A 144,179-nucleotide genomic window follows, 5' to 3' on the forward strand; every position below is an offset into this window, starting at 1 on the left:
CAAATTTAACTTCACCCGTATGTTTATTTTAGGTATGTTATTATATTTACGACGAAGAGTAAGTACATCAAGTAGTCAAATGTCTGATCACAAAAGTCCCCAAGAAATGTAGATCTATATGCTCTTAATGGGTGTACATTAATTTGGGCTTAACCGTTTCGATCTTAATCGCGCGATCGCGCTGGTTGGGATTCTTCGACAGTGTGTTTTTAATACCGTCTGGGTTTTCGCGACATAAAATTTGAGCAGCGCGATTGCGCTGTTTGGGACTCAAACGGTTAAAAACTAATTGATGTGAATTGTTAATAGGTATTAACCTACGCATATATTAAATTATTTTAGTATAAGACAAATTTGTTTAATACGTATTACGCTCAGAATGCTCGCATGTATTATACCTTTAGAAAAGTATTGCCGTAAAAATAACTTTTACCATATTTGGATCATACATGTCTATTTTTTAACCCTATCGCGTAAAAGCTGTTTCATGGAAGGTAAGCCTTTACACGGCAAAACAAAGTTTAATTTGTAGAACATTATGACGGAATTGGGTGCAGAATAAGAAGAACAAAGTCTTCACGTATATGTAAAGGCTTTGAAGAAAATATTATATTTACATGGAATCGCTTTTAGTATGTCATCAGGAAAATAGATGAAGAATTATATTCGGCAAGCTATATAGGGCATTTATTGGGCACTCTTGCTGAACTATCATGATTTTCTAATTTGAATTCAACCATGCAATGTAAGTAAACGTCAACGATGGGAGGACGTACTTACACAGATATATATGTAATTTATATTTATTTTACTAACAACTATTGTCACATGTGCAAGGTTTTTGTAGTTTTTGGGAAAAAATTAAATATTTATGCAGTGTTATGCTAATGATGAGATGGTTTGGAAAATTCGTTGAGCTTTACAAACATTAAGCAAATTAACGCTGCATATAACTGAAGTAAGTGATTTGTAATATCTGGGTTATAAACATATTTGAATTGATGCATGTATAAGTTCTTGGGAGAATTAACTAAAGAATAAATATCACATATAGCGTGTCAATGAGATTTTCTCACAAGCACAATGAAACGAAATTATGACCAAATGATAAGAGTCATCGTAATCCTATTCTTTAGTATGATAATTATTTTTGGCTTTTATGTCTGATAACACAGTTTCATTGGTTGTCGATTATTTATGATTTCATGACAATATTTATATAATACCAAGCCAAAAGACAACCACAGCGCACAAACATATACGCAGCTGCTATAAGAGAACTACTGTGCGGTTTTCGATTGGCATTTGACTTATTATTAACTTCTAAAAATTAGTTTTTGTTGATGCTTTTTTAGTTTTTCTTCTAGAATTCGTGCTTAGAAGAGGATTCAATATACAATATAATAGTAATACTAAAAATAGCGATACTTGTTTAAACTTTAGCCTTTTTTTGTTCATTGTGGTATTTATATATACACCAAGTACATATGTCTACGTAATATATTATAATACATATCATTAACTGTTTGTTAAGAGCAAAAAAATTGAAATTAAAAAACTTAAAACAAAAAAATTACGAGCACGTAACCTTCAAAATCGTGCCTAGGTGAGGCATCATCCTCACATTAATTTTATGCTTGTACTAAGTATTATATGAATACCAGTAATAGGCATGCAGATACTTTTGAAAAAACGTAGATATATATGTTACACACACACACACACACACACACATGTATATATATATATATAACATTGGTCACTAATTCCCGGAACTGACGCACAGAGTTCGTTTCTAAAAAAAAATATATATATGGTTTTTAGATAGATAGATGCAAGCCTCGAATAACGTCGTTGAAAAGTTAATTTAAATTTAAACTGAGCTGTTTACAAGCAGCAGTCGTTCTATTAGGCTAATTTTGTTATTTTTGAAATAGGTAACGTTGCTTTTGTTGTTCCTTTAGATGGAAAGGAATACTGCTCAAACTCAGCATTGGCTTGAAAACTGATGTAACAACTCTTCTCCAACAATTATCAGTGCTTTGTCGATTTTAAACGGGATCATACGGACACGGTTGATGTTGAACACAATGGCCATCCAAAAAAGATGATTGCACCAGCAAAGATCAAAATACCTTGATAATCGAAAAACATATTTGCAACAGGTAGCTATCATCCTAGATAGCAAGAAACAATCTGTTCGCTTCGCGTTTATCGACATTCAAAACAGGTAAACCGCGTCATGAGTCTATAGCTGCAATGGAAGAATTTCATAAATTCCTGAACCTACGTCCATATCCTCCAGACCTGACGCCCAGCGGCTATTACGTTTTTACAAATTTAAAACCTGCAAAAAAGCTTTGAATTAAAAGACGAGGTTATTATGGAAATTAAAATGCATTTTGACCGTTTTGGCAAATCGCAATTTGTAAAAGCATTCAAGTGTTTTTATCACTCTTAAAGAAGACTATATCAATGAGTAAAGTCGAACTTCGAAAACAAAATGGTTGTCTTACTTGGTCCTGGAAATTATTGATCGATATTTTACATGTATTTTGCTGTTTGTTGCTGTATATGATATGTGTTGACGTTGACTTGGGTATTTTCAGCAAGCTTACACTAGTGCTCTATCGGGTATTGAAATATTTTTGCGTGATCTTTTCACCACACTAAAGCGATAGGAACCGCAATACTAGCAATAACCGCACCAAAAAACTAAGGAGCTTAGGGATTTGCTATTGCTACCGGAAAAGAAAATGTAAAAAAAAACTGTGTGAGCACACCAGCAAACTAGCTAACTGCGCTCATCCCATATAAACTGAAAAGCATTTAAAGTTATTTTTTCTATTCTTTTTTTTGTGCTTGGAATATATTTTGAAAATATATTTAGTAACCCAGACAAAGTCGACAGAAATGTCAAACTTGGTTATATGAGTCTCAATGACTTTCCGCACTCATCTTTAAAAGTACATTAAATTTATTAAGAGTGAAACCACTGTAATAATCTAGAAATAGTATTTGTTCACAATTTTTTCAAGATAGAAGGAAACTTATAATCGAATAGTTACATTCGAGAAAATTGCGAGACATCTTTAATTTAACAGGCTCTGCGGCCCGGCGAAGCTTGGAACAAAGAAATAAGAAATCATTGAAGCTGCATGCCTATAGCTAATATAGTACGCAGGTGATTTTAAAAATATGGATTTTTGGATTGATTTTTTTATAATCAAAGGGATCATTTTTTGTTAACAAATAACGTTTATACTCACTTATCACAGATCCTGTAGATACTGTTTAGAACGCTAATTTAAGCATATGGCCAACATTATTCGCGTTAAGTCATACGTTGTATCGAAAAACTGTGTTTCGATGAATATTCGAAATATACGATAAGCATGTTCTTCATGTTATAGTAAGCTTTCCATTGATACTTACTATTAGTTTGTAATTCTTAAATTATAAAGCTGCATAAAAATCTGCCTAAACATTCTCCTTGGCTATTTTTTGCAAGAACGCTACGTCTTTTGCTGCATCTTTCAAAAACAAAACCGAACACTTTACATTTTACGTGCTTCGAAACGACAGACAAAGGAGCAATTTATCAGCATTTTCCCAGCAATTTTATATTTTTTTATAAGAATAAACTAAAGCACATCCCTCCGTTGGCATAAGACAGGCTCACCTTTTATTAATACATCGATTCATCTAAATTGAAAGGTTCCAATCAGGTAAATTTCAGGCACTTGGAAAGTTGAAAACAGTCAAATCAATCCGCTCGATAGTTGTAGTGCTAATGAATGGTATATAATAATAGTTATAGTGCTAATTTTACGTATTGGGTTACTACACGCTTTGAGCTTTCTACGGGAGATGGAAAGTTTTCATTACCTGATTTGTTTTCCTTCAAACGCGAGGTTAAAGCGTAGTGTCTTTTACTAGTTGGTTGCAAATTTCTCTAACACAGAATATTTTCGTATAAAAATTTACTGGTACAGAGTCGTAAAGACAGCTGCTATCTAGATATAAGCCCGATAGCGATTCGAGAGAGTGCGAGTGCGTCAGACACGACTATGAAAGCATTTTCAAAATTTTTTACTATAAATTTACAGTTATTCATGATATCAAAATAATAAATTTCGGTTTTGTAACGAATTTTGCTACGAGATGCCTCACAGATTCATAGCTAGAAAAAATTCCATATTTTGGGCAAAAAGTAACCAATCGATCTACAATTTTATTATTTCTTGTTAGCCATGAACTGAACGACAGTTTATGCTGTAGGACTGTTTTCGTAATGTCGGTGATAAACATTTCCCTGTTCGCAAAAATGAAACTATCACCTTCAAATCTGGCAAAAACGTTGGAAGTTCTTGTAACCAAGATGATGTTGTCAATGAGCTAAATCAGCCAAAGCAACTGCTTACTGTACAACACAAAGTGAGAGCTTCTCCGCTTTCTGAGTCTTTTGGTCGTTTCTTATATATATTATTATTCAAAAATGGAAATAATACAACCACACCCACCCAATAGTATAAAGTAGAAAAATTTAGTTTTTCCATTGTTTTCTTAGTCTTCTAAAGATAGCGATAGTGATTTCGATTACAACCAAATCTAAATCTCTTAGTGGGTTTAGATAGATTTTTACATATTAGTCGAAAAAAAAATATATATAGGTCACCGACGCATAATATGCAGATAAATAAATAAATAAAAAGTGTAAACAACTATCTGCCCAAGATACCGGACTCCTTACTGACTGCAAGCCTATAAGTTTTACTATGTTGAGGATTGAAAACTGAAACTATTACAATACATTAATTTAGATACAACATAGAGCTTAAGACTTTAGTATATGCATTATGCATAAAGAATTTTCCTTGCGTTCATTTAAAGTTCCGCTCACATATGAGCAATCAAGATTTTCGACCTTGCCGAATGCTTTTTTATACCCAAATCTAATAAAAGTAGTGAGTATCAAAAGGTTCGTTCCGAACCAAATATAATTTGCTTTTTGTTTAAAATTTAATCTTATTACATTACTTTTATGAATTGTTTTCAAATCCGTTTATAGCTATATATAGATTTTGTTATTTGTTTCTTAATAACAAGAAAAGTCTATTAAAGGCGCATCAATAATTCATTCGCTCCAACGATCTTTAAATGTTATAACTGAAAGCAGAATAAAAATTCAAATATTCACTTTGCAAAGTGCATACATAACTACTGACTTTATATACGGATTTATATACATAATACTTATTTGATTGTCGTCACTGTAATCAATACTAATAACAATAACAGAAAATAAAAAAACGTAAGTAAAATTATTCATAAGTGTTGCTGGCGTTGTTTTCTCTCCTTCTTTTTTATCTACATATCTACATATTTTATTTATTTGTCTCTTTGTTAGTCTATGGCTTGTCCGTCCTTAAGCTTTTGTCCGTCTGTTGATGTTCATCAAGTTGTTATGTGAAGATATTACTAAACTTTAACATTTTAAAGTTGAACATTTTATATGTCAACAAAACAAACATCTGGTGGCATTATAAGAATCTAATGTAACCTTCAGGAGTCAAAACCCATAAATATATTAATTCTCCGTTTGATTATGCATATAATTTTACCATAGCTTTGTAATATTTCTCTCTTTAAAAAAGGTCTTTTAATAGTAGAACACTTTTCAATATGCTTGCAAAGAAACCAGTAAGTGAAAATTATATTGTACCAGAAAATTATATTGAGTTCTGGCCGAATCTTTTGTGCCCAGTATCTTTATTTTAACGGAAAAAATTAATTTTGGATACTCTCGAATATAAGATGGGGGTGGTCGATTTTTTCATATATACACAGCCGACATTACAGCATTTTGCCAACAATTTTTACATCAATTTAGTATGTTGAAGGACGTTACTTCTACTTTAATTGATATAAAAGTTAAAAAATTGGTTTTTTGAGTTATTGTAAATTTAAAAAATATGCCAACCGTTTGAGACCTTCAAAATATTTATGAATGCCACTAACTTCACCGTCGTTTATAATACTTATACATAATATATTTATAAAATCGACTATGCTTCGATCATTTATGGCAACAACGCCAAATCTAATGCTGTCTAATATAACCTATAATAATAAATCTGTCCTAAAAGCGGTTTATCAGAAAATGGTCGGAGCCAGTACATATGTTTTGCGAACGACGTCCATTAACAACATCATTGCCGAGAAAGGTCTTCCACCGTTGCAACATAGTTAAAAGCCAAAAGCCATTCCGAAGCTGTTTAATTATAACAATTCAACTCAATAAACGGAAGATGTTAGAATAGCCGTTACTACCAAAAAGATCAAAAGACACTACATGTTGCAAAGGAAATAGCTATTCACTTAAACGTCTCCCGAAATTCTAGGTTTTGGGCACCACGGGCTTTAAGCATCACTTCTTATGAAATTCCACACTCAATATACAAAGAAGAATGAACGCCAAGGTGCCTATGGAACGGAAGGTTCCCCAGTATAGATCCAAGTTTATCATATTGCATCGGAGTTTACAACAGCATAATGGAAAAGTTCAAAAGCATATTGAAGAAACAAGCGAGAATGCTATAATCGAGCAAGTCTGGTCATTAGATACCATACATCACTTCGCCTAATACCGTCATTGATTCATTATATTTATGTAATTGCATAATTTTCATGAAAACCCTAATATTGGAGGATACCCAAAACGTTAACTAACGTGGTCCAAATTTACCAAACTTAACTTACTTGTGAGAAACTTTATCATTTTTCAGTTGCCTCCTTCATGACAGACCAAAAAATCTTTTCGCCCTAGGAGGGGTTACTTTTATGACAGCTCCTATAGAGACCTCAGTCATTCAAATTTCCCATAGTTAATTTACTAAGGACTAGTTTTCATCATAAAATATAAAAAATTATTTCTTTTTCGCATATAAAGTCTTATTTTTTTTTAGAATCTTTATATGGATTGGGATCTACAGTTGGTCCAAATTCGGTTATATTAATTTCTGTGTCAATCTATTATTATGAACGAATTTTCATCAAGAAATACTGAACCATTTTACTTTAAAAAAATTCAAATTCCGTAACAGCGGTGACATGGCAACATTAAACGAGCAACTGGACAAAAAGAAAATTGACGAAAAAATCAATGGCAGTACCATCCACGCTACTCCCATGTTAATTCTTATCTCACTCCATCGATATATATAATCGACGTCGAGACAATCAATATCAAAACATCCGCATGAATCCGAATTGGTCATACCATTACAACACACCAATAGGTGCTTGAGAAAGGTACTCCTCCAATATGTAATTGTGGACAAAAGCATACGACTAAGTCTTTGTGAATGCTGAAACCTTCCCAATATTCGAAGACTGGTGTTTTGAGCATCTAATCCTATATATATATCTAATCCTATATATATATATATATATATATATATATCTGATTCCTTTCCTAATAAATATAGAATATGTGTATATATATGTATGTATATATAGTATAGACATAGTCTATACAGAATATGTACATATATATAATATAATAATATAATATATATATATTCTATAATATGTATATATGTTATGTATATATTCTATTTAGTGTAATATATATAATATGGATATATTGTATTCTATGTTATATTCTATGTTTTATTCTATTTCTGTTTTATTCTATATACATGTATAATGAAAGTCTCTTGAGAACATAACATCATTAATACTTAACTTTATTACAGCGAGTCGACTGACCATCTAGCCTGCCTTCTAAAAAACGGAGTCGATCGTTTTAATTGCTAGTGCTCATCATACTTTCTTAGTCCTAGAATCTATTTCTTTGGTCTAAGTAAATAATAATAATAACAAATTTTACTTATATTTTCGTATTATTTTTTGTTTCTATATCTACATTTTATTTTCTATCTGCATTTTAAATGATGGAAAACCAACGCACTTTTCAACTCATCACACTTTTTCAAATTTTGATTTAACATGTTGCTCTCCGTCACTTCTTCCTTTGGTTTCCTGGTCGATTTCTGATGATCTACATAATAGTGATCACTTTCCAACCATAATCAATCTTAACCTTTCAATGTCCCCTGTTACTCCAGCAAAACAGGCCAAATTCCTCCTAGATAAAGCGGATAGGATTAATTACTCTAAACATTTCGCGTCATTTCTGAATTCAAAGCCGTTTAGCCGGACCTGCAACCATTATGATGCTATTATATGTAAGGCCATTTGCGCGGCTGCTCATCTCTCCATTCCTCAATCCAACGGCTTTTTAAACGAGCTAAGCCTCCTTGGTGAAACAACACGCTCTCGTTATTGAGGAAACACAAAATGGATTTATTGTACCGATTTAAAAGATGTCCTGATCATGATTATTTATTGTTATCTAAAAAGGCCAATGCTCTAAGAGCGCTCAGTTTTAAACTTTTTTCGAAAAGAATTCACAGAAACACATCAATGGAACAAAATCAATAGAGTCAATGGGACTTTAAATTTGAACGAAATTTCTGCCATCTGTGCTCCCAACAGAACTTTAACTGACGGAAATGAGATTTTTAATTATTTTGGAAAAGTGTGGTGCGAATACTCCTCTGACCGCAACTTCTCTAGTGCCTGCATCGAAGATAAAAGAACTCCAGTTTCTTTTTCGAATGCTATAGACAGATGTGCCATGTTTCTAAAAAATTGCATATCTACCTTAGAACTTGAAAGTTGTCTCTCGAAATCGAAGAGGAGGACACCTGGTGTAGATCGCATCTCATACCAAATGATCAGTGCTCTGTCTAATTCAAGTAAAAGGAAACTACTGGATTTATATCACACTGTATTTTTGACTGGTCACATTTCCTACATGTGGGAACTGGCGGCAGTTGCTCCAACTCCAAAGTCAAAAAATGTTTCCATCGCATCGGATTATCGTCCAATCTCTCTTTTATCTTGCCTCTCAAAAGTGTTGGAAAAGATTATGGCATCCAGATTATCTTGGTTTCTTGAGTCCAAGAACCTGATTACAAAGCAACAACCTGGTTTCAAGCGGAGTAGAGGGTGCGTCGACGCTCTTTACATCTACAATCAAAGCAATTTTCAAAAGGATTCATTTACCAATTCTTTCAATTGATATCGAAAAGGCATTTGACAGAGTTGGTCTTCATGTTATTTTAAGACTCTTGAAATCATGGAATGTTGGACCCAAATTCTTCAATTACATCAAACCATCCATGTCGCATCGGCGTTTTAAAGTTAGAATCAACAATCATCTCTCTTGTTTCTTTCCGCTAATGAATGGCATTCCGCAAGGGTCTCCTCCTTCTGTGTGTGCCGTATACCCAGAGTTGACCATTATCTCTACGCGGATGTTGTATACATTTTAACAAAATAAAAACTTAGCGCGAAGGCAACCATCATCCTCGAATCGATCGTACAAAAGACTTCCAAATAGGCAAACTCATCGGGCGCTAAAATTTCAATACAAAAATCAAAAAAATTCAAAATTTGTCGAAAGCAGATATGTAATGCAGCAAAAGCGACTAATTCATATTAATGACTTACTAGTAGAAAATGTGCAGACGCTCAATATTCTCGGGCTCACGTTTTGCACTAAATTTCGTTGGAAAAAACACTGTCTTCGGTTAAAAAATGCTAAAAATAGCTGCAGATCTAATATCAACACCTTAAACCGGTCTATCACTAAGCCTTTAGAGTAAGTTGCTATGCTTCTCGGACTACGCCCATCAACAATGTTATAATTGATAGCGGCCTCCCAACTTTACAAAATAGACGTTAAAAGTTAAAATCGTTCCCAAACTTCTTAACTAAAAAAGTCTGTTTTCGATGAAGATGTGGAAAACATTGTTATTGCCAAGAAAATTCGAAAGTGACCATCCGCAACTGATGATTGTTTGTGTGACGCAAAGGAACTGAACATTCCCTTAAAAATTTACCGCCATTTTCGTCTTAAATCTCCATGGGTTTTCAAACACTACTCTCTTTACATTTCGCTGTCTGCGTACAAGGAAGAAGACACTTCAAATTACATCTTCAGAAATCTACCCAGTACTGGAGAGTAACGGTTGGAATCTTTTATACACCGATGGCTTCAAATCCTTCATATTTCACGAAAGTACTTCAACTTTCACAACCGAAGCCAGAGCTATCCTTCACGCTGCGAACCTTACTCATAAAATCAAACTCAAAACCGCCTTTGTTACTGACAATTTGTCTGTATTATTCGGAATCCTTCGACTTCGAGATGGAACACCATCAACAAATTAAGGAATATAATTACTACACCCAACGGAAAAATTAAAATGTTATGGGTACCAAGTCACATCGGTTTATTGGGAAATGAGCAGGCTGATCGAGCGGCAAAGTATGCTGCTTCTGCTCCTCTAATTATGAATGATGGGTGGAAAAATTGGATATTGAAAGATGAGAAGAGTTGGAAGAAAATTTAAAGAGAAAATTGCAGAAGGAAATCTACAATACCATCATCAGCACTATTCTTTTATTAACCCTCAATTAACTCCACCTTTATATCCAACAAATGTTGAGAAAACCAAGATCCAAACATTTTCAAGAATTCGCCTTGGTCATACAACTGCAACTCACCGATGGATCTTGCAGAAGTCTTCCTCCCCTATCTGCAGTTGTGGACAAATTCTCACTATAAAGCACATTCTCTGTGACTGCCTGAACTTTACCTTGGTTAGAAGTATTGCATTTGGAACGATTAATTCTATTGACATTCTACAATCAGCTACAGAACAGAATATTAATACAATATATTATTTCATTAATACTACTACGCTCATTATCTAATGAACATTGATTTAAATTAGATCTGATAGCCTGTGTTGCTAGTGCTCAATGTCTTTTTTTGTTAGTCTAAGAATTTATTTCATTAGTCTAAAATTATAATAATAATAATAATTATATTTTTTTTATCAAAATATTTATACTTTGAATCTAATACTGTGATCAATTGATTTTGTACACCTAACTCTCTTTACATGAAGTTCGATTTAACCCGAGTTAAAAAGACAAAAATTATATTTTTATACGAATTGATTTCAATATTCACGATTTTCAATATTCTATGATTTTTTTTCGAATTTTTTTAATGAATTTTACTGATGATTTTTCTCTTTGATGTTTCTATGAATTTTTTTATTTTCACACTTCCATTGTGACTTCACGTTGTATTTTCACAATTCAGTTACATTTAGTTGGTTGTAGGTGTATATGAGTGGGATTCCCCTGAATTATGCATGGAGGAAACACATAATATATTTTTTACGCAATTTAGTTTGATTTTTCAAAGTATAGTATCTTTTTTATAATACATTTAAAGATATAAAATGTGTAAGCAAGAAATAAATTCTTAAGTAAATTCTAACAAAAACTTTTTAATATTATTTATTGTACTTTTCAGTTGCTTTCTTAGGTCTGGAATCAAGCTACTGTTTTTCCATTTAGCCAGTAACTTTTTTACACGAATATTTTGGGCACGTATCTATCGTGTAGGTGTACATTTCTTTCGTGAAAATATACTGTCTGGAGCGTTATAGAAGGAGGATATATATCTGCATTGATATTTGTAAACATAATAATTTCTTCCGCACCGCTATTGGTTTTATTACTAAGAAACTTCGTTACCTCTTCTTGATTTTCATTTCGTTTTTTGACAATTTATGGTTTTATTAAATTCACTTTCTTTAGGATGCATAATTTTGCTTTGATATTTTGCAATTTGTCATTTAATCGATTGATAATCAGACAACATTTCCAATTTATTATCATGTTATTCACGAAGTCTGTTACAGGGTAATTTCCTGATGATCGTTAAGTATGCTGCCGGCGTAACATATTGCGTGTTAATTTTGTTGCTTCAGCAGACTTTAAGCCAGCATTTGTCACTGATTGAAATTTAGATACTTCAGTGGGGTGATTTAGTTACTATATTCTTGAATTCTTCTACTAGGTCGTTATAACACTAATGTCGCTAACATTTAATGCAATATATTTTTTAAACATTTTACATGCGAATAAGTTACGTTAGTTACGCTTGCATAAATTTTCTATGATATCCGGTTATACCTAAGAATGATATAAGTTTTTCAAATATTTTTGGCAGTTGCAGTTTAAAAGTAGCGCCGATTATAGCAAGATTGAATTTACCTTCTTCGGATGTTAATGCATGCCCTAAATGTAAAGTTACTTTCGCAAAGAATTTTAGAGAAATTTACATTTATCTATATCTCGTTTTTATATTAGTATATTTTTGACAACTACAAAAACATATGAGCGCATCATGTAACTATTATATTTAATACAAACTTAATTTTTAGCCCAAAAGCCAACCTTATTATTTGTGGAGTCCATAAGGAGCCGAGAGTCGAGCCGAGTCAATCTATATTTTATCCTAACGCGAATTCGATCTATAGTAGTAAAATTTTGGTCATAATTATATATATACTTTAGCGTATATTTGTTGTCCCAAATTATTACATTTTTTAGACGTGAAAAGTGTATAAAACTTTACCCCTACCTTTGAGTATTTATTTACGTAAGTTTCGTCGGATTTCGTCGTTACTATTGTTTACTTGTAATTCATAAATTCCATCATAAAAATATGGAGAAGAGGTAAAAAAGCTTACAGTACTTTAATGTATTGTAATCGTTTCGTTGTTCATGTCAATGACAGGTTGTAAGTGCCTTTAAATATTTTGTCCCAAAATGGAGTCAAAGTGTTAATTTTCGCGACATGGTGGCGTATTCTTTAATAAATCTTCGAAAGTTAAACCTGTTACAGTGTTATGTATTAGGTTAGCTGTGTTGTTTAGAAATTGAATTCGTTGAAGTGAAGCTAGTTTGTCTTTATTGAATAAAACTTCCGTCTATAACTAAGTAACTAAGAATAGTAGTGTTTTATCGTTTTTATTCGTTAATTTTACAATTACTAATGTTGTTTTGGGATTATTGTATGAAAATGAACTCCCTTGTAATTATTATCATTTTGAGAACCGAAAAGTTGTTATTTTGTGTTACAATTTGGTTGATTAATATTGGTTGGTTATAGTTAGTAACCAAATATCCTGAACTATTAATATTTCTACTTACATTATTATATTATGTACAGTTTGATCGCATGCAAAAACGTCACCATTATTACATTATATTAGCAACGTTTGTGTGGCATTTTGTGTGGAATTCAGTTGAAGGTTTCAGCAACAACGATGTAGAATTTATGCGGAATTAACATTTCTAACTTAGCTTCACCTTCGTAAAACATACAAGCAAACACGTGTTTCTTTTGTACGATTGCCATGATTATTTTTATTCGTAAAGCAAAAACTTGGCATCATTTACACAGCTTTACAAAATTTGCAGCTATTCTATATAGAAAGAGTTCAATTCAATTCAACTATGTAAAAAGTTGCATTTGCATTAGCAATTTTATAAAACGGGCGACCAGACCAACATTACTATGTTGAGCGCAATTTTTAATATCGAAGTGGCTTTAATAGCCTTATTCTGCAGACTACCACTGTGAGACCACAAACTATATATTCTGTCAATAGCTGTTCTTTTATCGTTTTATGCATTTTTGGGATTCTGACATGATTTGTGATGTACTTTTCAGCAGGTCAAAGTGTGTTTCTATTATAATAACAGAATGTACTCCAACATTTTCAAAAATCTAAAGAAATGAAGGAAAAGCATATAAAAATGGGAGAAAAAATGATCGCAATCTTTTTACGCGATTTTGTGGAAAATAGCCAAAGGTAAGAATATAAAATAATATTTTTTGTTAAATTATTTATTGATCAATTTTATTAGATTGCAGCGTGAACGATTGTTGAAACATTTGAGGGATAAGAATGGCTCAGTCCTACATCGAGGTTCTCAAATCAAGGTTTAAATGCCTACTCAAGCCAAGACTTTTGCATCGTTTGCATAAACATGCAATGTATATTATTTATGAATGCTGAGTTTCGAACAATATTCTTAAAAAAAAGGAGAATTTTTGCTCAATTGGGCTCAGAATCAACTAGTTCTGTGGACGTGGTTACGACCAGCAAAAATTCAATCGAGATCCAAAGAGAAGGATTAAGAATTAGAACAAATTATATGAACATTTTGTAAACTATATAAAATAAATCATTTATTTAATGATAAAAAGGTTTCAAAAAATTGTTTAAAAAATTTAAAATATTTCAAAAACCTCATTTAAAAAAATATAAACAATCCAAAATGTTAATTTTAAAAAACTTAAAAATAAGTAAAAAAATTTCAGTGCGCTACAGCTCAACTGATTTTTAAAATGATTTAACCACCGAAAATAAAATTAACATTTTTTTTTTCAAGTAAACACTTTTCTATATACCCTATTATAAATTTTTCAAATAATAATTTAATTGCTCCTGGCTACATCTCTAGTAGTCGTTTTTACTATTTACGCGGACAATAATGTATGAATTGTTATATTAAGATTATTCCGATATCAGTGTTCCTTCCGTCCCGTACACCGGTTAAACAAAACAACCCGCAGGCACCTACACCGACACCGAAGGTGCAGTTAAAAAATATTCGGCCAACAACTGTTGTACCACCATAGGTAGTATTAATAGAAATACAACTTGTGTTCAGTACTTGTGCCATAAAATAATAAGGTATGAAAAAGAAGCAACATTTATAATTTATTTTCATTAAAATATGTTCTTCAAATTAAAGCAGTTGAGCAATTCTTTTGTTATATATAACTGCATCAATGAAATTCTTCGTGTAAACTTATTTTCTTCTTTCTTTACTTCAGTCATTAATAAAAAATTCAAATTTCAGTTACATTAATTTTTTGCATCGCTATTTTTCCTATGTTTGCTGTGTACTGTGTTTATGTTGATTCATGGTCCCGTATTGCGTTAGCTAAGTTTCATTTTCGAGTTTTTTTGCTATATGTATGTTCAAAACATGCTGAGGAATATACATCGTTACCGATTATTTAATAGCAACATTTAAGAAGACTGTAATTACCCTTTTTTTTGGTTTGTTTAGTAGAACGGATTAACTCTGTTATCGATAAGATATCCAGCAGAATGGCTGAGTAGACAATGCTCAACTAGCAGGTCAATAATCATGGGTTCAAATTTCAAGTCCGGCAGAGTTTCCAATAAAATCGACATCCTTAGTATGCTAGCGGTTTACGACTTTAATCTTTCAACTTATTTCTCTGACTATATTAGTACTAATAATAAAATATATAGATCGTACGGAATGCTTTCGTTGCTGATGTTATTATTGTTTATGTAGTATTCATTGCAAGGCAAGAAACATTGTTGAGGAACTACAACTCAAAAAAAAAAAAAAAAAAAAATGGAAAAATTCGCAAATGCGTGTGGTATAAAGTGCAATATGCAGAAATTCGGAATTTAACTTCTGCAGCTCTCGCATCTTGTTTTGATGACGGTGTCAATGTTTCGGTAAAGGTCCTCTAATTGACGCGAGTAAGTGAGCAAATAAGAACCGGCATGTCTTCTGCACTTTCAAATTGAATTGTATTAAAATAAAAAATATAAAAAAAAATTAAAAAGTTGGTTTTTATTTATATAATACAAAAATAAGTTTTGATTTGCAATTCATTTTAAATCATTATGCATTCTTTCTAAGTAAATTCATATGTTAATATATAAATACGTATACCTCAAGTTCCAAATAAAAATCAAAACTGAGCTAACTTAATCCGAAGCTTCACTTTCGAACTCACATAGACGAATTAAATCGTTCTGTTCTTTAGCGAGTTTTAACTTGCTGCCTGATTTGACTTAAGATAGTCTTTCATGTCTATTGACAATCGCACTACTCGCTGTTGATTTTGAAGTGCTTTTTTTTATATTATCGACCGGTTGCAACGTGCCGCCAAAGCAAATCCAAGACATCAGAGCCTAGAGTTTTTTCAGATCTTTTTGTCACTTCATACTAGGATGAATACTTCAAGAAGTTAAATTATTTGCTTTAGTAAGTTTATATAATTATTACTATCAAAAATGAAAATTAAGACATGCTCTGACTCTCTTTTTTTACTCGGAAAGTCATCTCCGTCCTCGCAGTCTATTAGATGACGATTTCTTATGCTTTATGACCAGTTACTCAGGGGAAGTCCCCTGCACAGGCACGGTGGTGATAGGGAAGAGTTATAGCCAGAGAAAGGGAGAAAGAGAACAATGTTTGTGAATGTTTGACTTGAAGTAGGGTAGGAAAGAGTAATGTTGGTAAGTTGTTCCAAAGGCGGCTAGTACGATTAACAAACGACGAGTCTGTAATGCAGTACACAGGTAACGTCAGGACGAGTGGATGAAAACGCTGAGAAAACTGTGCAGTCCTCGTAAAGGAATTAATTGGTGGACAAACCTCTTTTATCTCCCTAGAGCGTTTGTCTTGAATGTACCTGTACATTTTCCGGAATGTACCTGCACATTTTCCGGACAATTTCCTGGACTTTCGTCGCCCAAGAGTGTCTGAACAGTTTGCTACATACAGCCTCCAATCAAAATTTTACAGCTCGCCCACACATAGGAGTTATACTTTTATGCATCCGTATTCAATATCTAGCGCAACGACCTTACTTGTGCCAGTATGGCGAACATCTTGGTTCCAGTTTGCAGTATGGTAAATCGTTAGGTCATCAATGATCGTCGGATTCTAAATATCTCGTTTCATGGTAGTTCACCATGGTCTCCATGGTTTTGGCTACAGAGGAGCTGACTGCGATTGGCAGGTAGCTTGCAGTGTTAGTGGGGTCGCACTTCTTGGGTATGAGTTGGATATTGGTAAGCTAGCAGTAATTTGGAAAAATGCCAGGATGGTAGTACTTATTGAAAGGAGTGCCCAATCGCTTGGCAAGTGTGTCAGCGCACTTTCGTAGAACTATAATCGAATGCCATCCTGTCTCGAAATTTTACGAACATTGAGATTGGCAGGAACCTTTTTAAGAGCCTTCGTTTGAAAGAATGATGCAGGCATCGCACATTTCACTATTACAAATGGTGGTAGTTGTTGATTGCTATGGGTAACGAGTCTTCGGGGAATGCTCAGGGTTCTCTTCAACTTTCGTATTTTCGTTAACTCATATATAATTATTGTTTACGAGAAATTTAATTACTTAGAGGTTTACAATTAGATTATACCGTAAGCGATAAGCGATTTTTATAGAAGAGGGGAAAACATACGAGCGTGGCGATTCGCGACCCGGCGCTTGTTTGATATTATTTTCCGCGTTTTGTCCATACCGAGAAATTCTACAAAAAAAAAATACGCAGGAGGCGTTACAGCATCGAACCTTGGGCCAACAAGGCCACTCATCCGTTGCTACGAACACTCTATTTGTTTTTATTGTCCCTATCCCTTTCCATGCCGTTGTAGAGAGTGGTCCATCCGGTGTACGGGGTGAGGGCTAAGCTAAACCAGCCCGCCCTTATCAAAAGAGTTTAGTAGTCCTATCAGTTATTCAGGAATGACGACTCAGCTAAGCCTGCCATCCCCTACCCGCAAAGTCCAATAATCCTATCTGTTATTCAGGGATGATGATTAAGCTAAGCCTGCCATCCCCTACCCGCAAAGTCCAATAATCCTATCTGTTATTCAGAGATGACGACTAAGGTAAACCTGCCATCCCTTATCCGCAAGTCAAAATATAATATCCCTGGTAAAGTCGTACACAAATAAATATGCTGTCCCTGATTTCTTACCTCTTTGGCTGCTGTAACCGAAATGAAAGAATGAGCGTATTCCGAATGTTATAATAATGTTCTTACGTATATCTTATATTAACGCTACCTTATGTATGTGTTAGTATAGGTTTATCGCTTACAACTAAAACGTGTGGTCATACATGTATGGAAACTATTTCATAATGAATAACAGTTACTCCCTACATAGCAAGAACTATTCAGTGTGCTAGCCTTAGCAAGTAATACTTCAGAAATGAGAATAAGTAACAAAACATGTAGATCATTATGTATATGACTATACCAAAAAAAAAACTCAATGTTCAATCCTTAGCCTATTGCCAATAAACAATTAAACGATTAGGGATATGACTTTACGTGTGCCAACAATAAGTCTAAACCACAAGACCGTTAGGTACGTGCTTATGCATGATATGTACCACTTACAGTGAGATATATCAACATGCACATATATTGAAACTATGGGTCTGTAAATATTAATCCCTAATTAATTAGAAAGTTCAATAGACTAGCCGTAATTTATTGCTGAACAAGTGAGCGTGTTAAGTCTGTGATCTCACCTGCTAGGAGCAAACATAAACATAGAGCATGTAGCTCTTTATGTATATGCCTATGTATGAAATAATGAAATATGTTAAAATGCGTATCTACCATGTCCATGATCTCGTGTATGATACAATGGGTATAACATAGAAGGCAGTTAGATATATCCCTATGCGTGTAACGAAACCCACCATAAATTTAATGTGCAAGCCAATGCACGTTGTCTTAATTGTTAATATACAAGCATATGATTTCGCATATAAGACGCATGAGAATGCTAACAAATATAAATACAGAGAATGTAAGATCATTAGGTACGTGCCTGTACGTGTAATATATTGGAATTTATGTCAGTTAAACCGAAGCACATTTCACGTACCATCCCTAGCATACTGACAGAACTGTTAATAGACAAGTGAACTTTTTGGGTATATGAGTTTGCCTAAAACACCAATATGTGTAAACCACAAGACCGTTAGGTATGTGCCTTTACATAATATGTAAGCTACCTGCAGTTGAAATATATCATCAAATATTAGTTTGGGGAAAAAGAAATCCATTATTTTTATATGAACTTCAGGACTTTATTTAACATGCTTCGGATTGTCCGATTTGGGTCAAATATGCACCGTTTTGTTGTATGATTTGTTGCCATTTTAAAGGTAACCTCAAAATGCCTCTCTCATAGAAGTCCTGGTCTCTATTTGCAAAATCTCTAGTAGTCGATTTTCACAATCCCCTCTAGATTCCAATTTTTTATCATTAAAGAAATTTTGCAATGCAAGAAAAAGATGATAATCGCTTGGTGCCAAGTCCGGACTGTATGGCGGATGCATTAAAACTTCCCAACCAAAATCCTGAAGTTTCTGGCGAGTCACTGTAGATGTGTGGGCCTAGCGTTGTCCTGGTGGAACACGACACCTCTCCTGTTGGCCAATTCTGGCCGTTTCTGGTCAATCGCTATCTTCAAACGGTCCAGTTGTTGACAGTAGATATCAGAATTTAGCGTTTGGCCATATGGAAGCAACTCATAATAAATAATAACCTTCCAGTCTCACCAAATACATAGCAAAACCTTCCTGGCCGTTTGAGGTGCTTCACCGCTCTTTGACCATGATCGTTTTCGCACAGGGTTATCGTATGTGATCCATTTCTCATCTCCAGTCACTATCCGTTTAAGAAATGGGTCTATCTCATTCCGTTTGGCCAACGCTTCGCAGATGGAAATTCGATCCATCATGTTTTTTTCTGTTAATTGGTGTGGCACCCAAACATCGAGCTTCTTTTTGAATCCAGCTTTGTGTAAATGGTTTAAAACTGTTTTATGGTCGATTTTTAGCTCCTGGGCGATATTACGACTGCTAACATGCCGGTCAACTTCGATCATTTCTCCGATTTTATCGACATTTTCGACGACCGGCCTACCTGTGCGAGGTGCATCTTTAACATCAAAAATTCCTGAATGGAATCTACGAAACCAAAATTGCACATAATTGGCTGTTACAGTATCGGAACCATAAACACCATTCACAATTTTAGCCGCCTGGCTTGCATTTTCGCCTTTGTCAAAGAAAAACTGTAAAATGTACCGAATTTTCTCTTTGTTCACTTCCATTTTTAACACGCTGTAACTCACAACTGAATGCACCAAACAAAAAACAGCAAAAGAATTTTTTTTACTGCGAAATGTACAGTATGTAAATGTACAGTATCGGAAATTGTTTGATCGATACTTACGAGAAATCTATTAGTGCAGCCATCTACCGAAAAAATAATGGATTTCTTTTTCCCCAAACTAATATATGGGAATGAAATAAATTTGTGACCGTTAATCCTTAAATGATAAGAATCGTTCGATGAGATAGCTGTAACTTATTAAAAAAGTGAGCCTTGAGCTAAATGTTTGCACATATAGAACCAAAAAAAATATATCCACCTAATAGTAGCATGTTGCTCAAATCTGTGCAGCATGTTTATATAGAGAATTTTAACACGTTTCCCTAGGTAAAGATTGATAAGCATATACTTCCACAAGTGCAAATGTATTGCTATAAACCGACATATGTTTCAAGACATGAAAAATAATGAAAGTATGTTACACAGTTCTACTACCATAAGTTTTTCTTTTTCTCCCTAGATATTTCTTCTTTCTATTTTTTTTTTCTTTATACATAAACCTAGATCACCATAGATTTGAGCGGGAGAAAACGATATGATGGTGGTGTAGAGGAAAATACGCATATCATAGAAGCAAAACGCTTCCTTACAGTCGTAAGTTGGAATTTGAAGCAAACGTTTCTGTCAACAGATTAGCTTTATCAGCTTAATCAGCAGATTAGCTTTTTGTTGTTAATCAGAAGAACCGGAATCACTGCAGCAGATTGGTTTCCAATCTATTTTTCAAAAGACCAGAAGCTCTTGTTACTTTTTGAACCGACAGAACTTTGGTACGCAGCCGCTGCTAGCTTTTTCGTGGCGAAATACCTGGTTGCACTTACTTGTAGATTGTTTGCGTAGCAGATCAGTATGGTCGTTTGGGTCAAGCCGGTGAACTTTAAACGCTTCCTTTTCGGAGCTGGATGCTTGCTTGCAAGTCTGATTAAACCATTTGTTTTTTGGCTTATTCGAAGTACTTTTGCATAGAATGTACGTTCGCATTCTATGTTTGATAATGTTAGCATCATTTTTGTAGAAGCATTAACATTTTTATTTACATTTTACTTCCAATTAAAATGTCTGGAAATATTAGTGAACACTGCCCAATTTCGGTTATCGTATACGAAAATATCACATTTCGGAACCGACAAGGAAATATGACGAAGGTTTGCATACGATAAGTAGGCCGAAGTAGTACAGTGATTCAAGTTACCGAGAGGTGCAAGACTCTTATCTTTATACTTATGTGGATTGCTAAATAAAAAAAAGTGTAGTGTATTTGGTTGCAATACATCAACGTTTCAAATTTTCACTGTTTCATTTATAAGCTGCGTTAAGCAATTCTGAAGTGCCATAACCTTTACATGGCGTTGCTACGTAGTCATATGAGTTAAATGGCGCAGCCAGTTTTACTGTGGACATGCAATCGCCAGCAACTACGATTTCTTTCGATTCAGAATAACTTTGTAGAATATTGTGTTGAATAGGCTGTCAAAGGCATTAGAGGAAACTATATTTTTCGTGTTTGGGCTTTTATCAACAAACGCGAAATGCAACGTGTGGGTCCGGACAGTGAAATTCACCTATAGCGAGGTGAATTCGGGGTTGTGAGTGCCGTATTATTGTTGACACGGGAACACTACTTCGTTGCGGATATACATCACAAAGTCTCTGTGTGAGATGAAATATTGAAAAATTTGATATCCAGATAAGTGGAAATCTTGTGGATAACTGTGATCACTTGGCTGGGTCTCGTAGAGAGCTAATATATCGGGCCAAAAGTTGCGTGTATGTGCGTATAGCTAATATTTCTAGTCCAGTTTCGGCATACAGTACAGTGTTCGGTATAGTCGGAAGTGCGTGTCCAACCGCTAAGTGTTAAGCCTTTTTCGATTGAGCACTCACCCAACATATTTACGGTGCGAATGGGGGTCGATGGGATCAGCGAATTGCAATGGAGAATATTGTCATTGGGGTTTTGCGGAGAACATAAAACCCTTGAGTGGCTGCATATAAAATTGTTTAGATTTATGTTGTATTTTGATGCTTTTGATGCTTTAATGTTATTGCTGTACTGCTGTTACAACTGCAATTCTATTGTTGTTGGTATTACTGCTGCGATTCCATTATTGTTCTTTGTTGTTGTTGTCTTATCGTTATTGCTGTTGCTGCTTTTCTCGTTACTATTGGTCTATTGCTTTTATTTCAGAAGTATTGCCACTACGGTTGTTGTTGTTGATACGGACATTTACTGTTTTTCAATGATGTTATTGTGGATGCTGATTTGGGTAGATATTGCTGTTATAATGTTGTGTTATCTTTACTACACTTCTTGGTGTTTCTTCTTTTGTTTGTATGTGTTTTTTTATTACACTTCGTTTATTGATTTTTTATATACTTTTGTTACTACGTTCTGCGAATTGTTTTGCCTCTCTTTCGTGCGCAGGTTTTTGGAGCTGTTGCTTTCATGCGTTCTATCGCTCAGTTATCCAGCTAACAGTTTTTCTCTCACGGTAGAATTTCGCTACAGAGGGTTCGTTATTGGAGATTGCAGAGGTGTAATTACATACCTGAAAATCAGCTTATGTTTTCTTTTTTCGGTCGGTTTCGCATCGCGTAAATGATAGCATTTAGAATAAACGACAATCGGTTTTTTGAAATCACGTAAGCACCGCAGTTGTTAAACATACTTTCCCATACTTGTCAAATTACACGAAACCAAACGAGCTTACGTGTGGCATCAGTTTGATAGCTCTAAAATAGTATTGATTATTTAGAGTCGCATTTGTAAGAAAAAGTAGTTGTAAATTGAGAACAAAATAAATTCCAAACGAAATTACTTGGAGCTGTTGGAAACAGCTGACACAAAACCAAAAATTAAAAAAGTAAAAATTAAGAAACAAAAACAAACATCATTGGGCAAAAAAGTTAAGAACAACCAAAAAAGGAAAATATCCGTTCACGGAAGAAGTACTCGCGGAGATAATCAGCAGAAATTTATTGCCAGAAACGCAACTAGGATTGGTTAATATATATATAAACGGAATTAATCAAACTTTGAGTAATTTGTCGTAAACAGGAACTCATTTTTGTTGATATAAAAAAAAGGTAATGAGATGAAGGTTAACGAACTCCTCAAAAATTGCCGCAGTCGCGATAGAAGAAGTGACGTAGTTGCTGATGTAGATAAAAAAGAGAATATTCATAACGTATCAGAAGTAAACCTGATCTATTGTAATTATAAAGAAATTGGCCATCGGTATTAAGATTGTTTAGCGAAAAGGAAAACGTTTGTTATGGGTGCGGAATGCCTAATACTTATACGTCAAATTGTTCAAAACGTAACGACTCAAAAAATTTCGAAAGCACCGAAAGTTGCCCAACATCAACTGAAAGATAAGTACAAGAATAAAAACAAAAACGAATAATTGGTAAACCACCTTTTATACACCGTTCAAAAAATGGAACCTTTTGTCTGTAACCACAATACGTCAATTGATAAAAACTACTACATCACAGCTAAAAAGAAATGATGACGTTTGTTTTGTGGGCGACACAAACGGTAATGTAAGGAAAAGCGAGAATAATCGCAGTTCTTAAAAAAGATCCGCTAAACGAAGGAAGAAGTATTGGAATGATTGGAAGATGATCGATGCTTATTTTCAGTGCTATTGCGATATTGTATAATTTTCTGAACAATAGCACGACTAATTCTAATTGTTTTTGCTGTTTCTCCGTACGATTTGTTCTCACTTTATAATAACATTTCTAACCTCTGGAAAGATTTTTGGCGTTTCTTCATATTTTGTGACATTTTAAGGAAAGGAAATAAAGAAAGAAGGAAATAAAGAAATGTACGAAAACAAGTACAAAAACTAAGTACCGCTAATTAAAGATGTCTCATTTGGAATCTTCTAGTGATATGTTTTTCCTGTATGTAGATTTTTGTGTTCTTATGGGATTGAGGTATATTTATGGTTTTTAACTTCACCTTAAGTCAAAAAAGAATCTTGACTTGTTATTTAACATAAGTTTTGTTTTTTAAGAAATACATTTTTGATCCTTAACACATAAATGCAGTTCCTAATAAAGGAAACCTTAATTTTTCGTAACCTAAATTTTCTGTTTGTAGACAATTGAGATACTGCACTTGACGAAATTTAGTAAATCTTAACTTCTTCCCAAATTATTTTTTCGAATTTTATATTTCGTTTATTCATTTACTTCATTTTCTTCCTCTTTTTTGGCTGTATTTTGTTATACATACTCCGACGGCATCTAACAAGATACGAAAGCAATCGAGTACCATTGACCAAAAAAGCGATAGTACCGTTTTCAAGTTTGGTAACGTATGGTAGCTCAATACAAAGATACGTAACCCGACCACAGATCGCGAATATTACAATTTGTTCTTGTTTGCTTTGTTAATATACTCACATGCTGGATTTCTACTTCTATTTTCTACCAGGGAATTTTTGTTGAATCCTCTTAATTTTTTTTCTGTTTACATAGAAATTGCATGTAATTTTATTTAAAATTTATACAGATGTAATTTAGCTTTTTATTTAATGGTTTATTCAATCAGAATGACTGAGAATAGCGACAGCTATGGGAGGTTTCACATAATGCATATAAAAACGAATGTCAACTTTCTCTTTCGTTAAAGGCAAAAGTTTTTTAAAACGTACGTAATCACCCTCTAGATTTATTATTCACAGGTGCATTTTGTTTTGGTTTGATTTATAACTTCATTTTGCAGCATGTGGTTGAGACGCAGTGATAAGTAGTGCCTATAATTCTATACGCAAAACATAGGATAATTAATCGAGGCTGGATGAAACATAAGCAATAGGCTTGTATAATATACCTAAACAAAAACACATCGCTAAATAATTCACTTTGCCGGTCTGAATGCTAACAACAAAAAGTTTTCGATAATTGAAAATGCTTGAAACTTACAAATCAAAGTTTTTCGAAGTACTCCTTTTGTCAACCTGTGTGAAAATATTGTTAATACCCGCCTAGTAAGCTTAAAAAAATAAATGAATGAAAAATGATGGCCAATTCTTCGTTTTCTCTAATTAAGCCATTCGACAGATTTTGAGGTGCATCGCAACTGGTTGGCTATAGCTCATTCATTACCGCTAAATCGTTGGTACTACGATGACACAAATGAATGGACTTTGGACTATCCGCCGCTATTTGCCTACTTTGAATGGCTGTTGGCCAAAGTAGCACAGTTTGTCGATCCAGAAATGCTGCAGCTTCATAACAGTAATTATGTTTCTAAAAGAACTAAATATTTTCAACGCTTCTCTGTAATAATTATGGATGTTGTGTACGCATGCGGCGCCTGGCGCATGTTAAAAGCTTTCAGGACTTTGCACATACGTTACCAGCCAATAACTGCTGAAGCCTTATTATTGTTGAACGTTGGCCTGCTCTTCATAGATCATATTCACTTCCAATACAATGGGTTCCTGTTTGGTGTTCTTCTGTTAAGCATTAGCTGTTTACTGGAAGATCGGTTCTTATTGGGTTGCACAGTATTCGCAACATTACTCAATTTGAAACATATATACCTGTACATGGCTCCAGCATTTGGTGTTTATTTATTAAAATTTTACTGTTTGGATAGCAAACGTTCTACATTCACGAGTGTACTGAAACTTACAATTGCGGGCTTGGTACCCTTTGCTATATCATTTGGTCCATTCTGGCAACATTTACCACAAATATTAAGCCGTCTGTTCCCGTTTAGACGCGGCCTCACTCACTCCTATTGGGCTCCAAATTTCTGGGCTTTATACAATACCGCAGACAAAGTGGTAGCTAAGGCTTTAAATATGTCGATAGCGGAAAAATATACATCGGGTATAGTGCAAAATTATGAACATTCTGTCCTACCTTCAGTGAGACCGTTAGCAACTTTTATACTCACTATTGCGGCCATGCTTCCAATACTAATAAAACTGCTGTGTTATACAACAAAGAGGTGACTGTTAATGTTTTAATTGAAGGTTATGATCCATATTTTCTCTTTTTTTATAGTGAAAGCAAAATTACATTCTTGCGGTCGGTGGTGTTATGTTCATTGTCGTCGTTTTTATTTGGTTGGCATGTTCATGAGAAGGCTATACTTATGAGCCTAATACCATTTTGGTAAATAATGACTTCTTATAGTTTTCAGAACAATAATTTTGTTTAATTATATTTACAGTTTTTTGTTTTTCGTTCATGCTCAAGATGCCAAGTATGCGTTTCTTTTAAGTGCGGCTGGTTACTATAGTCTCTTTCCTTTACTGTTTGACTCCGATCTTATAGTAATACGTTATTCGTTATATCTGGCGTATATGACTTTCATGGATGCGCAAATGTTGAGGTTCTATAAAACCCCGCCAATAATGAATCTTTGGGAAGATCTTTACATTGACGGTTTTGTTTTGCTACCGTTATATGACCACGTAATTAGTCCTGTAATGAGTTTGAATGAAAAGTTACCCTTTCTATCTTTATTGTTGACATCAGTATACTGTAGCGTTGGTGTTTTATACGTTTTTGTGCGTTATTACTTGTACGCCTTAGATTTAAAGTTTGCATTTAAGCAGAAAGGAAAACGTGAATTGTCAAGGATGGAAACAAAGTCTAGGATGAAAGCTCAAGTGAAAAAAAAAGTTAAGAGCTTGAAGGAGAAGTTGCAATAAAAGCCGCCGTTATATTAGGATTACGCGATGCAAGTTTAACATTTTTTGCTAAACAACCTATCCAAACAATCGAAGCACGTCTAGGATAGCCACGTTCAGGACGTAAAAGCAAGTTGTTGTATAACCAATATAAGTTATCTTTAAAGAAATATGTTTTACCTATAAATTGAAGATATCATAAACCTAGCCAATTCAATTATAAGTAATTTTAGGAACTGTTTTCAATACCGTTCGGCAAAGTAGCAGCGGCATTTAAATTTTGCGGCAAACCGGGCCAACGTTTTAAGGTTTTCGGATAGCCCGCATCCAGCTGCTGCAAGTAGTCGTTATAACGCCAAAACATTGTCTCGCCAAATAAGTAAGTTAAGTTATTTTTGGCTAAATTATACAAAAAAGAAGGTCGAACATAATTTATTTTATTACTTTTTAATTTTGAACTTACGCCACAACATTGCTGCGTTAATACGAGAAATAATAAACGAATTGATACCTATTATGGCTGCTAAAGGTTTTGGACTATTCTCTATGAATTTTTCGTCTCGCCAAATCCACACGTGCTGGCCTAAAGATTAAAAAGAAGCTTAAAGCTAACGGGCTCAACTTAAGAGCAGAAGCCTTGTGTCTTTCTATACCAAAACTCAGGCATTCAGGTTCATTGTGCCATAATCCTTTCAACAATAGAATGTGATCTATTTTATGTCTTATTTATCTTGTTGTTTCATGATTATAGTGAAATGACTATATAGCTTTGGCAAGAATATTTTTTGACAGTCTTATAGATTTAAAAAATTTCATCCACAAGTAATAATGGGTGATGTAATCTTCACTTCTCTGGACTTATTTTATCCTCTTTATGCCAGTTTGAGTGTTTTGTGACATACTCACCCATAAACAGTACTATAGCCTTATCGTAACGTTCATAGCAAGCATCGACATGTGTGATGGTCTTTGGAAATTTGAAGAATAATTTTTCAATTGGAATTGGATAACCGGGCAATATTGTATAACTTGGTGTCAATCTCCAAGCAAAATGCTCTTTGAATACATGTACGGACTCATTAAAATAACAAACGGCATCAAAGTCACCCAGGCATATGTCCGGTATTTCGCCATTGTTACGTGCCTTCGCAGAAGAAGCACTAAAACTCGTTGTGCGATTGTGATGATTCTAGAGTTGATATAAAAAATTAATGTCCAAATTAAATCTGTATTGAATTTACCTTATCGTGCTCTTTATTTTCCATCTGATCCCAATTACTACTGATGTTGTCAATTTGTTCGGTAGTAGCAAAATCGCTTTGATTAACAGGTTCATTCAATTGATCTTCTTGCTCGTTTTTATCCTCTTCTTCAACGTCATCATCTAGTTTTCTACTCACTAAAATTAAAAATACAGCTTCAAATATACTTTTTCCTTCATATTGCAAATAAGAGTTCAAATTACAGTATGCATTGTACATAGCTAAAGTATCATCGTAATCCAGCACGTTGTAACCAGGCCCTTTGTAATAGGGGAACATTATTGAACTTTGAGAGGGTGAATGAGCCAAACCTAGACTATGACCAAGCTCGTGTAAAGCTACAGAATAGAAATCGACACCTATACTTAAATCCGTTGAGTTTTCTTGCCAGTTTTCATCTTCATCAAAATGAACATCGCCACCCCAAGACTCCATTTCATAAGGGTAGAAAGCATGGGCTAGTATATTGCCAGCACCATCAAATGGAAAGCTGCAAAAATTTGAAAAAAAATTGTGAAATATAAAGAGAAAATATTTAATTATACAGTGATACGTACTGATCGCCGTGATAGCGAGTTCCAAAACCGATTATGATATCGGCTGAAGTATCATTAATGTGTTCAAATTTTAAGCCGCTATACTGCGACCATGTAAATAAAGCGCGAGCAATATCACTTTCAACTTGAGCGGGAGGAACTTTCAACGACCAATTACCAATACTTGAATAATACAAAAAATATACAGCAGACAGCAAAATCTATTGTAAAGTTATATTCGCCCTAAGACGAAACTTTTATACGGTTGTTGGAAATGTGCACATTAAGTTTTAATTCAGTATCCCTTTTAGGTCGCAACTTCAAGTTTGTTACCTACTGCATTGAAGTTTTGAAACCTTCTGGTATATATCTGCTATAAAATGTGGACTGATATCTGACTGTGAACGACAGTTTATTATTTACTTTTGAAATTTGATCTTGAACTAAGAATAGAATGTCGCTAGGCGGAATAACAAGATTAGGTCGGCTTGCAGTAAAAGGCTAATTAAGAATAAACATATGCTTAATTGGATCTCTGAGTAAGAAACTCTTTGTTGGCACACTGAGAGTAAAGCTGTATTCAGATTGTGGTAATTCTGACTACTAAATGCATGAAATGAGCAATATTTGTACGAAAATTTGAACATATAAGTGAACGGATGGTGGCTGACTTCACCTTGAATGTTTACATATTTCAAATTCATTGCTATTGCTACATCTGATGAAGTTCACAAGTTATTTTTTCATATTTTGATTATTCAGGTGGGCTAAATTCCTTTATTCCATCACTGTTTACTATAAAGTTTAAAAAATATATATATGCATTCAATTCCAGCTTCTTATGGAAGTGCTTGTTTTGTTAGAGGAATGAAGTAAAATTAAAGGTATGATGATTAAAATGAAGTAAAATTAAAGAGAATCAAGAAACAGATTAAGTTTGTCTTGCACCAGATCTATTGGACTTGTCACATAACACGCGCGCACCTATTTTTTAGTTAAAATCATCTCAAATCCCTTTACTTATATTAAATAATAAAATATTTGTATAAAAATGTACATAAATATAATGTTTTTACATTCTACTTTATATTTATGTGCATATCCGCCTGAGCGGGCGAGTAGACAGGGAGTCTTCGACTAACAACTGAATGCGAATGGGTTCAGATCTCAAGTGCAGTACAGTTTTCCACAAAGCCGATGGGCTTAGATGCTAGTGTTTTAAGACTTAGGATTTATTCTCTGGCAAAATTAATAATAATATATTTATAATGTATATGTCGATTAAAATGTACGAACTATAAATAATTTTAATGGAAAAAGTTAAACTAAAAATGGAATGTAATAAATTTGAAACATTTTTAAAGCAAACAACTGGGTCGTATTTTATTCTGTTGTAATTTGATTAAAATCTTATTTAGATGGATGGATAAACAAGAGAAACTAAATTGTTTTCTAGTACGTTCATGTTTTGTCTATGTTATATTGCAAAGGTAATAAGAAAAGTGGACAAATTTTCAAATACATTGGAACCACCGACCATTTTCTTATGTCAATCATGGGCATAATTAGCTGATAAGCTTATGCTTTTGTACATAACTGATTATACTGATAGATATTGTTAAAGATTTTTGAAGGCTGTATAGTTTTTTATATACTAGAGACGAATTTTGAATTTTACATAAGAGTTTGTTACTAGAGTCGCCTTTTGCGGCTGATCTGAATGTGCAACGCAGACGATATGTGGGATATGTTTAATTTAACTTTTCCGTCTTAAAGTCATCTATTGGTGAAAGTATAATAAAGTTTAGTGTAAATTATTTATATTTACAAATAACGTATACGCCGTTTGGTCCAAGTTCCTGCTCCGAATACAAACCGCTTGTTCCTGATGACGGCATTACTTTGTCTTAAATGATACGATTGGCCTTCAATATCGCGAACACCACAACGCGGCTTCTTGAACAACTAAGTAATTAAAATAATGGATAACTTCAGTTGCAGCTTTATCGTAAAAATTACTTTTCATTTGTGAACACATGCAGATAGTCACATGTTCATTATTCATATCATTTCATAACCAAGTCAAATACTTACATCTAACGTCATTTGGTCTAATTTACCAGTTTGGTTTAATGCTCCAAATATTTGTACTTTTTTTATAGCTTCCACGATAGCTGTTTCATGGTATAAGGCTTCCGAATCGTTGGGATTTTGATCTAAGTAACCGAAACGTCTCATAAAACGTAGCTGAAACCAAATTGTGGTAGATTGTTAGCTTTATTACAATTTTGAATCAATGTCTTCTTACTTACCACTTCAGGTGGTGGTACGTCTGTGCCATGCCTTAAAGGCGCCGGGAAACAAGTTCCTAGGCAAAATAGTGTATATCCACAAATTGCAGTAAACATATTCCAAAAGCGTTGTAATGAGTGATTCACATCTGCACGATCTCATTTGCGAAATTCGACTGAAGAAAAATTGTTGCTCGTTCTTTTTAATGTTATGAAGAAATTCTTATCAGTTACTTAAACATAAACCCGAGTGTGTCTTACGCTAAGTCTGCCTTACAATTTTTGTTACGCAGGATGTAAGAAATGATAAGTCAGTTATTTACTATTTAAATTATCAGAAATTTGAAGAGCGATGAGGTTTTTAAGTGAAAAAACTCATGAAAATTTGCATCTGCGAGTTATGTATGGATTAGTGACAAGCGGATCATTATTGATGCCTGAATTTCCTTACAATTAAATTAAATGGGTTCCGAAAGCGAATGTTCATTAATTGACTTTGACAAACGATTATTATCAAGTACGACAATTTGAAAATATTACTTACTTTTACCTTAATTTATGAAAATTAAAAAAAAGAAATTGCTTTCAGGTCTAGAAGATTCAAATCGCCTTTTAACTTAAGAGCAAACAGTTGTTTGGAAAATCTACAGTCGCGTCGATCTAAATCAATTTGCGTAAGTTTTTTAATTCACCTTGTTCATATTACCTGGAAAATATAGAAAGTAGTATCTAACAGTTAATGAACTAACGCTTGTTTCGAACTTTCAATAGTTTTTACAAGTTGACGCAAATAAAAAACAAATGGAAAACAGCGGAAAGTTTCATATCAAAGACTGTGTTCATTTTGCTGACCGAAACATGGCCCCGATTTTACAATGTTAAGTAACGACTAAACGACTTTGCTTGTCAAGAGATGAGCAATCTGCTCTAGTATCTGTTAGATGGAGGCCGATCAGTAAATCGCTGTGCACAATAACTGCGTGTCGTTTTATGCTTCAGGCTTTGAAATTATTATTGGCATTTTTACTAAAATATAAAAAAAATGCTAATATATATACGAACTATTTATACTAAAGTATACTGATACTTATCTCTATACCGAAAAAACTTCTTTTTCGTGCGATTAACTGTAGGTTGCTTCAAAAAATCACTCTTCAAAGGAAGCTTTCACTTCGCTTGCCTCCGCAAGCAAGCTACGAGTTCAACTGATTTTGTTTATTGTATCGTGGATGAAGAAACAAAGAAAAAAATCATTAAATTTAGCGCTTAATTTAATGATAAATTGAATTTTTCGTGAATGCGTTCATAACAGTATTTGAGTTAATTAAGCAAATTGCTTAAATGCTGTTGAGAGAAGGGTGTGGACATAACAAATGAATTATTGTTTCGGACAGAGGAGTAGCTGCCGCGAAAAGTATCGTTTTTTCAGATCGTAGCAGACATTAATCGTATAGTTATCAGCAAGATGATGGGTCATACATTGTATGAATGAATGAACGAATGAGTAAATGTGTGAATGAATGAATGCATGAGTGAATGAATGTATGAATAAATGAATATATGAATGAATGAATAAATTAATGAATGAATGCATGAATGCATGGATGCATGAATAATTGCATGAACAAATGAACTAACATGGGAATTAATGAATGTTTACGAATCTTTGCAGTTTTTAATTCTTTATAAACTTGATTTTCTGTCCGATTTAATATAGGCGTTTTGAAATGTTCAGAGAACATTCCATTAATATTTCTGGTTACAATTTTTCACCGCTCAACGTTGTTTATCTTGCCCTATCACACAGTAGGTGGCTAGATAAGTAACGAGCATTTTAAATCACGAGCAGGATTAAATTAGTTGTCAGAAATGTAAATAAATATATTCAAATCGTTTCCGTTCCGGTTGGATACATACTGCAAGATAGACGTGTTCAATTTCAAGAGTTGTGGTAATAACTTTGTGACTCACTCCATATGTAGAAATACAATTAATAATAAGGAACAAAAGCCCAAAACGGGCTGGTGCAGAGAAAGTTTCAAACAAAAGTAACGCTACGTGGTAATAATATTTGGTACATTGTTTCTGGAACTGCAGAACGAATTGCGGCAGATAGAGAAAATTTGGAAAATGTGAAGAAGATGAATACTAAAAGAAGTAAAATCCATAGGAACAGAAGCAATGCTTCTATTTCGCTAACTCTAGAGGACGTGTACGAACAAAAATCACATAAGTCAATTCGCTTGTTGCAATAACAGTTTTTTCAATATGCTAAGGATCTACAGGATAATATTGCATGACATGTGTTGAAATTATAGCAAATGGGTAAACAATTAGCTCGAATGGGTGAATAAGCATATGACCATATGCTGCTTTTTAATGACTTTGTCAGATGAGTGTTTCTTTGCTTCCTGAGAAATAACAGGCAAAGGTGGAAGAAAAGTCCATAATTCACCATCAGGTAGGGATGAATGAAAACTGAGTATACTACTGCAAAACATCGAAGCCTTTTCAGCCAAACAACATAGACAGGAAGAGAGATGCCTAGGATTATTAATCTGTGGTGAACAAAACCAACGTACTGAAAAAGATACGCGAACGGTAATAGAAGCTAAGCAGCCTGTTATTCATAATAAAACTTGAAGTGTTCAATTTTGGCGCTATTAACACATATATGTTGACCATAACTGCTAAAAGTCTTACAAAAGAAAATAAGCTTTATGAACTGAGGTTTACCAGAAGATTTGATGTACCAATGCTTCGTGTATTTAGGTCAGAATGTTGTATTTATATATCTAATAAGAATAGATGGCAACTTGACACGAAGCATAGGAGGGTTATGTGGTGGATACGAAGAAGGAGGAGGTCGCCGTATTTTGGTATCTGAAAGAAGGGGATGGCGCTTTCAAAAATTGTGTTGACTGGAGAAGAACGTGAGTCTTAAATTGCTATAAATTAATGCTAATTGTGAGATAATGAGAATTCTTGAACAAAATTTTAAAGAAGATTTTTTCAGACGAGTTTGAAGAGAGTAACGCGAAAGAAAAGTCTATAGCATCAGTGCGTAAATATAGTGTTAGTTCCTGAAATAAAGAACTAAGCGCGATTTTGTATAGCGCTTTTTTTGCAGACAACAAAGGACCTAAAAACTATGAAAAACTTATTTCAAGTTTAATACACAGCAGAAGCAAACTGTGGATGAAGTCTATATCTGTTTTGTTAAAAATATGTAATGAAATATAAATGGATATAAAACTGCTACAACAGCCTAATGGGTTTCCAAGATTAACACCTTTTAGTGAAAACACAATGCTTGCGTTAGGCATAGCTCACGACCTATCAAAATAAAATTAATTTTATTGCGTCGACAACGGTGAAAATTGAAAATCATACATTGAATGCTTACTTATTTATTAATATACAAATTTGCTCCTTGACGACCCAATATGTATTTAAATGTAAATGAATGTACATATAGTTTGTGTTGCGGAGCGCCTGAACGCAAATTTTTGCAAACTTTTAAAATTCCTTTGTGCGTCGTTTTTTACGGTCGAAACAATGATGTGCTTATAAAAACAAGCACATCATGATTTCAAAGTAGTCAGTTACGTTTTAATTTAAGAACTACACTAAAGCGTATTGCTATGTATTTGTATATGGAAAAAATTTTTTTAAGCTTAATTAATTATGTGTTGTTTCAAAAACAACATTTTTCGAAGAAAGTTTTGCGTTATTAATTTTGCATTTCATTAACGTTTATGCATACGTTAGCCATTTGGTTTTAGAAACGCTAAAATGCTATGTGTTTAACTGATCTTGGCCAAGGGTTCTGCCAAACAGCAGTAAAACTATGCATAATCAGCTAGCTTCCTGAAAGCTGACATTAGTTCACAGCCAAGCAGATAATTAACGAACATTTGTGGTCGCAATCGCGTAAGACTTTCGTGTCAGTCTCGTTGCCATGTTTGATATGGAAATGAAAAAGCAGACAAAAAAAAAAAAAGTTTGTTTAATTGTGGCTGCTAAAATCCGAAAAATAACAGGCTGGTATTCACGTATATGGAAGTCAGTATATATTTTCCTTTATCGCTTGGTTTCGCAACGCGTATGCGATAGCAGTCAGCATTGATTGATGATTATCGCTTTTTTGGAATCATGTAGGCACAGCGGGTATTAAATACATTTTCCCATCTTTAGCATATTATTGTTAATTGAGAACAAAATGAATTGCAAAGGAAATTGTTTACTTGCAAACAGCTGAGTCAAAACAATAATTCAAAACACAATTTACAGCGAATCTGAGGTTGTTGATTTGCTGAAAAACGGAAGCAGAAAGACAAAACAATTTACTAGCGAAAAAACTTTGAGTAAGCCGCTAAGCGAAAATTACAAAATAAGGGATATTTTTTTTCATTTAAGATTTTAAAAGAATATTTTTGAGTGGGTAAATAAGCCGTATTCTTTATTGGTCTAATTAATTTTATCTCACCCAAAAAAAGCAAAAATCCGAAACAGTAGTAACACATTGTTAGGTGTTAATAAATTATCGTTTTTTGTTAATTAATATATAAGTTATAGGCAAAATGCTTCGACAAATTACTTTATACTATGCTATAGAAGAGGGTTGAACTTTGCGACAGAGGTATGTTATGAGACGTAACAATACCCTTATCCTTTCTAAAATGTGAAAGCTTTTACGATATATTTGTAATAAATATATGATTATTTATATTGTTGCCAACAGATATCTTCAAAAGTTTCGAGTTTCTAAAGCGAACTTCAAATTCGTGTTGCAAACAATTGGACCAAGCAATGTTTTATAGACGACATACATAACTTTTAGTCATGACTTTGGCACTGTTGAGTTCTGGAGGTTACCAATGGCTAATTGGTAATGACTACTCTGTAAACGTAGCGTACACTACGTTGTTGGTTATTGCACAGGAAATTGTAGAAGCAATAGAAACTAAAATTTTGGCTGACATAGACCAGTTGGAGTAATAAAGTCGACGTTCGTTACTTCTATCTCATTGCTTTCACTCCTCTTCACTTTTCCTATCTGTTTCACAGGCCTGCCGATCTCACACGTCTGCCAACTATTTTTCTTGTCATCATTTTTCGGGATTGAAACTATCAATCCGATATTCTACTGGGTTGCACTAGAAAAATAAATAGAACAAACAAAATCGAATAGTACAAAATGTAACCAGCCGTTGAGAAATTGTCACGATTGACTTAATATAATCAACACTTTTGACAAAGGTTTGGCCTTGTTACAGTTACAATTTATCGACTATCCTCGATAAATTCGAAGTGTGGAATGTCATTAATCTTTAACGGAGTTTTTGCAAGTTTTCGCAGCGCGGTTGTTAAGGGTATGTTATCAGATCGGACTTGTTCTATTGTCAGACTATTTACCATCATTGTTATCATTTCGTCCACCTGAAGAAAATTATAGTTATTCCCATAGTCCTGGTTATAAATTCCTAAGTAGAGTATTGGGGGGCAGAGGATTCCGTCGATATAGATATGATATCAGTCTGATATTGTTAATTTGAGTATTTGTAGAGAGAAAAGTCGCTTGCGTTCTTTTTCCACGAGCATTAACTGAAGGATGCAAGGCCAAATTTTGTAGGCAGATATTTTCTTGGATACATAAGTTGTAACGGGGTTTATATTTATAGCTGGGGTTTCGCTCAGGGCTGCCCAGCGGTCCGTTCCAAGAAATTTTGTTCGTTGAAATAACGGAACCTTCGTATTTTGGTGCTTGATGAAATATATATTTATGAAACCAAAGCAGCATACGAGATGGCGACGTAACGTTATTTGCGATGTATCTTCGTGGCGAAAGAAAAAAACCAACATGCCTTGAGTGGTCAGCCTTACTTTCTCTTTATTGAGGGAAATATAACTCGCGTGTGAAGTGTACGATCGTAGCTGATCTTTAATGCTTGCATAAATATGTTTAACCTTTTCTCTATACATATGCTTTATTAATCCTGTACGTGCATATATACTTCTTTGTTATATTCTGATGCTTAAAAATATATCTTAATAATACCTGTATATGCTCCTTTATAGCGTAAACTGAATTGTTAACGTACATACACTTGCTTCTGCCTCAATACTCTTATACCTACAAACTTAATTAAACATGCATTTGTTCCTGTTTACGCATTTAATTATTAACATGGGTATGCTTATTCATACCTACCAGCTTAGGAATACAAATATGCATTGAATGATTCTTATACTTGTACCTATACATGCGGTAATATTTATAATTTTTTTTATCAAGCACGTGTTATTTCTTACGCCTATAAATACACGATCGCATATAAAAAAATATGTCCACATTGTTAAGATCGGCTTTCAGTACACGTATATAAATTTAGTCTCTATGCTATTTCTAGAAACGTCCATAAATCGCGTGTTGTTTTTTATGCATATACATGAAGAAGTTCGGAATTTGTAATTCACCACTAACCGTCCCAAGTAGCCATCTAAAATTTAAATTTAGTTTCTTGTGTTTTTCCTGACGCAACACCGACAGTTGTCATCTTGTCTTCTTTAATTATTTTTTCTCAGTATCCTGAAACCAATTTGAAGTCTTTTTTCCTTCTTTTACTGCGTTTTACGTAAATTTTGTTCTTTGGTAAGTTATACTTCATTTTAGTTTTTATCCTGTTATGGTATTTTAATACGTGTCTCTGTTTTTCTTGCTGTTGCTCAACATCCTGTAGTCTCAGTTCTTCTAATTCTTTAGAATCGATGTTGTGCGTACATTTGTGTAGGAGTTCTTTGGTTTTTTCTATATAAAAGAATGAGTAATGAAATTATACTTGTTTACTGCTCATTTCTGCTCAAAGGTTCTTTCTTGTCCATATTTAGAAGTACAAGAGAAAGGGAATTCGCAAAACAAGAGAAATGGAATGAAATCGTGCAACTTGCCCATTTATCTTGCGACTAGATGGCGGTATGCGGTCGACTTCGATCTTAAGATCACCTTCAAGCATAGACATAATTAAATCAGACGGGAATGCCGTTTCGTTATCGTTTATTATTACTATGGACATGTGAAAGTGAAGTGAGATTTCTTGTAAAGGTTTCGTAAGGTTTTCAAGGCCGCATGAGATTATTGATTTCTTAATCGCGAATTGGGTGAATTTATCTATGGCATTCAAAATCAAATGTCGTTCTGCTCCTGTCCGACCTCTTTTATGATTAACTGATTGCGCAACACGTTTTCAGGAGTTTATACTGATGGGATTGGATTCTCGTTCTGAGATTTCTCCACTTAGAACCGTATCGGTTAAAAAATTGTTTTCCTCATTTGATGGTAGTCTGGATGGACAATTAGCTATTATGCTTTCAATATCGGGTTTGTATTCCCATTGATAGTTGTATTCTTTGAGAACTGCTTTCCATCTTTTTAATTAAATGCTTATGGCATATGTGGCGGACGGTGGTCCGTGTAGATGTTTATTTTTCTTGATCTCTGTAAGCATAGTTACGCAATGCTTTTAGTGACCATATTATACATGGCATTTCTTTCCGGTTTGTAGTATGAGATTCTTGTGTTTTTTGCAGAGTGCAAGATAAAAAGGTTATTGGTCTTCTATCTTGAGGTAAAACTGCTCTGCAAGCGGAATTGGAGGCGACTTCATTCGAATTCAAAATATATTTCTTTTTCTCATCTCTCTCTCTTTTTTCTTTCTTTAATCTTATCAATTTGTCTTTAGTGGCTTGTTTGGACATGCGTCCATTTTCCTCCTCTCGAAATGCTTGGCAGGGTCTTGGCAATCTTAGCTAAGTTCTTGATGGGCTTTCGATAGCATCTTGCTATTTCGTGAGTCCTTCTGAGCTTTTGGTGTGGTAAACCATTTGGAATTCTCCAAATAAGATTTTTGGTGTGTAATGGGTTGCCCTAGGTCTTTGGGATTAACATAATGTTTGTTCGATTCTGTGTTTACTAAAAATATTAGCTTATCTTCATCGCCGTGGAGACCTGCATTAGCTTAAAAAATGCATATCATCAAGATGTTTTATTTGGTCTTACTCGGGATTTCCCTCAATCCCATATACTCTTTCATTATGTTTTTCCATTTTCTTCTTTTCAAACGTTATGTTGAAAGATTCCTGTTGTTTGGGAAGTATTCTTTCAAATTGTGCACGGTTTTGTGCATATGTTTGCTATTCATTCGGATGGTTTGCATAATTAACTTGTTTCATCTGGATACTCGTGTCTATCTCTTTTGGTTCGCTGCGCTGCTGGAGTTTTGGCGCCATAAATGGCTGATATTGAAATTGCCGATATTGAGGGTTTCGTTGAAATGTTGGTTCGTATTATGGTTTATTCCTTGCTGAAATTGTCTTTCAAATGCTGGAGGTGTTGCCTGGTATCGTAATGCTAGCGTACTGCTAAGAGTTATTAAGATTTTGAAGTTTTAGGCAAAGATGTAATGCTAGTGACAAATGCGTTGGTTACTTCATACTGAGAGAACGAAATAATGGAGTTCTTATAAAAGTGTACCATGCTTTTCCCCGATATGATTAAGAAATTTTGGAATACGTATTGGTAGAACTCCTGAAGGTTTTTGTTCTTTTGGATAAGCGTTGTCATCTGGTACTCCAGTGTTCCTAGATTCCTTTCGTCAGCATAGTACACCGTTGGACATTTTGATATCTTATTCTAATTTAATGGTGTATTGCTGGAGAGTTATGCCCGTTTATCTTGCAATTTTGCTTCTGCTTACCGTCAATATGCCATAATATTTTGGGCTATCTTTCAGATGATCATAAATTTCTAATATCCTATTGAAGCTTTTTTCCCACGAGTTAAATTCTTCTGGCTTGCCTGAAAATTCTCTGAGACTCTTGACTACGAGGGGGATTGGGATTGAGTTTAATTCATTTACATTGGTATCTCTTGAAATGTCGATTGTTTTATCAGTATTGTCGTCAAAGCCTGGATTAATTATTTCGTGAACTACTTATATGTTTCCATTCCTTATGATCTCCAATGCCGATTCTGCTATTTGTTCTCAGACGTGGGTCAAATTGAAAACGATTTGCACTAAGAATGTGTGGGCTGATTAAATTTTCAGGATGCGTCTTGTAAAACCTCAATGTAAATTTATAATTATATGGTCAACGCTGTAAAATGACCAAAACGAGTACGCATTGATATGGAATGTAATAAGCTTGTAGCTTGAATCAATGTACATTTCTTGGAATGTTTTCGTATTGTAAAAGCATTTAACATTTATTGATGAATCGTAAGCGAAGTAAGATGTAACGTTTTAGAGATCTACCCTTCGCACAGATGTAATTATATTCTAATTAATACCATGAAACTAACGCATGTTTTCCGGCCCGGCTTGTCGGATGGGTTGGGTAAAAATGAAATGTAAGTTGACTCATAATAAATTTTAGTTTCGCTACAAATATTTCATTATTTTAAAAATAACATGCTTACTATTAATTTTAAAATTTGTTCCGGATAAATACAACTCTAAGCCCTATGCATACCACTCCTCCCTCGCCCCACAGTCATCACCAGGAAGTCTTACCAGTATTTTTATATTTTTAATAATAATACATTTTTATTTTTCAAAGAAAGAAATAGAAAGAATTATAACAAACAGAATTTATAGATAGATATAATTAATCTAATTTATAATTTAAGATACTCATTTCAAGGTCAGCTATGTTGTTTCTTTTTTTTTATAGGATATCAGAAATTATTTATATTTAACAATGGATAACAGAATTATTTAAAATAAAAGAAAAAGTTTAGTTTATTTTAATTTAACAATTTATAAGAAATCTACCAAATCTAACAACTACGTCGATGCGCATCGCCGCAGGTAAAAGAATATTTAACAAAATATAAATTTTAAATTGTTTGATTATTATTAAGAAAAAAATAACACAAAAAATGTCAATTATTGATTCGACGTCTCAGGGACGTTCAGGGACGCCACGCGCAAACCCAAGTTAAGTAAAACGGTGTGAAGAGGAATGTTCTTTTACACGAATTATTGATTTTTTCGTGTTTTTCACTTTCTTTCACGTTAGCTTGCTAATTTTTTGGCTATGAGTTTTCGTCTCTTGTGTCACTTTTCTCAATAATGTACGAAGAATTTGTTTGTCGTTTTTTTTTTTTTAAATTAGAACACTTCTTATTGTTTCCTTTCTTAACATTATTCGCTGACTTTTCTTTATCTTCAATGTATTCGCTAATTTTTTTATATTTAAATGTCTCCCGTACAACATCCGCAGCCGACCAACGATTTAGCTTAATCAATTTACACCTTTTTGAAGTTTTTTATTCATTTCCTTTTCTTTTGCAGAAAAAGGTTTCTGTCATTTTTCCTATTTTTTCCTACTTTTGAAACATGTATTTGCGATAATTATCCGCACAGGCTTCTTTCACTTTTTATGGTCGCAACCTAGTGATCGTTGACTCCTGCACTCTGTAGTGTACGTTCTTACATTCCACAGTTTCCATTATTTTCTTCGTTGAAATCTTGTTCAAAGGGATTTCCAAATTTTTCACCAAAAAAATCTCAAATTCCGATCCCAAAAATAAACTGTTTTTTTCGTTCTTTCTCAAAAGAAAAAAAAAAAACAATTCTTCCCATTTTTCCTTGACAAAACAAAACCCTCTTTCCTCTTTTTTTTTTTTTATTTTTCTATTTATTTATTTATTTATTTTTTTTATACACTACAGTGTCTATTACAAAGAGAGTGAATGAACAAAGTGAAAGCTTCTGAAATGTAAAACTATTCTCTGAACATTCAAAGAAAACGTAAAATTCTGGTGAGTCAGAGCCTGGTGCCGCTGAGCATAGTCCAGCACCGGGAAACGGGCAAAAGCCCACAAAAATTTCTATTCTCCTCTTTTTTTCTTTAACTTATCTCTAATTTCATTCTTATTTTGCTTCTTCCTTCAGCTTTACTTTTTTATTCCTCTTTTCTTTTAATTAAATTTTTCTTCTCCGTTTTTTTTATTCTTTCCTTTTGGAATAATGGATTAAACGCTTAAGTATAAGGTCTAGCGGAAAGCTCTCTCCGTTTTTGAAATAAAATGAAGTACAAGTCATCAATCCTATGTTCCGAATATGGCCCGAAATAGTCTGCTGACCTAAATTAAGCTTTTCTGCGATCTCCGATGCTTTCAGAAAGAGATATTGCTTAAGGCCCAGTATGTGGCCTATCAGAAATATCAAAATCACCTGTTTCAAATGTTCCAGACCATCTACTGCATGTCCTATTAGAAACTGTACCACACAAACATTTTCCATAAATTTCTACATGCTTCCTCAGCATTTCTTCGTTGTTGAAGTTCATATAAAATACAGTAGTGTAAATGAACTTTATCAGTAGACATAGGTACACTATCGCTTCACACTTAAGACTAACGTGAATCAACTTTGTTTTAGTGAATTTCTTACATCAGTGTGTATACAATAAGCGATGAAACTAGAGAGCCAAATACACATGTGCTTACGTGTCGAAAATTGTTTTCATAGAAACAGGACGGGACTTTCCGGTAGACTTTATTATCATTTTAATTAACTTTATTGTTTTTGGCGTAAAATAATATCTAATTTTTTTAAATGACATTACACATCTTCTTTCTTGTACGGCATAAAAACACCATGATATTCCGTAAACATACGTAAAAGCAATCCCACGCCTTCCATTTTCACACAGTATATAATTTCATTCAATAATGATTGCGACGTTTATTGGAAGGACAATATTCGGCATACTCTTCCCAAGTACAACCCACTTTAGTGCAGCATTCATTCGTAATTGAAGGAATATTCGAACGACGTGTCCTTAAGAAAACATTAACCTCTCGAGGATCAAGCCAAATGCGATGAAAAGTAGGATCTATACGCGGGAAAAGATACGTTTAATAGTGTATTTTGAAATATATTGATAACTTTAGGTGCTTGCATGTATTTTGATCAGCGACATCTATTGGTAAAAATAATAAACTAATTCAAAGTATCAATGTTCAGAATAGTTAAAGTCGATGATCTTGATGTTTTTCTACATAAAATAATAGTTTTACATTTAGTATTATTGAGTTATTCAGTTATTCAGACACCAATCGTGGAACGCTCAAAATTGCATTTCCGACATTTATTACATTTGTTTTTTGATTTCGAAAAATCTGCTGCCGAACCGCATCAAATACATTTAGAAGCCTTTGAAAATGCTCCTTTATCACGTCCCAATTGTTTGTTTTGTTTCAACGGTTTAAATGTAGTGATTTTGATGTCAATGGCGAAGAACAATTTGGGAGGAAATGAACTGCAAGACTTATTGGACGAAAATCCAACTCAAACTGTCAAGAAAGTTTCGTACAGTTTAGCAATTGATGAATCAATTGTTTCTAGACGTTTATATGCGATAGGAAAGATCCAAAAGGAGGAAAAATGGCTACCAAACGAATTGATTGAAAATGACATTTTGGCCAGTTCTTGCAATTATTGCCAAGGATACACTGATGCAACTCGAATGGGCACTTCTGCCACATCCAGTGTGCTCACCAAACATGGCTCCCCCTGATTACCATTTGTTTAGAACGACGCAGCATGGCTTGGCAAACACGGGGCTTCGAAATGGTGAAGAAGTGTGAAAATGTATCGATGACTGGATCGCTGCCAAACTAATATGCTTCTTCGACACAGTATCGCCATGTTGCCATAAAGATGGACAAAAGTTGTAGAAAATAATTCGAAATATTTTGATTAATATATATTGTACCGATTTTCCTCAATGAATTCCTTTTTTAAGTGAAAAAAATGATCAAAATACATGAAAGCAGTTAATAAAAAACAAAACACCTTTACATTTATTGCGTTTTTGTACAGATTCATCTGTGCGTTTGTGGTTGCGGCGGGTTAGACGGTAAATATCCTTTTCACAAGCCCAATATAATTGTCGCACCAACTTGTCGCGACACCGCGAATGGGTTTCATGATGCCAAACATTTTCCCAATCTGGCTGAGAGCTAAATTTTTTTTTTTTTTTGGATGTTCTAAATTATTATTGAGTTACTAAATATAATAGCTTTTGTTATTTAATACCGTTGCTTAAATAAGAGCTCCAAACCTTCTTCGGTGTGTATAGACTTTACTAGAGCTTTTGTTGTGATAAGACCCAGAATCATAAATAGAAATGCACAAAAGTATTGTTTATAGAAAATGCACATTTCGAGTGTAAGTAGAGTTCAAGAAACCCCTAGATTTGTACTATTTTGTCCGGAGTTAAGAAGTTCCGAACTTCTCAAAGGATAAATGGAAACTGGTGCAAGCATAGTCACAACAGAGCGTTTTCGATGTTCAACGATTGAAGCTGAAAACCCATAAATTCCTTGATAGGTGTTGACATTGTGTCAATATGATGAAATAAAATTTTCTAAATTACGACTTGCTTTGCTGAATCTACACACGTTATACTTACATGATCTAATGAAGGCATTTTTATACTAATTTAATACTACAATGCCAGCGGTATGCTAACTTGGTTGTTTCATATGAAACACACTGAAATATGCACCTGCCTGTAATTTCTTGGTTGACGTCCAATTTTTTGTTATATTAGCTTTGTCCCTCTGTCCATTCATATATATTTCGAATTCGATTTGAGAACAAATACTTGGTTATACACTAGATCGTAACCGAAAATTAGCCGGAAACCACACTTGAAAATGAATGCAATGATGGAAGATTTTATTGTATTCTAATCATAAATTTTTAATTTGTAGAAAATATTCATCTCAGATTTATATCGAGGTAAAATTGACTTACAATCAATAAAAATGAATTCGCTCCATTCGACTCGCAATGAGAAGCAAAAAAAAATATATATATATACCAATCTTTTTGGTTTTTGCATCTTCATCTCCATTTTCATCTTCATTTCAAGCGAATATGGACAAATTTCATATTGTCTATTGTAGTAAACTTTTAGATCCTGCTTTGCATTTAAGGTAGCCAGTTCCTTGTATATTTTTAGCAAAGGGCGATCATTTTCAAATTTAATATCTTACCATTAACTAGAAACACATCTGTTAAATTTTCGTGTTTGAACTCAAATGTTGGGACCGTGACAATCTCAAAAATAAAATAGATCAGGAGACGGACGTGGCTAAATCGACTCTTACTCTAATCATGCATATGAGTACGCAATGGAGTCTATAATGACACATTTCAGAGTGTTGCCGCTAGGCAGAAGAAACTCTTTATTAAGCGAGGGGTGTCTAAGATTCGCTTCTTATATTGGATCATAAATCTCTTATTTGTTATGGGATAGAAACATGTTAGTGTCGCAACTTATAACCACCGCGTTAAAAAGCTATACTTCTCATTATTGCTGTCATGGTGGCAAAATGATGACGCCCATGCTGGACAAATTGCAAATCTACGTAAACAGAGAACATTTATATAATGCTTCACTTGGCGAAGGAGCTGACTACTGATTGCTGTCGAATCTCCTATTGATACTTTTCATTTTTGTAAATCAATAACCCATACATAAAAGTAGGCAAACAAATAGAATAAGCAGTCATTTCAATTCCTCCAATTTTAATATATAAAAATCAAACTATAAATACTTTTCCCTGTACATAAGTATAAATCGACGTTCGAGTAGTGTAACAGTAAGGAAAGAAAAATTGACGTGACTGCGGAAAAGCTTTTAATAAGAATTTGTATGTTATTTGTATGTAATATATTTAACAAGTAAGCATGTGTATATTCATTTGAAAACTATATGTTTAATATTTTATGTTTCCAGCGCGCGGAATTTTCATAATTTTCCTGAGGTGAAATATACAATATCGGATACGGGTTTTTACATCCACAACGCAAGGTATCTATAAAGTGCATGAAATGTAGAATAGTATAAATTTGAAAGCATCCATGAATTGTTCTGACGATCCACATTTGAAAAACTTGCTTGTTAAAACATTTGCTAAGGTTGCAGTGATGGTGTTTGTGGTTGAGATTATGAACTTCATGTACAGAGCGTGTTTAATGTAGAGTAGATAAGTGAATGCTTTGAGTAATTGCTGTGTGGTGCATACTTCGTTTTTTAGTAAAAATAAAAAGAAAAGAATTTAATATTTTTAATCTTAAAGAACAACAAGTAACAAAGTTGTATTCGGCAGAAACCAAATTCCGCATAACTACCATACAGTAATTAATTTAGACTTAACGCACTTAGCTTGCCGCATGCTAGTTCACAAGTCTTTTTATTTGGTACCCATACCGATAGTATTGTTAAAAAAAAATTTGTTTCACTAGGTCGTGGTGTCCGCCATAATTTAGAATTAATGCATTTTTGGGCAGGTAATATATCTTCATTTGAGGAATGTACAAAGTAATTTTACATGTTCTGCTTGTTTATCTTATGATTAATGAGCATGAAAACTCAAAAACGTGAAAAAGAGAGAAAATGCATTCATCTGTAACTTGTTTCGTAACGTAAATGTAGAAAATTTCAATCTTCTTTCTATCTTTCATACTTTGTGAGTACTGAGCAAAAACTTACCAATTTTTATTTAGAAAAACGGTCACGCCCTCAGAAAACTTTGGCCCATTTTCAATACCAACCTGAGTGCAAAAATTTCCAATGTTTCTACCCAACTTGAAGTCGATATCTTCAGTTTTGCGACCAGATGAGTGTCAATAATATACACCGACCAAGGGACATATCTGGAGTGGTGGATTTGACGATGAAATGGTTCAACTGATAGAGTGGGAAAAGCATATATGATAACAAGAAATTACAACCATCCCCGTCTACGGTGAATACTTTAAATCTCAGAAGCAAATTCTGAAAACCCCTAAGCAAATTTGTGAAAAGAAACCAGAAATTGTAATATAAACCTATTAAAGACTATGCTACCCCACTGATAGTAAACAAACTATGATTTCAGTGTTTTGCTACTAATCATTAAAAAACAAGTTACATAGTTTATATATGACTATTGTGGCTACCATGTCACAATGCCGGCTCTTAATTCTCTCAATGGACACAGAACAATTCGCTTCATAAATAATAAATTTTGTCTACTGTGATTATATTCATAAGCATATCTTTCGGCTAAAAATTGTGTACAAACCTTGTACTTTTATTAATAAGTTGTCGTTTGGTTCATGAATTCTTCAAGGCTTATTCGCCGCTTTATTTAAGTAATCGTCATTAAAATTAGGACTTGATGCTTTAACGTCCTCTCTTCTGATTCTTAGATTTTATTTTTTTGAGTCCTATTTTACCTTATTTAGGTATTTCGCTATGCAACAACTGTTCTAGGTTTCACTTTAGTTGGACTTGTCGCTAACTTATTTGCTGGTACACAAACTCAGATAATATATTTATAAGCTGACAAAATCTCATGCTTGGTATATATAGTTAAAGGGCAGAGACCATTTTCCAAAGTTATCAAGGATCTATCTATTACATTTCAAGGAGAGAACGTCTAAAAATAATTTACTGTTTTAACACTAATTAGCTTAAGACCAAATTTACATGTAAGAAAAATTGTATATAAGACGAAATTATTTCCAATAATATTATTATTCTCAAAACTAACCTTGAGATAGTCATTCCATACGATTAAAACCGCATTCAGTTTGTTAGAAGATCTACCTCTGCTAACAAATCACAATAGTCCTGGCGTTCGGAAGCCGAGCATGTCAGCAAAAATAAGGATCGTCTATTTTAAATCTTTAGGTTAGTGCAACGCGATCTTGCTGCCGTATCTTCCACCATTATATTCATATATATGTATATACATATATTACAATAGTAATACTCCCGCAGGCAGCGGTAAACAGATGCAAGGTTCTACGTAGCTTTGTTGTTTTAGCGAACGATCTACTAAGTGAAATTTAGACTTCAAGCATCCAATGGCAGTGTTTTGTATAGCTGACTGCTTGGTGTCCGTTCGTTGACGTTAAACTATTTGTTAGTTTAGCAGCATTACCTCTACAACTAACTCTTGTATTGACTTTTTTTATGATTGATCGTATTTTGGACATCTTAAATTTTAATACGGATCGGGGGGTGTTGTGGATATACCTTAAAACTGATGACCTTCTAATTCTTTCAAGAGGGTTTAGAGATTCACGTTCTAGATTACTTCGCGTTAAGTCTTGACTGAATAGCTAAATGCATGTAATCGTAGAAAAGCAAAAATAATTTACAAAGCAAGCAACAAAGTAAGGTAAAATATGACATTTTGGAGAGAAATGTTTCTGGCAGTTGCCCAATCACGCAACGTAAGCATTAAAGCTACTATCCATAACAATAATAAAATGTTAAAGAATTCATTAAGAATTTTCAAATAAAATCAACATTTCAACATAACTTAGAACAGCGGGCTTAATAAGAACACTTTTAGGAGAGTCACATATATCAGTGGACTGTGCAAAACTGTTCAGTCATCTGCTTGGAAAAATGACAATGTTGGAACAATATTGTTACGAAAATGTTACAGTTCATGATTTGAGTTTTCATGAAAATTAATCAATTTTCCAAAAAAAAAAAAAGAATTCTAAAGAAAGGGAAAAGCAAGTACACATTGGGGCGAAAAGATTAACAACAAGTGGTATGCAAATCGCAACTTGCTCGTAAAAGGGTATATAAGCAGAATATTTGCTCATGGCAAAGTCAGTCAAATATTAAGTCAAGAAGTGAAAATAATTTTCGAATAGATTTCATAAGTATTGCACATAAAACTCAGACTATCCCAAAAGTCACAATTCAGTGGTACGAACTAGATTATAAGTAAATTCACAAAAAACGGTTTGCGTTACAATATCATATTAGACGGAGAGAAAATTACCTAACTAATATCTTTCAACCAATTCGATCGACACATCAAGTTGTCAAAGCGTTGTTTAATGCATTTTGACCAGAAGTCTTCTTATAGCCGATGATTCCATTATTGAAAACGTTGATGTGCCTTTCCTACTAGTCACAAAAATTGACTTTCACGCGGTTCTAAAATGAACGTATAATGAAAAATGGCATGGTAAAGATAGAATTTGTAATTGTCTTCTCAACATAATGAGGAACAGCACCCGTCAAATTCTGAGCTGAGTCTTTAATTATTTTTATAACATTAGAAACTCTTTTAGAGTATGGGGAACGCAACCATAAATCAGGTTTATGATCCAGTATGTGCAGTAAAAGCTATAGGCTAAATTGTACCGTGCTAACCTGGGCAAAATTTTCGAGGGTTGCTTTTTGAAAAAAGCAAAAGACTGCCTACGAGGTACAGCTCTCAAGGCAAGCTATCGCTTCATGATCTTCAAAAAATTATATAGCCAAAGAACTTCAAAATATATTTGCCACTGTAATGCTCCTTTGGGATTTTGGGAAAATTTTCGATACAAGATCATTTAAAAGGCTGGCTAGAGCGGGTGACTTCTTTTCAATAATGAGACAAATCGAACATTCGGATGAAGTTTTACTAATAATAACGGATGATATCGTAATACTTTCATCGAAGACTGAAGTAAAATTAGCAAATAAAATTTTGCATGACTCTTTTATAAGACTGTGTCGGAGTTTTGAAAAAATTGGAAACGCGATAAATGCTAACAAATGAATCTCTCAACTGTTTAGTAGCGAGAGGAAACGATTTTCATATGTATTTAAATTTTAATTGCTTTGCTAAAAGTTTTTTCAATTAACTTTTCATTACGATTTCATATCAAGTTTCAATTGGCTTCTGAAACAAACAATTTGTTACTCAATGCAAAAAAAATATATATTCATTTTGAGTATATGCAGTTAGTGCTTTAACATTAAAATTTAAAAACAAAATTCAGAAAGTAGGGTTTATGGGTTCGGGAAGTAAAGTATTCAAATGACAGAGAAGCATTTTTATAAACGAAGAGGAGTGAGTATCTTTAAAAGTGTCCAAGCTTCATCTCGAAAGATTAAGATTAATGGAAAGAGCGACCGGTCAATGCATTACGGGTCTATGAATACAACAAATGCCAAAACAAAATGATATTAACAACTTCTATAGAAAATTACTGCATGAACAAGCGGTGCCGACAGAATTAAGATTTATGCGATTAGGATAATCGAGCTCCAAAAATTGGGAAAAAGCACTTGTAAAATTTCTCCATAAATGACGATTAAAGAAATATCCTACACCCCTACCCATGTATCTACTCCATCCAGGTATACCAATGCAATTATTTATAAACGGCGAACCTCTGCTTTAACGCAAATTAATAATAAGTAATAGTATTTAAGTAGATCTATATGATCAGTCCATTAATATTTAAGTATAAGGAACAATTTGCCTACCAAAAAAGGACAAATGTAAATTATTGCAATTTTTGGAAACTGTCATCCTTATTCCTAGTTTTAAGACTGATAAGGATTTTTAAATTTTTAACTGCGGGTTACGATGATGATATACGTTAGGACCTTTAACAAGTTAGAACAAAAACTGACAACTAACACATCAACAATCAAGAATTCGAACAATCATCTCCCAAAGAAGAATGTACAAAAATTTTTTGTCTGTCCGCTTGTAAGCACTGCTATGCAGCTGTACATTTTGGAGATCGCATTTTTTTTGTTCTTTTCTTTTTGGATAACGTAATAGAGCATTACAATATAAAAATATGGACTTCTGGCCGATACATGCGTGAAAAATATGTATTTTCAATTTTAAACGGCTAGCGATGTGGCAATGATTGCAAAACCCAAAAAAATTTCAATACTAGATGTACATTATTTGTGCAACAAATGCGAGAGATAGTTGACGAAAGGCCTTCGATATTTTCGTTCCGTCGTTAGGTGCCTAACCCACAACTGTAAGTCTCTTATTGATTGTAAGCAGAAAAAAACTATTCAACAGCGTTCAAGTTGTTAACATGCTCTGCTTTTCCTTCGGTGGCGTCAAGGTCAAAAAATGCATCGAAGAACTAAGAGATAATATCGCTCACCTCCTATAAGAGTTCTTCTCCGTACCGTACCGAACCGTAGTGGTTGTGGGAACTTATATACTTACTTATTTTATAAGAGTCCCCAACAGTTGCTATCAGCCGAGGATAAATTAATCCACCACTTAAAATACAAGTTTTATGCTATAAGTACTTTAAACTCAATTAAAATAGAGAAAAGGAAAAACGTTAAATTTTACATAAACAAATGAATAAAAGTGGATGAAAAGAAAGGATACTATGAAACAGAAAGAGCTTGTATTTGCTTGACAACCACAAATGTCTGCTGTACGGGCTAAGGCTGGAAGCATATTAATAGATCAATAGAACAAGTTTGACTATCAGATTCAACTTTTTCGTACAAAGGAATGTCAGCGCAATATTCAATGGCCGAAAAGTTTTACATTCATGGTCACACACACCTTCATGCCCCCTCATCGGGTATTTACGTACTATTCGTAACGAACTTCGATTTCGGATCTTTACATTTGAAGACGTCGGATAAATGTTGCTCGTTCTCAACCCAATTGACCGAATTCATGTAATTAATCACATAAATGCTGTGAAGTCTTTGGGCTTATTGCGCAGTCCATCTATTTTAGATTAATACGAGAGTTCTTCATTGGCAAATTGACAATTGATGCTTCGAATAACAAAACAGATAAATAAAATAAAAACTTAATTAAATTGTCTTTACTCTTTTTGTTTTAAGTTTTAATGATTCTTTGACATAAAATTTTACACATATTCGGAGAGTTAGTTAACATTGATACAAATTCGCACAAAAATTAGATAATGGCTATAATACCACTTAAGAGTACATGTGTTATTAGACTAAGTAATAATGGACATAACTTACACAAATATAAAAGTGTTTTTAATTAGGCCCTATATAATGATTTTGGTTTAGCTGAATTAAAACTAATGAGCCCTGTGTACATATATATCAGTTAGTTTGAAATAACAATGATTTTATATCCACTAACAAAGAAGAACCAACTAAATTATTTTGTACATGCATTTAGGAAATTAGAAAACCTAAATGATTGAAATTTTCGCTCGATTCGTCGCCCTCTTTGCTCATATAGCTGTCCATTAAAAGGGAAACCCTTGCAGTATATGGCATATAATATATAGTCTCAGGTGATTGGAAATCAACCCTGCTTAGAAATCAACGTTGTAAACGTGAGCTAAATTCAGCCATAAGAACAGAACAAAAGAGAAAATATTAGAAAAAATACTCATATAACTAACATACATAAATCTTCATACCTGATATCTTTATCTATAAATAAATTTACGCATTTTACGCATATTAATCCGAGTTAAATAAAAAATATTATATCTCAGCCGATTCGCTTAAATGCGTGTATAGTATAAACGAAAATTAAGCAAGTTCCTATTGTATAATCTGGGTAGGTATCTAAAAGCCACCCTAAAGTATTCTTGCCCCTTTTTTTACACTCACATAAACTGATTTTGAATTACGATGCTTTTAGAAGATAACTTTATGTTTTTCTCTTTATGTAGGACAATTTAACCTAATAACAATCGAGATACTCGGATGTACAAAAAACTTAGTCGCTAAATTTGTTACAAATGTAAAATTACTTGTAGTTTGCCTGGTCGTACATACAGAGAAAACCATGGTTGTTGGGTCTTTTTTGTTTGTTTTGTTTTTGTTTTTTTTTGTTGGTATTACATACACATAGTTCGCAAAAGTGTAACTTTTTGTGATAAGTATAGAGGTGCAACTGAGTGGGCATTAAGTTTCCAAATGTTGGTCAAATACTTCATACTATCGAACAGCTCTACAATGATAGTTGTTTTTTGTTGTTGTTGTTGTTGTTGTTGTTGTTCCCATCTGTTGAAAAATATCTATATATAATATATATCAAAATTGCTGCGATCTCCATTCCATCATTGCTATGACCGTTCATAAGGAGGCGAATGGGTTTCTAATCAGGGTATTTTCGACACGTTTCTTAGCATCGGTGCCATTTTAAAGCATATCAATATTCGAGGTATCATTTCCGGTTGCTGTACGTGTGGTTTTAGTAACTTGTTGATTGATAATAACGGGCGGTGGACTACCACACCAAACCACCTATAAATAGACAAAAAATAAAGGAAAAAGTAATTATCGAATTAATCAAACATAACTTAACAACTTAAAAAAAAAAAAAAAAAAAGGAAAAAGACTTAAATACTTACTTTGCGAAAGGCCTTACGGAAATTATCAGACAAGAAAGCGTATAAAATTGGATTGATACAGGAATTTGTATAGGCCAGGACATGTGCAAATATTTGCATAATTATAGTTACATGTGTGTTCACGTATAGATTCAACGCCTTCAGCACCAATATAATCTAATTGTTATGATAAAGAACAGGAAATTTATGATAGGGAGGCAACAACAGAAAGAGAAATAAATGGAAAACAAGAAGAGAAGGAAATCTGATTACAAATGATTACATTAGAACGCATTCAGAGTGTCATGGCATATAACAAGTCGTTTCATTTTTGCTATCATGCTAACACATCACATGCACACAGAGTGTTCTTTTCTCTTGAAAAAGCAAGGCCTTAAATCTATAAAGCTAAAAAAAAAAAGATGAAAGAAATTATATTTGATTTAAGTCGAACTTTTGCATATTTATCGCTTGTAACGTCTTGTCATTTTTTAATAAATATGTGACACATCGGTCAATGAATTCTGGGACTGACACATGCACGTCTCGGTTGCAAAAAAAAAAAAAAATAAATGTTTATTGTTTATAGAAAAATGCACGAACTAGAGTGGGTTCAGTGATCCTTCATTTGTTATATTAAACCTTATTTTTTGACGAGAACAAAATCTTTTAAACTAGCATTCGCTTCACCGACAGCAACAATTTTTCGTTAGTTTGCTGATTGCCGGAGCCCGGCGCACACCCAAAATCGACGATCGGCAGGTCAAGTTGCAGGAGATAATTGGTGTTGGTGAATAAACTCGAATTTTGCAAAAAAAAAAAAAAAAAAAAAAGAATTGGGAATGCTCTTTTCCTTAGTAAACCCCGGAAATAATTAATTGTTGCATTAGATATTTAAAAATTTCGGATACTAAATATACTAGAAACCTTGAAACCAATATAAAATGAAAAGGTTTTTAAAACCTTCAATATCACATATCCGTTTTGACCAAATACAACATTCCCTGTACTCAAATATTACGTGCAGCTCTTTCCCTTAAACTCTAACCAATAACAATGTGATGGATGGGGAAAGTTTTGGAGAGCATGTCTAAACGGACACCATTGGACTGAACGCCGACTTGTATTATCAAGAAGATTTTTAATTGTTGCAAAATAAAATGAACAATACGATGCGAAAAAATCCCATTTTACAAGATTTAAGGCCACATTTTCGGGCAACAGCTGGAGATCTTAACACGATTTTAACGGACTAACAAATGAAATGTCTAGGCATTGCTTAAAATGATTGCTATTCGGTGCATGATGTTAATGTGAGTTATGATGACAATATGTGAGTTCCACGAGGTCGACGAAGCCATAACTTATCCAAAAAGTGCAAAAGTGTATTATATTATTCTTGGATATATAGAAACGATTATTAGATATTACAAGTAATATTTACATAAAAGAAGATTTTTTAAATTTCGAAATTTTCTTTTGATTTTGATTGACATTGTAAACTAAATTTATAAGGCGGATGGCAATGAATGTGTAAGATTTATAGCGAAAGCCAGCTGGAGCTGCCTTTGCACGTTTTTATGTCTTGTAATCATTTATAATAAACTCTAATAAACTTTTCACGCTGAAAGTTAGCTCGATTCGTTCTCGCTCAAATCTGTTTCTTATGTACAGCAGTCATTTGCATCAGTGGTATTATTTATGATACAGAAGTTTAAGACCGACTTAAGAAATATTTCTTATGTCTAATATAAAATCGGCATTTAATGAAACTTTTCAGTTAATAACAATTTTTTGGAATCTGAAGATTGTGTTGATCTATAAACTTGAGGTGAGAATATTCATGTTTCGTTTGTATTGTTTATTATTATTAGAATTAAAGATATTAGACTAGCGTTTAATGCAAAGTAATTTGAATTCACGCTTAATTCATTATAAAAAAATAATGAAGGTAAGCAAAAGGGTTTGACAACTGTGCGAGTTTAGAGTTTTACTCGCCGACTTCCGCTCTTCCGCTTAGCGATTGACTTGTTTCTCTCCATTTCTTTGCAACGTCACTTCCGGTCATCCTATTCTTCGTTTACTCTTTGCAGATTAGCTCACTACTACTTACTGCTTTTCTAGGTATGTACACTTTACATTCACATATTTGCAGCTTATGAATGTCATTTCATTTTTTAATTACATATGCTCAAGCCTTAATGTCAACGCAAAAACCGATTACGTTGAATTTGTCAATGCAAATTGCTTCCTCTCATCTTTGCCACCGCCTGCAAATTTGGGAATACATACAACCAATTTTAAATCTGTCCTGCAAAAACAGGGTGGCAATCTAGTGGAGGACTGAGTGTTACTTTTTTTTCGGTTGAAAATCGAAATAACACAATAACACCTACTTGGTACGTTTTTCAATATTCATAAGCATGTCGATAAATTGCAATCACTTTTTTTTTGTTTTGCACTTTACAGGAATTCCGCTAAATTTTTATTGTAACGTTTAATGTACATGATACATAACAAATATATGTAGGTGAGTTGAAATGTTAAGTTTTTAATTTTTCAGCGGAAATTGGTTTCATTTCAAATGTACTTTGTGAAGTTGCGGGTCACGTTTACGCTTACTAACTCAATTTTTACAATCGTAAAATCGTAGTGTAGGCGTAAATCAATTTAGGAATATATAATGCGCTCTATGATATCTATTTTTGGATGTTGCATCCACACTTCGCGCCGTTATAAACTCTATTCCTCTCTATGGTTTTGCTGTTTTCGTAAGTGAAAATGTCCCTGAATACACGAAAATGCGTGCATTTTGTAACTCCAATTGGGTAAATACACAACATCGTTAATAGTGCATATGCAGGTAGACAAACTTTTCATATGAATAATAGAATACATATCACAATCATTGCATATATCCTCAATCTTCTGCTATTAAATATTATTACGGGCTAGAGAATCAAATTAATTAGTATTCAATCGTTGGCACATAATTTCAAATTAATTTATTCATAATTAATTCATAATGTTCATCCGTCTGTGTGTCTATGCGGTGTATTAGTATTAGTGACACTGTCGCAATGGTCGCAAAAATGAAAATATCGACTTCAAGTTGAGTAGAAACATTGGAAATTTTTGCACGCAAGTTGGTATTGAAAATGGGCCAAATTGAAATGAGGACGTGCCCGCAGGAAAGCGTAATCCCAGTTTTCAAAACAAAAATTGGTAGGTTTTTGTTCAGTATTCGAAAATTATGAAAGATAGAAGGCTGAAATTTTTTTTAAGAAAAGCTCTACCATTTATTTGCAAAAATGGAAAAAATCGACCATATCCATACAAAGTTACAAATGATTAAATAAATTATTTTTCTTTTTTCACTTTTTTGAGTTTTCATGTTTGCTAATCATAACAGTGTGCAAAATTATTTTATATATTCCCCAAATAAAGATACATTATCTGCCTAAAAACGAAATGACTTCTAAGTTAATTATGGTGGACACCACGACCTAGTGAATTAATTTTTTTTCATAATACCATCGATATGGTTACCAAATAAAATGACTTGAAGCGAAGCATTCGACTAGATATGTGTGTCAGTTTCAAATCATATATCGCGGAATTCACAACGTGTTGGATTGATTTTTTCAGTTTAATACCGTCAATATAGCTGTCAATTAAAAGGACCTGGGGTGGAGAAGCCGACAAGCCAAGTCTGTTACTTTTAAATTAATTGGTGGATTAGTTTTTCTTAACAGATAAATTTTTTTCCGTTCAATCCATTTTTTATAACAATAAATAAGAGCATAGGGCGTCAAAGATTGTAATAGCGGTGGGTATACGAGATTCGGCCCAAGCCGAATATAACTTTGTTAATACTTTTTAACTTAAGCCTAAAAAAACAATATAAACAGGGGTAAGTCGACGTTTCTTGTTGATAGTACTCGATAATGTATGAATGTTGTGCTCAAACGAAAAATAGCCACCAAGATGCATGTTCAAAAGAAAAATGGAGTAAAAGATCATTATAAAAGCACATATTTTATAATATAAAAAGAGTTTGGTTTTAAGATCAAAAACATCAAAGTGTTCGCCGAAATTTTATTTTTATTGCATTTATGGTGGCTGCCACAATATATGAAAAAGGGCATATGAGTATGGGATAAATGGAAACAATGTCTGCAAACAACATAAAGTGGATGTATAGGAGTACCGTAGATCACTTAACAAGTATGACGGCATTCACTACTTTTTCCTCGTGAAATTTGAATATTTTTTTTATATTGAAAATCAACCTTTAATTACATATTTACTGGCTTCAGTTTATATTTTATTTATCAAGCGTTTTTTGATATTTTTGTTCAAAAGATTTTCGGTTTTTCAACAATTTTTCGTTCGAATTTTATTTGCTTTGTCTTTCTCTTCTTTCCATTACCAATTTTGTTATATGTAGAGCAATGGTATAACATTCCGATCCGAATATTCCGATGTAAAATCAACGAGAAGCCTAACTCGATATGAAATTAATCAAATACCATTAAACCCTAAAAGCTCGATAATGAGAGCGGTAAACTGATCCGAGACTTTCGTAAATCGACTTAACGTCTGGCGAAGATCAATAGTCACATTATTATTTTGTTTCAGTTCTTCTTGCATTGCAAAGTGGCGAAGATTCAAAATTTAACCGTGGAATAGTAAATACATTAAGAAAGTTTGCCAATGATGTTGTGTTCGGATGCAATCGCATAACGTGCCATAAAGCAGATGAAGAAATTGTGTTATCAAAAACGAAATTCCTGAAGAATGCAATATGCCCTTTATGCTATACATGTTTTGGTACTCTTCTGAGCTCTATATGTATATATATTATTTCCATATCAATCAACTTTGTAACAACAATACAACGTTTATGATGATTTGTTTCCTATTATAGAATTATAAAAGTCAGTCTCGTTAAAGTATTTAACAAACCTCTTTACCTTGTGTACAAAGGCCTGCATATATTGTTGTGAAAATTACATATTTGACGAAAAAAAAGATAAATTCTACCATACCTTGTATATTGTATCTTTAAATCTTTTTTATTAGACAGTTAATCACATGTTCGCTCCCTGAATATATGCTTTACATTTTAATAGCATTTTTTCTGCAAATATATGGCTGCAATACGCAATCCATGCGAATGGAAATGGGTTTATTAAATGACTATCATCTACTAATGCTATCACTGAATTAATACAAAATATGACTATTGTAACCAGGCATTGAACGTTTTTGTTGAAAATAAAGACTGAAATTGCTTCACTTATGGTAATCGCTGCTTCTTCATTCAACATCGCATCAAACCCACCATTAAATAACGCTGCCAAACCCGTCCCTTGTAGGCGATTTTCAAATACAAAGTTGCCCCTCTTCTAAATCAAGCTCAACGAATTTGCTTAGGTAACTACCAATATTTTGAAGCATCGATTAAATTAGTTAAGCTTAGCTTGTCTTAATATTTTGCTTACCCCATTCCCGACATTATTTTGTTTAGGATTCAAATTTTATTAAATTTTAAAGTTTATTAGGACTTGTGATATACCGTCTTCCCGTAAACGAATCGTCCGCAGATGCCAATGTCCTACACAATCTACAACCCATAAAGGCTATCGGATTTCTTCGGATACTTTGGGAAACTTTGTTTGAAAACAACATTGGTTATGCCGTATCTGCGGGAAGCATCACTTAGTAAACTTATTGTGTTATACGAAGTAGTTATAAATGTCGGGGGAAAGAAAACTGTAAAATGTTATTCAAGTTCAATACCCTAAACGCTTTGAGAGAAACAAAGAAGAACTAAACATTTCAGAAATTTAAACTTAAAAATTGTAATGAGGTCGATTAAAAATGTTCGCTAAGAACATCATTCTACCGGTACCATATACCAATTTAATACACTTTCAGTGAAAAAATTTATACAATAATTTAGATTTACTCGCATCACAAGAGCGAAGCTATATTCAGTATCGTTTCAGAAGTTTTGCAAGCCGAGCAGAAAACTCAGTTTACAGTGTGACTATCAATTAAGTAATGATAATAATTATATTTTTTGTAAAAACAAAACAAAAAAGATGGGTCTTCCTTTTCTATTGTGCTGGTACGGTTTACAGAGATACGCATGCAGTACTCAAGTTTTCTTTAAGATTTCGTTCATGTCAGTTAATTTTTTTTTTCAAAAGCAAATCATTTACCGTGATAAGCTTCTACGAGTGTATGTTTGTAAGATTAAAATGCAATGTATGTTGGAATTGCGAAATTTTTACATACTTACATGGATTGGCAGCCAACAGATGGCAAAAGCTAGCACAACTACAACCACCATACGTGTCACTCGGCGTTTTCCTTTTCTAATTATTTGACAAAAAAAGAAAGAAAGAGAAAACAAAAGGGAGGAAGAAAGAAAAAGATCTTAAGAAATTTATTAAATAAACTTTTTGAAATATTGATATTATATAGAGCGATCGTTGCTGGCAAAGAGAAACCAAGTTTACTTTTAGGATCGATAAGAACAATATTATGGACGCATACAATTTTTCATGAATATTCAGTGAGTCAACAATAGACCATTCGCCGCGTTATTAAAGAAAGGCGCAAGATCATTTTTTTTTATTATTATATCCTATATCACCTGTGGTACAAGGATATATTAAGTCTACGCGGGTGCATGCACCACTTAAGATAACTTGAGTTCGACTTATCTTGTATTACATCGATGGATTGAGAGTGACTTTGTGATTCAGCTTGTCTGTTCCTCGGTATATCTTGTTTTTTCCTATTCAACGTATGGATCGCAATTTTCAAAGTATTTTGATGAGGCGAACGCTGTTGAAAATGTTTCGTATTGGACCATTTTTTCAAAAATTTCCGGTATAACATTTTATTTCAAAACGTCGTCATATATATATGAACAACTGTTTTAAGTGAATTGACGTAGAGTACTTAAGGGTGAGCTTTGTCCCACTGTACTGTTGTTACTTTTTGCATTACTGCAAATGCTTGCGACATATTTTTACATCAAAGTAGTATATATAATATGTCTATGTGCAATCTTTGTAGCATAAAAATGACATAAAATTATCTTAATTAAATTGTAACACGGTTACTATAGGGTACAAATAAACAAAGTACAGGAATTTAAGGATACTTTACAATCATTATATACTGTAATAAAATAATTGTTAATTAAATTATGTTACTAAATAATAGATTGACGGGAAAGTTCCATCGTACTTTACTACTTCTAGGCATTTTTACCTGCATTTGAAGACAAACCGGCGAATGCGTGATATGAGATTTTATCGTTAAGCGTATCTCCCGTGGTATGTAGGAGGATTACTTTTAATACTCTTCATTAGTTAGTTGCGAAAAACAAAGTGATTCGTTGCGGAGATTACACTCTTAAAGAAGTACCTCGATCTAAGCGATAATGACATTTTGTGGATCACGTTAAAAACTAACCCACATCTAACCATTTTCCCATTAAAAGTGAGTTCGGCACTCACTATCTCTATTTCTATTTCTATTTGGGAACAGGTTCAAATTTAAATATTTTATTTAAAATACGACAGAACTTTTCCGTTAACCTATTTGTTAACTTATTTGTTAATTAAGTGATTTCTTTTAAATAAATATTTATATTATATTACATAAAAATAATTATTACTAGCATTTTATTATCAGTTAGTATGAAAGAATAATATTTATGTACCAGCGTCATTACATTTTTCATTTTAAGCTTATATAATCACTAAATGCTTTCAAATGAAAAAAAACTCAAAACGGACTGCTCACCATAATGTCACTCTGTACCTAATGAAACATATGCAGCAGCGCTGTATGAAAATATATTGTTGAACAATAACAGAAAATGTAACGACTCGACGTTGTAAAGGCCTTAAAATAGTTATTTATAAATTATTTGTAAGTATTGTTAAATGAACAAATTTTTCTTTTAGACTTCCTTTCAAAGTGCGCCCCTTTCAAAGTACACATTTCGCAAATTTCAAAATAAAGTTATCATTATCAGTTTCACTATGCGTGAATAGTTATATGCGTATGATTGAGGGAGCGCATCTTAATTCTTTGATAGAGATAATTGCTTATGATCAAACTGGCAGCTGAACTCTAGACTGGACTGTGCTCTGGTTGCTCTTCGAGCGGGATTTTATTTTGACACCAACATTCTGGACAGGACTCTTTTCTTCGCGTTCGGTTTTCGCGAATAATATTCTAATACATTCATTCCTTAAGACTTTTAATATACTTATACCTAACCCGTATAACTTCCTAATTAGATGAGAAGTATATTAGATGGAATTTGTGTTAAGGTTTGTAAACATTTGAAAATCAAGATTCACTGAAGATGCTGAATTGTTGGACAGGCTGCGCACTGAGATCTTTGATGTGGCTATTGTAGGAAGACTAAACTAGGTTTATATTTTGTTATTGTATCCATTTTTTGCTTTACCAATTTGAAAGTAAAAATGGTGATAAATTCCAAAAACGCCTGCTACAACGTTTTTTGACAAATCTCAGAAAAGTTCAGCTGCTTTAGAGTAGTATGCTTTCCGTTTTATTATTCCACTTAGAGATCAGTCAGTTTTACTTTATTGGACACGATACAAGTAGCTTGGGAAATTTTCATTTGAGTTGCGCTAAGTATCTAAAATTCACAGTTCCATCTTCCGTCTTATTGTTAAGATTGTAAAATCCTTAAATTTCAGCGAAATCGATAATTTTTAAAAAAAGTAAACTTATTATTGATTGTAAACAATTAATTAAAACTAACATCAAAGGGTTGTTCGTTTTTAAAGCGCTTAAAGAGGAGAGAGAAAAGAAAGTTTATTTCCAAACTGAACCAACCCTTAAACATATTGTATATAAAATATGTGGATGTACAATATAGAATGCAATATAAAACTTTGATTTCTCTCGCTAAAGTCAACGTTATCCCATTGGCGCGTACGTTACATATTATAGTTTCTTGGAACTTTCATCTGCCGAGTTCTAAGCCAAAAAGCACCGTTTGCGCGAAGCATTATTTTTCTCTTTAACTAGAAAGAACATACTGCTAAATGAACAGTACAAATAACGAAAAATGGACGCGATACATTACACGGTAGATTGCGAGATGCATCCATACTTGAACGGATCAAGGAAAGATCAACCTATAAAATTTAGCCAAACATTAAAGAAATAACGGCTATGTTACAAAACTTGTCCATGACAAACACGGCAATCTTTAAAATAAGTAGCATTTTACTGCCAGCAGACGCGGCCACGTTAAAAAAAAAATTCGTATATTACGTTATCTAAGAGGTATTAAAATGAAAAAAAAAGCTGGTAAGAAAATAATCGTTCGGTCGCGACCGAATCTTCTTTACCCATCATCTAAAAGGAACAAAAAAAGTAAAAGATAAATTTCAACGTTCCATAATAGGCAGTGGGCGCGGCTGATTTTCTGTATTTTCGAAATTAAAAGTTTTTTTACATAAACGTGAAAGCGTTGTAGGCTCGTCCTTGGGAAAGTTTAAGTTACCTCCAAACTGTTTTGCAAACTTGAAGGCGATAACATCATTTTCACTAACGGGGGAATGTTTACCACAAATACTAGCCAGCTGCACAGACGGACAGATGGACAAATAAACGAACGGGCTTGCTTAGTTGAATTTCGAATTTGAAATCTGCCAAGAATATATATACTTTCGAAGCTTGTTTCTGCCCCTTAGGAAGATATTGAACGCAAATTCAACTTTGATACACTATAATACTGGATATGCAAGGTAAATTTTTTCCATTTTTGTACACGAATGCTACAGCATCGCCCATAGATTCAAATTTTTGTACATTTATCTTCTATAGTTTATGAGCAATGAACAAAAAGCCACATTTTTTATTCCTTTTGAAAAATAGGAGCATTGCAGGCGTGTACTTCGGCCGATTTGGTCCATTTTCAATACCGACCTGCGCACAAGAAATTCCAATGTTTCTGCCAAATTTGAAGTCGGTAGCTACATTTTACAACAGATTTGAATAAACGGACAGACCTACACGCAGACGGACATGCTTAAATCGATTTAGAATTTGTTGATGATCAAGAATATATACATTTTATGAAGCATCTGATGCTTTCTTCTAGCCGTTAAAAACATTTCGACATAATGAATACACTCTTTATCCTTCGGTGATATGTATAAAAACAAAAAGAACTGGGACCACCTAAAAGATCAGTGTAGGAAGATTTAATTGATCGTCCACCGTTAACATAATGGAACACAATTTTCATGTATTGATTTGAATGGAAAATAGTGAACTTACGAGCTAAGTTTCAGTATTATGTTCCTATTTTGGCGACATCTGTAAATCGATTCAGAATTTAACTGGCTAAGAATACGTAAACTTTACGAAGCCTTTTATGAAAATTTTTACATCCTACTAACGAGCGGATCTTTTGGCTGACGATTTAAAAGTGAATATTTAATGCCAAACTCTGTGAGAAAACTGTTTCATAAAAAATTATTGCATTTTCGTAGATCGAAAAAGAACGAAATTGCGGTAATAAAAAAATTACAAATTTAAATACCAGGTTTGGTATCATGTACCTCTCACTTGCTGTTTCTAGACACTATGTATAATAATAATAATAACAAATTGGCGCCTGATATCGACAGCAATTAGAACAGAGTGCAACATTCATTGTATTGCATAATAAATCCGTTGGTTTTATGCTAAAGTAGAATTTGACTTCCAAATTATGAAAAACATGTATTTTGTATGTTGGGACGCAAATTTGCGCGTATGTATTTCATTGGCTCGTCCCAAGCAGGTTACTTGATTCATTGCAGGTAACACTGTAAATAAGCTCAAGTTCAAAGAATAGTTTGAAAATTTTCGAGATGATCTGGTATGGTCAATAGTCGCTAAATGGGGTCAAAAATAACTATTAATTTTTTTATAACTTTCAAGTGTTTATAGCTTTTAAATGTAGGAAAGTCAAAAGGTTGAAATCAAGCCACCAAGACAAGTGGAATTGAAGTGAACGTGACTTCACAAATATAAAAACACCATTCGTTTGGCTGGTTGGTTGTTTCCATGGTCTCCATATATATGTGCGGATATTGTTAAATTTCGTCATTGGATACCAATCAATTTTGCAACATCACTCACAAATTTGATATTGTTAGTAACTCTTAATATGCTGACACATCATGCGTTATGTCAATGAGTTATCAAATATCAGCGTGTATACGCATGCAATGACGTCCTATTATCTTACACATTTTAACACTTTAAAGGCTCAATATTTTTTATACTTCTTAAAATCCTAAAATATGCAAGCATCTACGCTTATGCTTTAATGATGTGATAATTAAGTGATAAGAGCCGGAAACTGTTTCCTAATTGTCTGTCTTCACGCTTAACACTCCAGTGTCACAGAAGATCGCGTATGGTTTTTTCTCCATAGCTGCAATTGCATGTCTAATGTTGACGTAAGCTTACCGCGACTCAGCCGAAGGTTTGCAACCAGGTGCGCTTTTCCATAACCGCGCCAACATGCCAATGTATAGAAAACAAATTAATGTCAATGGTGCCACATACGATGATAGGAAAAAGGAGAGCTGTAAAAATAAAACCGATAACGGTGTTAGTCGTCTCCATTAAATATGGCCAATAAAATATGCTTTTTTAAATTTAATATATGAATATTTTAACAACGACCTCAACTTACCAAATATTTCAAACATGTAAGAACAAGTTGAACTTTCACGGTAACAACAATGACATTAATATTAGGAATAAAGCGTTTAGATGTGGTTGCGCAGTTGGTGCAGAGTTCTGCATGTTACGCATATTAATATAACTTTGTATCTGAATTACTTGCTTTTGCCAACAATCCTATTGCATATAATGCATTTTCATAACGTAAGTCAGAATGCTGCGCCATAATTTCTTCCATTTAAATCTTTAGAGCAGCAGCATTTCACAAAAACAAAACTAGTAACAACATTGTAGCTGAGCAAGGTCGACACTTAAATACCGTACACCAATTTATCTATCATAGTTGTGCCCTCGTCTTGTTAATAACACATCAAAAATTACACATTAACTTCATGCAAAGGCATTCTTTTCATGGAAGCCCGAATATCGTATGAAGCGATCCAAATTTATCTAACTTAATTTACTTCCAAAAAGCTTCATTATTTTTCAGTTTCCCTCGTAAAATAACTAGAAGTTCTCCTCATGTAAGGACGTGCTTTTCATAATAACCGGTATATATTTTGGGTCTCAAAAATAGATCTAGATGATTAAAATTTCTTACCGTTCATGTTTTTGCTACATTGCTACTATAGATAAATTTTCATCATAAAACATTAACACTTAGTTGATTTTGGCATAAAAAAGTTTAGATTTCCTGAGAATCCTAATATGCGATGGTATCCAAAAAACAGACCTATGCGGTCCAAATTCGGCGATTGCTTTCTTTGTCAGTTTATTATTATAAAATAATTTTCGTAGGAGCGGTTATATGAGAAGGGGTTCAAAGAGTTACCCCAGCCGAACGAAATCTTTCACATCAATTTTGAAATACCATTACTTAGCGACTTTCGCCGAGAAAAATATGAATATTACAATTTTTTTGCATATAACGGCGTTATAGTTGAAAGGTCCGATCCAAACCACTTCAATCCAAGAAAAAAAGTTTAATTAAATATAATAGGCGTACAAATAAATTTTTTTCACTAAATTGGTTGACGCATAAAAAGCATCTGACGCGGAAATTTAAATTTAGATAACTTAGAAATTGATGTCTGAACGATGTAAAAGTCTCAATTAATTACAAGCTGTCGTTCAGTGTATATCAAAGTTTAAAGAGATGGATATCATTGACGGCATTGCCTTTTTCTGTGTTTAATCTGGAAAAGATGTAGCTAAAAAGCTACAAAAATGGTTAACTTCGAATTAAAATGCAGTTGCAAAGTGCTTTGCGAGATTTCGGTCCACAAATTTTAGTGGCGAAAACGATGAAATTCGCGTACGCCCGTCTATTTCCTGCAAAACAACTAAGGAAATATGTAACGTTTAAATAAAATACATATATCTTAGTTGTCCTGTCATTGTCCTAAAGTTTAAAGCTGTTGTCTATGGAAAGTTTAGGGCAACCACGCGGTGCCACTTGAAGAGGAATGGGGAGGTCTACGGGGTAAATGTACGTGCCATGTGCGAGGGGTTTTAGACCTTGCTCACGGACATCCTTAGGATGGCTACCCCAAAGAATTTGCACGTACGTGCCCCTTACCGAATATTAGACGGACGAAACTCTAACTAATCGATCGGAGAATTGCCCCTGTATCTATTCTTCAGCCATATTCCATCATTTTTGTTTTCTTTTCTTTCTTACAATAATATTTATTTAAATAGTATTTTTGACATTCATCGTTAACGTATATTAACTGTTTGTCTTGTTTTTAATGTGACGACAAAATAATATTAATTGATTGAAAAAATTAAACTAGTATTAAAAATACTAATACAGCTATTAGTATTTTACAAATCAGTGATCTTTAAAATTATTAATTATATAAATTTTTTTTTACATAGATGTGGCCACAACTTACATGTTGATATTATACTTATTTAGATTTAACTTAGACATCAAAACCCTCAACCCATGATCCACGTAATAGAAAGGACACATCCAAATCAATAAGCACATATTGAGCAGCACAATTCATTACGCATAAACCTTCTTCGATTTTATGGTGTTGTTTCCAGTAAAGAGTTTTTTAAATAAATACCAAAGGATGCAAAATGAACGGGGAAATGACTCCACCGGAAATGTTCGCGATTAAATGTTCATTTATTCGACGTTGTTTTTGTGCAGTTGCATTCAATGTATGCGCTGCATAGAATGAAGCAACGAGATCATATTAATGATATCTCCTCAATTAGGCTGCTCTTCACGCAAAGGCTTTTGCACAGGGAAAAATAGAAAAAAGACCGACTTTTGAATGCATATTGCAAAAACGTTTAATGAGTTTAAAAATTGTCTTCTGAATTTAAAAGCATTTAATGAATTGAGAATAGTTAATAAATTCAAAAAATATTTGTATTTTGCAATTGAGATTTTGCACCAAAATGTATATAAGAAAATTTTCGGCAACTTGTCACCACTTTTTGGTTGCTTTTTAAAATTTTCTTCTAAAGATCTATTTCTCTATATACCTTTGAGTATATAAGAGATGTGGCTGAGTAATAAAATAAAATAATGTGTGGAATTGTAAGTTGAAGAGAAAAGACAGGCGTTTCTACTTCGATCTTAATACGCAACATACTGAATGTAGATTGAAGATCCTTGCGGATCTTGCTAGGTAAAATATGGCACACTCAAATCTCTCTATACGCCGTAAGATTTGTTTATTACACCAATTTCGTTGGTGCCTAACTTTATGTCATTGAATTCGCAGGTTATTCATTCTTTCAGTTAAGTCTTTTACGTTCATCTCTTTTTATTATCCCTTATTGTATAATGACAATGAGTAATTCCATATGCTCAGGTCTGCAACACAATTGTTTATTTAGATGTATGATAGTTTTCAGAAGATTTCAAGTTTATTTTTCGGCACTAAGTCGATCTACTGCCTATGAAGTCCCTCTTTCATCTCCACTTACAAAACTCCTTTAAGTAATATAAGTAAAATTAAGTAAATTTAAATTGAAGTAAAATTAAAAAAATGACAGGATCAAGCGGCGAACACAAGTTATGTTCTTTTTTTTCGTTTTACAACCTTCCTTTGAAGCACAAACCCAACTAATGATTGTTAAACTGGTAGAACTACGACCAACGTCAGCAAAACTTGCAGTTAGCATTTAAAAACTAAAATCTGTAATGCTTAAGCAAATAGATAAAATAAAAACAAGAAATATATATATACAGGTTACTTCGCGTTCCTGCTTTGTTTCATATTACAATTACACACATTATTTCAAGCACCCTACACGAAAGTTTAGTTTCCTCGTTTTTTTTTTTTGTGTACTTTTATTTCTTTTATTGAAGAAGTTTCGCTGTTATTATTATTATAATTATTACAATTAATTTAGCCGGACAAATAAATTCGAAGAGTACAGTCTTGAAGCACTAGCATCCAAGGCTGTTGGCTTTATCGAAAAGTCTATCACACTTTAGGTTTGGACCTGCGCCCATTAAATTGCTAATCTAGATATTTTTTCTACTAGGCCGCACGGGCGAATAAGATTATGGTTATATTTCAACATATTACTAGGCCTTTTTTTTGTCCAACTCTACGTTGATAAGCCTCTGTCGTATAGCCGAAGGGAAATTGTTATTAAAAAAATCGCTTTGCATATTTTGCGTTAATACTCAAAGTTTTCCGTTTAACCGACAATACATAATTTCACCCATGGAATCTTTCAGTGCTCAAACAATTGGTTCGCTTATTCAATTTCAATGTGTTGTCTGTCATTAATTACTTAATATGCCCCCGTTGCGATTTGTATTATCCTAATTTTTCTGCTAAGGTTCGGTTATATCGGCCTTTTAAACGAAGTGCCGCTTCGAGTGTGGAAATCTGATCTGTGCAAGGCAAAAGGTGAATAGCATGCGTATCAATTCTTTATAATTTTAGCGGTTTCGGCTTCATTGCACTTAACAAAATGGCCTCTTTTACAACACAGAAAATTAATTGTCTTGCACCGTGTGGTAATAGATCTTATACATAAAGCTTGTAAGAGATAAAGAAACGATAAATAATTTTTAGGATCAGACAAATCTTTTCATAAAAAGAACTTCTCCTAAAGGTCTTAAAAAAATGTTGGGCTAACTTTATCACTCTTCTATTACAACTATTGTGTGTATCAAGTTGAGCCTTTTCGAATTTAGATCTTCGAAAAGATGGTTCACACACCACGTGTAAAGGTTTTCTTTGGGAATTTCTATTTTCATTAAAAGATGTTTAAATACTTATTATTAATTTTTTTAACTCTTCTAGTTTTCGAAATACTTTCGACATATATCTATTTCTATCAAAATAAAGCAATTTGACTTATAATTTTGTTTAATCGCCATAGTCGCAAAAATTAGAGTAGGAATTTCCAAAAAACATCGAAATCTTTTGCATATCTGCCTTTAAAAGTATTTATATATAGTTCTTGAATTCACGCTGCAAAAGAAAGTATTAACGAGGTCCCCATTGTTTTTACAAATGTTAGAATATAAATCTCTTGTTATTAGCGAAATAGTCGCTTTTGGAGTTTCGCTGGCAATTAAACCCATAAAATCGTTGATAAATTTCTCACCTGGCAAGAGTCCTTTGGCAACAAGTTTGACTATATTTGCAATTGAAGCTTAATATTAAATTCAGTCTGATAACCAATTACTTATCCAGTAAGAAATATAAACTTAATCTAGTAAATATAACAGTTAAGTTACCAACTTTTCTATTATTGTAGGTATTTAAGATATGATGACCAAACTTATTAAGAAAGCTATTCCAAGGATCAACATTTTACGTTCGATACTAGGTAAATTGATCAGAAGTAACCAATGCCCATACGGAGATATTGTCACATTATAGTACCCCATCTTAATTCGCTCAAGGCAAACAGGAGAGATTGTGTTTATATTGCTTCAATCTTATCGACATAATAATGATAATTAGGAGACCAAATAATCGATGAATATTCACTTAGGTGCTTTATCAACAAAGTGCAAATATCTTTTGTTAAATAAGAGTCGTTGAAGTTTTTTGACAACCTTTTAATAAAACCAAGTGAATATCTAGCCTTACTCATAATTGATTTTGCGGGTAGATTAACAGTTACTTTGCTGTTAAAAATTGCGTTCAGATCCTATCTTATCCATAGTAAAATTTAAATAAGATATTTTTGATTTGAAAAATCAGTATTTGTTGGTATTTAATGTTGGACCGGTATACGTGATGCAATTTTTCTAAAATTAAGCTTAATATTTTCACATGTTTTTCAAATGTTTTTCCCGTAGTCGCAATTTCATAATGAAAAACAACAACGTTCCAAATATTATGCAAACGTGTTTATATAGTCTTGCTCTGCCCTTGCAACTAGTGGTAAGGGTCTTAATTTAAAGAATTAGGGCGAGTTGAATTTTTGACTATTTGTCTGGCACTTATTAGACTATGTCTCATGTTTATGAGTTTAGCGAGAATTTGTTAAGTCTTGTCGTTTCTAGTAACGGTAAGTACGGGTGCAGTGATTGCTGCGCTTTTTGTAGTTATTGTATTCATCAATATATACATCAATGCAATGCATCGGATTATCAGTTTGGTACACCCCACACCAGTTTTATCGTAGAGTGCATTAGGTTTATACGGACAGTTGTGACGCCAAAAATGACTTGAGGTAGGCCCACTTTTTATTATAGCGATCCACTCAGAATCACTATTTAAATCGATCTATGTATATTTCTCCGTCTGTCCGTCTGACGTCTGTACATGCATTCTGTGTCTAACTTACAGATCGCAAATTTCGAGATATCTTAATGAGATTTTGCACAATGACGTGTTATGGCGCAAGAATGAACGCTTTTGAAAATGATTCCGACCGCACCACTTCCCGATCAGTCTTCATACACCTTTTTTTTATTAAGTTGTTACAAAAAACAAGATTTTTTCAGTAATAGTATTTCGGCATCCTAAATTGGCGCCAAAATTTTAAGCAGGATGGGGTAATTGTTTCAACCTGTTGCCATAGAGCTTTTCCAACAAAAGGTGAATCTTTATATGGTAAAAATACCTAACTTTCAATAAGTGGTAGTAAAAATTCGTTCCTAATAATAATTTGACATGAAAAATACCGAAATTAGACTACGTAAGTCTTTTTTTTGGATCCGAACTCATATAAAGGTTCTAATGGTAAATAATGCCTAATGAGCTAAAAATTACTAATTTTTAATATTTTATGATAAAAATTTGTTCTTAGGAAATCAACTATAGGGGTTTTGAAGCACATAGATCTATTTTTTAGACCGCACCATATATAGAGTCTCTCTCAAGAGCAAATCCTTCTATGGCGACAAAGTCTAATTTGTAGTTTGTTATAACGGAAGCAACTGCAAATTAGTAAAATTTTGATAAGTAAATTAATGTTTGCTAAATTTACACAATGTGGACTTTTAAATATCCTGGAATATAAGGGCTTTCGTGAAAATTATGCATTTATCTAAAAGTGATGTATAACTGTTGGCGCATCATCTGATAGTCAACGCTTATCGATGACAGTTAAGAATCTCTGTTTAGTAATCATGAAGCATTATAGGAACGGATGAATAACACGAAATATAAAATCCAAACTTCTGATCTGAGGTCCACCTTACACTTATTTTTTATTTTTGTTTTTGAATTTTGTTATTAAATTTTTATATCTACTAACTACCTATTTACTTCCATGTCGGCATGCTAGCGCAGCTGAAACTAAAGAAAAGAAACAGAAATCTACTAGTTCTCCGTTACACATTAGTTGGATAATTGATTTTGCTACTCGATTATTCTCTTATTCGAAACTAGTAATCGACTATTTGGAATAGATTCATCCCTATTTTTGTCAAAAGACCGCCAAGATAGTTGAGTTAAACGGAGCTAAGCTATTTAGGAACCAAACCCTATGATATCTTACTTAAGAAGTATTGATTAACCTATAAGACGCAGCATTTGATTTTAGTTTCGTAACACTTGTTACAACCCTGTAGCGGGATTGTTAAATTCAACAACGACGTTTAGACGACGAGAAAAGAACGAATGAGAATTGAAGATCTGAATGTAAGAGCGTTCGTTCGGGTATGTGGAGTGATGCTAGAGAGCTTGATATTGAAATAAGTTGAAAGTTTGTGTGCTTTTATTTGCCGGCTGTACAAAGAAGCTATAAAAAAAAAAGTTAAAGCAATTATATCATTTTTAACTCGATTTGGTTAACTCGATTGCAAATTAGGCTATACTTTTTGGCGGAACACGCATATCGAATTTTTCTTTTGTTTGTGCGAAGAAAGTTGGAAAATAAGATAAGAAAATGAGTTCGACTTTTCGGAATGATAAACGAAGTTGTAAATCTGGAAAAAATTTAATAAAGCGACATTTTTAATGTGCGAAAGATTTAAAAAGGAACAAAATTTAGGAGAATGAAATAATTCAAAAACATATAAAAAATTTGTAAAATACGAAATTTATTAAATAAAAAAATATATATAGAAATAAAAGCACAATTGATAATGAACACTAAGTACTGTGGACAAAGAGGAAAAATTCTGTGTTTTTATAAAATAAAGAAGCAATAATAAGTGGATTAGCTATACCAATCCTTTCAATGACAATTCAATGATATGTCGTCATCGAGTGTATAATATGGCGTGTTGTTAAAAACAGTCGTAAAATATGAGTCTCCGCGTCTAAAGCAGAAAAATAAATAGTTAAAATTTTTATTGAGTCTGGATTTTTTTATTTTGTCAAATAAATTCATGTTTGGAAGTAAATTCTTTAGAAAATAAAGATTAATACATGTGCGTGCTGTACCTGCATAAAACTCACGAAAGTTGAGCATAGAAACGTCACACATGACTAAAGCGTTAGTTGTTGGATTTCTGTACAAAAAAAAAAGTCTCTTTTCAAAATGAGGCGGTACGACCTATTGAAACCTAATCAGAATTAATTAAAAAGTAATCGAGGGTAAAATAAGACTGTAATTGAAAGTAAGACATATGAAATGTATGTGCGGTACAAATGGATTAAAATTGCGAACGATCTAAATTAAAAATAATGGTTTTTGAAGCTTTTATAACGCCACTGTGTTTACTAACAGGATATGGTTTAACTATTTAATTGCTAAAAAAAAAGAATTTTTTTATTGTGTGTGTTTGTGAGCTGCCTTGCCCAGTCTTTAAAATGAACGGCAATTACACGTGATCATATTCTTTCCGGCAATCATACTGCCAAACATTTCGTCGCTTACTTAATGTACAAAACACTGGTGTGCGTGTAATAACTATTAGAATTAAATATACGTCATAGCATTTCGTAATAGTATGATCCGTATAAAGTAGGAAGATAAACTATAGAATCTTTAATATTTAAACCATTTTCAACAATAACTAAAGCAGCACTATCATCGTCATCATCTTTTTCATCCTCACTCTAGGTTTGTTCTTTAAATTAAAAATGATATAACCATAAGGAGACTCTCATTTTTGTTTAAAAGAATGTATATATAATACGTATACCATTTATGATTTATACGTCCTTAATGTGTCCGTAATGTGTGCTTTTTTATTATCCAACAAACTTTTACAAATGCTTATGTTAACATAAACTTGTGTCAGAGTTTTTCTGTTTTTTTTTTTTTTTTTTTAAGGAAAATATGCTGCAGGGGTCTGAAGGTCCAACGTCAGTGCCACCCATATATATCCAATCACCGATGGAGACCGTAGGTATGGTAGGGTGTAAAATGGGCCTGGGATTAAGATAAGCCCACGCGGCAAGTAAGTTTCGTTTGTCCGTTTGTCCGCATAAGGGTCATAACACGAGTTTCTCTTTAGTGTAATCGCCTGCGGAGTGACAGTGGGATAAAAATTTAAACTATGCAATTGCTTCCGAATCATTTCCTTATCAATGATACGTATGTCCGTCCGTTTACAGCCCGAAAATTTGTCGATATATTTCGACATATTTCGACATATTCGATATACTTTTTATTATACAACACGAGGCAAAAGGTACAACGTCATATCGTAGATTTGAAAAGTTGTAAAGACGGAAATATGACTTAACTATGTGTGGGACTAAAATGAGGAACCGCTTTCGTTCTTACCTACTGGCAGCAAAGTGCTGCTGTCGAATAAAAATATGACGAGTTATGAAAATAAAATCGGAAACAATACAGTATGCGGCTTACGGTATGTTACGACTTATGAAATATGTTTCGAGTGAAGCATATGGCGTACGTAGTTATATATCGTACAACTAGATATTGGCATAAGTATATTCGACGTATGCAGAATACATCTTGTTAAATCTAAAATAAGTCGAATTGCAGATGAATCCTCCTTGTATTCTTATTTTGGATAAGTCGGATATAGCCGGTATTATTTATTCGGGGTGTATGAATTTTTTAGGCACTTGTATGAATAGGAGGAAGCTATTGCTTTCAAGAACCGGAAGCGAGACGTACTGTTTAGATATAGCAATGGTTTTAGGATCATTTTTCAAGTCGATTTTAGTATGCGTTTCCACTTGTCGACATGATGTCTGCCCATTCCGTCTGTGTTCAACATAAAATTCACAATTTTGGAAACATTTTCATGAAATTCGAGACAGGAGTACATATTAGCCCATTTCTTATTAGAGATGGATTAGATAAGACCACTTTCATGACCAGACTTCACTACGCAGACTTCTTTAATTTAAGTTAAGTAGAACTATCGCGGAACAGATAAATCAAAGTTGGCAAAAGGAGTAAAGTCTCCTTGCTTTACGAGATATTTAAAAAAAATTTCTCCCTAATAATTATTATAGTTAACGAAACGAACTTTGGAGTAAAGGCTCATTATTATAAAACTTATTGTTATGAAACCAAACCAATTTGTAAAATTTGTAAAATTGGTTTGGGTTTGATTACTTATTGTGTTGCAGTGAATTCAGCTGGAGCAACGCAGTCAGTCTAAGTATTTGGATTTTATTCAGTTTGCCTGTTGTGGCTGGCAGAAGTACAACTTATGTAATAAAAAATGCTTTCAATTTTTATAAATATATATGTCACTATATATGTCTCTTGAAAATCCAAAACTGAGAAGTCATATACGTTTTAAGGCGAAAGCGCCATTTAAACGTGGGTGTGTCATTTGGTCGAAGTGGGTAATTTTTAGATAGGCCGTTCAGCTGATTTTAAGAAGTACTTACAGACAGTTTTAAATAGATGTCTTCTACGGACTATAAATTATGATCTTTAATGATGACTGCCTGTCCATCCATTTTCAATTTTGGTACGCGAACATCCACTGAGAGTGCATGTACCAACATTCATTCTTCGAAACTAATTTCTGCGAATGTGAATACTTCTTCAATAGACGACAGCTTGTCAAGCGTACAGACGGCATGCGTACAGACGGAAAGCGTATTAAGACGTTAAGCCAGCATCAAGGGTATATACACTTAATATGCCCATTCTATCTGTGTTTGGGGGTTATAAATGGAAGGATAGTTGTAGAATATCTTTGTCGTAATGATTATAAAAACTGAAGTGAAAATGCTGTGAATAGATTTGCTGTCAAAAGCCGCTATCATGTTATTGTCGTTATAAACAATGGCATTTCAATGCATATTGTTTACCGAATTAAGTATTATTTGCAATGGAAATAAAATTTTTATTTATTCATCGGTAAGTCTAACAATTGTAATTGTTGCGCAAACCAATACAAGTATTCAAGCAAATATTGTCAGGCCAATAGGGAAATACGATAAATGCGAATAAAAATGGAGGGAAAAACTAAACTGCTATGAAATGAAAATATATATATTTTGTGAAAAGAAAAGATGAAAAAAGGAACCAAACACTTAGCAACATATTGAAAGGCTTAATGTGAACCACAAAACAGTTTTTGACGATAAGACAAACGAATTAACATAAAGGAAAGTCATTCTTATTTAACTGTACATAAAAGCTTGAGGTGTTTGATATTTTAGTACGTGAGAAGTTCGATTTCTTCTAAACGCCTCAAACTAAGGTGGCGCCCGCCATTTTGAATATACAGAAAATTTAACTGAATAACATTGCATTTTCATTGGAGCGAAAGCTCTGTGCTAAATTACATCGCGGAATTGCCATATATTTTGTTTGCGAGGTTCCGTACTCTCAGGGCAGCAAATGAAATGAAAACCTATAATATTCGAGATCCCCGAATAGAAATAAACTGTACTCCTAGCGGAAGTATTGAACTGAGTGTGGATCGTAACAGTAGGAACAAATATCCATAAATAAGTATGCGAATAATAGAATTCAGGCTAAATTCAACTTGAAAAAACAGCGAACTAAATGAAGCCAACGAAATTACAAGCCAATGTACGAAGTTTATAATTGGGAGATCTGTTTAAATCCTGTACTTATGATATTATTTTTTTATATTCATTGTCTGAATTGCATTAGATTTGCAACATACAAATTTCTACTATGGAGATGCTTTAAGATGCATACACACAATGTGTAATGTAAGTGAACGTTAATAGTGGATTTCGATCTAGTTAAGTCTCTCTGTTAGTTTCTTCCTTTATTGAAATAAAGAGATGATGACTTCAAAGAAGCATTGAAATGAGATCAAGGGTTCATATCTGATTATGAAAAAATCATAAATATATTATAGAAGGCGGAATATCCAAATATATGAATTTTACTTGCTTACTAAGAGAGGATGACCAACAAAGTCTAACCAGATCCTAGGAAATGTTTTTTTTTATTTTTTATATATATGCGATATATGGACACATTAGTATGGTACAAATGATTTATGAATACTGATAGAATTTCAGTAGTTGTTCTGTGTTGTGAAAATTCTGGCTCAACTGTATAAAATTTTTATGTTGCTTTTAGTTGAATAGATTTTTGACAAATTTTTCGTCATTGTTCAAAAAAGCTTGTATTGCCAAAGACATATTTTAGCTATTGAAAACCGCATTTTTCGGGTTCTTGCTATGAAGTTTTAATAAGTTTGCTTTGCTTTTATAGCAATATCTCATTTCCTATAAACGCTGCATAAACACAACCCAAAAAACCGAAAGAACTGAAAGGGATTTTAATGCATATCGTATGCATTAGTTAGCTGTAGCAAAGACATCCAAAATTTGTAATGAATTGTCCACTGAGAGCGAAAAGCTTTTCTTTTTCATCTTCTAATAATAAACTTTTGATTTTAAATTAAACTTATTAGTATAAGATAAAGTAGTACACCACAAATACGCAAATTACAAAAAATTTGGTGAGTATTCGTAAATAAAGTATACTTATTTCCCAACTTGTTAAAATTTACGCTTACCTTTCAAAAAAATATTTATTTATTACTTATTACTTACTGTAGGTGACACTGTATGTAACAGGTTGTTATTATCTCTAGTACTCGTTCCAGAGATACAGGTGCATCTTGCTAAATTCACCCGGGATCATTAAATCAAAAATTGGTTAAAAGCTTATATATCAAATATATTTAGAAAACGAATTAGGACGCCAAGTCGGGCTGCTATCTGCTGAAAACTGGGATCATTGCAATATATTAAAATTGTTCCTTCATTTGTTTCAATGTTGCAACGGGTGTTTAGAGCAAATCACAAATTTTTTGAAAATATACTATAATGTTTGGAAAATGTTCCACAATCTAAAATGTACCACTTAAATGGATATTGTTCCCAATTGTCTCCATTCCAGTTGCTCTTAACTTTACAATTAATTTGATAAAATAATTTAAATAAAAAAAATTGATAATAAAATAATATTGGCAACAATATGCGTTCAACGATTACATAACAAAAAAAAAACGCTATTGCTACATAAAGAGATATGAAGCTTTAGACATACCATGTTTCTATTGCCAATACATCGCCACGCATTTTTAAAGATTAACGACAAATTTTTTATGACGAAAGAACAATAGATGAGTTATGAATAGGTAATGAAGCTTGAGAGTCCTAAAGGTAATGTATTGCAACAAAAATGTTTTAACGAAGCCAAAGGATACGTACGGGATGAAATTAAACAACAGCATGGAAGAATTGCTGAAGTTTCTATTGTAATAAAGTAATTAAATTAAGAGGAAATTGGACTTTTTTCTGTTTATAATTATATATATATATATATATATATATATATAGTATCTATATATATTATTATCATTATTATTTTAATTTTAGACTAATGAAATGAATTCTTAGACTAAAAAATATCTATATTATATATTACTTTTCAATCTATAAAGCAAAATAGGCACTTGATAAGTTTTATTATTAATAGCAAAGAACTTTAAAGCAAAACCTAGTGGTTATTGTTACATACTGGCAGGCGGGAGACTGACTTAGAACCAAGGCCATTAAAAGAAAATAGACTAAACTAGAAGCCATTACCAACGAGGCGTGTGAAAGCTGAAAGTGATATTAATGAAAGAAATCATTTTATTTTAAGAACCGATAGTCTTAGATTCTAGTGCTCTAGGACTTTCGCCTTGGTATTTATTCTCTGGATAAATTAATAATAATAACACTTGAAGATGCATTAAGGACTTATTGAGTTTTGACAATTTAATAAATGGTATCATTGACTCACCAGTTTTATTATATAATATAAACTTCAAGGTGCATATGTGTCCACAGAGGAATTTTATTCTTATGAAGCTTGGTCAATGCAATGAAAATTCAATTATGAACTATCTAACCTACTGAGAGTCTTTAATAAAAATCTAAATGATCTTGTTGTCCTAACTTCTTTATCGGATTACCCATGTGCCAATAAACCCTTTTCAATGCCAAGCTACCATTGACCAATATATTAAAAAACATTGCTATAGTCAATTGCTAATATTGGAGTGTCTCCGTCGGGCCAATCGTACATGCTCACACACTTCTTTTTGCTTTTTTCGCATTTATTTTTAAACATATTTTTGTTTGTTAAGATTTTTTTATTTTAATTTTTAATTTGTGTCATAGTCGTAGTTTTACTTTAAGCTTTTAATCTTAAGCATTATTTAATACATCCGAATATATCGTAGTTGAGTGCTGTAAGCACCCAGGTCAATAAGAAACGTTTTAAAGAGTTTAAAGATAAGGGGACGAAACGGAAAAAAACTTGAATTCCAGCGGGCTGCCGAAAAATACAACAAAAGTGTATGAAAAAATACTGAAAGATATAAAACCGCCTCAATACCCTCGAACAAGAATATAAAATTGCTAGACAATGTTACGGACTAAATGCCTCCATTATGTCCAAATTGGTTTTGTTATTTAACGAAAGGCTCCAGAAGCTTTTTGAACAATAATAAAAAATTTCAAATTGAGGGAAGTCATTTAAAAGAAAAACATGAGAAGAACTTGCAAGAACTAAATTTCTGGTAAAATGTATAAGAGAAGTCAATTGTATTATTCGTAACGAATCCGATGCGGAAGTGAAAAAACATCAAGCTGATATTAAAACGGGCGTAGATGAAGCTGGAACATATATGAACTTTCTCTACATATGCGGACAACTACAATTGCACTTCGACTTCATGAAAAAAGACGACACGCTATTCGGGACGAATTTAATATGAATAGGAATATTGCAAGCATGCACTCATCGCACCCATCATCGAAGGAAGAGGATAAGTTCATTTTGGAAAAACGTTTGCAACACCGTGAAGGGAGTTTCAGAGAGCCATCGAATAAAGTATAAAGTATATAAAGTGTTCTTGATCAGCATCAAATTGTGAATTGATTTAAGCATGTCCACCTCTCCGTCTGTGTAATATCTATCGTAACTTGTCTCCTGGCCGCAATAATAAAGATATCGGTTTCAAATATGTTGGTATTGAAAATGGGTCAAGTCATAAATATCATCGGAGGCGAAATTATAAAAATTTGCGTATATATGGACAATCTTACATATTTTTTTACAATAACATACATATTTTGCTTTGTTTTTGTTTAATTACAATTTATAAATTCCCTACATTTTATTTATGTTTAATTATTCGTTAATTAATGTATATTAATTAACGTCGTGAACGTGTGAAAAATATAACTAACGAACTAACCTCCAAAAGGCAACTGGGGAGAATAACAGTGCACTAAAGACTATGCGAGCATTAAAAGTTATCCTTTACGTATTTAACGTCATGTTTCGTAAAGGATCTTTTTCTAAAAAATTAAACATTACAATTTTTTATAATGGTAACGAAGAAAAGTGAAAAGATTGCACTCTAAAAAGTAGTTATCGTCCTACAAGCTTGTTGCCAACAATATGCAACGTTTGTGACAATGTTATTAAAATACCTTACCATATACCTAGAACCAAATTAAATCATCATAACGTAACCAATTTGGGTTTAGGCAATTCCATAGCACAACTAAGAAGTTTCATTTACCAAAATTTTAGGTATCTAAACTCACAAAATCGCTTTACTCTCATTCAATTAAATTTCCCACTCCTCCCGACGTATACGTAACTTGCTCCTACATTCCCCCAAATTCGAATATCTCCATTTATAAAAAACATGCTGCACTCATTTGTGATGTGGCCAAAAAGTCTAAACCTACCGATAGAGTCATAACGTCTTCAATTTGCGACAAGTCGCTTGATGTTATAATGATAATTCTGGCTGTTTGCCTCCGACTTCAATATCTGATAGAGATATTGTGTTTCTCAATGAATTATTTGATCGTAATTGACTTCAGTACAACCGTACTCGTAATTGCAATGACAGAACGATTGGTCTTTGCTTTGCCAATTTTCCGGAGATGGTTGTAAGTCGCTGTCTATCGTTTAGTTTACCTGAGAATCCGTATTATCCGTCAATTTGTATTTCCGTCCATTACATGAGGGTCCGTTGAACTATTCCCCCGCGCCAAATCCAACTTCCTCCAATAAATATTATGATTTTAACAAAACTAATATTTTACTGTTTAAATCTTTTCTTTCACACATTACGCTTTATGTTTCTGCTGGAAATATTCAAACCTTACCGTCTTCGTTCTACAAATGTACTAAACCTAGCTATTTCTGCATCAATCAAGGCATTTAAATGTCACAAAAATTAGATAAACAAACTTCTCAAAAAATGTATGAAAAGGAAAAGCTCTCCTTGGAATCGCAAACGTATCAGCTTCAAATTGACATAAACAATTTGGTTAAATGGTGGCCGTTAAATTTTATGAAATTAAATCTAAAAAAATGCAAGAAGCTTTCTTTCTTAAGAAGGAAGTAATTCAATATCGACTCATTTGAATTCATTTAATTCGGATTCACAGAAGTTGGAAAACGTAGAGCTGACCAAATATTACATTTTAATTTGCATATTGAGATGTGTTTAAGTAAAGCTAACCCGGCTGTAGCCTTTTTAAGAGGTGAACCAAAGAGCTTAAGGATCAATACTTGAGTACGCCGCTCTTATATGGTCTCATTTCTGTAGGTGTTATGTAGACTCAGTTGAATCTGTTCAAAAGCAATTCTTGCTGTTTACCCTTAGGGATTTGGGTTTAGTAGTTGAAGTTTGACAAGGAAGCATATTATCGTCCCTTATATATTTATGGTATAGCCATAAGCTAGTTCTGGGAAGACAGTTGGCAGCTAGTTCTGGGAAGACAGTTGACTCTTCCAAATACAAGGCTGAAAATGACAAATATTCGATGAACTTTTGGCATCACCGACCAGGAAAGTGGACCCCTCAACGGCAGCAGGATTTGAAAATGAAACTAGCAAACTATGCAAACTGGACAAAAATATGTAATATAAGATGCCATTTAATATAGAACTGGACTAATATAGAAATGGACTAGAAACATATATTGAACTAGGGATGTACAGTGAATTTTTAAACTTTTTCATTATGACTGCATATCATTTATAGTTATTTGCATAACAAAGAATATTTTTTGTGTTTGCATAGGTACCTTTTCTGCGTTTTTTGATTATAAATGAAATTTTTGTTCACTTTTTTCACTTTTAATTTTTTACTTAAATAAACTCGCATGGATTCAAAATTTAAGTTAAATGTGTATTATTAAATTCGATTTTGGTCAAATAATTCCACGGAGATGAAAGGCGTTATTTCCTGGGAATCTTCTTGCTTTGCGACGATAATGCACCCACATTATTCCCATTATCATGACCGAAATAATGAAATCGCCGCTATCCATCTGCCTTTTGCCACTTAAATGTTTCCTTGTAAACCAATTAAAGACTGATAATTAATTTTAAATATTATTAAGCGTGAACTTATCAGGACTAATTAAAATTGTCTCCTGCTTCCAAAAAATTACTTTTTTCTCCTTTTTTTCTGTTGCGTCTTATCGTATAGTGGTAAGGTGCAGAACTTACGCTTCAAAAATCAAGAAAATACATAGAATGCAATCCACAATGCTAATAGAAACGGCGTGGTAGACCACAGACAAAACAAAGATCTGCAGATTTCATATTGATTCCATAATTATTTTAAAGCGATCAATACTCAATTACGTATGTAACGTGCTGATAATTCAGTTAGTTTCAATAATAATAGCTGACTACCAATCGAGCCCTTATACAATAAATTTCCCTGTGAGAAAACACAAGAAATACCGACGAGTTCCAGCTTTAGTAAACCCTCCTTATAATACATGTACGTATTTAACTATGTAGTTTTACTTTCTAAAGATTTTTAAAGTTGCGTGTCGGTCAGAGAGGATAAGGTTGTAAAATTGTTTAAAAAAATTTTGCCGATTGCCGATTTAAAAAATTCAAAAGGTGAAGTTGAAAAAATATGAATAATATAATATAAGGTTTGCCTTTTGTTTGTTGCACAAAAAAACTGCCTCCTAGTCTTCATAAAGTACATAAATTTTTAATCATGTCTTTCTTGCTGTTGGGTCATGATCAGTTATTATAACTTACAAGGTCGCAAAAATTGAGTGAAAAATAATAACCTTGGAAAGCTCGGTGAGCGCCACAATAATAGTCTAACATCTGTTCCTTATCACCTGAAGAAGAAATCGATTTAAGTTTGTAAATAATTTAGAACAATGTTCACGTATATGAAACCATCGAAAACGGTGAGACTGGTTGACTTTATATCTTATCGACAATTTATTATCTTTGGTACTTTGCATATTTCTTGCAACGATTTACCAACTTGCGATTGCGTAGTTTTTTTTTTATCAATTGCTTGGCTTCGCTGAGGAGAAATTAGTTTTCATGTAAGATAGGAAACTTCATCATGAACGACGTGAAATTATTCTAAAGAAATCAGGTTTTCTTTGCGTTCATCACTGCCAGCTACTGTTTAATAATGCCAAATTTTTATGTTTGTTTTAAAAATGTGCAGGCTTAAGCTTTGTCTATGTGAACTATTTTTCACCGCAAAATTTTATTAAACGAGCAAACGCTCTATTAACCGCTATTATGAACCGGCTAAAATATATGTGAACTAAAATCGTTTAAGAGTTTTTCTTTTAGTTTCCATGAAATTTTAGTAAAAATCTCGGCGTACTTCAGAGTAATAGTGTTCAACTGCGAAAAGTTCATAATAGACTATCTAACGAATTACAAATATGGCACATATTCAACATCAATGCTTCTAAGAACACAAAAAAGATTTTGTGTAAAGTTTTTGCCACTACACATGGTTTTTCGCTAATATACTGATTATAATGAGGCTATTATCCTACGGATATTTAAGCAAAGTATATTTCCTACTTGTAGGAGATCGACAAAATAATATGAACACCGGACATATCAACAATATTTATTAATGAGATGTTGTACCAGAACGGCTGCAATTCTTCGCGGAATAGATATGTAGTGGGTTTGAATAATTCCTAACGCAATGTTGTTCCATTTTGGTACCACAACAATCGCCAATTGTTTCAACGGTGGCGAAGATGGAAATCTTCTCCTTACTTTCCGCTTTACAACCTCCTACAGGGGCTTCACCATGTTCATGTTCGTTTGTCATATATTTGCAAACCGACAATTACTGGTCTTCTATATTATCTTTTTCTATCAATAGGAGTGGATGTCCACTCATTACGATTACAGTCTGGCCTCCCGTCGTGTGCTTAATTATCTTTTTCCCCAGCCATTTTAACTTGTTCTACTGTAACGAAAATATTAAAACAACATTGTAACTTAGGTTAGCTGGAGATACCGTGTGTTTTAGAGCGGGCATCATATATGTAATTATGAATGGATAAATGGCGTTATTATCATAACTACAATTAATGCCAATAATTTCCTGCGAGCTTTGCCAGATAGCTTAAGTGCAGCAGGTTTGTGTCCCATATTTATCGAAGTCTGACTTAATCGCTAACCGTATCGGTACTTTGTAGGTTAGTAAATTTGCCGGTTGTATAATAATCACGAGAATATTATCTTATTTTTATATCATATAACCGCATTTATTTAAGGTCTCTATCATTAAATTAAATATGTGTATTTGTAAATGTTTGACTTGTATGATATTTGGACTTTCTGTTATTATTTTTGCCAACTGCGCTATGGTTCTCTTAAGAATGAGAGTTGTATTTATTTATTGTTAAGTAAGATAACGGCATCTGAATTGTAGCAACTGCCCAGGCAAGAAGTTATAATTCTTATCTAAATCTCTTATGATTCTTATCTAAAAGGATTGGGCCAAAGAGGATGTGACTCGAGGAATGAACAGAAACTTATTTCGAGATGACCTACTAAAAGAAAACAGATTGGAAAGCTCGTTCTGCTCCTTCCGTAAGATAATGTTATAGAGATTAAGGAGAAGTCGAACTTTAATAAAATTAACGAAAGAACAACCTAGAAAACGTAGAACATAGCCTGAGATATTGTCTTACTACCTCAAGGACAATGTATAGCTAGTTATATACGATTATATAATAATCTTAATTTCGTCAGGTTTAAAGTATTCGTGGAACTATAAACTTCTAGGGCGTATAGACATTCAAGAAATAACGCTTTCTAAACAAGAAATTGATCCGAGAGCACAGAGAATTTAGGGATGCACAAAAGCATTATTTATTATCGACAATCACCGCTATATCTTTCAAGCTATTTGCAAATTCAACATTAGCACCATCTATTCTTAAAGTAAGATTCAGATGTACATGTGAGGGTCGACACATTATCGCAAATCTTTTAGCCCAATTCTCCTCAAGTTCATTCACAGTCCCCCAAGGGGAAATGCAATCCAACTGGTAGTCAACGGTACCTTCATATCCTTCAAAATCGTCAGCAAATGCGTGGGCTTTGCGCGATGCTACGCTAAACATATTAAAGTAATCATTCATATACACAGCGAAGAGCAAAAGGCCAACGATCGAAGTTTATATATTAGAAACTCGTTCAAGGCATACATGTAAAATTGGTGCTCACAGCTGGTCACTGTCTCTTTCATATGTCGGCTCTTCAACGCATCTTAGAAGCTTTTATTGAATTTCCTTTCATCTCCAAATGGCAATTCATGTATTTCCGTGTATGCGACCACGCTGAATGTGTAATTCTAATGACAATATGATGTGGTACAACCAAGTTTTCTGCATACAATGATATGGTGCCCGCAAAGAAGGAGCCGATCACTTTTTTCTTAAAGATCCCATCAAATATCAAATTAAGAGCTAGGAGTGTGGAATACAAGTTGTAGTAGATTAAAGACAAAAAAAAAAAAAAAAAAAAAATTTATATATATATATATATATATATATATAAAATAAGTTTCTATTAAAATGCACTAAAAGGTGAAAAGTAGATCTTGTCTCAGTCGCTTTTGTGTGCTTATACAGAAAAGCTTGAGGCATATAGGAAAAAAATTTAATTTTTTTACACAATAAAGTCAACCACTCTGTCTTCATTTCAAAACAAATAGACTTTCATATAATCCTTCTCTACATTCCCTCCATTGTCCTTGTTATCGATATTGTTTCAACAACAAGTTTTATATATATAGTTTTTGCATTGCTGTATATTCGGATGCATGCATATATATGTGTATTTTTATATATGTATAGACGAATGTTCTCATTTTCAATAAGATTATGTGCTATCGCTCATTTATATATTTATATATTTTTTCTCTTTATACATGTATGTATAAGTTTTCTTTCTAGTTCCTAACGAATTGAATAGTTTCCATGGTTTATGTAACTTTGACCTAAGTTCTTTAAATTTTGTACATATTTACTAGCATGAGTTCTTGTGGTGTAAGAATTTCTGATTGTATAATCCTTATATTAGTTGCTATGTACTTTGTAACTAATAGCTGAATAATAATGTGAATAACGCCGTTGACGATAGACATAACGACATAAACAGGCAAACTGATCTCCAATAAATTAGATACGCGGATGTCACAAAGAATATATTTTTCCTTGCTCATCTACCATCTTAATGCGCACCTTCGCAAAAGAAATGGGCTATCACATACTAAAAAATCAAATATGTTCTGTCTTATGTACATCGAATACCCAAATTGTCAAAGAAATTCCAATATCCAAATTGATCTCAAAACGTTACGTGTTATGTGGATGGATTTGCACCAAAAATGCCAACTCTCGTTTCATTTCTCTTAAACTACAATCGAGGTCAGCTATTTAAACGCAACACCCCAATTTTTCGTAAATATACCAACATATGATGGAATCTATCTATTAAATCCAGAACAAGCCAAAAGCGTCACGTATTAAAAACCTACATTTTCAACATAAAGTGACCAAACTTGTTTAAATGGTTGAAAAATGAACGAAAATTGCTAACTTTAAAAACGTAACATTAGAGGCCAAAAAATATTCAGGTTTGGTTTGTTTGCATTCACTATTTGACACCAACATCTCTTCCTTTTCATGAAAATATGATAGTGTATTCATCAATTTGATGTGTATGGTATGCACGCATATCTGTTTATTTAAATTTCATTTTTATGCACAGTAAATAAAATATCAAAAAATATCTTTAACGAATAATGTTTGCTGTACTTGTTGGGATTGCCGTCATTTGCACAAGCACCTAGGGCCAGAATTAATCGTGAACCTTGGCACGCGTTTGTCTAATGTGACTTTAAGCGTTAGCTAAAGTAATTGGCCTCATAGACTTCGGCTAACGGAAAAGAGTTCGCATGGTTAAGTCTCCTATGCCATAGTAATTATGAGTTAAGTAAGCGCGGCTGCTGATTGTTTTGTGACACTCTTTTGTCCATGTACACTGAATAATAAAACATCTTTGTGGCAATTTGAATGTATTATGTAAGATTTCTGGCGCTTTTTCCAAACATTGAATTTTATTTGTTTCGTTTGTTTCTTTTTCTAAAATATTTAGCCTGGGGTTTTGCATAGAGTTTAACGAATACTTTGCTTACCTGAAATCCCAGATGACTCCACATTTGATTGTCGCTTGAAAACACACATGCTGTATAATGACGGCCCCGATAATGATAGTAACGTACCGAGTGCGCTAAGGCCACCGGTATCGCCGTTGTCACTATTAGTACCCAGGCCATTATTATTGCCCTGTCAGAATGAGGGATAGTAACAAACAAAAAAATACCTTTAAATGAAATATCTAATCACCTCTTTTTATTAATAGCAACCGTTATTTGCGTAACAAACACTTAGTAACTTACATTGAGGCGTTGCGTTCGGTACGTAATGACATACTTGTCACGGGATGTACAACTGCCAGAAAGCGATCAAAGGACATCAATACCAATGTATAGACACTACAATGACAGGTTACAACAATCATATACTGTACATATTTACACCACGGATCGCCGAATGGCCATTCAGGCAGCATATAATCGGTAGCTGTGAACGGTACGCAAAATATAACAAATAATATATCTGAAACCGCTAAGTTGATAATTAACAGATTAGTAGTGGACCGCATTTGTTGATTAACCATCACCACTGAAATGAAAAAAAACAACAACTATAAACTAATGATGTCACTGAAAAACTTGATCGCATAACAGTAAAGCTAAACCAACTTATATATATATATATAATAGATAATTTAAATGCTTTTTCTACTAAACCCATTGAAACGAAATGAATAGTAGTCGCACTGGGCAAAGTCCAGTCCCTTTACCTCATTTGCTCGCTTTAATTGCATAAGTGAGGGCAACTCGTTATGCACGGTTCTCTTCCAATCCTACCAAACAAAAAATATTACCTTACGTATCGTCAATACGGATATGACTTTGTGCGACTCCATTTATCTCGGCTTATGATCTTTTTCGTGTATTATTGTCGTATATGGTCTACTTTTCATCGCTTTTTATATATCGTCTACTATTAGTCTCTTCAAAAAGGGCTCGACTTTATTTTCTTTCAGTAGCAACTAGCAGATGGAAATCGGTCGAATGAATTTTTCACTGTTAATTTAATTAGTTAATAACATCAATTCAAATACCGAGGTTCGTTTTGTATGCAACCTTACGCAAAATCTTTGAAACGGTTTTGTGGTCAATGTGTAGATCTGTGGCGATGCCATCAATTTCTTCAAGACTTTCATCGAGTTGTCCAGAGCACGATGCGTCTTTAATATCGAAATTGCCATAGCAGAAACGAGCAAATGGTTCGCGCGCTACTGATTTGAATAAAGCACCACGAATTTTTTCATGATCCGACAAACGATTATTGCCTCGCTCAAAGTGATATTGTAAAATATAACGAACTTTTTGAACATTCTGGTTCACTCTCAACACGCAATTCCGACTTCCGTTTAAATTGGACCTTCTACGCTTTTACAGGCGCTATAATAAGAACTGATAAGAGTAGTTTTACCAAAGTAACGCCACTCTACATTCACTTAAGGGATAAACGCCGCAATCTTTCTATTGACACAATATGTTTAATCTTAAGTACATTCACCATTAAGTTTAATTTGCTTGTTTTAGCTGCTTGTTTTAGTTTTTCAAATCATTTTTTTCAGGTCTCTCTCTGTGGCTGGAAGTACGTCTTCGTATATTAAAAGAGTTTGAAAGTGAAAAATATCTTTAAAATATGAGTAAAGGTGAACGTAAGAAGACACTAATCTGGTGAATATCATGGAGAGCAATAACTACGTTAAAGGAATCAATTCATCACCTTCACGTAGTAGGAAGTTTCGGGTTGGATACAAAATCTGCTTTTCTGTTTTGAGTAATACTTCCTAATTATTTGGATTAAAGTTCAGATCGCTACCCAAGACGCACCATCAATAATCCTTGTTTTTAAACTTAATCTGTGGATTTACACTGTCTATTAATGTCTACTAATATTTTCCATCACGAAAGTTCTAAGAGTCATCTAACGGTCAAATAGACAGTCAGAGTGTTTAACGAGTTTTTCAGAGTATTATCATTGAAAATTTATGATAAAAAATCAATAATTTGTAAATGGGATCCAACGGTCGATATTGTAATAGTTAATTCCCGGCTGTAAAATAAAACTAACATAACGTAATATAATGTAGAAATTTAAATTTTCCTTTTATCATCACCACTGCATTAACCGAACAAATTCTCATTGCCTGTTTGGCAGCTCATCTACAAGCAGACGAAAGCAATTTTGAAGCATATGAATAAAAAACAAAACAACAATAAGAATAAATAGTCCTAAAATTATTTACTTTGGACAATGAAATTCATTCATGAGCAAATGAACACGAATGCAAAATAACAGGGAAGACGAGAGGCATTACAATGTGATTGGACAGACTTAGCAACTGAAATTGTTTGTCTAATTCCAAGGAAAATGCGCTTTTACGTATAGAGCGCCGGTGCCAAAGAGGAAATAGCATAGTGTACACAATGAGAAGCAAAAGAAAAAATTAGCATTTCATCTTTCCGAACAATAGCATTTTCGAAAATAAAGTGAAACAATGCATTCAAATGCATTCCTTTAGCGTTGGATTTCAAATTAAACATCCGTAAAAGGCAATCATAACCTTAGGCAATTTAGATGAAGCCTTCAGTTAAAAACTATTACAAAGCTTCAAGTCATTTATCATATGTATAGGCATGTATGTGAGATCGGTCTGACAGGAATGTGAATTCAAGGTTATTCTTTAACATTTATTTCCTAAAAATTTCACAGAGTATTTTGACAAGTTCAGCGTTTATACTTGGAGAATGGGATTTGTGATCCGGTTTTGCCAGAAAAATTAGACGAAATTGGATACCGTTCATTGCTATAACGGAACTCTGCAGTGTATGACTACGCTAAGTTATCCGCTTATAAAATTCAAGTATTTAATGAAGAAAAATTATCTGTTCTAATGAGTTAGTAGAGTTAAAGACTGCATGGGGTTCGACAGATAAAATTAGTTTCCGAAAGCCTAACAACGCAATATGTACGGAAAGTTCTCAGAGCTAAAAAACGCATCTTTCGTTTACTGTCCCCAAACTCAAATTTTTGTAATTTTTATTTCGATTTTTCTATTGCTCCCTACGGCTTTTCTAAAGCATTTCTAACTATGTAGAAAGGAGAATAAAACCATCTTACAAGTTAAGTTTGTTTCTTTTATTTTTTCATATTTCTGATTTTTTGTTTTGACAGAGGAAGTAGACGCAGTTGTAGAGAGGTACGCTAAGGTTATATAGTGGGCTCCCCAATTTTGCGCAGCGTCATGAGTTCTTGATTAGAAATATATTTTTTCAGTGCATTAAAATCAACTTCAACTGTAAAACTTGTACTACGTACTTCGGTAAACAGTCATATAAATGTCGTGAAATCCTGAAGACCATCTTTTCAGCTTTGAAAATTGTAGCTTCTTCTTGTTTGAGAACAAACAGAAATCTTTCAATGCCAAAGGAGATCTTTGCGATGAAGGTTTAGTGAATTCGATGCTTTCAACGCTTAAAAGAGTTGTTGTTTATTGAGAAATGGGAACGCTCAAATTGTTGTGGTGTTGAATTTTCCGACGTTGAGTTTATTTCTCTGCAGAGTTCCAAAAAGGCGTTTTTTTAGCAATGAGAAGGCATCTTTTTAACGATCCTTAAGGTACACAGGACGCAAAGACAAAATTTCCACAAGGAACACAAATTTTACTCATGCTCAAAAATATTTACATCTATTCAATGACTATTTAGATAAAAACCATGAACGCCTGCTGCATGTTCAATCAGGAATTAGGCGGTAAAGTGTGGTTTCGGACAGAGATCGATCTACGTAACATCGTCTTGGCATAGTTGTTGACTTAATCTTTGATTAAGAGATCACAACAACAAAAGTACTCTCAAATCCGCTTTGTAGGCTATACAAAATTTCCAGCTTAAAAGAACTCCACCGATTGCTCGTAAGGAAAAGGGTTCTGACAACGTACATGAAAAATGTCTTCACGAAAAACAATTAATTTTTGTGAACTCCTTGTTAAGGTAGAATTGCCAAATTAGAAAATTTTCTGGTCACTTGAATTGAAGCCGTTTACGTTTTACGCAACGGGAACGTTTTTATAACCATCACCGAGGTATGAGAGCTACGTTTATTTTGTTAAAACCTTTGCAAATTTCAGAAGGAAGCATCAAAGACACCACAAAGTATATATATTCTTAATCAGCATCGAATTCTGAGTCGATTTAAACATATCCGTCTGTCCGCCTGTGCAATGTGTTTTATAAGCATTCTCCTGGTCGCAAGAGTGAGGTTATCCAATTTAAATTTGGCAAAACCATTGGAAGTTCTTGTACGTAGGTTGCTATTGACGACGAGCTAAATCAATCGAATGTTGAAAACAGTGATTTAAATATCTATATAAGACCGTTTCTTTAACTTTATACTAAGTTAAGGAAAGATTTGTTCTTTAGTTCTGTAATAATTCGTATAAAAGCTATTGATAATTTACTTAACTTTAAATAAATATACTCAATCAAAATATTTGAAATTTTCTCTAGCAGTTAAATGAGTTATGGCTTTTCCATTAATATTTAAACCGAAGTTCAAATGCAATAAATGCTATCTATGGACGATATATTTAATCGAGATAATTTAATGTAAAATGTAACAAAAGCAAACAAATATGTGGAGATAGTTACGCATCACTACCAGTCTGTAGCATTGTTGTTTTGTTCGATATTATTTTATTTTATTTTATTTATTGCTGTTTAATTTAACTTATGCAAGCTCTGCATAATATTATACAAAATTTTACTCTAATTCTAATAACTTAATTTAGCACAACTGTGACTTTAAGCAATAACCTACATTACACATTAACCTCGTTTTACCAAATACACTAGCGCAAGCACAAATAAGTTACGATATAAATTTACCTATAAGCAATAGTAAAGAGATTAATAGTCGGTAAGAAATGATCAGTAAAACAAAACGCAACTAAATAAATATCGTGTTTATCGTGTTTCACTACAGGCCACCTCTACAACAAATTTTTCATTATCATCACAATCAGCATACTTAATAGTTTCACTATACAAGCAGTGTTCCGGTGGCATCTTCACATCGTTCGTTTTTTTCTTCTTCTTTTATATACCGTATTTTTAAAAATGCTGCAATTTTTAAGCAGTAAAAAAATTAAGCAAAATTAATTATGTGATCGTAAGTGAATAAATGTGTGGGATACTAAACACTTGTTCGTACAATATTAATTAATTTTTTTATTAATCGTCCTTCCTAAATTGGTTTTGGGTATTGTGATTCGATATAATTGGCAGCTCTTTCCAATTTTGGTTTTGTGCCTCTTATTTCATAAACTGTCTCATGTCAAGCATTCTATTATGTAAATAAAACGTAATTCTTCTTTTGTAAACTTTTAAATTGCGGAACTATCTCGCACTTTTTTGCTTGTTTCTATTTCCTTTGAAAGCTGTTAGGACAGTACAAATGAAGGTGGGGTGGGCTGCAGGGTAGTAGAACTAAACTAACAATCTTTTATTTAACTAGATCTCCTTTGGGAGGTGTACCTTGAAAGCCATTCCGTTGAGAGTTATATATCGCTTTCGTCATTCGAAGATTATTTCGGAAATAAAGGGAAAACAAGGAGAATTTGCCGTTTCTTTTTTTATAATGATACAAGGAATAACAAAATAAATGATGTGAAATGTTAAGCACTTTTAACGAAAAAAAAGATTGCCATTAATCGCATTGCTTTCCGAACCAAATACTTGAGCATATTTGGTAGCATGAAAATTCCTGAAATTCCAATGGGTTGTGCGTAATAACGTGTATGCAATTTTCATTATAAGTAGATTATGCTTTCGAGTTTTTATCACTTGGTGCCGGTAGAAATATTACAAAGCAAAAAGAAAATTTGGTGTCAACAAATCGTCCCTACAAGTAACCGGAGGAGTGCCAAGCGAGCAAGTGACACTGACTGTGGACGAAGAGAGATTTGTCGAGATGAGAAACTTATCGGTGGCGATAGCCAATCAAAAATTGCAAATGCAAACGAAGCGTTTCCGTCCACAAGTCGGACGCAGACGTAAGTACAATTGCAATGAAAAATTGTTAGTTTAGTTTGTAATTATTTTTTATATATGTATAGAAGCTTTCACTTGATGGATTGTGAGGCCGAGAATGAGATTCCAAATAAGAGAAAAAAGTAGTTGCGCGTCTGATTAGAGCACAAAAAATTTGGGAAAGACTCTCAGTCCCGACATATTGGATTTGCTGAGGCAGCACGTTCAGAGTAGTTAATGACACATCGAAATAAAATTGTAAAGCCAAGAGCGAATAGTGCAATCATTAACAAAAATTAAAAGTGACTTTAAGTCGTTCCATGGTTGCAAGTTACAGCTAAACAAGGAAAAGAACGATTTATTCGTTTTTTATTTTCACTTATTATCTCCATTGTGAACGTTGAATTTTGTCCTTTCATTTTCATTTCATATGTTTATAGATGAACGTGTGGTTGTACTTATGAGGAATGCACAGTGTTTTAAAATGAATTATAAATCAATCCCAGTTTTATATCATACTAGTAAAAGGCAACTTTTTAATTTTCACAAAATATCTTAAAGCGGATTTATCTTTTATACCATTTATTTCAATACAAATCGACATGAAATTGCAGAAGCTATGCCGATTCCTATATCCTCATTTATTGCCAGGCCTAGCGAAATGTGGATATCGTTATCAGCTTCTGCTTGCCTTTTCGGCTTATGAAACCTTGTTCATTTTGTGCGTGGTCACGAAAATGTGGGTTCCGTCTTTGCATCCAATCACTTCAATAAATGTTAGCAATATTTCAGTCATCGTTTGTTGTACAAAAATTCGTCCCAAGAGCAGAAAAAGCACTACAAGCAGTTACTCGCACCAATTTTTCATGAAATCTATTCAAAAGCCCCTATTTGACGCGCGAAACTTTTGCAAAAATCTACATGTAACAATATGTTTATAATGTTGAAAAATATATAAAATCACTTAGTTAAACATTTTCAGGTAACGTAAGAGGATTTGAAGCTTCTCACAGAGCACTTCTACTTTTCACAAGATTTCCTTTCCATTAATCTCAAAGTTGCTCTACTGTAAAATAATATAATATGAGCAAAGGAACTCAGGAACCACTTAATGTATATATATATTCCTCAGCGTTACTTGATTATTCAATAACAACAATTGGTCACAAGCTTCGGCGAGTTAAGACTGTTAATTAGATAATTGGAGTAAAAAGCAATGATATTAATACAAAATGCAATGTTCAATTCCACAATTAAAAGTTTTCCTAAGAAATGAAAATATGAAATTATTTCACTTTGTTTTATTTCGTGAAAAATTTACATCATTTTACGTTTGTATAATTTTGTTATTAATTGTATACATTGTAAATAAACAAGCGTCAAATTTGACCGTTGATTTCGAATGACGAAAGCCATACATAACTCCCAAGAAAATGGTTCTCACGGTCCGTCTTTCAAACGAAGCTTAGTTAACTAAAAGATACATAATTAGTAGCCAGTTCTAAAAAATCAAAACTAACCCAACACTTGCAAAAAAGCGTGAACTCTTTTGCTTATGCTTAATTTGAAAGAAAGGGCGTTTCTTGCATCTTTTGTGCATATATAACAAAAAAGTTCGAAGATGAAATCTTATTAACGGTTTACATACTTAGTGCAAGTATTAAAAGAGGCAGGTATTAAAAGGAAAGGTAAGTTTGTCATTTGTAATTTATAAACCTTCCATACCAAAAATTGCTGATTAATTTAGGTTCCATGCCCAGATATTCTTCTACGTGATCTGCTCTTTATTATTATTAGCTTTTTTGGAAAATATTATTTGATGAAAGGTGTTTCTCTAAAGTGTTTATTTAAAAATTCTGAAATTTCATTGAGTACATCAAGTTTCAAAAAAGTGTACTATATAGGAAGGGAAAAAAGAAGAGTTTCAAATTCCGGAAATGGTTGTTCTAAGATGTTTTCATTTCTTTTCTGTTTTTTTTATTCCATTCTCAACTTTTTTTGTCGGAAGTATTGATATCAGTGCAGGATTTAAATTCCGAGTAAATTTCGCTCGTTTTTCGCATTCTTTACCGTTGAATCGTAACAGAATATGGAGATGGCAATGGGCATAGTGAGATTACACAGAAAACGTGAAACTGAAAGTAGCAACGTAATGAAGGGACAGTCATTTATGGTAAAAAGTGTTATAAAATGAAATAACAAACAAATCTATTTAAACAAATGAAAAAAAAAAAACCAACATTAGAAGTCCGTATTTTAGATTTGAAATCACTGATTATTTTGAAATATGTATTGAAGTCATAAGAAGTTCTAAATGCAATTCATTTATTTGTACAGTGTGATGTTTACATTTTTTAGGCTTAAATAAAAACGTGGTTACGTATGTTCTATATTCAATCAATTTGTGAATTCCTTAAAATTCTACTATGTTTAAAGAATTATAATGGGGCAAAGGGTTCTGCACCTTACTTGCAGCCATAGTCATGAGTCGTGCCAGATACCCACTACCCATCAAAATAAGATGAAATTGTATAGAACGACGAAACTTCGACTTAATTATTTTACCCTTTGTTTATCAGTTAGATTTCTGCGCATATGTGTGCATGCTAGAGTTTATTTTGGTTTCCGTAATGCGGTATAATAAAAACCGTCATCTCTACCTGCCTTGATATATTCATACATAAATTAATTTGACATGCGTTAAAAGTCAATGTTGAAATGAGTTATGGCAGATGTGTGCTGTGTAGTATACAGCCAAGAAAAAGGAAAAATCTTACAACATATTACGAGCTTTGATAATCGTGCACGACGACATTGTGACGACATTGCTGTATGATGCATGTCAGGCGGCAGACTTATTGTAAAGTGAAGAGTCCAAAGAACGGTAGTGTTAGTTAGTTATATTGCTAGTGGTAGCGATCTTGACGATAATAGCAATAATAAATGGAGAACGAGAAGGCAAATAAAGTGGTACGGCACAATTTGAAACAAAAGAATTTGTTTTTAACATGAAATGCTCACCATTGTATGCACTTTTAGTTGCCATTGTATTGGCTTAACTTTTGATGGTTTCAGTTGAATAGCATCTACAGTTTTAACGGATACACTTACACGTTTTATACAAAATAATACGACCACGCTTTTATTTACATACATCTAGGTAGTCTAAAAAGTTTTGAATCTAATAACATATATAGCGTTGGTAAACCCAAAACATCCTGATCGACGTTGGCACGAGTTATATTATAAGAAAGGAGTATATAAACTTAATACTATACAGCAAGAATTGACGGCGTGCCATGCATATATACCCTTTTTGTTATCGTATTTGGTATTGTGTATTGCTTCGTTTTTTTTTTTTTTTTTTTTGTATTAGGATATGTGTAGTACGTCTCATTGCCGACTCATCTACAATCAACCATTTTAACCCACGCATATTGAGGCAAGGGTACACTACCTTGTTTCACAAATCTCTTTTAAGTAACCTTGATTTATTTTTTCCTTCACATAAGCTAGGCAGTAGAGCATGTTAGAGAAAAATAATAAAAAAAGAAAATATAAGTAAATAGAAACAGAAATGAAAGCGCACATGCAGGTGTTATCCCATCAGTATCATACGTGTGTGAAAAATAAATACAAAGCAATGTCATAGTTGTGTACAAATTTATGTGCAACGTTTCTAATTGTCGCCTGAATTTTGTCACATATTTACAAGGAATAGCCAACAACTAAATCCATTTTTAGTCTTGGGATATTTTATAGATACGATTTACGCTTGAATTCACTGTGACACAACATCCACTTGCGTGTCTAGGGGAATTGTTTTCAAAGCCCAAAGCCAACGTTATAGTCAATTTTTACCTGTAATGGCTACTATTTAATATTGCGTTTGTTATACGCACTATAAGAAATGTAATAGAGTTGTTGAATGCTTGTAACGCATAGAAATGTGCATCGGAGATTATATAAAGTGAATTCAAGCATATCCTATGTATCAAGATTAAGGCACATGCCACTCTCAAATTAGCTCTTGAAGTCGAAAGATATTTTATTAAAAGAAGCTTTACATTTAAACCATTGTAGCATGAACTTTACTAGTTTTACCCGCGTTTAACATTTTCAATAAAATATAATAAAAGGAAAAGCCTTAGTGTTTGATTTGAGCCTGTTCATCTATGGGCCCTTTATTGGTAGACCGGTAACGATCACAAAAGTTGACACAAAAACGTAACACGCTGCTCAATGAGTTACAGGGCTGGCACATAAATGTCCATTTTAATAAGAATCGGTTACTATTTGTAGAAAATGTCAACCCTAGGACGGCATCTATGAACATTTAATTCAATTTCGACTATTTCGTTACGAGTTACAACGATTTCCGTGAAACTGTCTTTGTTATTTCCATACTCATAAAAAAATGTAACGAATTTTGTGTATTTTAAACACCAACCATTGATGGAAAAAAATTATCTTCAAACCCATCATCATTTCGCCTAGTATAATTCTTCATTAGGTATTCGTTTTTCTGGAGCTCTTATAAAAGTTCAAACGTAAATTCACTTTGTTTAAATTTAGTAAAATTAGTTTTCTTTTCTTCAGAGAGTATGCCGTAGGTGAAGCTGACTTCGCAGTTTTCTGAGAGAGAATGTCGGCAGCTCTGTAGGGTGTTGAACAAATCCATGATTTCCCCATTTGGGAAGTACTACCTTTCAGCTATACGAAACCGTAAAAATTATTTGTGTAAGGTATATAGCACAGCATAGTTTACTAGACCTTTGGTAAGTAGTTCTGAGGTAAAAGACACCATAATAAAAATTTATACACTTCGTACTACAAATTTAATTTGTTGTCATACAAAGGTTTACTTTGCGTGAGTTACTTTATATTGGGTGAGGTACGAAAAATACGCAGTCCATATTTGGCGTAGTTAATTTTCATGTCAAATTATTATTATGGACGAATTCGACTGTGAAATAAAAAAGATTAGACCGCTTTATCATGTAAAGAATTACTTTTTGTAGAAATGGTTATAAAAGAAGGCGGTTTGAAATGCCGGCTCATCCGACTCACAATTTGTCGGGTCAAAATACTATATTTGTCGAGAAATTTTGACAATCGCAGTTTTTATATCTTACTTATATCACTAATGGTAAAGGGTCTATTTACGGCTTACATCACTTGCTGTATAGAATTTATTAAGTTTATGCAGACTTAAGATGAGTCCATTCCTTATTATACCAATCGATTCAGAATATATCATGTGCACACACGTTTATTTTAGGCTATAGCTTTACTTATCTAAGAGACTATGTTGATTAATGAACTGGAATTTTGCAAAAAAAATGTTTTTTTCTTACTTAGTCCGGGGGAGTTATTTGCCAATTTATTATTCTCTTCCTCTTAAGAGTTACAAGGTTTTGAAGAAACTTAATACATTCTGTTGTTGCTGTGATGGCAACGTTTGCATAGACCGGTGAGCACTAGCGGGTTTAAGTGCTTTACCCATCATTACGTACACATTTGAGTGCCACGTCCACCTTCGTCATTTATTGCACTATTGCACTTTTGCGTATACTTATGCACACTAACTGTGTGCTTGAAAATCACTTTTATTATCCTCACAAAATAGTACAAAACTGTAAGTAGTAGTTCATTAAATACGTTTTTATTTTTTTTTAAATTTTTCTTACAGATTCAGCAGATATTCAAACCAGCTCTTATGTTATGAATGACACTTGAAAAAACACGGCTACTTGATTACCTAACTACGTTATTTGCATGCAATTGCTTGGTACAAGTAGCCGCTTAAACTAAGTTGTTTACGCTTCAAGTTACTTCACATTTGTAGGAGAATAGATTTTCGCAAGCACATTCATTAGCGCACTCTGCATGTGCAATGATCTTACAATACTTACCTAATATTACCAAAGCGTTGCCTAACAAGCCAGCAAAACCAATAATACCGAAGAATATGGGAACTATTGCTGAAATGATTCGTTCCAAGGGCCACGTATCGTCATCGTATTCATATTCGAAATCCATTTCTAACAAGCTGTCCGATGGTGTTTTCGTGCCATTATACCCTAGAGCAAGTTTCGCTATAGAGAAAGTGAGATTTCCGCAATCTGAAGCATTTAACCCCTCAGTGCATGTAATCTTTGCAACGGCGGGTAATATAGCTCGTGAATCTTTCTGTTGCAAATTCCGGTTGTTGTCCATGTGTATACAGTTGACCGCAGTCTATTTCTGTCTGTTTTTTTTTTTTTTTTTGTTGACGGATGTTATTATGTGAAAGCAAACGTAAAATATGCAGAATATCTCTGAAATCGACCCGAATGCTGAGTTTTGCTGCTGAAAATCATGGCATTATTGTCAGTGTCGAATGCTAATCATTGAATTTTTCGAATACAAATTTTTCTATGACTTATTCCGACGCTTTTTAAGTTTGATGATAATCGGTAAGATAAATTTAATCTGTAAACAAAACGAATAAGGAAAATATCAGAAAATATGTTAATTTTTCCGTTAACCAATAAATTAATTAATAGTAATTAAGATGGAGTTGTATTTCATTCATTCATTAGATCTATTTAAGAGAAGGAGTTGCCAATTTAGGGCTCTTTCATATATTTTATTGACGTCGAGATATTATATTAATTCGAATTCTGACGTGCGGTTGATATTTTCAAAAAAGCGGAAGAACGGCATGCGGAATTTATTCGCCTTTATGTAGCGATGAGAAGTTGCACAGCCAAGCAAACTTAAATGCATAGATATTTCAAACGTTCGTTTTGCTTAATGTGCTGAAAAGGTGACTGAAATATGAAGCATTAACATTTGTTGTTAGTTATATAGTTATGATATAAACGTAATCAAACTCATGAGATGAAATACTTGGGAGCCTATTTCGACAAAAACTTAGCATGGAGTTCTCATTTAAGACGGTGCACCGAAAACGCGAACAGAGTACTTCTTGCCTGTCGACACCTGTGAGGTATAAGCCCAGAAATGGTGTCAAACCACCATAATCGTTTCTATGCTAACCTCTGCAGGTAAAAAACAACCTAACCTGCTCTAACCTCTAAGGTAAAAAAAAAAAAAAACGACGCTATACAAAACCCCACGTCTCGCTTGCATTGGCATGACCAGGGCCATGATATTCTGCCTCTTGAATGCCAAAAAATTGCTGCTGAGTATAACCTCGCTCTCTATAGCTATAGAAAAAGAGGCTTGCCTGAGCGCACTTAGACTGTCGAATATCGACAAACTAAAACCGGAAAGTCTCAGGGGATATCTTGAGGTATTGAAACCTTTTTGGACGAACCTTTTGTCAAGATATTGGAGCATTGCAGCGCAAGAATAACATTGGCCCATCGGTACAGAGTGACCATGCTGGCGAGATAGGTATGGGACAGACAAGGAAAATGGCAAAACTGATGCTGGGGCTTGTGGCCCGAGTTTACAGAAGGCCATATCAATGTGATATACTCCCTTATTCCAAGCAGAAGTCTATGCAATCGCGGCGTGTGCCTTTAAATGCTTGAGAAGGCAATACAGAAAAGAGCCGATCTGATCTCTTCCTATTGTTAAGCCGCCTCTAATATGAGTACCTGACCATTCGAAGTTTGAGGTCAACGAAAGGGCTGACTATCTTGCTAAGAGGGGGGCCCGAGGCACAACGTTGATGATGAACCTTTCTGTATCGTACCAAGAAGCCCTATTAACAGGCTGGTATCGCAACGGGCATAGAAAAAATCAAATTGGCATTGGAAGCAACGTGCAGGACAACGGTAAGCAAAAAGTTTCAAACTTCAAAACTTCCCGCGTGGCACATAAATTTCTGAAACTAAGAAGAGGTGTCCTTGACTTGGCTTGGTCATAGGCTTCTACCCGGATCATAATTCACTTATGTAACACCTGGAAAATGTGGATGTGTTCGATAGCGATACAAGCAGATTCTGCCGAGTGACGAGTGAGACGTCCCACCACAGTCTACGTGAACGTGAAGCCATCCGCGGCAATCAAAGACCATGCGTTTGGCAAGCATTTTATAACGCCGAGAACGGTGTGGCGCTCTGAACTAAAGAAGGTGGCGAGATTCATAAGAAGCCTAAAGCTGGTTAAAAACAAATCACCAAAACTACATTTCACTCTGCCATTTTTTGTTAATCCTTTTACCTGTTAAGTATCCTGCCAGTTGTGATTAATTTTTTCGTAAATAGCCAGCTTCATGAAGCTATTTTGTCTTATGACGCTAATAAGTGACGCATCACAAATGTTCATTTGGCTTCAACATTATAAGGATTTTCGTTTCCTACGGAAGTTTATTTTATCAAATGTATGATTTTGGTATAATTAATATATTGTTTCTTTATGAAGTATTAATCTTATATTTATTTATGTATTTCTTTCATCGAACTCATTTATACCTAAGTCTGTTTGTATTTATGTGCATATCTCGGTATGTACATTTAACAATATAAATTGTAAAATACAAGCATTCTTGACATGAATGTAATAAATGTACCAATTTTCGCGTTATACGGAAAATAAATCAGCAGAACTGAAAACAGGATACAACATAACGTACAAAGTTTGCTTTCAGACCTCAAGTGTGCATCTCAAGTGTGCTATGTGTGTTATGAGTTGGTTGAACTTAGGGTGACTATTGATTCAATTCTTCTTAAAATGTACTCTGTGAGACATTTTAGCTTTGAATGTGTACAACGATTGGTAGCCCAACGAATGGAATACAGATGTAAAGGGGGACTCTTGACGTTTTTCCTTTTTGCAATTCATTTATTCCATTTTTTAGTGTTTTGGGAAACCCTCTAATATTCGTAAAGTCTTTGGTTTCTGTTTTTTTCGGGTATTTATACTGTTGAAGCTATTTTTGTTATATTCGAAATTTGTCTCTGACAAACTAGTCAGAAAGGCGAAAAGGATTAACGAAGTAAACTACTAAGAAAGTCTTCGCAATACTTAAAAATTACAAATTTATATATAATAATTTTTTACCATTTTTCCAGTAAACCATCATCGTCACTCTTGTAGAAACTCTGAGCGAAACCCTAAACGAAATAATTTTCAAACGAGTCCCTTTGACTTCACTTTGTTTTCTCCATTTTTGTAGAGTCATTAAACGTGCGTTTCGTCGTTATGGAAGGCAAGTTTACTCCTATTGATCAATATCGAGTTTCGTTTTATATACAGCCCTACGTGAATAGTTCAAAGTTATTTCGTAGTTTGAAGTATTTTATCGACTTTATCAACGTTTCGTCGATAAGAACACGGCACGTCCTAAAGGGTTAAATTTCCAGAGCGGAAATGACCAAATCGCCTGTGAGATGCTAATTTTAATAAAGCATTTTAACCACAAACATATTAGCGTTTTTACAAGCTTAGGCAGTGTTATCGCCTTGTTCAAAGTGACATTGTAATATATAACAAAGTTTTCAGAGTTTTGCTCATTTTAAAAAATTCAATTATTACCTTCGACTGAATTGCACAATGTTTTTTTTTAATGGATATTCGCCTTTCCGTTAGTGTTACTAAATTTGCAAAGCTCTGAAGCCATTTAAAGGTGAGACCGTCAGGTGGTTTTATCTTGAAGAATTGGGTAAAGTGAAGAACCTAAGGAGGTGGTACGTAAATTTATGCAAATACCATTAGTCTTTGTCTTCCCATAAGCTTTCAGAATATTTAAGAAAACGGAAGTTTTTAAGTTTTGTTGCGAACAGCTTTGAACTGCCAGTAAATTCACACAATCTAAAATGTGTTCGAAACAATTTATGAGGCGATTGAAAAGAATATAGCAATCGTCTCTAGCCATTACACGCTTAGTTCACAAACAACTGTGCTAGAAATGATGGACATTTAAGAATAATATAGCTTTTTTATAATTTTTTTTTTCAAATACAGGTGAAGTGGTAAGTGATGATATCGTAAAGAGTCCGAGTTGAATTTAATCGTGTCTTGTGGAAAATTGCTTTTATTGAAATATTTGTGGGGATTCGGTATATTGTCAAGTAATCGAGGGGAAATTTTTTTTGAATTTTCATTTAAAAAAATTTAAAAACAATTTGAATTCAAGCACAATGTAGTTCAATTCATACCTTCAGACATATTCACTGACAAACCAAATAAAATTGTGCGCTCTGGTAGCTTTGCCACTGCCTTTTTGGAGAAAAATGTTTAAATACGAACATGCATGAAAACTATTCTGAATCAGCTCAAAAACTTTATCTGGATTTCCGTACGTCTTTTGTGTATGGACTGTTGACGATAGTAAAAATTCAAATCGAAACCAGGAACTTGGCATACACAGGTATATTGTCTGAATTTCAGATAGTTGGAAGCAAAAATGAAAAAAGTTGAATATCGGGCTATCGTTAAGTTTTCATTTTTGGAAGACAGCACAAATTGAAAACGTATTGGCCTCTATGTACGACCAAACTAATTTAGGTAGATCTAAACCTTCGGGACACCGAAAAATGCGAACAACTGCTCCGAAGTTTAACAACTATCACTGAAGTTCGTTGCATGTTTTTCGGCGATTGTTGGATTAAGGTAAGAGAGATAGGGAAATTAAGTCATCCAAAGATCATGCTTGCGACACGTTAAATGAAGCCTTAGACACGACAAAGGTGGCCGAACGTTACGTTTTGCTCACAATGGAACAATAATAACGGTTCATACGTCATCGGTTACAATGAACAAAATTATAATAATGGAATCTGAATTTTCGTCCCTACCCACAATGTTCTCCAATCTAAGCTTTAGAGCAAATGATGAGACCATTGTGGAAACTAAAGCGTATATGAAGGATTGACAAACCATTCTATACAAAAGGAACCGAAAAGCTAGAAAACTGACGGTTTTATCGACCCACTGTATTGATCTGAACAAATGATGAACAGTAGGCACTGTCTGATGAGTACGCTGGGCGCGGCAGAAATTCTCATGGGAGCTCTTTGTCAACTCTTTCGACGTGTGGGCGAACGAGGTCATGCAACAGGATGACTTTGCGTCTGTTAATGGCTATCACTGGCTCTATTTGTAACAATATATCCTTCAATTTGTTCAATTCGCGACGGCAAACATCTGAAAATAACAGTTTCATTCGGTTTTGGTAGCTCGTAATTGCTGATCCCATCATATGCACAGCAAAATTTTATGACTATGTCTATGTGGTGTCCATGTGGATGGGTCTCCTGAATGACAAATTTTTGCTCAGCTTCCTTAAGTTCTATAAGAAAGTGCTTTTTTCTAGTTATTTATATATGTACAGTAGTCCATTCACGAGGAAGGGACAAGGTCACGAATTTCTTGAAAGCTACTTTATCACTGTGGATAAATTTCCTTTTCTTCTTTGGGCTGGTCATGTTGTGCTGATCTATGGGGCCATCGTTGGCTGTATTGCTATTTGTGCAAACAGGTACTTAAAAAGTCACAACTAATAATCCCCTGTGTCCAATATGACACATGCTATCATGCAGATTATACCAAGCATTCACAAGAGGAGTGCACTTTTTCAGTTAGGAATTCGATGCTCATCTTTCGCTGTTGGGATTGTTTAAACGGTTGGCGGGAGGTATTCTTGCCTCAGCAACTTCAGCAGGCGGTCAAGCAAATCACACGGAGCTTTCATAAAAGATTTTAAGAGTTCGGTGATAGCGTTGGCGACTTAAGCATTAATGACTTACAATCGACCAAGGAAGTGATGAAAGACGAACTAGTGAAAAAAATCAATCTTTGGAAATAAGGCGGAGCCAACTTTCTCGATATTCTAGTCATAGATATTATTATATCAAGCTTCCCGGCTCACCTTGTGAATCGCTTGGTCCGTGATTAAATTTATTGTTGCGCTTAATGTAACTGTCTCGAATACGGACATCATCTATCGCACTTACGTAACGGATGTGTTATGGAAAAGCTATCTTACCGAACGTATAATAATTCTTTCGAAGATCAGTACTGGTGAGATATGTTTTCCAATCTATACTAAAGAACTTCTACTCTAACAACCGAATTAGCGCAGAACGGGAACAATTTCACTTACGTCGGTTTTGAAAATTTTAAGAGAGCAAGAACTCTCGCACCACTTGCACTTACATATAGTTAGAAAGGTCGAAGTTCAACAATGAAGCCTAGTTAAAACCACACATTATCATTATCCTGATTTGATAACTTTCTTGTAATAATAATTTCATTACTCTGCTTATATTGTTATACTGAGTTTTTGTAATAACCATCTTGCTCTGTTGTAACTCATATTTGAATGTCGCTGAGCTCGAATCTTGGGCCGGTTGGCAGCAATAAATTGTTTCGGAAATGTCTCAAGTATGATTGGCTTAACCTTAACATTGCAAATTTGATCTGCCAGAATAATCATCCTTCTAAGAGGTGTACGATGAGAAATGACCGACCTGTGTCTAGTGGAGGGAAAGCTACCCTATACATCTCGTCTAAACTGCAGTTCAGGAAAGTTTTTTGAATACTGGAAGCCGCGATCTGTGAAGCGTCTTTCGTTAAGCTGCGTCTCAAGAATAATAAATTGCGAGTTGGTGTTGCATGCAGAGTGATGCATAGTGATCTGCTTGCGATGTATTCCAATATTGTAATAGCTGGAGATTTTAATTGCGATTTATTTCACCCGGGCAAAGCATTTAACGTACACTCTGTTACGAACATAATTGTTTATCGGCTCATTTTACTATTCAGCAACAATCCACTTCACTTATCGATTACTTTCTTATAAGTGAGATTCCCACTTTTATATAATATTACCAAACTGCTATCCCTGGTTTTTCGCATCACACGTTAATCATATTATGGCTTTCTGCCAACGTCATTAGAGGTGGACACGAAGTCTATTACACTAGTTATTTACGAGAAGTTCATTTTAGTCCCATATATTGTTCAAATTACATGGATTTTCAACCTGACTTTCTATCTGATTTTCTAACCAATATACTGCACAACATCCTACATCTTGTTCCCGACTCTAAATATTTATCTGGTTTCCCACGATTGTAAATGATGGTAAATGATGCCCAGTTCGGTTTTCGATCTGGACACTTTCAATTACCGTCATGGAGTCCACTAGAGTTGCCATCAACGTTGGTATGAGCTGTGTTCTTGTCGCTCTGGATTTAACAAAAGCATTTGACAGAGTCCCATCCTCTAAGCTTACTAACAAATTGTATGATAAAATTTTTTGAAGTGCTTGTAAGCTTATGAAGTCGCATACTTCAAATCGTAAGCACATTCTTTCTATAAATGACTCCAAGTCATCCCTAAGTAAGTCTGTCTGGTGTACCGTAAGATTTCATTTAGGGCTCCCCACTGCTTAACCTTCTTGTAATGATCTTGGGAATTTTGTTGGTAACGATTGCGCTTTCTTTGCATGTGCAGATAACATCTTTTTATTTTATATGGATAATGCAAATAATTTGCATTCGTTCGAAAACAATGTTAACGAATATTTAGCAATTGTTAACTATCGTGGATGATAGACATGCCTTGCATTAATTTCAGTAAGACTAGGGCCTTATTCTTCAATTCTCGCCGTTCTGGGTAGTTCAAACAAAATATAAAAATATCTGGGTATTCCATTGATCTTGCAGATGCGACGCAATATCCTGTGGTAACCCTTCATTGTAAACTCAACTTTGGCCTCCACATTGATGATATCTCAAGCACACTTAGAAAAAAGTTGACTGCACTGCTGAACTTATAATGCATATTTTGTTGTTGGTAGGAGCAACATGATATCATTTGCGGCCATCTACCTGACATGTATACTCGCTTTTGTTGTAGTTTCTTTTTGTAGATGAAATTTATCTATGTAACTAGTTAATAGGCCTATGGCTTTACAGTTGCTTAATAAATGAATAAATGAAATGAAATAAATGAAAGTCGCAAATGCAATTTTAAGCATTCCATGATTAGCGTCTGTGTACCCTGAATAATTGAACAGTATTAAATGAAAAACCATTTTTTTTCTGAACAGCCGTTCAGGGGATGTATGATAGATATGGAGACGTTGTGATGATTAGGAAGGTTATAGCAAAATTGGGGAGATGACAATTTATGTAGAGGAAAATCAAAATCATCGAATTTAATTGTCGTGTACATTGATCCTTCATGTAACTCTATCATTACCATCAATAGATGACATTAGCAAGCATTTATTATGCACAGTGGAAGGCCAAGAATGTTATAAGATGGCGTTACTCTTATCAAGTGTCTTTCAAAAAGCAAAATCTAAAGACAGAACAAGGTACAAACGCTTAAATTCCGAAATGGTAACGTAAGACAGAAATGGTGCTAAATGCTACGATGGTAACTATTGATCCTGCATTTTCTCGTATTCTCTTAACATGGAAAAGCTGCCTTCAAAGCGTTCGTGTGAAAACCAATTATTTCAGTTTTTCATCCTGAAATCCCAGAACTTTTGTTGGATAGGAAAAGGTCGTGAAACAAAATGGCGTACCGGTGTAAAGATAGATCAAAGAACACTATGAAGGCTTTTACCTCATATTTAATAGCTTTCGCATTTACTTACATCCTTAATTTGGAAGAAGAACTAAGTGAAGCGAAAATAAAAACAAGGGTACTTACGTATTAACGCCACCGCGGCAAAAATATTATTATTAAAAAACCAATAAAAAGCAGTCTTTTAAACTTAAAAAAAAAAGGTTTTTTTGGCTTCTGAGTATAATAATAATATAATAATAATAACATTAATTTAAGAATTTTTACTTTAATAATAATAATGTTTTAATAATAATATTTTCGCCGCGGTGGCGTTAATATGTAAGTACCAAAACAAGTAAGAAAATTATATTCGGTCATGACCGAATCTTTTATACCCATCCCCATGATCCCAAAAGAAAGAAGAAGAGAACTAAATATTCATACTCTATAACGTTGGATGGATGCGGCTAATTTTTTCTATTTTCAGAATAAAAGTGAAAATTTATATAGTGTACAAGTTGTACTTTATAATTAACAAGCAAAAAACGTGGAAAGCAGAGGGGGTCACGGTTTCTATTACATATACGAGTGGGCGTTATATGCGTCTCCTTCGATTGATTTAGCCCATTTTCAATACCATTCTTCGTACAACAAGTTCCAATGCTCCTTCTAAATTTCAACTCGATAGCTTCATTTTTTAGACCAGGAGAATGTTTACTATAGACATTACACCATCGGATATGCTTAAGTCGCTTCAGAATTTGATGATGATCAAGAATGTACATACTTTGTGGGGTGTCAGAAGCTTCCCTCGGTGCGTTGCAAACGTTTTGACAAAGTGAATAAACCACATATCCTTCGATAGTGAGTATTGTGATGGCTTTAGCCCATTTCCTTGTGCTGGGATATGCTCAGCGGCACCAGGCTCTGACTCACAAGAATTTTATGTTTTCTTTGAATGTGTAGAAAATAGTTTGACTTTTCAGAAGTTTTCACTTTGTTTATTCATTCTCTTACTTCTCTTACAAATCATCAATAAATGTTAAATCCTTTTACAATACGAAAGGATTTCAAGACACGTACATTGATTCAAGTTACAAGCTTATTACATTCCATATCAATGCGCACTCGTTCTAGTCATTTTACAGCGTTGACCATATAATTATAAATTTATATCCAGGCTCTCCAAATTGTACAAACGCTTTGCCACTTCAGAGCATACTCTCGTTACTATTGTCTAATAATAACTTTCGCTCTTCTGCCTTATTGGCGTTGTTCCCTTGTCGTTTCCGGCTGTCCCCTGATTCTGGCTCCCCTACTCGACAGGATCGCTCTGCCCCTCGACACGGACCATTTGGCGCTACCTATTTTACGATTCCCGTCAAGGACCTTATCATATACCAATCAGAAACGTCTCGTTCTGACTGGGGTTCCCTTATCTCCCATCTCCCATCGTAAGTCTAATAATTTACTTAATCGTATTCTTAACGTAACTTAACCTAGCACTTACCCTCAGATGTAAAGAACCTGTGAGGCCAAAACTAGGGACGGCTTTGGCTCCTCACAGTATAAAAATGACACTTTTCATTCAATTAAACTCAAGCATACTTTTGTTAAATGTGTCTCGAAGTCGATACCAGATCGGTTATGTTATTTAAAAAATATGGGTATTTAGCACGTAAAGCATGAAAATAAATAGACTTAAGGGTTCAATCAAATGGTTTACTATAACAATAGGTCGCAATGTGTAAAGAACCGTATATAATTTGAAATTTTCGCCAGATATAAATGTTAAAAATTGAACAGTGTTCCTACAATATTTGCAGCATTATTGCGACTCCAAAAAATTTGCGATAACGATAAAATCAAGACTTTAACGAGTGGTTTTCCCATTGTTAACCATGAGACTTTGCCGAAATATTAACGCTACAGTGAGCCATGCATAAGTGCCGAAAATATCTATGACATGCTGGCAAAGACAATATTAGCTATAAAAAAATTTCGAAATCAACTATTTGTCAAAGCGAATATATATCGTTTTCTTCCCGAGTTAAACTTCTATCAAGAAAGCAAGCTATTTCGGTTCTGAAAGCTTTGGCTAACCTGTCGGATTGTGCTGTGTATTGAACGTGCAAGATTCTTCAAGTTGGGGACCTTTTTATAGCGCAGACGATGTAATTAATAAATTTAAATAAACCTGAGGATCCTTACATGTGTATAGACGCACAATTATTGTGACTATTGAATATGTATGTAATATATTTATAAAAGGCGCATCCAAATTAACACCCTTCTGTCACTGAACGGGTTAACCGACGCTCGTTAATGCACGCGCATGCAATTCAACATTTATTGCAGACGCTTATGTAAGCATATCCTACGTAAAGGCAATATAAACAACAATATTAAAACCAAGTTTATACAAATGATCAATTGTTTTATTTCGGTAAGTTAAGTTCCAGTTTAGTTGCAGCTAAGTGCAGTGCAGTGTAGCTCAGTAGTAGCTTGTAGTTTGAAATTCTTCTCAATAAATATTCTTTAAAAGAAGAATGCATTTTCATTTAAGAAGGTGAGTTGGGCTCCATGAGCGGCCCCAAAAATGTATTCTTTTAAAGCGAAGAAACTCGTTCGCTTAACTTCCATTTTAGGTGTGAAGAATCGTTCAATGTGTTTTTTTATTTTATTTTCCAAATAGCTTTAAATTTACTTCCTCACCGATAATTGTTCAACAAACCGTAATAAATTGGTATACCTTTTAGCATTTTATTTGTCACCAAGCCAAAAGACACGAATATGAGAATTCCCTTCAGTGGCTGCTGACCTGCTATATGTTTTCCAGTCAGCTATGATTGATTTTGATGGCTGGATCTGCTTGTGATTATCACTAGATTAGAAGTGACAATATTGCAACTAGAAAATTTTTCCAGACCACGTTTCCGTTGTACAATAAATGTAGTGAATACTTTCATGTATTTTGGCTGTATATTCTTTTTTTGTTTTTCAGGTCTGAATTCTTTGCTCAATTTCAACGTGAAAAACCAAAAAAAAAAAACGGTGTATTCATATGTCCCAATAAAAATGCTTAGCGTTAGCGTTTTATTGAAAGAGTTTATCACATCTGTAGTCACATCAACACACGAGTAATACAAATAATAAATAACAAGTGCGAACGCAGACAAGTGGATAAATAAATTTTTTTTTTTTTTCATAATGGCTTCGTAGCTATTTTTGTGGTGCAATTCTTATACAATACCCATCACTTTCATTGCCATCCATGTATACAAAGTACAGCTAACTTTCCAACAATTCCCATGAAAAACTGATACTAAAATTTTATCCACTCGAGTATTAAATAACATTAAAAAGCAATGTGTATTCTTACACCACTTACTTGTGAGATGAATGGATGAGAAAGTCAGTTAAATAATCCTTTAGGGTGAATCTGCTTTGGGATACCAATATGGTTCTTTCAAATTTTTTAAATAAAAATTATAAATTAATTGTATAACCTTATAATGTACATACTAGACTTGTCGGTACGATTGCAAATAGACGAAGCGTATTTTTAACGGACATAATGTTCAACCTATATTTTCTTCGTTATTTCATTTCATTTTCAAAAAATATATTGCTTGTGTATATACACCTTGAGTGGTGTATACGTTTAAACTATAAATAAAAACAGCAAAATTTTAATTATCCCCAGGATTCCCATAAGTGAATGATATCCACATCGTAGTATGATTTGTTATAAAGAAGCGATTACGATAATTTTTGCTTTCTCAGAAGTGCTGACTTTATATTGATTGAAAGGCATATTTCTAAGGCGGGTCACATCAGAGCAGATTAGCTTTTGCACAAAATCGTTTAGAACGCAATGGTTTAAATATTTTTATGTAGTTAGGAGGATCGGATCTACTTACGACAGCCAAAGGTTTATTTACTGTAAGCATTGAAGTCCTCCCCTCTCCTATAAAAAAGTTTGCATCATTGCAGTGGAATATAGACTGGGTTTGTTACTCCGGTTATAAATAAAAAAATACTTATTAAAGCGGCCATCAAGAACACCTTTAATCACAAAACTAATACACAATAACATAACCACAAAATTAACACTGTATCCTAATTTTAGTCAAAGAAAATTTCAACTATTACATCGGACAATTTGCATCGATCGGGTGTATGTGCTATATAGATATCTATGGCGTTTCGAAAGCAAATAACAAGCTGTTACATAAAGGCGGGTAGCTCCAATATACGTTATGATACTTTTTGTAAGTATTAGGAAAAATGTTTTTGTAACTTAGAAAGCTTAATTATTTAGTGAATTTTTTAAATTTTCTTGGGCGGAGAACTTCCGTCCAAGAAATCAATTAAAGAAAAGGAAATCTGGGTATTAATGATACTGATGACTATCTGAAGCTTCTAAAGAGCATCGTGGGTTTCTGCGTGCAGAATGAATGGCAGAGTTTAATATAGCTTGCGCCGTTAAATGTGAGGATATAAATTTTACAAACATAGGTTAAGTTTGGTAATGTGCAGTTTGCACAACAGCTTGGTAGAATTGTTTCATTGTGATATGAATGGAAAAACGTAGCGAATGTATGGAAAGTCACATCTTTCGCCGAACTGAAGTTGCGAATTTATAAAAATATTCTGTCTTGTCCTTTGGGAGGTCGCGGTAACTAATGCTCTGCTTCACATTTGTCCTCATATCGATCAAGATATTGATGGTGATAAATGATGTCCAAAAAAGTTGTAGTGACTTTAGAGTCAATAAGAGAGGCAGCAATTGACTGAGAGGCAATGTTATCGGGGTTCCATCTTCTTATTTATGTTAGAATCATAATATACGACATGCATGTTAAAATAAAGAATAAATACAGAAATACATCTATTTTTAGAACTGCAGTTTTTTCATCATGGCTTATACCAATATAATAATATAATGCTGTGAATGTGTATTTGGCTTTTCTTTTGTTTGGAATTTGGTTTCTTATTTACACTACTTACGTGATGAACCGGTAATGTAGACATTTGGACACATCCAGTATTTCCCAAAAATTTGGCATAAAAAAATCTTCAAATGCAACATCAAACATTGATATCTTACATGATGAGAAGTGATTGTTTTTCAATTTGATAAATCACTCCTTTATAGTAAATTCGAATATAGAAAAAATTTCTGCAAGCAATACCATGAACTTTTTCATTCATCACATTCAAATGCCAAAAAAAGATTTAACTTAACCGCCAAAAGTAATGTCAAACATTTTTTTTCACACATGAATTATTGCTTATGGTTATCAAATTGTGTTCGGAAATGAACACGCTAAGGTTTTTGATAAAAGTGAGTGGGCTATTGGGAATTGTATGCAATTAACGATTAGATTATCTTCCATTCCTACGAAAAGGAAGCCTTTATATGGGCAAGACTCTAATTTCTAATGTTTTGTAATGAAAATTGACGCATAGCTGTAATTTAACATAAAAATTAGCTGTACCAAATTACGAACATGTAGATAAATATTTTGAACTTTGTCCCGGATATAATCTCTAGTGCAAAAGTACGTCTTTTTGACCAGGCCGTTCACATTTTACGCCCGTTCCCGTATAAGAGATACCGTTAAAATAATGCATTTAGATGAAAACCAAACATAACTTTTGGTATTTTATGTAATGATGAATGAAGAATTATTTTATGCGATATGGTGTTGGCGTTGCGCGATTACAAGGTTTTCATTCGTTTTAAACAAAAAATGTGATGAAAAGACAACAACATTCAATTAATTCTCTTTGTTCGAGTTAAGGAAAATATTAGAGAATTAGAGCTTGTTTAAGAATAATGGAAATTAAAATTATAATAGGTTGCTTCTATTATCCTTACCGTTACTTGAGAAACGTAGATTTCGTCTTGGCGTTTCCTTCTTAATGAAAGTAATAAACAGTACTATTGAATCGCCCGAGTTACTTGATGAGATAAGTTTTAATGTCCCTGACCGCTTCCCTAGGCACTTTATCTTGATAAAGCTTAGTCAATGTAAATATAATTATGAGCTGTTTAACCCGCTCAAAGTTGTTTGCAAGAACGTAAATGACGTCTATAACTTATTCTCATTATCGGATTCTTTAAAGTCCTTTAAAGCAACATTGCTTAATACGCGTGATTTACCTATGTCTTACTTAAACTAGCTCTTAACCTTAAAAAGTCGAAAATTAATTGTTGTGAAAAGTTGTTGCCAAGCTTATGCATGTTTGCGATGGCTTAAGGGTTCATTTGCAATTTGGTCCTGTAGCGGTTATGGGTGTGGCTCTATGCTAGTTGTGTAAACGCTTTCTTTCTGTTTTTTTCTTTTTTCCCTTCTTATTTGTTTTATTATACTTATACTAAGTTTTAATATTAATTAGTATAAGCTTTACTTTAAGAGTCAATTGTCATTTTGTTTTAGTTGAGTTTCGCGTATAAGTAGAATAAATAAATAAAATAAATAAAAATAAATAAATAAAATAAATAAGAAAGCTAAGGAGGTCACCCCTAAGTCGAATTCGCAAGCGAGAGAAACAACAACAAAGAAAAGAGAAGTAAAGTTAGTTTCATGAAAAATTTAAAAGACATTAGGCCTAAAAAAAAATGATTGGAGTTCATGTCAAGTTGCTGATGTATTTTATTGTATGGATTAATCGAATGCTTTATATTCTTTCTAAGACTTCCATATGTGATTTAATTAAAACGCAATGAGAACTTTTCATTTTATCTACAAATTTTTAATTAGTGCTTCATACTATTACGGAAATCCCAAATCCAGTTAGTTCCAGCTAAGTAATAAAATCTCTAAAGAGGGAAAAACCAAATGCACATTCGCAGCATGTCATGCAGCTGCCGGCCGAGGAAACGAGTACCAGAAAAGCAGGTTAACGGATTAAAAATGAATCTGTAAAATTAGGTACTAGTAATGTGCTGGTACAAATGTATATGAATAGAATATTTGTGGGAGGGAGAGTTTGTAGAAAAAAAATTTCGAGTTGAGCAGTCGGAAGTATTGCCAAAAATAAATTGTGAATAATCCTACATTTAAGAGATATAATCGTAAATCAAAGAACTTTGAAGTGTATTTCTCTTGATCAAAATATCTAGGATCCAGTGATGTATCTTATAAACGGACTGTATCTTATAAAAGCGAATTTCATAACAATATGATGACGCTCTTAGTTTCTAAATTATGCAAATGAGTTTCGGAATCGCCATATGCAATGCCAGCGGCCTCTTTAATTACACCAATGAAGTAGACATTTTTCTTTATTAAAATTATATCGACACTTTTCTTATGCCAGAGACCCATTTTACAAATCGTTCCCTCTTCAAAATTAATGGATACAATTTAATAACTGCCCAATATACTGATGGCAGAGCCCATGCTGGTTCTGCGATCTGCTATTAAATACAAAACTACAATTATCTTCAGAAAACTATTTTTACAAACTTCTCGTATTAATGTGTATTGCAATAGTTCTGACATTTCAATTTCTGATAGCCCCACATATTGGCCATCTTATCTGAGTAAAATTCGTGACTTGCTGGATTTCGTAGTATACTTGGTTATTCTCGCTTATTTACTTCATATTTGTGATAATGATGACTTTAATGTTGATCAATCTCCATTATTTGACCAACTTTAACGTGACTAGTAGGTAATAGAAGTACCTTCAGGGTTGGAAACAAATTTTTGTTTAATGAGTCACGCCTTTTTTTGGATTTGAGGTAAAAAAAGACGTGGTTCTGCCTACCCGAAGGGATGGTGTTTGTGTTGTTGTGGTGGCATTGCAAACTACGTTGTAAGCTAAGTACATCCTGCCGGCGTATGTAGTTTATTGTGCTTTGTGGTTTTGAGGTTTTTTAATCGATTAGGTGACCTATCTTTGTTTTTTTAACCGCAAACCAGACCTTGTACAAATTTTTGTATTACTAATCATGTGTGATAATGGAAAAGGAATTAATTTGCTAATGTATGGGGGGCTATTAGTACGAATTTGGTTTATCTAGAGTGTTGTTATTGCGGTCAATGTATGGATATGTGTATGTGTGTGTGTGTGTGGTAAGGTGTTTTTAATATGCATTTGGGTTTAGTCAGAGTGTTGCAAACGAAGTTCTAAATTGAGTACACCCTAGTGCATGGGAAGTGTATACCCTACAGCATAGATAGTTTGCTGTGTTGCAAACCATTTAACAAACAATTGTGCTATGATTTCATCTATGTTTTCCGATCAAAGATACATCAATTGTATACACAACATATTAATAAACTAGTTTTAAACTACTTAGATGATAAGAGATTTGTAAGACAGAACGGTATTGATACCTATGCATGGGTACATTATAAACTAAAGAATAATGATAATTAAAAACACAAAAAAACCTTATTTTTCCTATTTATTGGTTTATTTATATTTATTGAAAAGGAATTTCAAGCACAAATGACCACAATTAAAAGTGTTAAATTTTTATTTTCGCTTATAATTGTATTGGATGGGCGATTTGAAGTAATTAACTATTTCAATTTGTGGTTGTATTTCCAAAATTATCAAAATATTCTTTATAGTTGTATTTTTTGTATCCAATTTGCTACCCAATGTGTGTTATCTAGATAAACAATACCACATTCTTGTGCTGATGGTTTCTTAGGTAAAGAATTACGCATTAAAACATCTCTAAAATGTCTGAGTTGTTTACCATACTTAATCAAAACGATATCTGTTAGCAGTCGATTGGGTAGGTCGTTTAAAAGTTTTTTGGAGCTAGTTTATAATTTTTTGTTTTTTTTTTTTATTTTATTTATTCCACTTATACTAGAAACTCAACTAAACAAATAACAGTCGAGTTCAATAGGCTCTTAATGCAAAACTAATATTAATTAACAATAAAATTGAGTATAAGCATAATAAAACAAATAAGAAGAAAAAAAAAAAGAAAAAGAAAAAAGAAAAAAAAGCATGTACACTATCAGCATAGGAGCACACTTACAACCGGTACAGGACCAAATTGCAAATGAACCCCTAAGCCATCGCAAACATGCATAAGCCTGGCAACCGATAATAAATTGACAATAATTTACTTTCGAAACGTAACGACTTTTTAAGGATAAAAGCTAGTTTAACACTAATAATACCATGACGGGTCAAATGACCCATTTTGAACTTTTGCATTGAAAATGGACGTATTATTTTAATATTTCTACAAATTTGACTTTATGACAATTCATTACTAATAAATCTACAGTTCTTATACTATTTATATTTTCTTTTTGTTTTGTTTTGTGGGTAATACCAGTCGTATACCTGTTGTTTACCACATTGGGTCATTTGACCCTGAGAACATTTTTTGTTTTATATAGTTGGTAAACTACTCATTTCCGCAGAGGCTGTTGCATTAGTCAGTAAGTTTCCCTAATAATAAATTCCCTAAAGAAGGAAAAACCAAATGAGCATTGGTAGGCGCGTCATGCAGGTGCAGGCCGATGAAAAAGCAGGAAAAAGCAGGCTGTGATTAGAAATAAAACAATAAATTTAGGTACAGTAACATGCTTGTAAAAATGTACATAAATAGAATATTTGTGGAAGGAAGAGTTAGTCATTGTAAATCAAAGAACTTTGAAGTGTATTTCTCTTGATCAAAATATCCACGATCCAGTGATACGGACTGTAAAAGCGAATTTCATAACAATATCAAAATTTTAGATTGAAAGTGGGTGAAGGTCTTTCACTACCCATAAACATGTCGAAGAGAACCAGACAGCCCAAGTTCTTAGAAGATATAAATAATATTGGGGAAGAGTTTTCGGAAATCGCCGAAGATGAATTTTCGGAAAACGAAGATATATTGGTTACAAACGAAAGTGAATTTGAACCGACAGATAGTGAGGATGAAGAGGAAAATATTGTGAAATTAGGTTGTGCAGGAAAAAAACTAAGATTACTCTCAAGTTCTGAAGAAAGTGAAGTAGAAACGAGTGAACAACATGTTGCGAATGATGCATCTGTTTGGGAAGAAATACAAGTAGGTGGCATACCTGGAAGACCACCACTTCATAACATTTTCAGGGAAGAAGCAGGCCCAACAGAATATTCAAAACGTCACATAACGAAAGGCAAAGTTAGTACTGCGTTTTCATTGATAATTGACCACCGTATTTTGAACCATATAAGAACATGCACAATAGAAGAAGCAAACATCCGATTGGAGTTTATCTCAAGAAAAATTAGATGCATTTATTGCAAATTTATATGCACGAGCTGCACACGGAGCAAATAATTTGAAAACACCTTTTTTGTGGAATAACATATGGGGGCCTGCATTTTTTTCTGAAACTATGAGCAGAAATAATATTACCGAAATTCTTCGATTTATTCGTTTTGATAAAAAAAGTCAGCGTAGTCAACGTTTGAAAACATATAAATTTGCTATGGTATCTACGATTTGGAATATTTTCATTGAGAACAGCCAAAACTGTTGCCAACCGTTATGACCGACCAAATGGCGAGGAAATTTACTACAAAGTCTAAGTCTTGCAGGTGGCCTCTTCAAGTTTTTTTCAATATTCTTGACTTAGCTGGCATAAATGCCTGGGTTTTGTACAAGCAAACGACAGGAGATGATATCTCGAGACAAGATTTTTTACTCAAGCTAGCAGTAGAAATTGTCGCTGATTTTCGAGAAGCCTGTGGGCAACCAAAAGGAAAAACAAATACGAAACGATCGTTGCCCAAGTCTACTACAGATGCTAATCAACGCAAGAGGTGTCAAATAGGATATTGTAACGAAAATAAAACCAACAAAATTTGTTCTAAATGTGAAAAATATGTTTGCGGAAGCTGTAAGATGGACACATTTATATGCAAAAAATGCGATTATTAAAAAATGGAAAAAAAAGAATTATTTTTTGCGTTTGTAATAAAATTGTCAATATACTATTTTGTTTAATTATACTAAATTTTTATTTCTTTGTAACATCCACATTTCATACATTTAAATAGGAAACATAAATTTCGGGTCATTTGACCCCCTATGGTAGATTAGACATCTATTAAGTGTTGGTATAAATAGTGTTAAATACGACATAGGTAAATCGCGCGTATTAAGCAATGTTGCTTCTTTAATGAACTTTAAAGAGTCCGATAACGAGAATAAGTGGTAGACGTCATTTACGTTCTTGCAAACGACTCTGAGCGGATTGAACAGCTCATAATTAAATTTACACTGATTAAGCTTAACCAAGATAAAGTGCCTAGAGAAGCGGTAAGGGACATTAAAGCTTATTTCACCAAGTAATGAAGGCGAGTCAATAGCACCATTTATTACTTTAATTAGAAAGGAAACGCCAAGAACAAATCTACGTTTCTCAAGAGACGGTAAGGACAGCAGAAGCAACCTATTTTCATACGGAGGAAGAGAGGCAATCGGATCCCAACCCAAATTTCTAAGGGCAAACAGCAAGAATTGCATTTGAACAGATTCAATTGAATCTACGTAGCACCTATATGAAGAAGACCACACAACTGAGGCATACTCGAATATGGGTCTAACCAAAAACATGTACAGCCTTTTCGTAATGTAGGGATCATCAAGCTCTTTGGACCACCTTTTTATAAAACCAAGCGCGGACCTAGCTTTGCTAATCGAGAGCTCAATATGCAAGTTAAAACGTAACCTATGGTCAAATAGAACGCCTAAATCTGTAATCGAATCGACGTCCTCCAACTTATGCGAATCTATGAAATACTGAGTAATGACTGACGTTCTTCTTAAGAAAGAAAGCTTTTTACATTTACTCAGATTTAGTTTCAGGAGATTCAAAGAGCACCATGCAACAAAATTATCCAAATCACCTTGAAGCTGATGTGATTGCGATTCAACAGAGAAGGAAGAAAACAGTTTCACATCATTAGCATACATTAAGATCTGGCTGGAATTAACCACCGATGGGAGATCGTTAATGTATAAACTAAATAAAATGGGACCTAAGTGACTTCCTTGAGGTACGCCAGACGTAACGGGGAATTCATCCGAGGTAATGGAGTTAAACAAAACCCTGAAGTATCTATTGTGCAGATAAGAGCTTATCCATTTCACTAAGTAGGGTGGGAAACCAGAGGCTTGGAGTTTAAAGATAAGTAGTCTATAGTTAACCATATCAAATGCTTTGCTTAAATCAGTGTAAGTAACATCTGTGCGAGAGCCACTAGAAAAAGCCTTGAAAACATGACAGGTAAACTCTAACAAGTTGGTGACTGTAGATCGCCCTTTCCGGAAGCCGTGCTGGTGCGGAGAAATATACGAATTAATAGCAAAGGCCAAATGCTGAGTCACAATACGCTCGAACAACTTGGGCAAGACATTCAACTTGGCTATGCCTCTGAAGTTCTCAACAAATTGTCTACTTCCACTCTTGTGGATAGGAATAAGGAAACTACTCTTCCAACATGAAGGGAAAACACCTGAATACAAGGACATGTTAAAAATCTTTCAGATCACACCACACAACTCGACAGCGCAAGATTTAAGTACACATGATGGAATTTCATCAGGTCCAGGCGCACAACTGTATTTTAGAGAACTCAACCCTTTGAAAACATCATCTTCCGAAATAACCAAGTTAGGTATTGAAACCGTGTTAGTTATAGGATATGGGTAGTTTGCTGATAAATCGAAATTAGCAATCGAAAAGTTTCGTCGGAAATACTCAGCAAATAGATTTAAGATTTCAAAATCATCCGAGAAATCAGAGCCATTAAAAGAAACATGAGAGGGATATGTGGAAATTTTTCTTTTAGAGTTAACAAGTTTAAATAAGAATTTAGGATGAGCAAACAGAGAGGATTTAATGAACTGAAGATATCTGCAGTAATAATGATGGTTGAGGGAGTTAAATCTATGCCTCGCCACCGAGCAAGCGACATAGTCGAGCGCAGAGCCACTTTTCGAATATTTTTTGAATAGCGAGTTTTTTCTATTCTTGTGATATTTAATTGTCTTATTAAACCACGGGGTACATCTGCTTCGAGGTCGACAATGCTTGATTGGAACAGATGCAGCAATAGCTAAATTTAATGTATTGTAGAACGATGGCAATAAGCTTACAATACTATCGGTTGAGAAATCAAGCGTCAGATGTGAAAGACGATGTTTTAGTAATACAATATTGATTTTATGAAAATCAAAATATTTATTTAAGAAAGTTTGATTTGGCACATTAAGGCATTTCAACAAACGATCATTCATATGATGAAAGGAAATGCATATTGATGGATGATAAGGATCCTCAGGTAAACTAAAACGTGGACAGCGCTTTACGTAAATCTCGGGAAAATTGGCAAAGCAGAGATCAAGCAGTCTACCATTACAATTAGGGGTACGATTAAATTAACCCAAATTATGATCAAACAATTCACTAAAGAACACAACAGCCCTATCAGACGTTGAAGTAGGAACCAAACAGCCAGAATTATCAGTGTTACACCAAGTGACTTGAGGCAAATTGAAGTCACCCAATGCAACGGCCAAATCGGTGGGTCTAGACCGCTTGGCCACTTCACAAATGAGGGCAGCGTGTTTCCTGTAAATGGAGATATCAGAATTTGGGGGAATATAGGAGCAGGTTATAAATAGATGTTTATCAGGCATATTCAGCGTCAGGAGAAATGGGAAATTCAATTAAATTGGACGGGACTGACGCAGATATGGCAATTAATACACCACCACCAATGCGATTTACTCGATCATTTCTAAACACTTGGAAAGAATTATGAAAAAGTTCTGACGAATGTATATCGGGTTTTAGCCAAGTTTCAGTAAAGGCCAAACAGAAAAATTCCGTGCTCACTGAATTTAGAAAAGTGGAACGAATTTTCGAATTTAGGCCTCTAACATTTTGATAAAAGAGAGATAGTGGGCCCGAAGAAACAATTAGTTTTTTGAAGGCGACAAGACTATTGCCTTGGTATTACGGGGACGATCTCGAGGGATAAATTCCTTAATTCAGTATCCTACTGGCCACAGTGATTTGCTTAACAACATATCACTGTGTTCAGTCGGAACTAATATTTTAAAAGAGGAGATTGCCCTAGCTTGAGAAGGAGCCATTTTGAAGATGCTAACACGCTTTAAGTTGACTGATGGGACTTTCTTCGCCAGATAACCATTTATGTTATCCACCGATGTTTCAGGTGCCAGTCTTGACACAAATATTGCTTTTCTGGGAGGAACTGCCGTCAAGCAAATGTCATTATTTGGAACAAGAGGGGGGTGCACAGTAGGAGAGTTTCGAGTTGGGGAAAACATAGATGGGGTTATCGCCCTTGTACCGGCAGCTTGTGAGACTTGCCCAGTCTGGTGACCAGTATTCACACGCGAACAGCCAGGAGGAGAGGATGACTTATTTTTCTCTTCATTACTTTTAGGCGATGGCGCTTGATTAGAGTGAGTGGCGGCTCTGGGCGAAGATACCCTTGCCACTTCAGCGTAGCTTAAAACCGATGGACTTGCCGATTTGTTTGTAACTGTTTTGCTACCAACCGACTCAGCAATATCGGAAACATTACTGTTCATTTTAGAGTTAGAGGGAGTGGTAACTTGTACCAACGAATTAGATTTAGAGAAAGCCAGAGGTGACGTCCCACACGCTACGCTACGAGTAGAAGATGAGTGTCCAATAAAGCGACACTCATCAAACCTAGACTTAATTAGCTCAAACTTTTCCCACAAGGAGCCGAGATTTCTACTCAATTCCGAGAAACCATAACGGGTCTCCGTGAAAAGTTTATTAAAGTCAATGTCCCGCTGCCTACAGTCAGGACATGACCATCTTAAGCCTTTAGACGGATCAGCGACTGCGTCAGCGGCACGGCCGAGAATACCGGCACACTTTGCATGACCAAAGAGCCAACAAGAAACGAATCTATCAGAATCCGGGCCTGATTTCGCCCGACAAGGTGTATATAAACACTCCATGTCCTGTCAAGAAGACAATTGTTGATTATGAAGAACAGACACACAAATCACTAAAAAAAATCCTGAACATAAAAATTTATCAACCAATTTGTGCAAAACTTCTCTGTTAGGTTGACACTGTAACGAGAGATCACTAGCGACACAAACTCCAAACAGCAAAAAAAAAAAAATAACAGAGAAAAGGAGAGAAAACAAAAAAAAAAAAAAAAAAAGAGATTTTTATCAGAGCTCAAAATTTTTGTTTGCAAAAATCAAATGAATCAAAGCGTAAAAGAAAAATATTTCTTTTACTTTGAATTCACTCACTTTCTTCTCAAAGTATATTATAAAATCACACACTATAAGGCAGAATAGACACGAAATTCAACAAAAATTTAAAATTTTAATTGCCGAAACAAAATATATACGACTATATCGCGCGACAGAGTTGCCAGACATGACTAATAAAGTCCTTATCCCTTTCTACAGGGTTTAAGACTTAAACCTCTCTCCGTAGCAACTGATTGCATATGTCTGTTATGACGAGTAGCCTCTGCTAATGGCTCTCTTCCATTTTTTATATCATTTACTGCTTTAACTATAGCTGATTCACCTGTAGCCAAACCTCCAAGTGCTAACAGTGCCGTTAAAATCGGGACTAAAAGAAAGAATCCCCCAACTTTGGCATTGGGATAACTGTCGTTATGGTAACGTTAAACTTGTTATTCATCCATAGTTTTGAATGTATTGCATTCTGAGCTATTTTTACAGCATCCGTGATATTACTTGGTTTTGCTTTTTTCAAGATCTTTAGAGTCAAGGGAGGAACCCCCTTGAAATAAACTCAAAATCTGGGAGTTATTCTTCCTCTTCAATGTAAGCTCAGTAAACTTTTATTGAATATTAAATATTGAACTAAAATTAAATTAAGTGAGAATTATATTCTACAAAGAAAAATATTAAATATAGTAATGTTGACTAAAAAAATAATTAACCACAAGAAAAGCATAATAATAATAATATACACATGCACAACGTAAACAACTAGAAGCAAAAAGCGAAGGCGAAATGTTGATATAAATACGAATAAACCAACACACAAACATGTTCAGTTTTTTTAGCTAAAAAAAGTTTGTATAAATCAACTTCGACGATAACAAACTTCCTCTGCTGTAGGGTATACAATGCTTGTAAAACGGTTTGCAACACAACAAACTATCTATGTTGCAGCGTATACTCAATTTAGAACTTGGTTTGCAGCACTCTGTATAAACCTAAATGCATATAAATAACACCTTACCACGCACACGCACACATACATTGTCAGGTTACAATAACGACGCTCTAGATAAACAAAATTCGTATTAATACCCGCCCATACATTAATGAATTAATTCTTCTTTTCATTAACACACAAGATTAATAGCATAAAAATTTTTACAAGTTCTAGATTTTTAACATTCTTTGTTTTATGAGCTCATTAAAATGAATCAGATTATTGATGAAATGTATAAGAATGGCACCGTCAATGATGGTTTTGTCTTAACAAAAACTTAGCGTTTGTGAATTATCTTTTATATCTATGCGTACACGTTATATACATATAAATAAGAATGTACAAAAGACTATACCTTATGTAAGAGAACTATTTCTTCAGAAAGTAGAACAAGTACTGCACGGTGACAGTACCAAAATTTGGTCAAAATATCTGAAAATGTGCGATCTATAGGTTGAAACCAAGACAAGTTTAGATCTTTTCACTTCTCACTTCATCACTTTTAGAAAACAAAAGATGGGTGGGTCTGTCCCAAGTCGTTCGGAATGTTGCTTGTACATATTGGCATAAATTTAATATGCGCTATACCGCAAGTAGTGTTTTGGTGTTATACACATATATGTAAAGCTAATTTACCGTGCATCGCAGAAAGTGTAGGCTGTAGTAGTAAATACAACAACTAACACAATTATAAGGTGTAATTAGGTAAAAATGATAAAGTAATGCTAAATACCACCATCCACAACAATTAATTCGGTGACTTCGACCAAGGTCTACATAAAATAGCTGTTTTCCCTTTAGTATTATTGGGCAGAAAGATTGGCATTTTCGACCTTCATTATTTTTGCTGCTTATCGTGAAGAAATCTGCTGTCGAAGTCCTTTAAACGCTTTAAGAACGTTCATATCCTAATGATCGGTTTTCGTTTCGACTGCCGTTTGTTGGCCACTTCTTGCAAGAGTTGTCAACTATATACTGTTGCAGCTCTGGAAAATTTTATCAGATCAAACGTATTCATCAGACATGGCGCCTTCTGATTACTATTAGTTTAGATCGATGCAACACGGCATGACTGGCACGCAACTTCGCAAAGTTGAAGAAGTGCGAAGATGGGTCGATGGTTGGCTCCTTGTCAAACCAATATAATAATATTCTTTCGGCACGATATCGTCATGTTGCCCGAAATATGGTAAAATGTTGTGCAAAATCATGGACAATATCTTAATTAAATTTATATTGCACCATTGTACGGAAGGTCCTAATTATTGCGGCCAACGTTACTTTAAGAAAGATTACGAAAAACCAGGAAACTATATATTTCTTTATCCTATAATATTGGATGAGTGCGGCTGATTAGTTTTAATTTTTCTATAACAACCATGAAAGGTTCTGTTAGCTTGTATTACATTGTAGGCGTGCCTTCGGATCCATTTGATCTATTTTCAATGCCCATTTTGCGTAGCTATCGATGCTAACTTTTACTTCTAAATCTTAAATTTTGCGGCCAACAGCATGCATTTCAGGGTAGGCAGGCGAACCGACTGACATGTCTGGATTGATTTCGAATTTAAACAATATATACTTTATGGCTTCAGAAAGCTCCCTTCTGGGCGTTGCAAAGTGTTTTGATCAAACGAACGTACTTTCATCCTTCGAGGGAGAGTACAAAAATACATCCAAGGCTCCGTCAATTTGAATTGATGTGCGTTGAAGTCAAAGTCGGAGAGAGAACATCGATGTAATTGATCGTTTTCGTTTCTTGAAAAAAAAAAAGCCAATCTTTTGATTTGTTTAATTAATACTAAAGTAATGCAGTTGAAGTGCGCCTTTCCTTTAAAATGAATAAATTTGTTTAATTGACAAAACTGCGGTGCATACTTCATGAGCGGCATTCAGTTAGATGGATTGAAGTTTTCGTTGCTTTCAAAGTAATGCATTAACGTTGTCCTTCCGTTTGAAACTAAAGTAGCCTTTAAGAATAGATTTTTGATTACACCTGCAATTGGAATTAATTTCGCTACACATCCACATATATAATGTATTTTTTATATGTACTAGGTAGTCCGGAAATGTTTGCATATTTTACTTTTTTATTTCGAAAAAGGTAAAAGAACTCATGATGAATGGAACTAATGCTGTAGGAGAGCGCACATGGCAGAATTGGTTTGCAAACTTTCGTTAAATTTCGTTTCGATAGGCAGAATGCTGAACCCGTAAAATTGTATCACGTCTAACCGCACTTCTGATTTCTCAATATGTGAGAAAACTTTGCAAATTAGTGCTAACTGCTTTTCAAAAATGTTTTTTTATTTTGGTTTAGTTTTAAGGGTCACTTCAATTAATCCATTACATTTTATGACTGTTGCGCCCATTGGGTTTTCTTTCAAAACAATTGTTACCCATCGTTAAGGCGAGAAAGTGTGTTTTCCATCTTCTATTTAAAAAAAAGAATGAATTCGAGTTTACGCAGCTAATATATATTTTCTAACTAGCAAATAAAACTTAATGCATCAGAATTAGGAAATACTGCATATTTTGCGGAAGCTCCGATGCATCTACGTGAAAATATCTTTAATATGATCTAAACAAATGTTGAATGTGAAACGCCTTTTTGGCCTACAGAGCATGGCGATTTTCACACAAAACTATCTGTTATGAAATATGTTTCAAATGAGCGAAAAATTGGAATTTGGCTTCGCTCCTACAACAAACAAGAAAAAATTTTTGAAAATTGTATATTTAGCAAACAGTTCTTTACACTATAATATTCAGAGAAGTAAATTGATTTGTTAACGAAATGAAAATTTTTTTGTCCTAATGACATAAACAATGCTTAGTAATGATCAAAACGTGAATGAAATGCCAATTTATTGCTTAAAAATTGCCGTGTAAATGTTAACGCGTTGATTTTAGAGGTAAACACGTGTTTTTAGTCAATTACGAGATTGCTACTTAAGGCTTACGTAAGAAACGTCGCAGCACGGCTGATCTAAGAAAGTTATCAAAATCTCCGCCGACCAATCAAAGGGATTACACAAGCAAGCAAGTTTCTTATCTGACTAGAGTTAGCCTGTCTTCTTCCAAAGGTAAAATTACCGTTTGGACGGAAGTGTTTGGAATTAATTAAATTACAATAAAAAGGATTTCGCTGAAGACACCCAAAACCATATCGCAATCAAGCCGCAAAAAATAATGTCACGCACAAACCCAAGCCAGTAGATATTAAAAATGTTTAATATGAAACTACGTTGGATAAAAGTGACGATTCGTTTAGTTAACTGATATTTAGCGTTTAAGTTAAGGCTGAAGCTTTTAAATAAATGTAATACCATTTAATAACAGTTAACCTTGTAATATAAAATACTACCTCACATACTCAATAATCACTTCAATTGAAAAATTTCAATAGCAAATTTAATCAATTAGTAAATTTAAATATCATTTATTAGGTTTGAAGAGCACTTCAAACATTTGCTTTATATAAGATCTCCAATCGGAAATAATATATAGAGGAAAACTACTAGATTGTCGTTAAGTTGTTATACGATATTAAGTATGTAGCTAAGTAAAATTCAGTATTGGCTTAGAAAAGAATATTTTTTACATCGTAAACCCTATCACAAGCAGCAGTAGTCGTATAACCGGGCTCCTAAAACTATTTTACATTAGGATGCCTTACGTCACTCTGTGTATCAAGAGAGAAAATACTATTATTACTACTAGTAATCATATAAAAGAATTACTTGAAAGATAACAGAAATAACCTATAAGTTATAGAAATTATTAAGAGAATTGGCTTAAATTGCTTAAAATATAGAATAAAACGCTTTTCCGACATAATTAATGTTTTTTTTTTTTCGTTATTCGCTCATTAGTAGTTCGACACGGACTTCTAATACGTACCATTACTTGAATGTATAAATATCGATGTCGCTTCGATACCTTGAGTATTGGCCCAATTGCGTTGGTATGGGGTGAAAGGAACAATAATTTAAATAAAAGCCGAATTCAATTATATTATCATTTAACGCTGCGGTGATATTTCCTTCTAAACCTCTTTAGGAACTTTACTCTCTAATGTAACAAATGTTGTAATTTTACGATTCTAGCATTAGACACTCCTCCTATTGTAAGGAGTCAAATGACCTTTTCTTAAGCGTTCAGCCGCACGTTACGATCTCGACACGTTGTTTACAATCTAACATATATTCAATATATATCTGAATATTTGGCCCAGGGCGATTTTCGAATAACTTTTTTATGATCTTTATAGTTGCACCGATTTATAAATCTCTGTTCTAGTACGTTCCTATTTTAAGAATTTGTCGCTTCCAGAATAAAAATGGACTATTGCGTCACAACTAGTGCCTTTCAGTTATCGTTTCTTAATAAAATATTCATTTATTAGTAGAAATTTACAACAAGTATTAATATTTTAATTCTAATTTGAGTCTAAAGGTGACTGTCAGTACACATCACATTAATTGAGTTCAAACTATCAATTTAACAATTTTAAGTCTGTATTGCCTATCCATATTCAGAAGACTTAGACTTACTAATATATCTGGTGGTACTTTCTTTCATTACATCTCTCATTACAAGTATATTTTAGTCCCGGTGTATTTTTGCATTAGTTACATACTATGGAGCGCCTCTTATCATACGAAAGATTGCTAGTTATCTTCTTTGCAACTTTGGTTGTTCTGTTTTTGTGCAAAAGCAGTTTTCGTAACAATTAAACTCTACAATTAAAACACTAAACGTTGAGTTTGGGTTTAACAACCACCACAATCCGCTCGATTTTCATTTCGAGTTTCATGGGGTATTGTAACACTAGGGACTGATCTAGACTCTTTTGAATTTTCCTAGATGCCATACTGATGTTTGCGTAGAAGCATATAATTGTTGTGTCGTCTACGAACGTGAAAGTGTGCGTAAGGTGATGGTTTGGCTATGTACAATAGATAGAACCTAAGCCGCCCTACCTTCAGGTAATAACTAAAATCTGCCAAAATCTTTTTAATCTTTTTTTAAAGTCAAAAATATTTTCTTTTTCTTTAGTTTTTAACTAAAAAAAAATGACAAGTATACCTTTTATTTAGAGCACACACCCTTCATTGCGCTTTTTCTAACGAATTCATTTATTACCCCTTTTCTATAGTTTTATTGCTTTCACGAGCGCCAAATAACCTCTCTACACAAAACTCAAAAAATTATATAGCGCATCTCAACCGCAGACTTCCTCCCTTCATTGTTGTCACCTGTTCTACTAACAGGTGCATTTTTGAACGGCAACATTATTCATGGGTGCTAAACCTGCCAACTAATCTGTGGGAGAAGTTCATTTGAACACTTTGATTGCGGATATTGTGACAACGGATGTGTGGATTGCCGCATTGTTTTCATGACTATTTTCGCTCGAATGGGGGCCGTTAATAAACTCTCTCACCTAATATCTTACCTTTATAACGTAGACAAAGAAGAAGAATCATAGAGAGTAGTAATTTAGCTGGATTTTAATATTGATTAGGTTGAGATGGATGGTTCAAATGGAAATCGTTTCTTGACCAACGTTGATGACTTTTTAGCATTGTTCACAAATTCCGCAAGAGCATTCACTGTAGGTGGTCGCCAAGCATATATAAAGAAGCTTCGCGACTTCAAGTTTCGAAATTGAACTTTATAAGATTGGTATTTACGATTATCGTAAGATTTTCGAACCAGCAACCACTGTTTGTAGATCAGATCAGGTTACTTCTAGGGATACCCTTACATAAGAAGTCATAGCAGCCCAACCACTTCGATTTTTAAATTATTTTCTTTATTGGTACTAGGCACATTAAGTTTCCTGATTGAAAAAAATGGGTTAATCATGATTCAAATTATACTAAATGAGGTACATTCTACTCTGATCGTAAAATAATAAGTGTCTGTATTAGGACGGCTCGTTCGCTTGCGCTGCAAATTTGTTGCACAAGGTATATTAAATTTGTGGGGATGTACCTAATATTCAGCGGAGCGTGCCATAGGCTCACATTTTGGTATACCGATCGATCTGCAATTATTCTCTGATTCATTTTAAGCTTGTCTGTCTGTCTGATGTCCGTTGATGTGAATACATATTGTAACTTTTGAGATATTTGGCTATATTTGGCATACACAGACCGAACCGTATTGAAAATAGACTGTGCAGTAATCTCATATAACGCCTCATTTTAAAAAGTTCTTTTATGAAAAAACTATTGCAATTCTTTCAAATTTCTCAATGAAAATTGCTGCATAATAGTGTTTCGGCATAGATTGTTGATGCGTCAAATCTGAATCGGACGGATTTTTTGAACGCCCTTCCCTATAAACAAGCTTCTATGTAGTTAAGAAATCTAATATGCAAAAGTATTTTATAATGAAAACTGGACAATAGCATAAACTTTGCATAGAAATTAAGTCTAATAATCTTGGACCATGCAGCTCTATCACGTTTGCCTTACCCCGCATAAAGGCTCCCATTATATCATATGACAACAAATTTTAAAACTAAATCTGAGTATATGAATAATAATAAGATTTTTGAGAAGAAAAATAATTTAGTCAAATTTAAACCAAGTCAATTGACATTTCAGACCTCCCTGCATGCAAGGCCTTCCATGAAAATGGTGCTTTTAAAAAGAACTAGGTGTAATTTTTGGTCTCTTATCGTCAAAATAAATAAAGAATTGCGTTAGGTGAATTACTATAAGATATTTAACGGTCGAATTTATTAAGCTATAACGTTTATTCCTTATTTTTTATTTATTATATTTCTTATTAAAATTAATGACCACTTTTTGAAATGAAGGTGGGCTGATAATTATTAGTGACTCATCTTTATTATTTTTCTTGTTAAATGCACACATGGTTGTTATCCAACGCATTGTCCGAATAGTTATCTACGGGTGTCCACAACGTACATGATTATTAAATCGCATACGCTTCGCTGCACAAACTGTTTGAAATCCTGCTCGAATTAGGATACATAAAACTTGCGCGTAAACATGTGTATACCATGTATTTCCCAAGCAACAATCATATAAACGGGAAAGTCAAGCAAAAGCTTCGTTCTGCATTTTTGCAGCCGAGGCGTTAAAAATGTGCCCAATGCTTCTATAATCAAAAGATATGCTTTATAACATCAAATTCGTAATCAGAAGTTACGTTTTATATATATTATGTGATAAGCTTAATTGGTGTGATTTGTTTATTTGCACACAAACACACGCTCACTACAAGTGTTCTGTGTTGTTTATCCAGGCTGCTGTTATATGCGTATTTGAAATATCGCAACATTCGTTAGATGGGGGAAATTCTTGAATTTTTTTTATAAATATCGGGCCTATCAATGCCTGTTAAAGCGATTGTAAGCCTTACAACGTGGAAAATATCGCACTAATCTGTCTATGTTTTGTACTTTGTACGCTGAACGGGGAATTCTGCTTTCTTTGATGTTAAATATAGTGAATCAAATAAAACACTTTTTTAAGATGGCATTAAACGATATGTTCGAATAACAAATATGAACATAATGCGATGGAAATTTCTTATATCAAGTATTTCGAATTTTGATGGGCTTGTACAACTAATATCAGAAGAGTTATTATCATTAACTCGCGAAAAAACTTGGAATTTCTTCATCATACTGCATTATTCCGCCTTGAGGTTCTACATAAAATTTCTATATTTACCTCTAAACATGGACTTATCACTTTAATCTACAAAAACCAGAACCATTCATCATCAATTCCCCGAAATACGTATATTCGTTATCAACTTAAGATTTTTAGTCGATTTAGTTATGCAAGTCTGTCAACACTAAGTCTTTCAATGAGGAGATTAAGCAAAAGCGTGGCACATTTTTTCTGAATCGAGTCGTAGAATGTCCGCAATATGTCAACAACTCAATAGGGCGGCAATATTGGACAAAGGCTGAAAGTGGCCAGCCAAAATAAATATTGATCTAAAACTTTGTACAAGTATTTATACAGGTCCTTTGAATGCTAAACGTAAAATTCGTTCTGTTCGGCCTCTATTACATACACCTGCAGTCTGCAAATAACTCGCCACAGAAATGCTAATTCGTTGTCCATAACCTTGAAAATCAGATATTCCGTAAGACATAAACATGCACATACATATCAAACCGAAATCTTGAACTCACCAAAATAATATTTGTATATTCTGAACCCGCTGGAGATTCTGCGAAAACGTAACAATGTCAACAATTGAAATGGATATATGTAGTTTAATAAGTACGTGTTTAACTGAAGTCTACAATTCAACATTGCAATGTTCTGGTATGCATCTAGAAATGAGACTACAATTAAGCTATACATATTCTTTTGTCTGCAATTCTCGACAGTTGGGAATTTTCATTTTCGGATTTTCAAAATTTTAAAACCAACCGAGTTTTTGTTCGCATAAAAACCAACATAGGCTATTGTTCTGTGTAAAAAATAATAATCATACGTACCTTATGCAAAATATAAATGTAATATGCAAATGCGTCAAATCTACAAGAAAAGATGAAACAAATATAGGGAAATATAGGAAAAAAAAAACTTACTTTTTTTTTTTTTTAATTTTAACATATATTCTATTTTGTGACTGTGTATCGTCATCATCAGGCAATCTTCCATCTTTTGTAAAGTAGATAATACTCTACTACTATCTGAATAATCCTCACCTCCAATAGGCAATACAATTGTTAGTGGATTATCAAACAATAATTTAGTAGCATCATCACAAATTTGTTTTCTCATCTCTCTAAGTAATCATATCAAACATATCTATACCAAGGATAAGGGAGGTGGCAAGGTTGGATACCCGCTTTCGTATTCCATGTCCAACCAAATCAAGTAGCAAAGTAAAGTAAAGAGACATTTTTGTTTTTTCTCTTTACTTAGTCGTCAAATCAAGTAAGCTCTGATTTAACGAACGTAATAGCTGAACAACTCCGGGTCTACGCGTGCCTGTTTTCCTCTAAAGGCTCCTTTTCTAAGACATTGTATCAAGGCAAAAGTTTTGCCGTTTTTTCCAATAGCTGGCTTAAAAGTCACTTAATTTCAGAAATGCTAATCCTATTAGACCGTACCATAAGGTTCGATAGTTTATAAATAAAACCACTAATATATTTTAAAAGGGGGCAAGCTGAACCCTTCAATACCTGATGCCACATTGCCAAAAACCATTCTACATTTAGTTTGGAGATAAAATACTAAAATTTTATATTTTTTTTTTTTTTTTTTTTAGATGAAGGTCTATTTTTCTTGGAAATTTTTCTTCGGCAGGAAGTCTGAGCTGGCCCATATTTAGCAATTGTTTTTTCACGATCTTTTTATTCTTTACCAATTTTCATAATAAGATATGAAAAATGAGACCATGTTGCCAAAAAGGTAGATATCTTTTAAAGTTGCTGCTGTTAATTTGTCAAATCACTGCCTTAGATCAACCTTTATTATAAATGATCGAAATATAGGTCATCTGCTATATACAGATCGTCATCACAAAATCTGGTTCGTCATAAAATATTAAAAATTGGCCGTTTTTTGCCATGTAAGCATCGCTTCACATCGGGTTAGTATACCGGAATATTAATATTCAGCGGTTTCTGTCGAGAAATTTTGCAAATTGTAACATTTATATCTTACATCACTGGTGGTACGGGCAATATTACGTTTGTGCGGAGGTATACGACAGTCACAAGAACTTGAGATGCACTCTTTTTTATTATGCCGATCAACTAAGAGTCATACGGAATCGATCTAAGCTTGTCAGTTCATCTGCCAGTCCGTCAGTCTGTTCGTCTGCCTGTCTACCTAAACTCTTTCAACGTATTGCTGGGTTCCGAGATATTTTGGTGAAGTTTGGCAAACTCGCGCATTGACACACAATCAACCGTATTGGAATCGCGTCACTTTTTCGAATACACGCCACGTAAACCCTTATTTTAAGAAGTCGATATACGAAAAATTATTGTAATTTTGAAACTGCGCCGCAAAAATCGCAAAGAAAGGGTATCTCCTTGGACCTGCCTCAATCGTTATGTAGTGAAAAGATCTAAGTTTCAATATTTTATGATGGAAATTGGTTTATAGTAACGAAAATCGGTTCGTAAAAGTAATTTGGTAAAAATCTTAGCCGTATCACATTTGAATCAAGTAGATCACGAAATATTAATCCTTATATGCCAAAAACGTGTAATTACTAAGATTTTATGATCGAATCTAGTCTAAAGTAACAATGCACCGTAAAAATTACCCGTAGCAAATTTCGATTACATATGTCGTTTTCTTAGACCACACCATATATAAGAGAATCCCATGAAAAAGCGACCCTTCTATGGCGACGAAGTTCAGTTTTTGGGTTTTATGACTGAACCAAATGAAAAATAATAAATCCTTTGACAAGTAGATTAGGTTTGCTAAATTTGGAGCACTTTAGTTCTAGCGTTGAGCATCTTCCAATGTGAGAGCTTTTATAAAAAGTATGCCTTTACATGAAAATAGTGTATAATGTTTGCTGTATTATCAAGAATAACGGGATAACTATATCAGGCGGAGTGTTGTAGAGCATTTGATTTTCGACTTTTCTCGGCTGCAATGTGCTTACTTGTTTTCTTATAAAAAGCTTTTGGGAACCGATTGCAAAAGATATCCAATCCAATTAATTTTTCACAGAATCTGCGTTTGGACCACAATACGCCAACATACCAATTTTCGTAAAAATATCTAAAAAATTGCAATGCGTAGGTTGAACACGAAAATACATGTACAGCCATCAAATGGGCAGACAGATAGACAGCCAAGCTTAAACCGTCGCAAAAAATGGCTTCCTACCCATGAATTCAATGGCAACTTTAAAGGGAGAGGTTGCGCTTTTTAAGCGTTCCCAAGTTTTTCTGCGGAAAATAATTTTATTTGCTTAAATATTTTATTTTAATCCGATTACCGCGTTTTAAAGAATATGTGAAAAGAAGGAAATGCTTTGCAATTTAAGCGATCGCCAAACAAACTGAGTAATGTATTTGCTCTTACAATGCTAGAGCTCTCAACTGTACCGGCAATAGTGATAACGAAACAGTATCATTACCTTCCTCTTTTAAGTTCCACATATCTGGCCAGCTGTTTGATTGGTAGTTAAAATCAACGACAAATTGATCTAAATATAAAAGCAAAAATCATAATAACAGAAAAAACTTCCATATACTATATAAATATCAATAAGCAGAAGCGTACGTTAGCGAAAAGGACAAAAACGAATACGGTTGCAATATAAACATCGTGAAGCGTCAAAAGCTGTATAACATCACGAGTGTAAATGGCAATATTTACCCTTCGCATCAAGGTGCATAAAGTTGCAATATGCATTGTTACATTCAAAATCAATAGAAACTATAAACGGGGTGATAGCAGTAGCAGTAAGTTCAATACTTTCCATATCGACTGCGTAACAACGTAAAGCTTTGCACTCTACGATATCAAGTGCTGCGGATACTGTTGTGAATGAGAGCTAATGTCTATGATGGCAAAGTCTGATGAATATAAAACTTTATTTGATGAATTTAGTCACTTGCAACTCTCGGTATGATCTAGAAATGGCAAAGGGCTAATATGATGTGTGGCACGTGACCCGTCTCTTCTGGTCGCTCTTAAAACCCATGGCCCGGTCTCTACCCTTCTTTATCTTGAAATTCCTTCTTCATATAAGTTAGTCCACCTTATACCGCCGAATCCTCTATTAGAATGGTATGATCGTCTCGTGTGTCAGTTACGCGGGTGAGACCAAAATTCCCCCTTTTACTAGTTCTGATCCCCCTAAGTCTCCTAGAGAGCAAAATAAAAAAGTTTACTCCCCTCTTAATTCTTCCTCCGTAGCTACAGCTCATTCAAGCAGAGGCTTAAGATGTTCTCTTTCCCCAATCCAAAATGCTCCGCTTGCGGCTTCTGGTAATTGCGTTATAAATATAGCGACCTTAGTGGCTTTTCCACCTAGAATAGCTATGTTTGTCTCTAAGCTAGCACCGGAAAACTCGTATGAGAGTGTTATGAGGTATTTGGCGGAAAAATCACCATCGGTTAACATAAGCAGAGCTAACATCTTCAAATTATCAGCAGCTGAACTTAGACCTATACCGTCTTTAAAAATTCTGGTATCCAGGGCTAATGTTGAGAATATGTTGGATAAATCATTTTGCCCAAAAGGGGCTTCGCTTAAGGAATTTATTCTTAGCGACAAATCCCGAAGTAAAATCTTACTAACACGGCCACCTTCAAAAAGCTAAACATGTCCTTAGGCGCTTTATTTATCATTTATTAAAATGTGCCTGAGATTTTTTCATATAACTGCCATGTTTTTACAAAAGTTAGGGGGTGGTGCCCCTTTTTTGCTATTCCAGTAGTCTTTCCATCCTATTTGCTTGGATGTTGAATTCGTTGCCGTAGGGGTGAAAGTGATTAATAAGAGTATGCTCACTACCTGCGTCAATATTACTGCAAATACTGATGTTTTTATTTATATGAGACATGCTGCTCTATTTTGTGATGCCGATATAGCATCTAAATCTCTGGGTATGGTAATAGTCCTGGGGGTCTTTAACTTTTCTCATATCACATAGTGTCGTAATGAAATTTTTGATTATTTGGTCTCCTTTACTGCATCTGTGGAGCGAATATGTTTTTCAACAAAATATGGGACTTCGGCGTGTTGCAAATTGCCCATTAACCTTTTAGTTTACTTGCGTCATCCATCACTTAGTGTACCTTTATAATGCCTAAATGGTAATTCGGGTAATAATGTGCGCGCGGGTATATCATACGAACAGTCAATGTGTTCTTCCTCTTAATTCATATTATGCTTTTAACAAAGCTAATACTTTACTTCTTTAAAATTTGCTAACTAACAGTGGACATGATGGCGCTGGTGGAAATATAAACACCATAGTGTCCTCTTTGTATAACTGACTATTTTCAGCGGCTTTAGTAACAGTACCGATCAGACAACCGTCTCAACAAAGCACTTGTTCAGTGTTGTTTAATGATATTTTTAAATACAAAAAACGAGAAAAACTTCTCAAACAACGTTTGAAGAATGGATGTGCATACGAGTATGGTAAATATTTTGCGGCTAAGCAATGATTTAATTGTAAGAATCAAATCCTACTAATATTTCAAATATTTCTTACACTTTTTTTAAGTTTGTTAACTCTAAGAGAAAAGTCTCCTCGGTTGCTTCTTGATGTCGTACAATGGCTCTGATTCCTGGGATCATAGCGAAATTGCGGACCACTTTGAGCATTTTTTTCATTGTAACTTCGCTATTGACAGCTGCGGCTCTATAAGCGATTATCGGTACCCATATAAATGTTTCTATTCAGGTTCCAAAAAGTGTAATTTCTCAGAAGGATGGGAATACACAGCTAATTGCGAACTACAGAGGTATCACTATCCAAACTTTCTAAAAAGATTGTTAATAAGGAATAGGAATTCGCTATTAAAACTTCTGTCTCTCTACTTCAACATGCCTTCCTTAATGGCAGATCAGCTGTTACGAATCTGCTAAAGCTTACTTTGCATGTTTTCAAGGCATGTTCATGTGCCTCACAAATGTTCGCTGCATGTATGGATTTTAGTAAGACGTTTGATAAACTTACTCATAAGTTACTGCGTTTTACACTTTAGAATAGATTCTTAAGAGTTCTGTTCAATTCTGTCTCCTCTATTGATTTTTCTGTGGCTTCAGATGTCCCACGGGGCTGTCCTTTAAGATGCTTTTTTTTATGCTTTATATAATATAATTAATATTTCATCGGTGATTAAGTCCAATTATATACTAATTTATGTTAAACTCTTTTTTTCCTTATATGTGGGAACGTGCTCATATGGCCCACAATCTGATTTAGACAATTTAACTACAGTGCGCTCGTTTAGCGTGATGGAGCTCCACTTAAAATGTAAGAGACTCTCATACGTAAGGAGGAATACATTATCTATGGATTACTTTATAGATTCGCGAAAATTGGAAAATGTATAGTCATTTTTCGACTTGGAGGTAATATTTGACCAAAGATTACATATCAATTTATATATTGAGTTTGCCGTAAATGCAGCTAGGACTGCTCTGGACTTTATCAAAAGATGGTCTAAAGAACTCGATGATCCTTATGTTACAAGAGGGTTATACATAGATTTAGTGAAGCATCTGTTGTGTGGTTCCCTTCTTATATGACTTATTTTGATTCAATAGAGTCGGTTTATAAGCAATCCCTGCTTTTTGCATTGAGAAATTTAGGATGGGATCCGATAATCTCTTTCCACTGTATGAAAATAGATTGCTACTATTAGTCCCTCCCTCACTTAAGAAGCGCGGGTTTATATTGGTTATATCCTCCCTAGTTAAGCTAATGCATGGCGATATAACCTCGGCAGCCTTATTAGAAAGGATAAACTTTAATGATCTTAATCGCTCTTCAAGAAATTTCTTATTCATAAAACGTGATCAATGTGGATATAATTATGAGCCTTTCAAAAATTTAAATGGTGTCTATAATTTAATTTCAATATCGTTAAAGAACATCAAATTAGTGCTCTTTAATACCCGGAATCTGCCGAAGTTGTATTTGGATGAAATTAGCTAATAAACTCATAGTATTTTTCGTTTCGCAAACTGAACCAGCTATGTCTAGTATCTGTTGCCACGTGGCTACTACGGTTTAATATAAGATTTTAATTGTTTGAATTATATTTTTATGCATTTATATAAGTGTGCTGAACACGTTATATCAGCTACCTTAAATTAATTATAATTTTGCATAGCTTTAATGTACTATGAAGGTATTGTAAGTTTTGCTTTGAAAATTTTATTTTTGTTCTTATGTGATCATTGGTTGAAATGTTTGCAACCAAATTGAAGTAATTGTAAATAAATGAACAAATAAATAAATACTAAAGGGTGGGCCCATCTTTGTGGACAATACATATTTAGGTTAGTCTGTACCACAACTTGTGTATGGTATAAAAGGCGTTGCGATATTTGTTACTCAGGCGAAAGTAGTTACGTTCTGATAATAAACTAAATTTGAGAAAAAGTTCGTCATATTTTTTAATCCAAGACCAAGACCACAACTATGCGCCGGTTTGAAGATGCTTCATTTTGATGCTTGCGTTTACGTGACGAATTTAAAATAAAAAAAAACATCAAATCCCGAAAAGATTTGGGTTATGGATGCAATGTAAGTTTATTCATACATCCTCTGTTGAAAACTTTTTTCAATTGTTTTGGGGATGGTTACTTGTATCCACTTAAAAAAAAAACAATGCCTATTGAGATTATGCGCCTTTTAATCCTTTGAATTGCAGTCCGTCAGTTACTTTTGCGACACCAAACAAGAGACGTAACCGAAAGCTACAGCGGGTGTTGTATATATATGTGTAAGTTATTTGTTGAGAATTCGTATTTTGAAACCTTTCTCGGAGAAGTCAGCGATAGGCATGCCTTTCATAGCAAATGACCATTTGAACCGTTTTAGCTTTATGTGAATTTTAAGCACAACATAGCCCATCATTTACAACGTCTCGCATGTTCATCAACTCAAATTATATTAGAAGTCGAAAAAAAGGATGACTGCGAACTAATTTTACCATTAAATGTTTATTTATTTTATTTATTTACATACACATGAAACTCAGCTAAAATAAATTAACAGCCGAATTCAATTGATTCTTACAAGTAAAGCACATACTAATTATTATTAAAAACTAATAAAAGGATATAAAGAGGAAGTAAAGAAAAAAAAATAGTTCATGTATAAATAACTAAGAAAAAGAAACAAAGAAAATAGAAAACATATAGCACAGAGGCACACCCGCAACCGGTACGCAACCAAGTTTCGAGTGAACACCTAAGCCAGTGCAAACGTGCAGAGGCTTGTCAAGCGATAACAGTAAACAGCACTAGTTAATTTACGAATCATAGTAAAATGCCAAGATTGCAAATTAGTTTAGATACTACATAGATAAATCGCGGGTATTAAGAATAGTTGTTTTGATAGACTTTAATGATAAATACCCTATTATTTCATAGGGTAGATTTCTGCAAACAACTCTAAACGAATTGAGCAGCTGATAATTATATTTACATTAACAAAGCTTTATAAAGACAAAGTTCCTAGAGAAGCGATTAGGGACATTAAAGTTTATCTCACCAAGTAATGTGGGTTAATCGGTAGTACCATTTATTGACTTACGAAGAAAACACCAAAGATAAATTTTTGTTTATGATTTGGCAAGACTAGCAATAGCAATCTATTTTCGTAAGGACGCAAAGAAACAAGCAGGTCCCAGTCCAAAATCCTAAGCGCAAACAGCAAGAATTGCTTTTGAACGGATTCAAATGAATCCGCGAATGAGCACCTATAGGAAGGAGACTACACAACATCTGCTAAGCAAACTCTAAGAGATTCGCGACTTTAAGAAAGCCATGCTGGAATGCAGAAATGTAAGAATTGATAGGAAAAACTAGCTGTTGATTAACAATATGCTCAAACAATTTAGGTACCACACACAATTTGGCAATGCCTCTATAGTTTTCAAAGTGATGTCTGTCTCCACATTTGTAAAGCGAAATCAGGAAGCTGATTTTAAGGTCTGATTAAAAATGTTTGAAATAACACACATAACTCGTCAGAGCACGATTTGCATATACATGATGGAATACCATGACTCCCACGCGCACAACTATATTTTAGAGATCTTAAACCATGTAAAACGCCATTTTCTGAAATGATCGAGTTAGGAACCGAAACCGAGTTAGTGATCTAATACGAATGGTTAACACTAAAATTAGAACTAGCAGTTGGAAAATTTCGTGGGAAGTATTCAGCAGAGAGATTTCAATTTTTAATATAATCAGAGGACTGAGAGCCAATGAAAGAAACATGCGATCGATATATGCAGATTTTTCTTTTGGAATTGACAAGCTTATAAAAATATGTAGGATTAACAGGCAGTGAGAACTTTATCAACTGAAGGTATCTGCAATAACATTGGTGGTTAAGGTAATTAAATCTATGGTTTGCAGCAGAATAGTTGAAATAGTCGTAAGCAGAAATACTTTTCAGAAATTTTTTGAGAAGTTTGTTCTTCCTATTTTTGTGATAATTAAATATCTTGATTGATGCAGAAATAGCTAGATTTAATACATTATAGAACGAAGACAGTAAGGTTTGAATATTTCCAGCAGAGAAATAAAGCGTAATGAGTGAAAGAAGAGATTTAAACAGTAAAGTATTAGACCCTCATGTAATGAACGGAAATGCAAATTGACGGATAATACGGATTCTCAGGTAAACTAAACGACGGACAGCGATTTGCAACTATCTCCGGAAAATTGGCAAAGCAAAGACCAATCAGTCTGCCATTGCAATTACGGGTATGGTTGTATTGAAGTCAATTACGTTCAAATGATTCATTGAATTATCATTGTAACATCAAGTGACTTGTGGCAAATAGAAGTCGCCTAACGTTATGACTATATCAGTAGGTTTAGACTTTTTGGCCACGTCACAAATGAGGGCAGCATGTTTCTTATAAATGGAGATATTCAAATTTGGGAGAATGTAGGAGCAAGTTACGTATAACTGTTTATTGGTAATTTTCACACGAATGGCAATAAATTGAACGTCAGGAGGAGTGGGAAATTCAAATGAACAGGACGGGATTGTAACTGATATGGGAATTAAAGCACCACCACCAGTGCGATCCCCTTGATCTTTTTAAAAAAAAACTGGAAAGAATTGTGAAAAATTTCCGAGAATGGTAAGGCAGGCTTTAACTTGACTTGAGTCTAAGTCCCTAGCATTTTGGTAAATGAAGAAACTTTTAGTTTTTTGAGAGTGGAAGAAGCATTGAATTCCTGTCTTAAGGATCCAACTGGTCACAATGACTTATTTCACAAAATTTCCGCGTTTTCAGTTGGAACTAAGACCGTGATGGACGAGATAGCTCTTTGTTGAGATGGAGGCAATTTAAAAATGTTAACGCGCTCCAAATTGACGGATCGGCCTTTTGGAGCAGGATAAATTTTTATGTTATCCTCAGAGGTGTCAGGCGCCAATCTTGACACGTATATTCCCTTTCTGGGGGATACAGCCGTCATTCGTATTAGGAACGATAGGATTCATCTGTAGAGAATTTTTAGTTGCGGAGAAAACAGGGGACCTATCGGATATACCCGAACAGCTAGGGAGAAAGGATGATTTATTATTTTGATTAATATTATTTTTTTGTGCAGTGGGCGCCTCATATTCAATCTGCTGCTGCCCGTCGCTGATTACTCAATAGGAAATTAGAGATATTATTCGCTAAACAATCGTTGTTTGCTGAAACTTCCACCTTGGACGAGCCAGATAAACTTGACGCATCGTCCACGTTACCGGAGCTATGGCTAACACTGACTGAGTCAGGAGGAGTAGCAAAAATCGACCCACTTTGCGAATCCAATGAAGATTCAATAGAGTTAGGATCCAGTATAATTCGCTTTGCTCGTAACGGCATTGGGACTCTTAGCCGAAGCACTTGCCAAAACACTAGATGCATTTTCGTCGTTATTCACCATACAGGTAGGCAATTGAGTAATAGAAAGCGCAGACGTGATCTCCGTGGTCTGGCCAGAACATTTACCGTTTATCGAAGAACTGTGCGCCAATAAATTGCAACCATCATCCATTTGAAAGCTGTCCAAATCCGATTGAGCATCCATTTGTACATCACGAACAACGATATCTGCTGTAGCACGCTTGAGTCCTGAGTAGACTGACAACACCGAGGATCCATATGTTGACTTAGCCATCACATAAGGTCCTAATTGACGCATTGGCACTTCTGAAAGCTTTAAGGAGTGGCCAGGTTCCAACTCGAGGAGTTTAAACATTCACAGGAAGTAAGCAACTCATGATAAATACTAAACTTGGTAGTTAAACTGGTCAACTCCTTTCTCATTTCATTAAAACCAGCCTGTGTCTGCTTGAAGATTATAGAAGTCGATGTCCTCTTTTCGGTAACCAGGATACGATCAGCACAAACCAAGTGTTCTATTTGTGATAATGTCAAAGTGTCTGCCACTAAAATCCACAATTCCCATTACCATAACAACAATCCATGCTCACACCGATGAGAGTTAGCTCCGATTTCAGCAGTAGAGTATATTTCAGCAATATATTTTATAAAAAGATAACAAATCGACCAAAAATCAATTATTTAACATTAATTATAAGTAAAAAGGATCGAAAGGCACTCGCGTGTTAAGTGAATAAGACCGGACCAATACAGCAATGAAGGAAAAACTCTTGTCTTTCACAGTATTTTGTCAGCTATTTAATTTTTTATTTTGTATAAATTATATGATTTTATAGGAACTTTCGCAAAACACACAGCTTGTACAAAGCATTCAAGTTATTTCACCTTTGAAAAGTCAAAAATGCACCCTATAGTTTTAATTAAACTCAATAAACTTTAACTATGTTATCACAGTGTATGGCATCAAAGAATGCGCAAGTCTGCCTAATTATTTAATTCTTTGTTAAAATTATTATGATATCTCTCCCAAATGGATAATCATCAAGTAGCTTATTTTAAAAAAATTGAAAGATCCTGCAAATTTCATTTTGATCCATATGGCGCTTTATTAATTTCACCACCGTTTGATTTCCTTGTTAATAAAAAAAGTAGAGCTTCGTTTAAGTTACTTTGATCTATTTTTGTTTTGAAACTAAGCAGATCATATGAAGCCAGGCTAGAAATGCTAACTCTATAGTATAGTTCTTTATCCGGATTCTAAATAGAACGTAACAAAAACGCCTCTAAGCTGTCGAAGATCAAAAGGAAATATTTATTCATATTTATCGAGAGTTTTTCAAACTAAGCTCTAAACTTCTTTCAACGATTTTCTGCATCCTTTTTTAATGATTCTAGGGATTTTTCTAATTTCTGATTTATTTCGCTCGCAAAGAAAAGATTCTTACTATCACGGATATATGAAACGATTATCTTTAAATCGCAATAAAACTACTTACTTAACTTACCTAAGTTTGTATATATCTGCCTTACACTGCTTTCAAAGATAAGGTCTTATGTGCCACAATTTAACCATCAGAACACTTTATGATTCAGTGACTGAAAAAGAGAAGAGCTGCCCTCTTTGCTTTTGAGCAAGTGAGGGAAAATTAAAGATTTTATACATACATACTACACAGGGTATACAAATTTTTCCAAACAATAAATTAATGAAGTCAACAGATCAAATCTATATACGTGTACTTC

At 33.8% G+C, this 144,179-nt stretch overlaps 4 protein-coding genes across 10 annotated transcripts; 1 reads left to right on the top strand and 3 right to left on the bottom strand.

Moving 5' to 3' along the window:
* The first annotated feature begins 24,572 nt into the window (after positions 1-24,572).
* On the top strand, positions 24,573-26,704 carry LOC119637272 (probable dolichyl pyrophosphate Glc1Man9GlcNAc2 alpha-1,3-glucosyltransferase). Of its 3 annotated transcripts, none has more exons than XM_038033175.1 (5): positions 24,573-24,660; positions 24,736-25,000; positions 25,063-25,971; positions 26,028-26,138; positions 26,197-26,704. In XM_038033175.1, the coding sequence occupies exons 2-5, from the start codon at positions 24,921-24,923 to the stop codon at positions 26,678-26,680; spliced, it is 1,584 nt and encodes a 527-aa protein (XP_037889103.1). In that variant the 5' UTR covers positions 24,573-24,660; positions 24,736-24,920; the 3' UTR covers positions 26,681-26,704. The 3 variants fall into 3 exon arrangements, with proteins under 3 accessions (XP_037889103.1, XP_037889104.1, XP_037889101.1); XM_038033176.1 differs by lacking the exon at positions 24,573-24,660 and having other exon boundaries at positions 24,717-25,000; positions 26,197-26,440; positions 26,505-26,610; XM_038033173.1 differs by lacking the exon at positions 24,573-24,660 and having other exon boundaries at positions 24,717-25,000.
* On the bottom strand, positions 26,639-31,748 carry LOC119637270 (matrix metalloproteinase-2-like). 4 transcript variants are annotated; one of them, XM_038033171.1, is made up of 11 exons: positions 31,293-31,748; positions 30,770-30,924; positions 30,552-30,704; positions 30,286-30,422; positions 28,479-28,640; positions 28,287-28,411; positions 27,901-28,232; positions 27,566-27,848; positions 27,123-27,242; positions 26,909-27,058; positions 26,639-26,839 (listed from the first exon to the last, which is right to left on the bottom strand). In XM_038033171.1, the coding sequence occupies exons 2-11, from the start codon at positions 30,863-30,865 to the stop codon at positions 26,652-26,654; spliced, it is 1,746 nt and encodes a 581-aa protein (XP_037889099.1). In that variant the 5' UTR covers positions 30,866-30,924; positions 31,293-31,748; the 3' UTR covers positions 26,639-26,651. The 4 variants fall into 4 exon arrangements, with proteins under 4 accessions (XP_037889099.1, XP_037889097.1, XP_037889100.1 ...); XM_038033169.1 differs by having other exon boundaries at positions 27,901-28,411; positions 31,293-31,454; positions 31,511-31,747; XM_038033172.1 differs by having other exon boundaries at positions 27,901-28,058; positions 28,125-28,411; positions 31,293-31,747.
* Positions 31,749-42,381: 10,633 nt separating this feature from the next.
* On the bottom strand, positions 42,382-50,681 carry LOC119637457 (probable insulin-like peptide 7). The gene is given in 5 exon segments (XM_038033475.1): positions 42,382-42,652; positions 43,621-43,781; positions 43,858-43,901; positions 44,931-44,967; positions 50,644-50,681. Coding segments are annotated over 5 exon segments (450 nt in total). The 3' UTR covers positions 42,382-42,482.
* An 883-nt stretch (positions 50,682-51,564) lies between these two features.
* Positions 51,565-99,400, bottom strand: LOC119637258 (allatostatin-A receptor). Of its 2 annotated transcripts, XM_038033136.1 has the most exons (7): positions 99,013-99,400; positions 87,323-87,608; positions 87,059-87,209; positions 64,480-64,598; positions 59,252-59,327; positions 52,963-53,118; positions 51,580-52,855 (listed from the first exon to the last, which is right to left on the bottom strand). In XM_038033136.1, the coding sequence occupies exons 1-7, from the start codon at positions 99,314-99,316 to the stop codon at positions 52,751-52,753; spliced, it is 1,197 nt and encodes a 398-aa protein (XP_037889064.1). In that variant the 5' UTR covers positions 99,317-99,400; the 3' UTR covers positions 51,580-52,750. The 2 variants fall into 2 exon arrangements, with proteins under 2 accessions (XP_037889065.1, XP_037889064.1); XM_038033137.1 differs by lacking the exon at positions 52,963-53,118 and having other exon boundaries at positions 51,565-52,855.
* Between the last annotated feature and the right edge of the window lie 44,779 nt (positions 99,401-144,179).

The sequence above is a fragment of the Glossina fuscipes genome, unplaced genomic scaffold, assembly GCF_014805625.2.
Source record: "Glossina fuscipes isolate IAEA_lab_2018 unplaced genomic scaffold, Yale_Gfus_2 59, whole genome shotgun sequence".
Classification (NCBI taxonomy): Eukaryota; Metazoa; Arthropoda; class Insecta; order Diptera; family Glossinidae; genus Glossina; species Glossina fuscipes.

Bases quoted from the DNA above. Each gene is read 5' to 3' on its own strand.
- LOC119637272 (XM_038033175.1), top strand. From the start codon at position 24,921: ATGCTTGAAACTTACAAATCAAAGTTTTTCGAAGTACTCCTTTTGTCA. The intron at 25,001-25,062 runs GTAAGCTTAAAA...TCTCTAATTAAG, and splicing joins ATATTGTTAATACCCGCCTA to CCATTCGACAGATTTTGAGG. The intron at 25,972-26,027 runs GTGACTGTTAAT...CTTTTTTTATAG, and splicing joins CTGTGTTATACAACAAAGAG to TGAAAGCAAAATTACATTCT.
- LOC119637258 (XM_038033136.1), bottom strand. From the start codon at position 99,316: ATGGACAACAACCGGAATTTGCAACAGAAAGATTCACGAGCTATATTA. The intron at 87,210-87,322 runs GTAAGTTACTAA...TCATTCTGACAG, and splicing joins ACCGAACGCAACGCCTCAAT to GGCAATAATAATGGCCTGGG. The intron at 59,328-64,479 runs GTAAGCTTACGT...TCAAATAATTAG, and splicing joins AAACCTTCGGCTGAGTCGCG to AAAAGGAAAACGCCGAGTGA.
- LOC119637270 (XM_038033169.1), bottom strand. From the start codon at position 30,865: ATGTTTACTGCAATTTGTGGATATACACTATTTTGCCTAGGAACTTGT. The intron at 30,423-30,551 runs GTAAGTATTTGA...TTAATTACTTAG, and splicing joins TAGACCAAATGACGTTAGAT to TTGTTCAAGAAGCCGCGTTG. The intron at 26,840-26,908 runs GTATTGAAAACA...TTCAATTTATAG, and splicing joins CGCTGCTACTTTGCCGAACG to GTAAAACATATTTCTTTAAA.